The sequence below is a fragment of the Glandiceps talaboti genome, chromosome 3 (genome assembly GCF_964340395.1).
Source record: "Glandiceps talaboti chromosome 3, keGlaTala1.1, whole genome shotgun sequence".
NCBI classification, from domain to species: Eukaryota; Metazoa; Hemichordata; class Enteropneusta; family Spengelidae; genus Glandiceps; species Glandiceps talaboti.
In genome coordinates, this window is record NC_135551.1 from 22,958,230 (window position 1) to 23,102,408 (window position 144,179).

General features: G+C 35.9%; 5 protein-coding genes across 10 annotated transcripts; 2 read left to right on the forward strand and 3 right to left on the reverse strand.

The window, feature by feature from the left end:
• Positions 1 to 9,772: 9,772 nt before the first annotated feature.
• Positions 9,773 to 35,290, reverse strand: LOC144433224 (trophoblast glycoprotein-like). Its single transcript, XM_078121533.1, has 2 exons — positions 34,052 to 35,290; positions 9,773 to 11,991 (listed from the first exon to the last, which is right to left on the reverse strand). The coding sequence occupies exon 1, from the start codon at positions 35,288 to 35,290 to the stop codon at positions 34,070 to 34,072; it is 1,221 nt and encodes a 406-aa protein (XP_077977659.1). The 3' UTR covers positions 9,773 to 11,991; positions 34,052 to 34,069.
• A 2,103-nt stretch (positions 35,291 to 37,393) lies between these two features.
• Positions 37,394 to 74,993, reverse strand: LOC144453892 (uncharacterized). Of its 4 annotated transcripts, none has more exons than XM_078145243.1 (12): positions 74,937 to 74,993; positions 65,617 to 65,913; positions 63,910 to 64,073; positions 63,305 to 63,533; positions 59,219 to 59,364; positions 55,310 to 55,393; positions 49,183 to 50,042; positions 48,449 to 48,629; positions 48,077 to 48,181; positions 47,027 to 47,895; positions 45,776 to 45,909; positions 37,394 to 40,292 (listed from the first exon to the last, which is right to left on the reverse strand). In XM_078145243.1, the coding sequence occupies exons 1-12, from the start codon at positions 74,983 to 74,985 to the stop codon at positions 40,282 to 40,284; spliced, it is 3,129 nt and encodes a 1,042-aa protein (XP_078001369.1). In that variant the 5' UTR covers positions 74,986 to 74,993; the 3' UTR covers positions 37,394 to 40,281. The 4 variants fall into 4 exon arrangements, with proteins under 4 accessions (XP_078001369.1, XP_078001368.1, XP_078001366.1 ...); XM_078145242.1 differs by having other exon boundaries at positions 63,299 to 63,533; XM_078145240.1 differs by having other exon boundaries at positions 63,131 to 63,533.
• A 2,298-nt stretch (positions 74,994 to 77,291) lies between these two features.
• On the forward strand, positions 77,292 to 88,355 carry LOC144453947 (pyruvate dehydrogenase E1 component subunit alpha, mitochondrial-like). Its single transcript, XM_078145317.1, has 9 exons — positions 77,292 to 77,524; positions 78,619 to 78,693; positions 79,966 to 80,139; positions 80,711 to 80,837; positions 81,214 to 81,305; positions 82,100 to 82,348; positions 82,522 to 82,593; positions 84,396 to 84,572; positions 86,708 to 88,355. Exons 1-9 carry the CDS (start codon positions 77,435 to 77,437, stop codon positions 86,867 to 86,869), a joined length of 1,218 nt encoding a protein of 405 aa, XP_078001443.1. The 5' UTR covers positions 77,292 to 77,434; the 3' UTR covers positions 86,870 to 88,355.
• A 2,077-nt stretch (positions 88,356 to 90,432) lies between these two features.
• Positions 90,433 to 106,482, reverse strand: LOC144432727 (putative methyltransferase-like protein 24). Of its 3 annotated transcripts, none has more exons than XM_078120994.1 (6): positions 106,369 to 106,482; positions 104,210 to 104,901; positions 95,016 to 95,126; positions 93,651 to 93,811; positions 92,653 to 92,887; positions 90,433 to 91,377 (listed from the first exon to the last, which is right to left on the reverse strand). In XM_078120994.1, the coding sequence occupies exons 2-6, from the start codon at positions 104,546 to 104,548 to the stop codon at positions 91,045 to 91,047; spliced, it is 1,179 nt and encodes a 392-aa protein (XP_077977120.1). In that variant the 5' UTR covers positions 104,549 to 104,901; positions 106,369 to 106,482; the 3' UTR covers positions 90,433 to 91,044. The 3 variants fall into 3 exon arrangements, with proteins under 3 accessions (XP_077977120.1, XP_077977121.1, XP_077977122.1); XM_078120995.1 differs by having other exon boundaries at positions 106,341 to 106,426; XM_078120996.1 differs by lacking the exon at positions 106,369 to 106,482 and adding an exon at positions 106,202 to 106,215.
• A 12,826-nt stretch (positions 106,483 to 119,308) lies between these two features.
• On the forward strand, positions 119,309 to 131,915 carry LOC144433226 (uncharacterized). Its single transcript, XM_078121534.1, has 13 exons — positions 119,309 to 119,413; positions 121,867 to 122,031; positions 123,442 to 123,549; positions 124,665 to 124,763; positions 125,918 to 126,016; positions 126,549 to 126,650; positions 126,855 to 126,998; positions 127,572 to 127,817; positions 128,199 to 128,300; positions 128,808 to 128,951; positions 129,625 to 129,699; positions 130,775 to 131,042; positions 131,780 to 131,915. Exons 2-13 carry the CDS (start codon positions 122,029 to 122,031, stop codon positions 131,860 to 131,862), a joined length of 1,473 nt encoding a protein of 490 aa, XP_077977660.1. The 5' UTR covers positions 119,309 to 119,413; positions 121,867 to 122,028; the 3' UTR covers positions 131,863 to 131,915.
• Positions 131,916 to 144,179: the final 12,264 nt, after the last annotated feature.

Here is a 144,179-nt window from a genome sequence, read left to right on the forward strand (position 1 = left end):
ATGACTGAAAATGTAAACTGCAAGTAAGGAAATGTATGTATGTCATGCTATGTATCATTAATATGTACATAACACAGATGTTGTACTTTCTCTTATGCTAATGAGGCAGTTAGGCCAACACAGCGTTATATTATGCATATTAATCAGTTCATCGACATGTGAGTAGCGAGACCAATATTACTTTCCTTCACATAAGAGTTTGATATTTTATATAAAGCTATAAACGCACAACTTTGAGTAGCTGGACGACTATAGAGATACATTTAAGCATAACTTCTTTTTTCTTCTATAAACTGTGTAATGATCCTGAATTGTAGAGGGGTTTGTTTTCTTTCAACCTTTACTGTCTCTCTGTATCAACATCCACAACATTGGAGCTGATTACCAACTCATCCGTACAAGCTTCGAGAGGCTAGAGCAGTATTTTGTATTAAAGTTATCTACTTCAGTTTTTCTTCGTGAAAACTTGCGGAATCTGGGGTGGGGGATATTCGCACATATATCACCCCCGCCCCCATGTGACCCAACATGTCATTTTGCTGCAACTTATTGATCAATCAGAATGGTGTTTTTATACCAACTATTAGGAGAAGCTTCGCTTAAAGGATAAATGGAAGCAACCATCTTAGCTCATGTAAGGAATAACGACGATGGGTCGATTGCTACCAAACAAATTATCAGTGTGGAAGAGGGGATGGGACAGAATTAGAAAGTGTTTATTCTGCACGTATCTAAACTTCTATTTCAATTTAATATGCAGAAAGGATGCAACAAAGTACCAATGTCTAAATGTTTCGGACTCGTCAACAATTTCCGCTGGTGACGAAACTCTTCGTTTACTCTAGTGAGTTTTCAAAAGTAAAACATACTCACTTATCTAGTTTCCATAGTAACATATTCATTTGTTATTATTTGCTCAAAGGATTGAATGGTGTTAGCCTCCATACATCATAGCAGTCTGGATTTTCAACCTGACAAGTGTTCTCTTCACAGTCCGAGAACTTAGTATTTTGGGCCATGCTTCATTGTCTGCAAGGTGAGGAAAGAAAATCACCCAAAAATTAGCATACGCCTGTTGGTTGAGATTATTTTATTTTACAAAGGACATTTCCGTATACGACCGACAAGGTAGCATCCGGATATGTAATTTGACACAAGCAACACAATATCAACAAAATAACCCATCACGTGACGTTCGACCAATCAGACTCTACGCATGGTATTCATGATGAATACTTAATTAAAAATGCTGAGTTTGCAGGTTGTGTGGAGGGAACTCTTGGCAGGTTAACTATCTTGCCTTTACGGAGGTTAGATTGTTTTGTTTGTCATTAAGATTTGTATGGGATCTATACTCACAATGATAACTTCCCAGGAGTCCAACAACGAATATGAGTTATTATTCTTACCTGTAACTCCCAGTCGATTGGACATTGTCAGCTGGTTTTGACAATTTTCAAGACAGATTTAGCTCAACTATATTCTACGAATATTTTATGAATTATATGTGTACTCCTACATTCAGAATAATTTGTTTGGTGTTTCTTTTCTATTCAATTCTCACATTTATTTCAAATCATAATAATTTTGGTGGAGTTATACCTTAATCATTGATATACATTGTAACTGTTAAGTGTTTCATCAGAATTTGGAAATTTTCAAAGAGCATTTTAAAAAAAGTATTATTTAGATTATACTATTTATAGTGTAAATGCCTAGTTGTTGTTATTTTTATTATTATTATTATTGTGATAACTTCATCTTGAAGCCTCATATTCTTCTTAGGTAGTAATATATCTCTTATACTGTTTGTTTAGTATAAAGTCACTTTTAGTTTAAACCAGGAAGCTCATTTTTAAGCGAGATGTTACTCAATATATTTTATAGTTAATCTTTAACCTGTCGTTGCATGCGTTGTTCCAGCTCTAATGAACTCAGAAGGCATAGAGTTATATGCATGTAGATCAACCACGTTAACAAGTCACTATTCTTAGTTCAGCAAAATACTAGGAGTGTGGCCTTCAATTTCAAAATGGCGGAAACGTTGTCACCAAGCTCTAGAACACTACCGTTGTCTTTCTTTGATCCTATATAGAGCTTAAATAATTCCTGTCTAATTAACTTTTTTACCGAAGAAAGTATCAAGAGTAAACTGTCTGAATCAAATTAAAATGGATTGTTCTTACAGTTAGATAGGAAACAACACATAGAAACATTTATTTCTGTAACTTCTCCGTTTTCCCATTACACTTCATTTTCCTTATTAATACGTCTGACAGTGTTGTAAGCAAGCTAATGAAAGTTTACACAGCGTTTATGGAATGTGTCTGCCATTTAGAAATAAAAGTATCAAGTAATAATAAAATTTGTCATGGTCTATTCATTCATTGGTTATTTAGGGGGAGTACTCTCCTAGAAAAGTTATGAAAGACGGCGGGAAGAGACGGCGGGAGGGGTGGCCATCATGCAAGAAGAAATTGCCACCGCTTTTTCAGATAGCAACAAAAACAACAGCTTTTTCAGATAGTAACCTACTATCTCTTTTCAGACAGCATATGTATAATAGACACCAAAGGGATTTGACAAGCAAAAATCTCATCTCGATGACGTTGTTTGAATTGGTGAAATTACCAAGACCGAAATCATTTACTTATGAGTAGCAAATCAGAATCCGTCTTACAAGTTATGCAAGAGTCAATGCAATGCCCGAGGGACTCCACCTCGGGCGATACGGGACAAATGTGGGGGATTAGACCGTGTTTGCCATGAAACAATGCCCAAGGGGGTGGGGGCAATTGCCTCATATTGACCTCCCTAGTCATTTCCACGGACGTAAAAGAGTCACAGTGGTTGTGTGTCAGTCAGAATTTGTGAATGCCCCACCCATTGGGGTGGGGGAAATGTTGGGAGTTTTACTTGTTTTAGGTGGGGATTTTCCAGAATGTCTTGCCCCAGGGGTGGGGCATTTGACAAATTTTATAAAACTAATTTCCAAATCCCCTACTATGCCCCGAGGTTGGGGTGGGGGTTGACATTGACTCGTGCATTAACATTCGAGGATTGAAATTACAGAGAGATCGAACGTTTACCCCCAAACAATATTTAATACCGAAAAAATCGTTGTAATTCATTGCTGTCTCATATTCTCCGTTCAACGTACTAAAAGTTGCTTTGTCTAAATCTCAACCTACCTAGGTACCTGTGTTGACCAACACCGGTAATTAGTTCTCGTTGACATGATAACAATTTCAAAGAAAAATTGTTACTTTGTAACTCATGTCTCTGTCTGACCCTGTTTTGGAAGGTTCTTAACCTACATACAATTTGTTAATAGTATTACACATATACTCGTATTATTTTTCGTGTTTTCTGAAATTCTCCCCGCCGCTTGAAATTTCTTCTCCTGTGACCACAGCAAATCGACGTTTCTCTATTTTCTTCATGTTATAGGTTACTCGGCCAGTACGCTGGGCCACGTGTGTCGAACGTTGACCTAGTTCATACAAGTCAACACATAGTTATATATTTGTTACAGTGTAGCGAAAGATGAATAAACTTGGTGTGTTGCTTCCTGTCTATTCTTTCCCATACCAGTACAGTATCGCGGCATTTTCCCATACCAGTACAGTATCGCGGCATTCTCTTTCTTTTCTTACCGCTGACTATCATGGCTTATATTTCGCTGAAAGTTTAGTGTATGAGATTTATTTACTCACTCGTGATTGGCTGAAGTGCTCATTTTCACACGTCAGTCACACTGGTTACGCCTACCTTGGGTACAAACGACAATAACATACAGTAGGAGGAGGTAAATAAAGACATTGTACCAAGTTCACCACATCAAATTTTAATCAGGTTGGTCTCTGATTTTCTTCTGGTGATTTCATTGGATAATGATACCTTTCTGACCAACCATTTCTTTACATTTATTGGTATTAGATCTTTGCGAATCTGTATTTGGACCAGCTGGTAAATCTCACCTTCATTGGGAGATCCATGGAGGTCTCCTCTCTTATACCTCCATGTGTAACTGGGTCATGTTCAGAGTTGAACACCGCAATATCGAAAAACTTTGTGGCTGCCAAAATCTTAGTATAAATATTTCAAGTATTTCTAAAAGTGAGGTGACCATATTTCTTTCTCAGAATTTTTTTTTTTTTTGCTGTATGCCTGCCTAATCCAGGAAGCTGCAAAAGCTCTTGGAAACTGCAATTGTTGACATCAATCTTTGACATTTTTTCCAACTGAATGAACTCAAATGGTCAAACAAAAGACAATTACTTGAATAAAACCCTATTTAAACAATGAAAGTGAAACTTGAAAAAAATGACTTAGTACCCTTTAATGAATAAACCTAACAGTAAAATACTCTCTACCTTAAATTTCACTAGAAAAATACTTATTAGTGGAGAATAACAATAACATTTATTGCTGAAACTGTTATCAACAATTGTCAGAGACAAGAACGTCGGAACTATCAAATAAACAAATGATTGGGAGGGGGTTAAAATTCGACAAATATATTTTCCTATCAAAAAGAAAAAAAAATGTGAACTGTAAATTTTAACAAAATATTATTAGCTAACTTTAACATTTTAGTTCAATATTGATGAACAGGAAGTCGAAGTAAAAAAGGAAATCCAATGATCAAATCTAACCATACGTACAAATGGTTGTCTCAGAAGCAGACGACAACGGACCGTTTAGCGAGTGAATGGAAAGTACGCGCTCGAGACCTATTATCCATACTTTCAGTAAAATATCTCAAAATTGGAGTTGAAAATTTAGTAACATTTTGATAAATATGTTTAACTTATATAAATAGAATAATTTGAATGTTAAAATTTTGCTAAAATATGAACATTAAATCTTAAAACTTTTAGATTAAAATGTGTATTGTGATGACCGCTGAAAAAAAAGATCGATCGACAATTTTACACGAAACAGCCGTAAAAATCACACAAATGTGTTATTCGACCGAAAAATTGCATGAAATTGTGAGGAATTTAATAAGTAAATTAATTAATCCAAAATTATCGCCTAAATAGCTGATATTTAAAAGTTACGGCCTTTTTTTGGTCGAAAATTTCACAAAGGAGAACACTTCAGCACGCGACCAAAATATTTATTTTTTACGTTTTTAACACTAAAAACACGATATTCACTATTGAACGTAAATATCTTACAAATTAACAAAGAAATGAATCTTACAATTGTTATTTGATAAACAATTTCAGTCCGAAACATTTCAAAAAAGATGGCAAAATTATATTGATTCCACACCAAAGGATCTGTCGCGTGCAACGGCACTAAGTAGTGACAATCCTGGTTTAAAATAAATAAAAAAACTGTCGGAGAATCCCGGCAACAGACTTGAAAATTCGTCGACAGCGCCAGTAAATTCTTATACACTCTATAATACTTAGAATACCAATACTCAAAGGATATTCTTACCCATCCAAGTGCAGTTTATATCACTGGCTGTAAACGGAGCCGTGTGTACCAACGTGTTTTCCTGCAGTAATAAGTGAGTGCCAGGGTCTGCATCTGCCGGGCAAGTTCCCGTATGTAGCGTTATCATATTTACGTACTTCGGAACCATTCGGGAGACTTCAGTCGTCAACGATGACACGCAACCTCCTCGTTCGTCTACAAGTCCATAGAGGCTAACATAGTGGTATAGGGGAAGCAGGGGGAATCGAAGACAGCAAGCTCCTACGCATCGCACCGGAAGCTGTGGAGGTACGGTAGCGCTGCGTAGCTCGAGCTTGGGGGAAACAGCACGTGCATTGTCGATAATGAATGCAGCAGGTACAGGTGCAGTTGAAACTTCCAGCTGAGAGCACAGGGAGCCCAGGAATCGCAACTAAACATACATACATACATACATACATACATACATACATACATACATACATACATACATACACACACACACACACACACACACACACACACACACACACACATACATACATACATACATACATACATACATACATACATACATACATACATACATACATACATACACACACATACATTTGATTTTCGAAAAAATAATTGTTGCCTGCCAAGAGTAGGAAAAATCAATTTACTGACCAAATCAAGACAAAAAAAATGTTTCCAGGGTATGAGAGAGAAACAAATTGTACTGCAAGTGCATAGTCATATTCCCAGGTACACGTGTTTCTGGCGCGGCGCCGCCGCCTATGGTGGCTGGACGTAAACTTGTCAAAGGTTTATACTAACTGTTGCCAAATGCTGAAACAAACCAAAACACTACCAACAAATCAAATTAGAAAAGAACACTGGCCTGACTGAGTACGTCTTGAGTGAATCCTGTAATTTGTGATAATGATAAAATGATTTTAATTAAATCGTATGGCATGCAACAATATATACTTTGCGGATTATTTTGGTGTTAGTTTTCTGAATTCAAATTTCAATTGTGATCAGGAAAGGGTATTGATATCACCTAGATATATTAAAATAACACCTGATAGCACTCTTTTAGTCCTTAAATTTCAAAAATTTCTAATTTCATACCCACTCCCACACTGCTCTCTTGTATTTTTATTCAAAGTTATAAATATAACTAGTATTGTTTCCACCTCGACATGTTAAATAGCATAACAATGCATTCTTTTAGTTCTTCAATTTCAAAATTTCTAGGGGTACCCATCCCACACTGCTCCCTTGTGTATTTTGATTCAAATTATACCTCATATAATTACTACCTCGACATGTTAAAATAACACCAGTATTAAGCATTCTTTTAGTCCTCAGTTGAATTTCAAAAATCTTTAGGGGGAACCCCCTCCCGCACTCTCCCCCCGCTTGGCTCCCTCAAACTTACTATAGTATGTCCAACTTTTACTGCCTACCTTCCAATTTAACTAGCTAGCCCTGCATTCATTGTTACCTTTTACTTTTTAAATAAGGTACATTCATCATTTATGCCTCCTGTTATGAGAAATTTCAATTTCAAATATATATAAAAAAAATCTTTTTTTTTTTAAAAATGCTGTACCCCTACTTGCCAAAAAATATTGCTGTCTGGTAGCTCTTGGAAAAGCTGCATGGTGGTTGAAAAAATTGTTGCTTGCTCCAAATGATCCTCCAGCCCCAACCCCCCGAAATCAAATGGTTTACCCCTTATACGTACCTAGCTTTCATTATCTATATATGTATATACTATATATACGGACATGTATAACACAATGTCAAATGCGATTAATGTTTCCATATATACAGAAGCGCTGTTACGTGCATGTAGGATCACAGGGGCGTGTAATATTTCATAGATTGTTGTTTTCCAGGTCTACAGACTAAATATAACAACCTTTTGACTATATATTCCTACCTGTAAGGGGAAGAGAATAATAATATTTCTTCGTAGTATAGAGATTGATACATATGTAGCAGCAGGATTCGTACGATATTTTCCAAAGAAAACGGCATTCTAAGCAATAACACGTGCCCCTGTGTGCACAGGGAACCCAGGAACCGAAACAAAACTGTGTTTTTTGTAGTGATGGTATAGGAAAAAACCATATCTAGTATACCTCCATGAGTATCTGTTTATTTGCTGGTTTATTTAATTATTTTATTTGTTCCTATACTTGTTCATTCATTTATTTGTTTATTTGTTTATTTATTTATTTGTTTGTTTGTTTGTTTCGGTTCCTGGGTTCCCTGTGCTGTGTGTAGGATACATTGGGAGATGGTGTACGTGTGTGATTGTAATTTGAATCCGAGTCCGCCGCTGATATGATGGTCCTGTACCAACCAGCCCTTCCATGAAAAATTAGATGCATCAAATTGACAAAGCAATAACTACACAAACAAATAGAGTTGTTACTGATTAGTATACTTGACAACACATTGTAACCCAATCTGATTAAAATCCGATGTGGTGAAAGCGGCTAGATGTCCTTATTTACCTCTATTCATCGTGTTGTGACGTTTGTTTTATTCCGAGTGATCGCTGTGGGAAGGCGGCGATCACTCGGTACGAAAACAAACGTCACAAAACGATGGAAATAGAGGTAAATAAAGCATTTAGACGCTTTCACCACATCGGATTTTAATCCTGCTAATCTCGACTATATTCCACAAACTTGTCTCATGAGGGCGCACATCCAGTGACTAAACGCCGTTAGGGAAGAACCATTTGATTTCTGCACGAAGTGGGTATGGCAGCAAATTTTTTTTTCTGTTGTCAGTCCTGCATCAAATTATTTTTTCCATATGCAGAAGCAATGCAAATTTGTATTTCTCCATTACCAATTCTGTAATATGTGGTTTATAAATATACCTACATGTCACCCCTATCACCACATTATTTTTTTCAGATCCCCTTCCCATGCATTTTTTCTCAAGTACCCCCTCAAATCTCCCGACCCCCCCCCCCCGCAAGTTTTTGTGAAAGCAGCCTTATATCATAAATGCTGGGAAAATACATCGGGCTTGCTCACACTAAAATATTGAAAATATTAGCGCCGCCTTTAATAGCCAGCATGCCTCCAGTGAAATGAGAGAATTGGATTCCCAAATTTCAGCACATCGCAACACATTTTTTTCTTACTTCTGTCTGTTGGAGCAATTCTTTTTCTCAAGCCATTACAGGATCAAATTATTTTTTTCTCCTTCAACTGCCAACAAATGTTTCCCCCCAAAATCCTCCAACACCCCCATGAAATCAAATGGTTCTCCCCTTAAATAATGAATCTTGCAAAGTCATTATCCTTCATGAGGGAGCTGGACCATACAACAATTTCTTTTTTTTTACTTTTTTTTTAAAATTCCTTGTGTTTGGAGACTTCAAAAGTCTTAGTGACTTACTCACTCACTTAATGTTGCATTACATGTAGCTGCAACTGGAACAATTTTTAAAACTGTTTTGTCAGATATAATGACTTATTACTCGTAATACACCTCTGGTGCAGCCGTACACCAGCATACACCAGCAATTTTAGAGTGGAAAAAGAAAATAGCCAGTATTTGTGGCCAAAACTTACACTTTAGGCAGACTCTGAGGGCTAGGGGAGAAAGTAAATTAAAGGTACCGACATTGCAGCAATTCAATACTGAATGATGGGAGGAGGGTAGTGGGAGTATTCCGATATGGGGAGAGAGAAAAAGAGGGATGGACACAGATATTTTTTGGTAATGGGAAATGTTGCAGGGGAAGGTCATATACGAACAGCTTCCACATTAATCGGCAATAAAAATCCAAAACTGTATTGGCAGTGAGGCAAGGATGCATGCCAACATCTTGTTTATTACGAGTTATCATAATAAACCAATCAGAGAAAAAAATGATTGCAACCACTGATATGATGACAGTGATACATTGTATATCGATGTGTAGGAGCTTGCCATTACATTGTAACTTGCAAACATTTGTTCAATGTTTGAATAATGTCAACTAAGTGGTACACAGCAGTAAGACCTATGTGTCCGGACAGGACTGTTTTAACCATCTCCTGGTATTACAATCAGTCCTTTGTAAAGTACCATGGACATGGGCAACTATCTCAGTGTAATACATCTAATTTTATTGCTTGAGTATCAATGTATGTAACAATTTAATATGCATATGGTCCACTATAAGACAAAGGAATTATGTATTTGTGTTACAGGAATAGATACATGTAAGTATAAAACAATGCTTTACACAAATCATTACAAATAATTATCCATATGTGCAATTCTAAAAAAAAATTGAAAATAATACATTACAATAAATGTTGAAATTTCACACAATTAAACACACCATTTTATATTTGCATCATATTTAGGAATACTAACTTTTGTTTTTTTGTAGTCGGTGTTATTACCATTCAAAATCAAAGACTTGTAGTTGTTAATATTACTTGTACACATCACTTTCAGACAACATTTTTAGCATGTGTTTGATTTTCTGTGTTTTCTACAACTATATAATTTTGGGTTGGTTGTATAATGTGCTGAGACATCAAATACGGTGCATTTATGAAAAAAATAAGCAATATTCATACAATGTATTGGAATACATTCAAGGGGCACTAAGCAAAGTCTGTACATTTTTTGAGGGGGGGGGGTAATTTCTGCTTCATATTTAAACAATGCCTGCAGTATTATACTTACTGAAGTATACGTAAACATCACTTATAATAATCTGAACTCAAATCTGGTTGGTGTAAAGATACAACTTATGAACAATTTGATGGATATAGTTTATCATACATATAAAAACACTGAGGGCATCCCTACAGTACAATTACCTGGTCTAACCATGTCAGAAGATAATTGTAATATTATAGAAGGCATACACGGCATTAATATTATACTAAATATTTTGATTGATGTTTCATACAAGCATATTCACACACTTAACTACATGTAGTAGGAGGGGAATGTACAGAACAGTGTCCAAACATGATTGATGATACAAATCAGGACGATGTTAGGGGGTCTAACCCTATTCGTATGGATAAACTAACCACATCTTTAACTCCCTAGCTTGCATACAAATAAATACATCAACTTTTTTTTGTAGATGCAATCAGGGATTCTACACTCTGTAATGATGTACAATTCTTACAGCAGATACATGCACCTAACTATGGTATACATGTAAAATGTCCATGACAAAGATAAGATCATATGGTAGGTATCTCATTATTGCTTTCCTGCAATACAAATCTCACTTGTGGAAAAAAAACACAAACACACACAAAGTTCTCTTTATCATTATGTTTTTAAATACAAATGTATGATTACGATACTTATCAATTGTCAATTATCAATTACATTGACAATTACTAGAAAGATGTACATGTACATGTACACATACGTACAAAATTAGACTGTTGGGTAAGTGGATGTTTTGATATAATTTTGACATTCACTGACATTGCTTGTGAATAATAATTTCTTGACAAAGGCACTATGCAATTACAAAGGAGGTTCAGCATTCCTGGATATTATAACATCCTGGTCTCTTGTCTTAAGAGTTCCTGTTTCTCTTACTAAACAAAGTTACAGGGTCTATTCTTGAATATGTACTTGTAGACATTTCTCTATATGAATATGTACTTGTATATATTACATTAAAAGTATAAGTGGTACCTCAACCATAATAAATTATCAAATGAATACATTTCCATGATTTTCCATGGAGTTATAAATAGTATTGTGTCCCATCAAGGAATTCCATCTGTTCATTTGTGCAATACTAAGCATATAAGCATGGCTATTTGTAGCCTGGAAATTATCCAGACTGTTCACTTCTGCAATGCAGCATTTATGGGTTAAAAGTACATTGGCAGTTGAAAAAATAACCATATTAGGCAATGATATATGATTTTAATATAGATTCTGAATTCCATACATATATATTGTCACAGTTTACTTGAACTTAAATATCATTACTAAGTCAACACTCGTGTGTCATCTTACTTTTTGTTGGCATTCAAACAGTGCTCATTAACACAAAAGTGATGAAATCCATGTACAAACTTCAAACGATAAATTTCCTAATCAAATTTTCAATAATAAAAAAAGCTGACTTTTAGCTGGATTTATTATCAATGTACATGAATAACATTATATTAAAAATCCTTTTGTGCTCTGACTACCCTCTCGGTAGAACGAGGATTTCAACAATTAAGAATAAAAATTGTTAACACTCAACGCATAAAATTTGTTTAAGCCACCTGTGAGACTACACATCATGTATTCTTCTAAAAGTTTCAGTATTCTTCTTCTTGAAGTGCAGTATTTTTAAATGCACACATGTACACATCTTCAGTTCAGAATAGAATTTTGAAATTAGCTTTTCCTTCAAATGATACTATCTATTTATCACTACAGTGTACGATGCATAATAAAGTTCTGTCAACCGATCTGTTTGCATATTCTTCTCTTCCTTCTTGTACATAAAGTACATTTACGGTATTTTTCCTTGTGGTTATATTTTACTCATCTTCCATGTTCCACCATCTGTCATTAAAAAACAAAAATGAAAGAGATGGCATGTTATTAGTTTGAAAGCACCAACGTATAAATGCACATGCAAATATTTTCAAAAATATGACAGAACCACATGATGCGCGAGTGCACTGTAGAATTCTTAGGGTACAATGCATATTTTGTGCTTACACATGAGTGTTTGCATTGTTCACTGCATCCATACTTTTACTTGCATAGAGTGTGAAAGTGCAACAGAAAAATCTGCAAGAATGAGTACAAATACAAAATGGACATTTTGTACCTACAATGTAAGAGCCCACACTTGTGCTCGCGGGGTTCTGAGTACCCACACTGGCACTCCCATGCCATGGGGGTCCATTATAATATGCTTACTCAAAACAGTAAAAAAATAATTTTTTTAATTATTTAGATGTTGTCCATTACATATACATGTACTTGCTGAAACAACAATACATATTTTTGGTGATCTGCACAAACCTTATCAACATTCAATATATACCATCATTGACTATTTCACATGTGTTGTATTTGTATTGTTTACACACATATCAAGCCAGTCCAGTACCATCAAAGCCTAGTATAGACAGATACATGTACATTTTTTTGTAATTACAATGTAGCTAATAAAAAGATGACCCATGTCCAATACAGGCTTGTCAATAATTTGCAAGTTATCTGACAGAACGCTATGGAAAATATGTAAAAGTTGCAGCTACTGTACTGAGCTTATGATAAATGAAATTTGTATGTAAACTGTAAGTACAACATACATGTATTACTAACTACATTTGTTTAGTGCTAGCGTATACATACAAATGTACATGCATTTATTATAGAACATAGATGTTTCATATCATATTACATGATGTACATACCATTACAATTCATCAATCAATGTCCTTTTATAAATTAAGACATTGTTCAAATAAATCAAGTGATCAATAACTGGCTGTTGAAATTACAAAAGAATTGACGATATCTTAATCACATGTACAACGTACATGCTGTATCAGGAAGCAGCATATACATAACTATGACATGACAAAAGTTGAAATTTTTGACTGAATTCATATTCAAGTTACACTTGTCAAGTAAAGAGACAATGTCTCTGCCGTATATCACCTTTGTGCAAGATTTGAATGGAATAGGGTTGCTAGAATTGACTTGTGTCTGAGCACAGACACGTACAGACAGATAAAGTGTAGACACAACCAATATAAATGTACCTCTAAACTCTCTTACAGCCCTCGGAGCTTGGCTTTACTAAAATTAAAGCTAAACGAATTATTTTGTATGTACCGATGCCAGCTAATTAACCATACTCGAATATCCTTGTACTGTGCGCCCTCATCGACCATGATAGAGATAACCATTCGTTGACATGTGACTGCGACGCTCCGTGTTATCGCGAAGCCTCGGACTTCGCGAAAATACGGAGCGTCGCAGTCACACGTCAACGAACATATATCTCTATGTGGTCGATGAGGGCGCACAGTACAAGGTTGTTCGAGTACGATGGAGTACGTTATGTAGATGGTATCGGTACATACAAAATAATTCATTTAGCATCGATTTTAGTAAAGCGAAGTTCCGAGGACTGTGAGAGAGTCTAATAATAATGTAGCTCTTCCATCAGGCTGTGCCCAACTGGGGTCTACATCAGGCTGTGCCCAACTGGGGTCTAAAAGTCAACTAATTTAATTTTCCTGACTTGTCAAAATCAATAATTATTTTAACATCATTAACACTTCACAACAACTCTTGTATTCCCTAATATCAATGTTCATTACTCGCACTAATGATGAGAAATGTAATTTTGTATGAAATATACTTGAAAACTATATAGTTCTGTATGTATGCCTGTCTGTTTGTGAATTAAGCATAACTAAATAAAGAAACCAATAAGTCTGTTAATAGCCAAATTGGCATTAATAATTATTGTGTCAAAGTGCTAATAAATTTGTCCTGTGGGTAGTGATTTTTGTGTCCATATAACAATAAAGTTATCTTGCATTCTAATTGACAGCTAGTACATGTATGTCAATTACTGTACATTAATTACAACTGTAATTGAAACTGAATTCATTCCACTTCATCTTTATATTCTACATGTATAATGATGACATCTGAAGACATATACTGTACATTTTTACGGGCCATGCCATATCAAGCAATCCATAAATGAACATAAATTGATGAGAATAATCCCCCCCCCCCCCATCTCCTTCTAACAAAATGAAATTACATGTACATGTACCATTCCCTGATCTCCCTAGCCCCTCCAAACAAATAAAGGCTAACATCCCCTCCATACAAAATGAAATCAACATCCCCACATCTCCTGGGCCCCCAATAAAATGAGATTAACATCATCTCATCTCCCAAAGTCCTCCCAACGACAAATGGTTAATTCTCCCCTTCCCATTCCAAGATAAAAGGGAGAATTTAAGTTTTTGAGCCAATACATTGTACAAGTATGTGAACGTTCATGAGACAATAAAGTCAAAAAGATCGTCATCTGTGTTCCTTTCAAAGCATGTAACATCTAACAGTCATGTGGGAGATAATGAGAGGTTCTATCCCTCCCCTGTCTACAGAGACACAATTTCGCTTTTCAGAGACAATCTGAGTTATTTTTAAATTGTTTGTCAAGTATGTTGTCACAGTCTTTCGATCTGCCAGTCTACTGTATCAGTCAATCTGTCTAATTGTCTGTTTTTTATTCCAAGGTCCAAATGCCAGGCGAGTGTTTAAAAAAGATTACAGTTATTGCATGCAGGCACAAATTTATATAAATTTATGTAAATTCTCTATTCATTCTATTTCTTTGAAAGTACATGTAACCATCAAGTAGTGTGCCAACATTTACTTATCTTACTTCCACTCCTTAGAGACTTTTATTTGAAATATCGTTGATTTTATACAAATGTTTAGGGACATCTTTTGCACCTTAATGTATATACATGTATATAGTCACACAGGTTAACTTGAGGTCACCAGGAGAGGAGGAAGTCGCAGATTCACAAATACATGTACAAGCACCACTTTGCTTTAATCTGATTCTGTGAAAAATGGGATGTATAAGTAAATGTCATTGTCCAGCTGTGCAATGTTAAATATCACCTTGGATACAACCATTATCATTCCAAAATGGAGCATAAATAAATGGCTGTTGTCATGGTTACACATCTCCTCTGTGATAAACTAGGCTGATTTGATGATCATTAAATGTGGAGATGACATATAATGACGTCTTTACGTCCGTAGTTAACACTATCAACTCAAATATTAGATCCTGTAATCATTCATTCCTACAATCGTTGCTGAAATGATTTTTATACATCACAAATAACATTAGCCGCATCTCCACACAAGTCAACTCGAAAACCATTTCTGCTGAATCTAATCAGTTCAACAAGGTTTACTATTGTAACAGCTTTATCTACATACATGTAGTTCATGTAGATGTGGTGACCAAGACATATTGACAATCAAGCTTCGCTTTTTTATTTTACTTTCTATTTTTTTAAAAATGTTTGTGCTTTATTTCACGCAGACTTAACCTTACAGATTTGGGGCTTACTTTTGTTGAAAAATTGTAATGCTTATTAAACCTTCAACTCAAGCCAATGTTCAAGTTACAAAGGGAACCAAACTCTCACATCATATTCTAGTTACCGCGAAGTTCTGGCCATTTTGCAGGTCAGCATCGCAAGAGGGCACCCCCCAGTTTTGGCAAAATGAGGGCTACACTATTTGTCACAGCTGCCTATCATGTGGGTACATGTATATGCGTGAAGCGGTGAATAAAGTGCGCATTCTTAAAAGAGAATTAATTACAGTGAACACTCTCAGAGCAAATATCTTACTCAAATCAACTATATCACAAAAAATTCCAAAATTGACTTAAAAATGTCATGTTATAAACAACAATGAGTCAACATGGCAACCAGTGGTAGATGGGAAACTGTCTCAAGTCACAATAAGAAAGCTGACGAAGCTTTGCGAGCAGCCTTTTTGTCGGCTATTATGTAGTACTGGGCCCAGTCTAGGGATCGAAAACCACAATTTACAATGTACTTTACAAATACACACTAGACTAAGTGTACTTCTGCATCAATAATGTCTAACATGTCGATGCATGTTAGATGTGTATGTATAAGTAATTGTTCTGTCAAGTAGGGTACAACTGATACATCGTGTCCTGTGATTGGTTCACACAACAACTGCAATGTTCAAACTTTTCTAAACCTGCAGATTCATGTACTACTACAAGTACAAGCGTTGTCAAGTGTTTCACAATTTTCTCAAAAGTTCGAAGGTTATAATTGTGTGATGTGATTTTGTATGCAAACAAAATTACCATTCAGCAAAACCATCTTTATAGGGGAATGCCAATGCAGGAAATAAAGGAAATTTCGTAAAAGTTTGGGTTCTAAGGAGTCATCATATACCACTTACATGTACATGTTACATGTGATTGCCACAAAACACTGAGTTGAAACTTGTTCCTAATCCATTGTTCAGTGGAAGTCCTAGCAGTGGACAGAACTTGCACCAAAAATCAGCATACATGTATGTTTATGTGTATCATATAGAATGGTAGAACATAAATATTCATGACTTATTTCAAGGTAAAAGCACTTGGGCAAGGACTTCCATTGAACAATTAAGTTTCAACTCCATATTTTGGGACCATAATGATAAAACATAACATAACATAAAATCACGCCAGGAATCCAAAACTCAAAATTTATGAAAATGTCTTTTTCTTTTATTACCTGCAGTGGTGTTCCACTTTATGTTACTGTTTTGACTAAATGTATGATCGATAGAATGCAGAGTCAATTTGATCTAGTTTCATTTTTTATCACCTCTAAGTTATCAATTTGGTGCAGAGCTGATCAGAGTAAATAATCCACTTAAACCATTGCCATCATGGTTCAGTGAATGCACTCTAAACCTATATACTTCACAAATGAAGTCAAAATATATTACTCCATCAATATAAGGGAAGCCAGTGTACTTGAAACAAAACTGTCTGGCTAAACAAAAATCTTACTAACATTATTTCTTTTCATTATCTAACATAACAGAAATTTTACCAACATTGTTTCAGTTTCTTTGCATATTAAGTTACAATGTAACAGATCGTCTCCAAACCATATACATTGTAACAATGTAAACCTTTTCAGGCATGTCAATGGATTAAAAATGTATCAACTACCCTTCAATTGTTGTTGTGCCAGACAATAAAATGTAGTAAAGTTAGGAAGATTGTTATCTAATAAGATATGTTTACTGGTAGAATTTTAATTATGGAATGACCTTTTATGCCAATCAATCATTTAACTTGACAAAATGAATTTAAAAAAATAAACAGGACTGGTATAAATTAACAGAAGGGGAGAATTCATAATAATAATATGAGGAAGAATCATAATAATTGAATAGCCATATCTAGCGTTTTGTACAGTAACAGACAAGACAAGCTTAAACCTTACAAAGTGCAATTTGGAAATCATATGTTCTAAATACACAGTAACATACTTTAGTTGTATGCTTTGTGGCATTGGCTTTATATTAGCTGAATACATGTACATGTACGTGCAAAGCATTTTTATATATCCATGTCAAAAAGTTCTGTTAACATACTTATACAAATTCCACATTTCTGTTTTCAGCTATTGTGAAAGGTATCAACAACAGTTGTACAGATGAGTTGCATGTATTTACAAGTACACTTTATGTCTACTTTCACCTATCATTGTCGACCAAATCAAAGTAGTGCACCTTGCATGTCCCAAATTGCTATTCTGCCAAATTTTTCATACGGCAAAATAAATCCGTTTTAACAATACACTCCATGTACATGTAGTCTGATATATAATATACATAGCTACTGATGAGACATCTCAATTTACATGTAAAATGTTATCAGAAAGGAATTTTGAAAGGGGATATAAGTTAATAAGCTCATAAGTAAATAATTCAATATGTTTCCAATACATTATTCTGCAAATAATCAATATAAATAGCAAATAACATTTGCATGTAAATACAATGTAACAGAATTAACAGATGTTGTAATTAACAGCTGGTGAGAATTAATAAATTTACAATACATCATTTTGCAGATAATCAATATACAAGGAATAAAATTTGCATATAAATGCAATATAACATGTTCTAATGTAAAGGACTCTGAGTGAGTGTATGTATGTGCATGATACAATTTCAATTTTCATTTAGATAACAGTTTGTAGAATTTTAGACTGCTCATAATATTAACCTCACTAAACATACCAACAGAAACTGATATTGGTGAAAGTTAATTAGAATTTTAGCACCATGCTGTTGTTTCTATGGCAACACATTCGCCTTTTATATTTCTTCATAATGGTCTTAAAAGCTTCAGGAGGTAATACAAATGTACATTGTACATGTACTTCAATGTTTGCCATCGATAGGCTATAGTTAAATGTTATTCCACGATATTTTTCTTCATTCACCCAAAGAAAATACTCACAGAGGGGGCTTTGTCACTACTCGCCTATTGACTCGTAGTGACAACCGTTAGGTCAAGAGTATTTTCCAGCTGAATTAAGAAAAATATTGGAGAATAACATAATTATATCAGAGCCAATAATAACAAAGATAAATCGGGGAAAGTAATGGCAATTTTGAACGTTTTGCCTCATACATGTACATGTTTGTTTCAAACACAGCAGAACCAGTGACATAGACATGTGACGCATTGTCATGACGTACATGTAGAACAAGAGTATATATTCCATAGTTTTTGTTCAACTTAGCTCATGCATGGTATAATGAGCATTGTCTCTCTACCTCCAGATTAAGTGTATTTTGAACTTTTAACCTTCATAATAATACCAGGACTGGACAATGAAAATTACATGTACCATATTGTTTAAAAGATTTACACGTCTGCTGGATCAACAGTCAGTATTTTCACAATGCCACACGAGACCGCCCTACAATGTACTGACGGATGTATATAATCAGTAACAAGATAAGACCGCAAGATAAAAATTTGATAAATGAACAATTTTGAGTACTTATAGGGGCAATACTGTCGTTCCTATTTTCTCAAGTACATGTACAAGTACTAGCAATTTTTAAAAACAAAGAGCAAATTAACACAACTTAAGAATATGCATACTTGAAGAACAAGAGCATACATGTATATGAACAAAAACATTCTAATGAATACATGTACATTATACCATGCATACGGCCAAGAGGTATGTTAGAACAGAAAATATGGTATATACAATGTATACATGTATATACAGAATACCATGGTTGGATGTACGTTGTAGGTCATCACAAAAATTTTTGGTTGGCAAGAGATAATTTTTTCAATATTTTCATTTTATTTTAGACTTGAATCATAGAAATAACCTAAATCTATACATTTATGTCAAAATTTTAAAAACAAATAACACTAACAATCAGTTCTCAAACAAAATGTAGCTTTGACATATTTTAAACGATAAGTGTTAGTGGCAAGATTAAAGCAATTTTGTCAAATAGTCAAGTGACTGTCATTACTAGCAGTCTTGGACTTTAATCTGTAAGAACTTATCAACTCATTTCCCTCATCATCTACTTATAATACATTCAAATTATTGCATTGGAAAGTTACTTTTGTAATAAAATTACCTTCCAGCTCACTTCACTGATTGAAATATCATAGCTTTGTCTCAAGGGGAAAAAAAAGCCTACAGTATTAAACTCTTATTTGAAGAAAACAAGAATCTCAACTAAGTAGCTTCTGACTAGTACATGTACATATAGGCTGGGTGGCCAACCAAATGGCCTCACAAGCATTCTATTCCACCCAGCCTGTGAACTCAGTATTATCAAGTTTATAGTATATTTGTCCATGCCAATTATCAGCAACTGTAAAAATCAGCATAAAATTAGCATATCACCTGCTGCTGTTCAAAGTTTTTTACATAAAATTCAAGTCATATTTCTGTGGCTATGTACGACACATCTGGGTAACTATAGAATCAATGACAATATGTATGTTCTATATATGTCATGTGACATTCAACCAATCAGCTTCTATGCACTAAATTTGAAACACTGAGTTCACAGGCTGTGTGGAAATAAAAAAAAGGATGTTTGCCAGGTTGATTATCCAGCTAGGGAGGCAATTACTAAAAAGCCTGGGTACAAGTTACCCCCACTGCAATAGTGCAACTTGCATTTATAAATATCATACAGTACATGTAACAGTGTAAATTAATTCAGCGCACATACTCACCAATGCAAGAAAAGTCAGAGAGAATTATTTTGATGTGTGCAGGGTATACACATACATTATACAGGTATTTCTTGAAATAATAAAATAATTCCTTAGCTCTTCGAGTCTACTCAAAATAAACTTCACGATTTCTGCTGCCTCTTTTATTCAACCATAATTACCCCAGTCCTATTTATCTCTCAAAATCTGAAGTCACTCAAAGGTCATGGAAATGGCCTATTGACTTATTACTAGAGAATACATTATTGGTAAATTTGCTTTTCAATTTTACATTTTCTCACTTTAATTGCTTTCTGTTTGTAATTAAATTGGCAAGTTAACAGTGTTGTCAGTACAGGTTACTAGGTGCATTTTTCAATGAATACTAATGAAAAAAAAGCAAATTTAAAACATTATACACTTGAAAATATTTTGTCCATTTTCATTCTTTCCTGGTTACCTGAAATGGATGAGTGATTCAATGATCAATGTACATGTTAGACTTGCTCAGAGTCTCTGCCAGCTTTATCACTCTTTAGTTGAATAATATATATATACATGTAAGCTTAGTGTCTCACTGGAGAGAACAGTGCTCGCTGCAATATTAGCAGCAGAGCATTATAGACTATATATATACATGTATGTAAGAAACACACCTGTATTGTGATAAACTGACTGAATGATAGCCGTTGGGAGACTTACAATGTACTAAGTACAGTTACTGTGGTGCACAATGTAGATGTCCCGCAACATTTTTTTTTAAGGACATTTAAATTTCCATTAATACAAAACTGAAAATGACTAAGAAACTCAAAACATTTGAAGATTATGAGACAAAAAATATCTACCCAGGGACTGGTACCAGTCTATTAAAAATATAGTAAAAACTAAAATATCTGAAAAAAACATGGGGTGTGTTAAAATACCAATTATTATAATGTACCGGTGATTACTTGCATTGGTATGCACATTTTACCAGGTAGTGGTATATATTTGCACTGCAGTATAATACAAACATTATTGCAGACATGTCCCTGTATGCAAATGAGTGCGCAATTGTTCATGTACATAAAATGATAATCACATCCAAACTGTAGTATTTTTGTATGAAATTTCCTGTTTTTGATAAACAAATAACAGAAGTCCGATAATGCAGGAGTGACACATACATTTGTAAACCGTAATCATGCACGGTGGGTGATCTGGATAATACTCCCATGCTTACCTACTACACTTTCAAGCTGTAGAGAGAAAACAGCTAGTACATCTGAACGTAATCAAACAAATACACAGAGTACACACGCTATACATTTTTTTGTACATTTGTACACTTACGCTCACGCATGATGTGGTCCAGTCATAGCATTTTCATCAAATTTACAAACACATTTAGTACATTTATGTGCAAAAATACTGAGTGTGCTTGTCAACTTTGATTTCTCAATGATCGACAGATATAATAGGTACAGAGTATACAGTTCAGATGTGAAGGCTAAGTTATTATACAATTACTTCAACCTTTTTATCTAATTGTGCAATGTTTAATCTCTCATGGGGGCTTCTAGCGACTGTATAAAATTGCTATTTTCATGGCTTAGATCCGATTGAAATACAATATGTTATTAGTGATGCTGATTTAAGACTCGTTTCAAGAACTAAGCCTCTGCAGTTAAACATATACGTGTCTACGTGTACATGTAGTTGTTATAATTTCTTGCTTTTCTCCGTACCTTAGATCTGGTATAGTAACAATATGTTACTAGTTATGAATGCTGACTTTGGACTTACTTGTAAATTCAACTTGAAGCCGAGAGTAGCCGAAACTGAATTATTGATTCACACTGAAATAAGTAACTCAAGAAATGTTCATAAATTAAAATTTCGACTCTCTGAGTCAACCACAGTCAAAACAAAAATTTTGCAAGTGAATCCCACTTTTCACTGATATCTTGTCAGCATTGTCAGGGTGTATCACAATGGGGTGATATTGTACGTCTTGTCTGAGTAAGATGCCAATGCTATTACTCAGGTGACATGTATAAGGACTAGCCATTGTTGATGAGTGGCGGAATGTGGAATTCACTTTCAACAAAAATGTTATGACTCTATGAGTTGCAATTTTCATTTGTATCTTTGAACCACAAACGAATCTTTATTCTCGCAAAAGACATACTAGTTCAACTGTCAATTAAGCACAAGGAACAAAGAAATTATATTAGATATATTCATGCAAATGAAGCACAAACTGACACCAGAACTCCACTGATATACATGTGTACTGTCTGCCAAACAAAAAAATGGCCAAATTCACTTTTCTTTTGTAGCAAAGATACACATCTAACAACCCAAAACAAATATTTTCCTGGATTTCAAAAGACCTTTAATGCATTTATGACAGTTCAAACTGCATTCTATTTCCATTTTAATATTGATATCTACAATGTAAACAGTAATGAATAAATAATATGTAATTTGATAACTTAACACTGACCCTCAAAGTTCAAAGCTTACACAATGTATAACAATTAACATGCCATTTTGAAGTACCAGTTATTAGCCAAGAAGAAAAAACATCACAATTTATCTGATATTACCTATTGTGCCCCTTTAATTAACTAATTAATGTCAGTAGTAGCGGCCATTAAACATTTTCCTGTATCTAAGTAGATGGTCATAATGAAATTGCAATATTATAATAACACATGTTTACAGTCTCCCTTGCCTTACATTAACACAGAAGAGTATACCATACATAATTCGTCTCATTAATTTTTTATCTGAATGGAGAAACATATCATAGTGACACAGAAAGATGGGACAAAAGATTGGAATGCATGGATGTTTATAACCAAATATTTACACTAATACACCATGCCGTGAAATACGTGCATTTTTTGTATTAAAGGGACATAGTTCTGATCTCAATGTTTTCCAGTAATATTTGTATTTCAGATGAAGAAGTGGTATAATTCTACAAAATGTTTTAAGCCTGCTGAAATGTGAATCAGGTCTTTTTAAATTGTGATATTACTCCAGCAGGATCACATAACAATTGTCAGTCAGTAATACGTTCAATTTCATGGTCATGTTTTTAGCTTGTCAAAATTAAGGGTGCAGTCATATCTCAATATTGTATGAATAACACACACAATACACATGTATACAATGTATATTGCATCAAATACTGCATAATACATACACTGTAGTTTCAGGTACATGTTGTATATATATAATGACAGACTGTATGGAATTGAGAGAACCTTAGAAACAATACATTACAAATGTATAATCGTGTAACATTTTGTAATGTTAATTGTTATTGATTTCATTATTTTACCATTGTCATAAACCACACCCTCTTTTATAGCACTGCCCAAGACGCACTGAGATGCGGAAGAAATAACAACTCTGGTTTGCGAGAACAAAACAAATGACACAAAGCAATCGGAATAAAGATAAATAAAGACATCTATCCGCTTTCACCACATCAGATATTAATCAGAGTGTTATAACATTAGCCTATTTTATTGTACATAGTGTTCTGTAATATCTTTATTAATCTTATGTACCCAAGTAGAATTGTCGATTGTCTATACAGTTGTAATAAAGCTACAACCTGTAACACCAAAGTAATACATTTTCTGTATGTACCACAATCGTTTTAATATAGCATCCATATCAAGTACAACCCATAACACCAAAGTAAAGCATTTTCCGTATGTACCACAATCGTTTATAGCATCCATATCAAGTGTGAAAGTATACTGTTTCATTTGCTAATTGACCACATTAGAAAGGCCACATGCTAGGCATGTAAATAAACCAATTGAAACTTTTCCACTTGATATGAATGCTACAAATGAGTGTAGCACATCGAGAAAGTGCTTTACTTCTGATCAGTGTTACTGTATATCTTATCTTATGTTATCTATCATATCAAAAGGTCTCCATCAGCTGATGTTTTCTTTTCTATCCTTTCCCAATGGAAGTATCACTCATGGATATATATATATATATACACAGTGTACTTCCAAGCTTTCACATGCTGAATACATGCATTGCCACTGGACTGATATTTAAATATCAATAGTTTTGTATATAGCTTGCATCACAATGATGTGTATGGTACAAAAGAATACCTTTGCTTCAAACATTGACATGTAAATTATACCACACACACACACACACACACACACACCTTGGAATACTAAAGATAAAGTCAGGGTATATTTGAGATCCAGGACAGTACTGAACCTAAGAGTTAAAAATACATTGTATCACAATGTTTGTCCTGTGAGTGTCATGAGTAGCTGTGTCATATGTACATATAAAAATTACAATCATAGATTCTACTTTATGGTACTCTTAAAACTGGAAATTTGATAATACAGTTTTATTCAGTCAATAAAGGACGGTTTATTATAAACATAAATATCTGAAATCTCTTATTTTTCATGTTAGTTCCCATCAAAGAATATATTAACATACATTGTACACTTGTATGACAATGACTATTTATTCATTTATTTCATCCCTTTTGTATCAGGGGTTCACTAAGCAATTGTTAGAGCAGCACTAACAGAAAATTACAAAACTAAATAATTAGAGAAGATATGACTAGTAAATCACACACAGAAACAAAACAAACAAACCACAGGGAAGAAGAAGAGAGAGAAAAAGAATTACACTGTAAATGTTAGTCAAAAGATTGACTATGATGTTCATCACACCTGCCAAGAGACTTTCATGTTTATAATGCTTGACAATGTCCCGAGTTGATCAAATTTAATACACTGCGACGTGTCAGACTGTGTCTTTTGGGCAAGTGTACAACCAGACCATAATTCATCGTGACATGTTAGACTGTATCTTTGGGCAGTTGTACAACCAGGTCATAATACATCATGGCGTACTTGTCAGACGGTGTCTTTGGTAAATGATTTTTTCCACTCACATATTGGGAAAGTCATTATTCTAACACAAAAATCTGTGCTAGCCCTGACTGCGTTCATATAGATGTGGTAACGTTATCGTGTCCTTATATGCAATTTTCTTTTCAGACTGGAGAGGTGGAGTTCGGTTAATGAGCTATTCTCTAAAGGAACTAACCAATTGCAACTGCCTGTCAATTTGTGATGGATTACTACTGACATGCATCGCTTACCCTTCACCCAATGGGGTAGCACAGATTTCTGTGCTAGAATAACAACTTTCCCTATATGTGAGTGGAGATGATCATAGTAATCATAATGTGTCGTATAGGAACTAGACTAAGTCACGTGGGGTGCTTGCTTTTCTCCAACCATGCCTGGCATTTTGCTACATGTAAAATGCTCATACTCAAAGCTAAAATTAGATTATGATTTCCTGCAGCAACGTTGAATATGATAATGGAGTCCAGTTTACATCATACCACTCAATCCTCGGCATTGGTTCTAATCACATGTTAACACAATTGATGTCATCTCACAGTGATAAGAATTCAAAATCCAATATGAATCATTCCTGTTTTCCTGCCTTAACTTCAATAAAGCAATAAGTTGTTAGCAAAATGCCAAGTATGGAACAGAAAGAGTGAGAGCAAATTCCCCACATGACTGGCTTATACATGTAGGCTAATTTGGTAGATGATTGACTTTTTGTAATGGTTGGTGAAGTCACAGATGCATGACTACCCTATGTACATATACATATAGCTATACTACAGATCATACATTAAATCTCTACAAATGCTACAAAATGTACATATCAAAACTTTGATGGTGAATATCAGTTCATAATCAGTCTGTAAATTCACGGACGACATACCTGTATATTACAGATTAAATCCCTCCCTCCCTCCATATTATGATAATAATAATAATAACTTTATTATACAACTGTATCTATCATCAGTGAATACAGTATGGTAAGTACATGTATAATATCAATTGCTACATATCAAAACTTTCTACAGTTAATACAAACATAAAATGCAAATACAGCATGGGTCTAGCAAAGTATGTTGTTCATAGTTTGAAAGATGGGGTCACACAAGTCACTGTGTGTTTCTTGTCTTCATTGTTGCTTTTTTCACCTTTGACCTTGTAAGTTGTACTTAAGTTTTTAAAAGTCTTATGTACCAGTCCCCTAGTTACATCGTACATAGTACATACATGTAAACTATGTCCAATATACTGAAGGGATTTAATATACAGTGAATGCAGTGATTCATCCATTCACTGTTTTTGGTATGTGACAACTGTAGTTTATTTACATGAAATGTACAACTGATGCATGTGCCGATCACTATAGCCATGAACAATGGAGTGTCTATCAAGTGACATTCCTAATGCCTACAGTATACATTTTTGTACATGTGCAAATGGTAATTCTTGTAATAAATGTCTTCCGCAGTACAACATGTGTGGTCCCCAATATTGCCGTCCACACCAATAGTACACTATGAGGCATGCATACACATGTACATTTTGTTTGCCAATGTGGATACAGATTTATCAGATACTTTTTTTCGATTTCAAATTACATGTATCTTCACTTTGTAATGAATGAAATGATGCTAAAACTCTGCAGTTTACAGGGGCAATTCAGAACCTGTTGGATGGACTTTATTTTAAGGAGACATCAAGATTATTTTAATTTATTGTTTCAAGGGTGCTACTACACTGGTATTCAAGGTCTCGGTGAAGATACTACTCTGGCAATTGAGGTCTCGGTTTACCAAGATAGAAACAAACTAAAACTATTGTCATGACATGTTGAATGGACGTTGGTTTAATTGTGCTCACAGCACTGGGTGGCAGGTTGGATGACTTCCATGATCTTGTAGAGTTAGGATTGCCAAAGTTCACTGTAGTGGGATCACATTTTCAGCAAGTGCACACAGCTTTACCCTGTCTAGCAATTAACCTTAAACTTAATAGGCCATTCCAGATGGCAAATAGGAAATTGGGAATAGTGCACCTTCACTCAAATTGGGGGTATCATCACCTCATAGTAAATGTACCATTTCGTAAGAGCATTGTCCCTTGGTATTGTGAAGAAGTGTAAATCAGGGATGTTTTATGTATTGTTCAGACATCGAGGAAAGCAGCAGTATTCTATGATTAACTGTGTACAAAATGTATACCCCAAGGTACATGTACACACAGACAGGAAGTAGAGTGCCACCATGGCAAATTTGGAAAGGCCAATTCACATACATTTATTTTGAACTTCCATGACATATAATTTCCTTCACAATGTAAATGGATAATCCCAATATTCAACGTGAAATATTTCACAAAATGACAAACATGAAAACGATTGATGGGTAGCTAGTGTAAACTTATTCATAGAAGTACAAATGTACATTTTTTTTTAGGTCTGTGTTGTTTGCAAGCAGTCAGTGCTCAGAGGTATGTTACTGTCTGAATGAAAACAATTGAGTTCAAAAACTTGCAATCTTCACATACTTGCAATAAATGTCATCTTGTGTAATCTAGTGTACAAACTGTCTGACTAAAATGTCAACAAATGATGTATGATCCACTCAGCAAACAAAATGAAATTTTATTTGACTTAAAGGTTGGACATTGCTTGTCTACTTACGGGATCTGTAACTTCACTTCACTAGTTTGAAGTATCCATGGATACAGAAAAAGTAATAGGGAGTTACAGATCCAGTGAGATAAACATACTACAATGGAGATTGCAGAGTTCTCCCCAGGCTAGATTGCAAGGAGGGTGCTTTCTTTGCTTAATAATTTACATATAAATAGCATCATAATTTGCATAGTGATTTGCATAATGTATGCATTTCTTCAAAATTGCAACATATTCTGACATGTTTATTATAACATTTACAGCTAAGCCAGACTATCAGCAAAACGATGGCATGATAATTTGCATAATAATAGTCAACATAAAATATGCAAAATTCAAACATACTCCGACATGTTAGCTTTTTAAACAAGGTACGTATGTAGGCTCTCGACAACTCTCAGCAAAAACACTGTTACACACATATACACTTACATGTATGATAGGACAGTACAATATAGCTACTTTGGAATGATAAATTGGAAATGAATGTGACATTTCGATCCGTCTACTATGGACCTTGATCACGCAATGATTTAATTATTCAGCGTTAATGTTTATCTCTGAACTGGCGGAATGTATGATGTATGATGGTTCACTAAACTCTTGACCATCATAAAGTTTGAGAGCTCTACAGACAGGCCTGACAGGAATGATGAAGTGAACCACACAACTGTAATACCTTACATCAAAGGATGCCGAAATCACTGACGTCAATACACACAACTGCTTTGAAAAGTTGATTAACCGAATGGAAATCTGCATATATTTGTCGTCAAAACAGTTCAACTTCTGTGTGAGCAGATTGTCGCATCTTTTGATGTGGTGTTTTGTAATAAGTGTGACGTCAGTTTCAGATGAAAAGTCAGTCTGTGCGGAAGTCTAAATTGATATTTTTATGATGATAGAGGACTATTAAATATACATGTACCAATATAGTATTACTCCTCGGATGTTGACGATTGCATTTCCAGTCACTTCTCTTTAACCTACATAGATGGCATGCTCACCTTTGAACTTTCACTGTACATGTATGTGTACATGTATGCATACAACTCAAGCCAAGTAACTAGTGCATGTACTGTACCCATGGTAACCAAAAACACCTCAACTTGAAATAAAGTTTATTCACGATATTCAAAGAAATACATATACATTTGCATGTACATGATTGATATTAGATAGATATTTTTCAGACTATTAGCATTCCCATCACATTCCCAAAAAAATAATATGGTGTGAATAAATTGAATATATTTGAAATGCAATCTTCTTTGGATGCAAGGTTTGGATTCAACAAGAATGGCACTTTTCACCCTGTGTACATGTAAGGAAAATACCATTATGTATGTCTTGTGGTAATAAGGGACATTACATTATGTGCATGTCATTTCTTCCCAGCAAAAAATCTGATTACTTTTTTACCAATTACTGTACACAATAACAAAAGCAATACAACTCTGTATTGCCCTTTATGCTACTCTACTACATGTAAATGTACTGACAGTACTACCAGTCTCCTCCTCCTAGAGTCTAGAGGCTTTCCATAGGGTTTGAATCTGAAGGGGTTACAGCTGCCATACCACGTAGCCATCCAGACTCCCCCAAGGACAGAAAGAACTGGGGCGCCAAGTCCCCAGTATTGTTTTGTTGATACATGTTATTCAGTACAGAATCATACAGCCGTTATTCATAGACTTTTTTAACTGTACACTGAGTATGGCATAGACATGGAACTTTGTTGGATACGTGTTGACAGACATGTACAATACTGTATACCTAGATATTTTCACTACTACAAAATCTTGCGATTTTACAGTCTTCAACTTGTTCTCAAAGACTAATTTTCACTAATTATAAGACCGATGCATTGTGTTCATGTACATTGGAAGGGATTTTAGTCACTACATATTTTTGCGATATTGTTTTCCAGTGAAATTAGCAAAAATAAGTCTTCAGAGAAAATTTCCAGACTTATAGTATATATCACACATGCTCTAGTGTTATGTCATGGTGAATTCAAAACGCCACTTGAAATCACCTTACAATGTAATTGAAGGTTGTCACTTGTCAGTCACTACAATACATACTAATATAATACTCATTTACAAATGAATCTCTATAGTGTAATATTGTGAATATCTGTGACAGCGGGGGATAAAGTGTGGTATGCAGTGACACTCCTAATCTAACTAGTGTATCAGAGTTCCATACAATTAACAGACAAATGTGAGTACATAATCTGACAGCTACTCATTGAGAAAGGAACTTTAGATAAACCATCTAATGAATCACGCACAAAAAAGAAGCTCAAACACAAGAAGTACAAAACACTGCATGTACAATGTAGGTATATACAAATGTAGTTATACCCAGTATGCCTGCTATGACAAAATTGTTTGTTGTAGATCAGATCAATTATAGAAATTGGGTTTTCTTGTGGGACTCCCCATGGTACCAGTAATTAAGATACATGTACATGCATAGCACTTAGCATACCAAATTGTAGTGGGTCACAAAATTGTGTGTCAGTGGCAAGTCAAATTTACATGGTTTACATGGCATATGTACTGGGTTATCAGTCTGATTCAAATCTGATGTAGTAAACTTGGCATGATTTCTATGTTTCCTATGTTTATTTGTTTGTTCTCTTTTTGTTCCATGAGTGCAATGTTCCTACAATGTACATCTGACACAATAAGAGTTCACGTTCAAATCCCATCCTTACATGCAACCAATCACAATCTGTCTTACAATATACAGTAAGGATTGAAATTGAACCAAAGAGACCCACGAAAACAAGAACCAAGTTGCTAATTGTGTACTGCATTTGAGCTCTTTTCAAACACGGCGTTCTGAGGTACATGTACTGTACCATCAGTTTTGGTGTAAGACACATTCTCATTGGTTGTGTGGGGACTTACTCAATGACAATGGATGTGAACATCAATTCCTATGGTATGTCTGATGTAGGACAAGGCACTCACTCACTCACTCACTCACTCACTCACTGAACAAAAGGAACAAACAACAATAAACTTAGAAAACACAGGCAAGAAGAAAATGGCATCAAGTTTACTACATCAGATTTGAATTAATCAGATTGACTGTTAAATACCTACATGTACATATAGGTAAAAGGGGTACATGTAACTAAAGAAATCTGGCCAAGATTACTACATCAAATTTTAATCAGATTGACTGGTTATATACCTACAAGTTGGCTAAATTTAAACTCAAGTCACTAAATGGACGTGGTTATTATAGTCATTAAACTCATGATGGACCAATTCCATGGTCATAATGAATTTGGTAGGATTTAATGGAGATTTGTCAAACCTAACCATTTCATCAAATTACACATCTACAAGTCTTGACTGTTCAATAATCATATAATGAGCCTAAAGGCTACAATATATTAAAGTTCAATACCTGGGAGCTATTCACTAAGAAGCTACTCTAATTTAATCAATCAACTTTGGAATTTTTAGAACTGTGAACACTGAATTGTACAAAATACCAAATGTACTAGTAAGCGATATACTGTATATTACATTAGAATGTAATGAATTAATTAGTTGTAAGACTCTGGGCTTACATTAGTCAAGCTGGCCTTACTTTTATCATTGTATTGTGAAGCTGTTTGTTATTGTTTTGATGGAAGTTACTATAGAAAAATAAAGTACATGTATTATTATACCAAGGTTTGGAAACCCCAGGTTACAGATCAGAGAAATATGGTGAAAATTCCATGAAGTGTTTTCTTAATGTCTGGAAATACATGTACCAGAGCAGAGCAATGTGATCAAAATTCCATACAGTGTTTTTGCTAATGTCTGGGAATACTGGTGGTAACAGAGCAGAGAAATAAGGTGAAAATTCACAGTGTTTTTTCTAATGATTGGGTACACTGGTAACAGAGATATGGGACATACATTCGTTGTGAGCATTCTATAGTGGGTTTTTTTTCCAACTTCTGGAAATACTGTTAACAGAGCAGAGAAATACATGTATGGTGACGTTTCCATGGTGTTTTTTCTAATGTCTTGAAATATGTACTGGGAACAGAATTGGAAAATGTGATGCAATTCCATTGTGTTTTTTTCCCTAATTTCTGGAAATATATGTAACAGAGTTGGAAAATACGGTAAAATTCCATACAGTGTTTTTTCTAATTTCTGGAAATTTATACAGGTAACAGCATTGGAAAACATGGTGCAATTCCATACTGTTTTTTTTTTGATTTTGGGAAATACATGTAACAGAGTTGGAAAATGTGGTAAAATTCTATCAACATATATATACCGGTATATCCATAACCTAACATACAACCTTTAAAATAATATGAATAATAAGTATAATGATGTCTAACCTGCATTAAAAAAAAACCAATTCAAAATCCTAAATTCTTGTAATCTACCTAAATTATCTCAATCACATCTGGCAAATAATGACTTTTGGTAAATCCAATTTCTGCCATAAACACAGATTTGGTTAACTTACAAATACATTTTGTATATTGAACCAATCCTGTCTCCCTAGGACTACATTGTATTTGTTTGTACATGTACACAACTTATTTATTTATTTATTTATTCATTCATTCATTTATTTATTCATGTATTGGATAACCAAGGGCAGCTACATGTAGTCCCATTTATAGGCTCCTTTGGTTCAGTGTTAGTGCAGAAGTAAACCGGAGTACCCGGGGGAAAACCTGCGTTGTATGGTAGAGTCAAACTGAACGACACTCTTCGTACTTACAGCGTGGTAAAATTAATCAAACCCTGAATGGGTTGGAACCCAGACCGCAGTGGTACATGTAAGAGGCAAGTGGTTTGACCACTCGGCCACCGACAACCCTGATATATAAGCACAAGTTGGGAGAAAGGATCAGACCTTCTATATTATGCTGCATCTTAATTGTTTGTCAACATTCCAAAAATTGTAACTATAAAAATGTCCTTAATTCTTAGCATATGTATAAGAGGATGCTCTCAGTGACTAAATGTAAAAGCATGCAAGATAAACTCTATAGGTAGCATTGTTCCTAAACCATAAAACAATTTATGACCCGCATAATAGGGTCTGTACAGGAAACCATGTGTAAAATTGTTGAGTGATTTTCTATGTGATAGCATATAATACATGTATTTCAAAAAACCTAAAAATAATTACAACCCAAACACCCAAAATGAAATGAAGTGATATATCCCTGTGTGTGCCACGCCCTCTAATTGCCATATTCATATCAGGTGAGTGTAAAATACTCTTGTTAAATACATTCAATTGTTTTAGTTACATTGTCTAACTATAAGTCACCATTTATAGTAAACAACACCTTCTTTTAGGATGCCATCCAAGATGCACCATCACTGTTGCAGAAGAAATATGAGCCCTGGTTTGCGAGAATGAGAATGACTATATGTATATAAGCCCAACTAATAATTTGTGAACAATGTTGCCAGCTGATGTAAAGCCAACTGAGTACAGTTGATATTATCAAGAGATAATGTCACAGCCGCAGACTGTGAGATCATAATTTTGAGCGCTGTATGATGGTCTATGACTTTTCTATCATGGACAATATTTGTACTACAAATACGTATTATACCCATTGAAAATAGTACTTGCCCATTTTGCTTGAACATACATTAAGCTTTCATAACATGTTTGCATTGCCTTATTTGAAGTCTGAGAGATATGTTATACTTGCAATTGCAGTATGTATTTCATTTTGTTTTTGGTTTGTCTTTTTTTTTTTTAATTACCTCCTCCACCACCCCACCCCCCAAGCTTTTTTCTCCAAACAAACACAAGTACATACACATATTTCAAAAGTGCAATTTATGCCCAAGCAAAGTGAAAAAGGCTTGTAATTTTCAGCTCTTTGTACACACAACACATACAGAAATCTGTTAGAAAAAAAATGCACCGTAGTCTTAGAGTTAGACTTCAATGGAGAGATACTTCACTGATGTTGACTGTTTATCTCGCCTCTGGTCCATTTGTAGCTTTGTTTTGACAGTTTTAAAATTTGTATACATGTTTTCTATTTTCCCTATTTTTACATGTAATATGTGATATGGGCCTGGAGCCTGATTCACAATACATGCAAAATTTACTAGAGCTAGATGCAGTGGGATTAGTGCAATGCCCATCATCTGTGATTAAACTTTGCATATCTTGCACTTCAAATTTACAGTGGTTTACCTTAGTATTTGAAGGCTTTTAAAGATGCACTTCAGGCGGCTCTGGCGAATCTCTGCCATCATGCTTGTTAATATCTGTGTAACCATGGTGATTTCCATAAGGACCATTTTCCAGAGAGTCCCTTGCTGCTCTTACAACCGTAGTGCATGCTGCTTTGATCTGCCGTCTTCTCAAAAACACTACACCCAGAAAACAAGCAATCAGAAATGATAATATCAGGCTCAAAATAACGTATGACGGTTCTACATAGTGCCCAACTGACGGTACATGTTTGCATTTTAAGTCTTCCGCAGCTAATTCCAAAATCATCTTGTGGGCATTTTGTTCGGGGTAAAAACCTTCTGCGCAAGTCAGCTGGTTTTTGTCAGTAACAGTGACATTGGTTTTGACGAGCCATTTGGAGAAATATTTCAGGTCACAATTGCAGACGAAGAAGTTGCCCCGTAATTTGATAGTCAGGTTTGGAAAATTATCGAAGTCATTCAGTTCAGTTTCTTCTAGTTTCGTTAATCCGTTGTCACTCAGATCCAACGTTTCCAGATTTTGTAAGTTCGAATAATCAAATGTACCAGGGTATATAACACCTATGCTATTGTTCCGCAATGATATCATTTGCAAGTGTTGGGCCCCTTCTGAGCCATTGTCAAAAATAAAAGTGTTGCGAGGTAAAACAACCAATTCATTCGAATCCAACCAAAGGTTGGTCAGCTTCATCAGATTCGACCGTGAAAATGCGTGGCTGACATAACCAATTGAAGATGCGTTGAAAATAGCTGATTTTAGACTTAAATTTCGCAAGTTGTCTAAGCCATTCAGCATTTTACTGTGCTCAAATGTCAAGTCATTTTTGTCCAAAATGAGCTCTTTGAGAACAGGTAAATAACTGCCATGGAAAGTTTTTACCTCTACCGACGTTATACTGTTATTGGTCAAATCCAGCTTCTCCAAGTCTGGGAGTGTCCCAAATGGGTTTTCGGGTAAAGTCCAGTTAACTGGGTTATTTCGAATTGTTAGTGAGGTGGTGAATGTTGGTATGTTATGAGGAAAGCCAACCCCGTCACATGTCACCTCAAAACGCACAGCGTGAGAACTAGAACTATAACACAAACACCCCTGTGGACATTCGTTTTGTGTCATCACTTGACTAATAAGGCATACAAAAGTTACGAGAATCAGCAGCAATGGCGAACGGCACAACGTTGTAAAAAATGCTTTGTGTGAAATGCCCGAAGTCTCCATTTTGACGTGACGAGCTCGTAGAAGTTGAACTTGAAAGTAGAATGGGTACTGAGTGTCCTGAGTGTTGAAGCAGATGACATTCAACTGCTGAAGCCAGCACAGCCGAAAGTTGTGTCCGTGTGATGTTGCTGCTTGAGAGCTGAAACTGTATTTCCAAAAAATAGAAGCGTATGTCACTTCTCTGAAACTCGAGAGTTCCACTGTCTTTACATTTACGTGGGCTTTCACCAAGCCAAATGATTCATGTGACACTGTACTGGAGTGAATGAATTTATCCGCACACGTACACAGGCCCACAATCTTCCGTCACGCCGCCTGAGGGCGCGCTCCCAATTGAAATCCAATCCATGGCGAAATCCATCATCCTTTAGTTACCATACGGTGTGTGTGTGGGGGGGGGGGGGGGGGGGTGGCCGCTACCAAAAAGTATTGGTGTCCTATGGCAGATTCAATTTAGAAGCATAAAACCTACAAAAAATTGGGGTCAAAAGCCTTCATTTCAGCCAAAAAACTAAGAAATGTCAAATGTCTGCATCGAGTCAAATATAGGATTCAAAAGTCTTGGGGAAATGTGAAATCGATTTAATAGTTGGAAACTGCGTTCTCGAAAAGTCTCGAAAAAAATTGAAAATCAGCAACTTGAAAACTACGTTGTCCAAATATGGGGTCAAAGGTAGTACGTGCATTCAAAGATGGAGTTAAACCTGCCCAAAAACACATGTCGAAAGTCTACATGAATATATATCATGTAAGCATACCCTTAATTTTGAGTAATCCTCCACGCACGAGAAGTGGGTCTCACGGAAGTAAATTAAGGGAAAGAGTGTGGTAAGGTATGGCTTAGACCATTATGTGATGGAGTGGAGATGTTGCTGACCTCGGTCCTGACAATGTAAGGGAGTACGCCCATCCAGTCTTTTTGAAGTTCTGGTCTTCAACTTTGCGCCAATCAGATCCAAACAGAGGTATTTATTAACGCAGTGCCTTCACACACATTCACTGTGGTTGAAGTCGGAAACATATCTATATCATTATGGTGGCAGCAAGTGGGATCAAGCCTTTTATATCATTGATTATGGAACTTGTGTCAATTTTCATCTCTGATATTTTACCCCATGCTTTTAAAATATTTGAACATGGGTATAGGGTCTTGTGGTGGGGGGGGGGGGGGGTTCACATTCATTTTATGCAACAGACCGGATTTGATTTCCACTGGCCCTCTCCATTGTACGAATGCATACTGAAGGTCGCACAGATGTTATCCAAACTTGTTTACTCTAAAAGTAATCTACTAGCTCCTGGGCCTAGCAACTGTACATTCAGCTGATTTTCGTATAAGCAAGGTTTAACCAAAGGCAAAGCTTTCACATTATCAGCAATTTACAGCTTAAAGAGTTGCTATAAGGCGCCATGCATACTTTATTTTACGAGTCACTTGTACATACGAACTTGAACATTAACATTAACACAACGAATCACCATTTATAGTAGTCTGTTTGCAGCCAATGTCTTAGCAATGTTGCCCTGTGTGTATACTCTATACCCATTATAGATAGATAGATAGATGGATAGATTGAGATAGATAGGTAAATAGAGATAGATAGATAGATAGATAGGTAGTAGATAGAGAGATAGCTAGCTAGATAGGTAGGTAGAGATAGATGGTTGTTTGTAACATTTAACTGTACTTGTGTTTCTTTGTTTTGGCAATGTTCTTTTTTTAAGAAAGAATTTGTCCATAAAATATGAATACACACCATTCATATACCCACATATACCCACCCGCACAATCTACACATGTGCACATGTATACACACACCCAGTCACAGACAGGCAGGCATGCACACACACACACACGCACACACACACATCTACATAAACACATCCAGACACAGACAGGCAGGCAAACACACACACACACACACACACACACACACACACACACACAATCAGACCAATCCACCCACAAATAACATTCTCACAAACCAGAGCTGTTACTTCTTCTGCGAAACAGCAAAATAACAAGACATTGCCGTAAAAGAGGCTGTTGTTTACGACGATTAAAAATAAATGAACTTGTAGTCTGGTTACTTCTTTTGAAGTGAGCTTTATTAATTTAACTTTACCAGGTAACACAGCCAGCAATAGTAGCAAAGTGAAAAACATGATTTGATTCTTTTATAGTAATGCATGACTGCCTATCTCACTACATATGTGATCGTAGAACCCATCAAAGAATGCTTTACTACTCTGTGGTGCATTTGAATGAATTCACACTATACAACATCATGGCAAGTATACTGTTGAAATCACGTCAAATTGTCTCTACATTCTACTCAACATCCAATGTGCTTATTTCGTTATGTAAATAATAAAACACATGTACATGTATGCTTCGTTACTATTCAAGCTGAGTGGATAACTACTACTTTGCTGTGCATGTAATTCTGTTCATCAACTGTAAAACACACAAAGTCAGCATCATTTTAAGTCTAGTTGCTATGTAATCGACACCATCATGGAACTGAATGAAAACTGTTTTTGAAGTCTCTAACATTACAATGTTGTAGTTGCTAGGCATATTGTACTTGTTGCTATGTAATCTATGCCAAAATGCAACTGAAAGTAAACAGGTTTTGAAGTCTGTCGTTACAAAGTTGTAGTTGCTAGGTATACTGTACTGGTTGCTATGTAATCTATGCCATCATAGAACTGAATAAAAACTGGTTTTGAAGTCTCTGTTGTTACAAAGATGGGTTGCTGAGTCTGTTACATTTGTTGCTAGGTATATTTTACTGATTGCTACGTAATCTATTCCATCATGGAACTTTCAATTACATGTTGCAGTTGCTAGATATACTACATCGGTTGCTATGTGGCATATGCCATCATGAAACACTCAATGAAAAAGTCTCTGTCAGCACAATGTTGTGATTGCGAGGTCTTTTTAACTAGTTGCCAAATACATGATATTACTACATCATATATGCCACCATGGAACTCTCAACAAAACTATTTGAAGTCTGTCATTACACTGGAGTGGTTGCTACAGCTATTTTAATGGTTGCTATGTCTGTTGTGCTAGGTTTAAACTGGTTACAAGGTCTGTTTTCCTGGTTGCCAGTTAGGTCTGTTTTACTAGTTTCTAGGTCTGTTTTACATGAAACAACAACATATTCTACCTAAAAATGAATACTGCGCAACTACGTACATGTACATTGCTCTGCTCAAAAATGCAGATCACATAGTAAACATTGTGAGTTGTAATCCTATCTGCATACCCAGACTGTTATGAATCATACCAAGACCACAACAAAATGAACTTGTAGCTAAGTGTTCATGCTGATAAATGTACTCATGGCAATTTGCGACGCTTTGTTGCATTTTTTTTATTGAAATTTGTCAAGTGATGACTTTGCTATACCACAATAGCAGCACTATACTTATTAATCTTTTTGTCTTATAAGTTGGATCCTTGCATCTGTATCTATACTTGGCAATCAAATCTCTGCACAGCGTGCGTTTTTTAGTTTGGCGTAAATGCGTGCCCAGACTGACACAAGCCATCAATTACTACCTATACAATCAGCAGGCAATGCAAGCAGACAATTTTATATCAACGTCAACATCTTTTCATAATCTAGAAAAGATCAAAATATCACATATTAAATATTGAAAAAAAAATGACAAAAGCTTTTTTTTTAGTAAAATAATTAAGCTGTACATGAAAAACCGAACATATGGAAAATAGATTGAAAGAATACAAGTAATAATATGAACAATGACAGTCCTTTTAAGGTAGACCGGCCAGGTAGTAAACAAAAACAAAGTCTCTACTGATAGCTATTTTTACAAAGAACACACCATACATGTTTAAACTGCTTCTGGGAAAAAAAAATACTATGGAAAAACAATATGAATTTTCGTCTCAACATGAATCCGTGTATTTTGAAAGATCCGTTCTGCAAAACATGGTAATTTACACAGTGATTTCAGAGTTACAGACGTCTATGCTAGCACCACTGCTGAAAACCACTGGTCTGCATGCTAAAAACAATCTGACAAAAGTTGTGAAAGAGAGAGAAAAAAAGAAAGTGTGCCCAATCACTCTGTTGTCTAACATCAAAGTTTCTCTTCTCTATGGCAAAAAAATAGTAAATTTTAGTCCATACAAAGTAACGGCATATGCCAAGTTATTGGAATTTTTCAATTTCTTAAAGTTAATCTATCCTAAGAAGTCTACAAAGCTAACTATTATATTTGTTGCTAAATCATCACATTTACTGATTTCAATCTACACATTCCCATTTTTAATTTTTGGTCTATTTATTAATTTTTCATATATCCTAATTCTTTGTAATCTTTGGCTTATATGTACTTTCATAACCATCAGCACTGACATTGGGCACTTTATTCAGAATTAAATATTACCTATGAACTTCAGAAAGATTTTCCAACTTACTTTTGAAAGTTTTTTTTTTTCTCATATTACCTAATTTTGACATAATTAAAGTTATATCAATCACAATGTTTACACTTTTTAATTATTTGTTTACTATGCGTAATCCAGTTCATTGGATCATCAGAACAAATTTATATGCGACTGCGAATCACTTTAAAAAAAAAAAATTTAGTAGGATGAAGCTAAATCCCGTTACACCAAATCTGAATCATAGTCACTTTCTCTCTGTACAACCGTCCACAGCTTTCCCTCCTCCCCCTCAGAATCATCATCCCCCTCGATTATTCCAAGCTTATCTTCTGCGTTATCTTGTTGTATTTTCATAACCATTTCCACTTCTTTCCACATGGCTTCTTCTTCTTCCTCCTCCTCAGTTTCGCAAAAATTGCTGTTACGTTCGACACGACTGCTTAATTTATACATAACATTGATATTAGATGCGTCACAACTAGTATGGTGAAACGGTAATTGTGTAGTGGTTGTTTGTTTGTTGAGCTGTCTTCGGTTGACATCGTCACTCTCAAACCTCTCACAATACTTCTGTTGGTATAAAATGAAAGAAACGATGTTAACCAAATGTCAAAGTTCATGTACACTGCTGCTATATAGTACTGAGACTGTGTTTTCACCCTCAACGAGACACTGATGAACAGTAACACCTTATGACACACAAAAACCTGGTGTTACCTCACTCCGAGTTATGCCATTACTCACAAGAGAACCCACTTATTATCATTTGACCATCAACGAAAACTTAAGTGTACACTAGTGTTCACAGACATTTTCATTGAAAGTTGGAGCTCCAGCAGCTGTAACTAAAACCATATTTATCATAGCTAGAGTTTTATTCTCAATTTTATTTATAATTTATTATGTTGTTTGTATTTGCTCCACTGTTCATATCTAATCACTGATCATGTGCCCTCAGGTGCCAAACCAATTTCATGCACCATTGACATTTCTTGTGTTGTACTAAAATTTGTTCATATCCTGTACTGTGTGGTGACTCACAAGAAGACTTCTTTATTTTACCATTTTCACCAGTCTGTATGGTGTGCTATGAATGGACACCCTTACACATCGGTCAGCCCCTTTGATAGAGCTGGCTGGTGAGGGCAAAGCAACATGACATATCTTAAATTTTCATCAGACTGTAGGATTTATTGTGTAAGTTATCCTCAATGGCCTGCTTCTGTAAGGGGTTTACCAATGTGTGAGGGCGCCCTAACACATCATAACTTTCTGACTACCATTTTGACCAACAACAACAACAACGACAACAACAACAAATAATTTTGTTTCTGGCTAGAAGGTACACGGATGACAGAGAAATTGAACCCTATCAGCATCCCACACAATACCTAGAACAACTAGTAAACAGATAATTCAGCTACTTTACAATGATTCAACTTTTTCCAGTAAAACTTTGATGTATTTTCCCTTAGTAATTAAAAAACAGAAAAGTTACATACAGCTACTGAGGCTTCAAACCTTCTATGACAAAAAAAGATCACATCAAAGATTTTATAAAAATCAAGACCGTTGATGAGTTAGAATTTCAGTTTCCATAACAACAGCATTTGACTCAATGATGCAATACAATTTTATGTATGTGTGTGTGTGTACACACGTACAGACGAAATTACATATGTACATATGTATGTCTCTATGTCTGTACATGTATGTGTACGTGTACGTGTACGTGTGTGCATGTGTATGTCTGTGTGTATGTATGTATGTATGTATGTATGTATGTATAACGTATGTATGCATGCACACACATATGTACGTACATACGTAATGTGTGTATGTGTATGTATGTATGTCTGTATTTATTTATGGTCACTTTAAAATTCCAATTTATTCTTTGTTTTTGCAAAATAATTTCTTTCATTCTAAAATTGTGTCATTGTGAACTCTTCAACTGTACTCTCTTAATGTGATCAAAAGCAATGAGTTTATATATGTGTGAACACAACTAAAATCTTTCTCCCTATATAACTTAAAGAACCCTTTTAATTAGAATAACTGTATGAACATTGCAGATGAAAACAGTATCTTGGCAGTGAACTCTTTCAAAAGACATCCAAAAGGTTTACTTAGATAATCCCTGTATAGTATCTAAAAGCCCAAGTAACCGTACACTGAAAGAGATCAGCCACTGGGGGCGCTCTTCTCATCCCTTTCAACAAAGGGCAAGGGATGACAATGACACCCCTGGCAATGCATTTTACAGTCTAGAGTAACTGCAATTATAAGTTTTCTTCCACTCATGAAAGTTTAGAGTCCCAATAGCTGTAACAGAACCTACTATTTTCAACATTTTCAGTTCCTACTTATTTACTTGTTAACACCCCCCCCCCCCCCCCCCCAGCTTTCAATCCCAGGTTCTCACATTATTGGCTACTCCGCCCCACAAACACTGCCTTATCTACTATCAGTAAATCTTATTTTATTTACTGAAGCATCGAGATTACATAGTCTGGATCATTTACATAGGATTTATACTGTTTAAAGGCCCATGATTCAATGCCCCGTCCTCATGTTAGTGCTATCTTGAAAGTATAGAAAGATTAAATAGGATTATACCATATTCCAGCCAAGTTATCATCTTTGAACAGAAAATATGGATTATAGACCCTGGTTGTTCTACGTCATAACCCATGTCACTGGTTTGTGCAGTGCTTGAAAAATAAAGCATAATGTTCAAAATCACCATTACCGGGTAGTTTTTCCAATTTTTCATAAATTGCACTTCAGGAGTTACAATGATTATATTATTCCCCAATATTTCACTTCATTCAGCTGGAAAGTACTCATGACCAAAAGGTTTGTCACTATTCATCTAGCAACTCGTAGTGACAAGGCCCCTTAGGTCACTCATAAAAAAATATTGGGGAATAATATCTCATTATTCTTGTCTTGAAGCAACATATTCAAAACTTCTGCCTGACAACTGTTTTTCGCACCCAAAGTTTAATCCTTATCCGACATGGGCCTTTAATTAATCACAGCTGTCAAATTCAGTATACACAGTAGACACAAATCTTATAATTGGGTAATGCAACTAATTACAACAATTGAACAGTTTCCAGTAAAGATTTGCTGTATTTTCCAGCGGGCAAAACTTGATGAAAAAATAGTGAAAAAGTTACAGCTATTGAGACTTGGTATACAACTCATTGTCAGGTATAATATGCATCAACAGAAAACATGCACATATGAAGGCATTCACAGGATAGAGTTGAAAGAACACCCCATACTACTCAGATAACTTTTCCCCATATAAGATATATCAGAGTCCTGCTGAGTAATACTTAACAGACGCATACCAAGGTATCGTTTATACATCACCATCTTCTCCATGCAAATTAACCAGTATGCAAGTTTTAGAAGTGGCATGCCATTTATTCTGCAATGTTCCACTTCACTCTAATATGACTGCTAGTTTAGTTACAAATAACTTTATCAAAATATTTGCAATGTTTAATGGTACATGTATTTCAATTTCGCATCTTTGAATTTAGTGCCAATGGCATCAAAGCATAACTATCAGTAATACTCTCTGAGTACTTGTTGCTTGTTTTGCACTTTAACGACCGAACCACCTTGTCCTACACAGTATTCATACACTACATGGATTTTATGTTATTTCTTATATATTCTGACAAGGGCAGGTAGGATAATCAACGCAATGGATACTTTTGATATGGGAATTTATTTTTCACATTGAAAGAAAGTGATGCTTAGATCTGAAGTTCTCTTGTGTGGGAAGGAGTAGATGGATTGATAACTAGGTTGGTATATTCTGTAGATTGCACCCAAAGATAGCTGGGTAGGAATGTACGTATGCAGGTAGGTAGGTAGGTAGGTAGGTAGGTAGGCATGTATGTTTATATAAACCATGTATCTATCTGAAGGTAGTAATTAATACAGACACATAGAGGTTGGTAGGCAAGTGATAGTAGATATGAAGTTTATTGAGATACGGTAGGTTGGTAGCTAGGTAGACATGAACATTTGCCTGTCTAGGTGAACGTTTATGCATGTAGGAAGGTTGTAGGTAGTTAGGTAGTTAGGTAGGGAGGGAGGTAGGTAGGTAGGTAGGTAGATAGATAGATTTAGGAATGCATGAACAAATTAATACATGTATATAACTGGTGCTTAGAAAACTACACATTGCAAAATAAAGGACTGCCACATCATCAGAGATTATAGATAACTATTGGACAGATACTGCAGGGATATTGTTCATTGAGTCATTATAAGTACCTCATACAGATTACCGGGCCACAAGTTAACACTGACTGGATAAAGTACATTTAGTATTACCTCATACAGATTACAGGGCTGTTGGCTTCTGTCTAATTCATTGGCACCTCCTATGTTTGCATGTTAATGGGGCCAAGCAGTAATAATATTGTGCGTTATTATCACATTCATAATTTGAGCATCATGTCTTGAGAGGTCTTTAAATTACATTTTTATGAAACGTATGGGTAATATTTTTCTTGTTACTTACTAGTTTGTACACAGACCTCCAAGAATGATAAATTTCAGGAGACTACTTATTGAAAAAGATAAGTGTATAGTTTGAGCATAATTTTGAGTACGAGTTCAATCGACACAACATTGAGAAGTGAATGTCCCGTCACCACACCAGGATAGACAACATAACAGTACATATACCTGCATGACAATATTTATGCTGTAAAGCAAGACATGCAACATTGCTGTAAAAGATGGGTCAGTGTGAGTGAGTCAAAGACAAAATACCACCACCCACCAACACTACATACACTAAAATGACACATTGAGAAACAGTAACACACATGTCATCAAACAGAACATAAGAACATGATGGAAAATAAATAAATATTTTAAGATATGTAATTGTGAACTATACTAAAAGTAAACTAAATTGTAACCTATACTAACTATTATTATTATTATTATTATTAAGTATATATTTATATCTAAATAATGGAAAATAAATTATATACGACATAAGTATAAATACATGTCCGACTGTAAATATTGGTATGATGTATTTAGATATTATTCTCCAATATTTTTCTTCATTCAGCCAAGGAAAATATGAGTGACCTAAGGGGCTTTGTCACTACAAGTCATTAGACGAGTAATAACTATACCCTTAGGTCATATTTTCCTGCTGCAGGAAGAAAATTTTCTGATAGAAAACTATCAGATAGTAACATAATTAAACCAGTGCTAGTAATATCAAAGAAAAATTGGGGGAAATAGTGGAAATTTTGAATGTTTTGGATCATATTTCGAACACAGCAGAACCAATGACGTAGACACACATTGTCATGACGTAAAATGATCAGGGCATAAATTCCATATTTTTGGCTTGTGCATGGTATAATACATATTAACATCCTCATTTTGACTCAAAGATTTGTCATGAGATGGCGCTCTTTATTTTGAGAGAGAAACAAAGATCACCAAATCAAATAACAGACCTTTCTGTCTATGAGTAATTCTGACAAAGGAATGACTTGTGTGTAAAAGTTGCACCCAGGCACTCAGATCCCCCCCCCCCCCCCACCAAGCTCCAGTAGCTGTAACTAGAACATTTTATTTTCAACTTCCTGAAGTTTTTAGCATGTATTTGCTGATACATAGATGATTGACTGTGTACTGATCATGTCTACCAGCATCCCATAAATTCAAACTGTGTTGACAAATAACTAAATGGCCTGAACCATTACTTCATACTGTTTACACACAGACATCAAGCCAGTGTACACAGCACCATCAATGACTTGAATACGTGTCATTCAGTTAATTACAAAGTTTGAACCATTTTAGCAAAGGTTTATTGTATTTTTTCAGCCTGTCAAAAGGTGAAAGATAAGAATAAATGACCACTACTGGAGCCCAGAGGTTGGTATATTCAAGATAGATAAACACATACCAATGACAACACCATGTCCTGGGCAATGGTGCATGTTGACCAAAGAACATAAAATCACGAAAACTAGTATACATTTTCTCACCTGAACTCTCTTCTGTTGTTATTGACATCTGATGTCCAACGAGTTGTTCTGCTTGATCTACATGATTTGAACTAAATGTTTCACTAGTAAATGATCCGTCTAAATGGCCCTTCTCTGAGCTTACATCTTGAAAACTGAGAAAAAAAGACAGAATAAGGTAACTTTTAAATTACATACTGCTTTTCATATACTTTTAGGTATTACATCATTTCAAATGAAAGCTTGAATGGCGCCTAATGAAACATGGCTACAAGTAGACAGATAGGCAAAGAAATCTCATTCTGTTGGTTGCATTGACCAAATTCAACGACTGAATTCGGTTTGATATCTGTGAACATATGGCTGTCCATAGATTGATAGACATAGAAAAGTCATTCTACTCACTCAAGTTTATGTGAGAACATGACTAAAGTAAAGACAAATAATTTATGCATTGTATGTGATGTCTACTCTTTGTGCTATGTTTGGATGAAATCTGTCAACACACGGCTATCCATACATAAAAGGAAAACATGACACTATAAACTCAAACTACATGTGCGATGGTTCTGTACAAACACAGGGAAGAACAAAGTTAGTATGTGATGTTTACTCTTTGTGCTAAGTTTGAATGAAATCTGTTGTTGACACATGGCTGTATAGAGGGTCACAAGACACTAATTACTGTTCTGTACAAACACTATAATGAACAAAGTTAGTATGTGATGTTTACTCTTTGTGCTATGTTTGAATGAAATATACGGACACATGGCTGTATAGAGAGACACAAGACACTAACTATACTGTTCTGTACAAACACTGAAAAGAACAAAGTTAGTAATTGATGTCTACTCTTTGTGCTGTTTCAATGAAATCTACAAGTACTACACATGGCTGTATGTGTACACAGACACTTGTTCTACCAGTTTACTTGGACAGTGGGCAAAATACAGTTGGCATACAATGTCTACTGTTTGCACATGTTTCCATGAAATCTGGTCACACATACAAGTATAGAGTGATATGGACATGATACATTACTTCCACTGTTCGACATAGACACTGGAGAACTATAAATTAGTACATTATGTGACTAATTTGTACTAAGTTTGAATGAAATTTGTCAGGTCAAGGCTGTACGTAGATAGCAGGACATATGACACTACTTCCACTGTTCGACATAGACACTGGGGAACTATATTAAGTTAGTACATTATGTGACTACTTTGTACCAAGTTTGAATGACATTTGTCAGGTCAAGGCTGTACATACCTTGTATTGATGTCTAGCATCTCTGTGTTGCCATTGGCTGCCTGCCGTACCCCAGGACTGCTATCTTCATTATCACTACCTTGTAGTCCTTCATCTGGTGAAACACTTTCCACAATTTTAGAAGAAATGCTTTGCTTTTCTGTAACAGTTCTAGTGACAGTTAAAGTTTCATTAGAAGACGTTTCTACTACAGTATTTGAATTAATTTCATGGCTTTCACTAGTATCAATGTCTTTATCTTCATCTAAACTTGTTTCCTCTGCCTTTTTCACTGTTTCTAGACTACCTTTGCCATTATCTAGCTCTATGGTATCATCATTCTGTGAACTAGTGTCCTCCTGAGGGGGTTCTGCTGCCTCAGTGACTTGGTTTTCATCGGATGATGCCACAGCTTGGTTTTCATCGAATGATGTCATAGGTTGTGGTTCATCTGACGATGTCACATCTTGGTCTCCATTCGATGATGATGTCACAGCTTGGATTTCATCTGATGATGTCACGGCTTGGTTGTCATCAGATGTTGCCTCAACTTGGTTTTCATCTGTTGGTGTCGTAGGCTGGTTGTCATTGGACAATGTCACAGCACCTTGGTTTTCATCAGGTGAACTCATTGGTTGACTCTCATCTGGTGATGTTGTTGGTTGGTTCTCATTGGATGATGTCACAGCTTCAGGTTTACTCTCATCAGACGGTGTTGCTGGTTGGTTTTCATCTGGTGAAGGCATTGCCTGGCTATCCTCTGATGGCTGTTCAGACTGACTATCCTCTTGTTGGCTGTCATCCGACTGCTTTTCATCTTCACTCTTTTTGTCATCTGTCCTTGCACCACCAGCACCCCGACGAGTTCTTTTCATAATTTCTTCAATGCGCTAAGAAAGTGAAAATGACAATGAGTTACAAACATGGACTTGGCATATGTTGTTTCACATTGATTTTTCAAGTAGGAAGCCATTCTAAAAAATTTTATAAATTAAAAATCCAAAATAAATACCCAAAACTCATCCATATGGTCACTTTAAAACTACCAAAATGTATTATAATTTGTTTTACCTTTCGTCTGGCATCTCTTTCTTCCTCTTCTCTCTTTAACTTTTCCTCTAACTCTATTTTTCTCTTTTCTGCTTCTTCCTTGGCCTTTTGTTCTGCCTCAGCTTTCTGTAAGTAATAACAAGTGATGGAAATACATACACTGAGACAGAATTCTACTGATATATTTTGAACAAAAAAAAAAGCTGAGCTAGCTCAGCTGCCAATGATACAACATAGCACATTCTTTTTAACAATGAGATGAGTACATGCAACGATTATGATGTAGATATTGAATGTCCAGGAGTGTAAAACTTTGTTCTCATCTTTATCTACAGGAGTAAACTCTCGCCTTTCAAATGTTGTTTTTTTACCGATATCTTATCATCCACCTACTTGTCTTGCTTCTTCCTCTGCTTGCTCTCGTTCTTCTCTCTCTCGCCTTTCTTTTTCCTCAATTGCTTTTCTTAGTCTTTCTTCTTCAGCTCTTCTATGTTCTTCAGCAATACGTATAGCTTCTTCCTCAAGACGTCTTTGTTCTTCTTCTTCTCTCCTCCTTCTCTCTTCTTCCTGTCTCCTGTAGAAAGAAAAATCACCATGACTTTCAAATTTGTATCAAACTGCCATATTTCAGTTAATCGAAAAACAAAAGATTATATAGTTTGGCCACTAGGGGTGCTATTCAAAGGCTGGTTTTGACCCGAATATGAGGGCCATCATAATTGACATACCCGCCAGCAGAAATATATGCTCTGGCTTGCAAATATGCAAATCATTATTCCTTAGTGTTCTATGGCAAAGGCTGGTTGTATTCTCAACTAGTTAAAACATTCTATTGACTACTAGAAAACATCATTTTTTTTCAGAACTAAAGAATTTGTTTTAGCATCATTTGGTTGACTGCCATGCCAGTTCAGCCCTCATTTCCTCATGTGGGGGCGCCCTCTCGTGATACTTCTTTGGAAATTGACTGCATAATGGTAAATGGAATATGGCATATTCCTTGTCAGGTAGTAGGTACAGAATAATTGAAAATAACTAGTACAATATATTACAATATCTCTTTCATTCATAATTCATTTCTAGGGTTAGAGATGTAGTGCAAAGGAAGAGTAGCAAGACCTCAATACCTCAATTCCTCTTGTCTCTGCCGTTCTAATTCAGCTTCTCTTTCAGCTTGTTCTTTAGCTAGTCTCCGCCGTTCAGCCAGGGCAGCTTTGGCAGCTTCCTCATCTGAATACCCAGCTTTAGGTTGAGATGTTTCTTTGTTTTTATCCTTATCACTAGGAGCTTCATTTGCTTTCTCTTTACCTTCATCACTCTTATCCTCGGCTGGTACTGGCTTAGTTTTGGCAGCTGTCGTTTTAGTTGTTGATGCTGTTTTGGGCGTTGTTGATACTTTGAGACCTGTTGGTGTTTTGGGTGCAGTTGGAGTTTTGGATGCTGTTGATACTTTCAGACCTGTTGGTGTTTTGGGTGTAGTTGGAGTTTTGGGTGCTGCTGATACTTTGAGTCCTGTTGGTGTTTTGGGTGCAGTTGGAGTTTTAGGAGTTGTAGCTGTTCTGGATGCCGACGATGATCTTGGTGTTGTTGGTTTAGAAGAAACTACTGTCTGAGTCTTTGTCACTGTTGTGGATTTTGAAACGCCATCGGAACTTACGACTCGCTTTGTGGTAGTTTTTGTAGTAGCTGCCTTAATGCCTACAGACGCCGCCGTTCTACTCGGAGACATTGTGCCTGGTTTACGCTCTGTGGCTGTTGGTGTGATAGATTTTTTTATCGGTGGTGGGGCCGAAGTCTTGCTAGTTGTCACTTGAGGTTTAGGTCTGCTCGTAGGTTTGCTCACATTATCAGTTGACTTAGAGAGGACTCTATCGGCAGAGTGTGCTCTTGGACTGCGACTAGTTCTTGGCCCTTGACTACTTGCTGATGAAGGTCTTGGATGTACTTTGGTACGTGTTGATGGACTTAATCCTGGGGACAATGGTCTCTGAAATCATGAAGCAATGAAAAAAAGAACATGAGAATTCTAGTATTTCTCTATTAACTTCTAATTGAAAACACACCTATAGGATTTCTGTAAGGAAAATAAAGATTCCACATGGGCTGATACAGAAATAATAAATACAAGGTTATCTGTACACATAAGTTTCTCTGATATCAAAATATATACCAAATATTACATAATCATAAATATACAGCAACTTAACAGGTAACATGCACAATGTTTGTTTTCAAATATCTACTTATCAGCTTTATTACTACTGTAGCTCTTAAGATTCGTACCATACTCAAGTTTTTTTTTTTTTCTAAGCATTGCCATAACAACTCTTTGCATCATGAGCTTTTAGCCTTGGCATGCATTGCTTGCTTACTTTCGTCAATTACAAATAATTACAACTTTGTACTGAGCCAGTTCTTGCATTCTTTGTTTACTATCCTTGCAACATTTACCCATTCCCACGCCACCATCAGCTGATGAAATTATGAGTGACAAATGGGGTCTTGTCACAACCAATGTATGACATAAGGGGCCTTGCCACTACAAATATGTGCCCTAGGGGGTCTTGTCACTATCATCATGTGACCTAGGGGGTTGTATCACTAACATTATATACATGATATAACCTAAGTGGACATGTAACTACCAATATATGACCCAGGACTGTAGGAGGTCTTGTCTTGAAGATACAACATGTATATATTCTAATAAAGGATTTCATGAAATCTTACATATACAATGTATAATCTAATGAGAGTAAAATGAAAGTAGATTAAATGTTATTGTTACATAGTTTCAATATAATATGAGGTGTTGTGATACGAGGTAAAGACTGTTTTCCTGTCGCAAGGTTATATCTTGACTTGAGTGTACATTAGGACTACATGTACTTCAATTTAACGAATTTCTTGCATACACATTGTATGTTCCAGTGTCTCAAAGTATGTCTTGAAGCACTTTTAATATGATGCTTGCTTCTGTGAAATCTTGTGACTTTCAATAATATCAACTGTCTGTATCAAACACCATACTGAGGGAGAGTAGCTTTTAATATTATTCATCAGATACTTTGAGCGTGATCTGCCCTTTCAAAGAATACATGAAATTTCCTACCTCCTCCGTTCTACACACACTGTCTTAATTTGTCTTTTCTAAGTCCTAATAATGTGATCATCTGCTCTCTTTACCTTTTTCATTAGACCATTGTAGGAAATTAAGGCATTTTTATAAACTTTGGTTTCTTGCGTCATTCCACAATTTTACATCACATACATTATGAGTGACTGTTGAAAACTAAGTTGAAATATATTCCTCATTCAGTGTTCAGAGGAGTTCCTTGCCATGGACATGCAGACAGGAATTTCATGTGAATATATATATACATGTGGGCTTGTTTTCTATGATCTCTCTCTCTCTCTCCAGCGAGATCACAGAAAAGAAGCCCACACAATATAGTTTCTAGACTATAGGAACTTGATGAGAAAGCCTTTATTTCCTGCAATTCCATTCCCCTAACCTAATACTTGAGAGACAGCAGTTCAGTATGTAATTGTCCTTTTATAATAATAATCACTATTTTGCTCTAGGACTTTATTTTTTCCATTTCTTTTTGTCGATTACAACCTTAAAAAGGCTTTCAGATCCAAAAATATATGTGTACATGTTGTACCCATAAATAAGTACATCCATGAAATGATGGGATTAATCTTCATTACATCTTGTTAAAAACAACAAGAACGACAACGACGACAACAAGAACAACAATTATTCATCACAAAAATCGACAAAACATGAAATGAATGATGCACATGTTTTTCCAAAACCATTATATGTACAACAATGGTAATGGGATGATGTTAGATTTAAGGTAGCTAGCTTCATAATAGACTAGACTACCAATATGGCTGGCATTCCCTCCACACAGCCTGTGAACTCAGTAATTCAAATTGAGTATTTTATCATGGATACCATGCACAGAAGCTGATTGGTTGATAAGTCCCATGATTCATATATTATGTTGATTGTGCCAAATAACACAGATGTGACAGTTGACCCAATTTAAAAATATGATCTTTGTTCAAATGATCTTTAATGAATGTCAACAGATGGTATGTTGTTATAAAATGCCTCATTTTTCCTCATGTTTACATGAAGATAATGAGGTATGGTCATAAACACTAAATTTGGGTTTGCATGCTGTGTGGAAAGAACACTTGCCAGGCCTACCACCCAGCGTATATGGTGGCTATATAATATTCAAGGCTACATATTGACACAAAAAATTGGAAAAGAAATCATTTACTGAAACAAGGCAATAATATCAACACGGACCAAGTACTTTAAATATTTAACTTATACAAACTCAATAAATAATTGATGGTGTATCTTTAAGTGCAATTAATTAGTGGTATGGAACTATTATTCCGACAAATTAAAAAAAAAATCTGTTTATAAATATGCAAATGACATAATTGATATTTAAATAACAAAACCGCACTTTACAAATGTTCAAAATAAAAGACACAATGTGAATATACAACTGTTATACAATATACTTATTTTCATTGTTTTTGTTAAGGGTGGTAAGAAAGTAAAATCTACCTCAGGTGTTCTACTGAGGTACTCGGTGTTTTAGCTAAGGTTGGGGAACCCAAAAACAGAGAGGGATAAGAATGGCATAGTTTTTCATACGATCTACCAGTGCTACCACAATTTTGTTTGGAAACCATGGTAAAATGACTGGTGAACCCTGATAGATTTTACCTACTTACTACACATAGTAAAAACAGATACTTCACCAAAATTATGGTATAAAGTATAGCAATTTATACAACTTTTATCTGATTTCTCCCTCTGTTAACAGGGTTCCCAATCCTTAGTAAAAACATATATACATCTACTGTTTGGATGGAACACTTAACTTACCACATCAATCTGATCGGGCTTCACAAAAAAAGTTTAAATGGAAGATGGTAGAAAAATGTAAATGTCTAGAACTATTGACGATGAAACTCTCATCTCAAAACTGTACCTGTCCTGTTCTTTCCATTAGTAACAAAGCTGACTAATATGAAAATTGGCTAATATATTATATGTAAATATAGTTTCATATCTCTTTAATAGAACCATCAGTCTCTAAAACTAGACTCTAAACATTCATCTCAAAACTGTACCTGTCCTGTTCTTTCCATTAGTAACAAAGCTGACTAATATGCAAATTGGCTAATATATTATGTAAATATAGTTTCATATCTCTTTAATAGAACCATCAGTCTCTAAAACTAGACTCTAAACATTCATCTCAAAACTGTACCTGTCCTGTTCTTTGCATTAGTAACAAAGCCAACTGATATGCAAATTGGCTAATATATTATATATAAATATAGTTCCATATCTCTTTAACAGAACCATCGGTCTCTAGAACTAGACTCTAAAACATTCATGTTAAAAGTGTATCTGTGTGGTGAATATTTTTAATATTAACACAGGGTGATCTATTAATATGCAAATTGGTTAATTAAAATGAGAAGTTGATTTTATATAATGAAACATTTACACATTCATTTCACAGCTTAGATAGAAGTGTACCGATGCGATTGTCATTATCAATATCAGCACAGGTGATTACAATACTGTAAACCTCGATATTTTTGCTACTGCTTGTATTAGAAATTTTTTGAGATTTTACAGTCTTCAGCTAGTTCTTAAATACTAATTTTTACTAATTACCAGACTGGTACATTGTGTTCATGTACAAAAAAGCATTTTAGTCACTACTTATTTTTGCCTTTTTGTTTTCTAGCGAAATTAGAGAAAATAAGTCTTTAGCGAAAACGTCAATATTATACAAATTGGCTAATAATAATAATAATAATAATAATAATAATCTTTATTCGTCCAAATAAATTCGGAAATTTGTTTTGAATGGTCGCCGCAAGAGCAGCGCCCTAGTGCCCTAGTGTTGAAGAAGCAGGAGGAAACCGGAGTACCCGGGGAAAACCTGCGTTGTTCGGCAGGGTCAAACTGAGCATCACCCTTCTTACATACAGACCTGGTTAAATTTTAAATCAAACCCAGCCGACACCAGGCGGGTTCGAACCCAGACTGCAGAGGTAAGAGGCGTACGAGCTAACCGCTCGGCCACCGACAACCCCCAATTGAATATACAGTGTCATTATCAATTACTATCATCTTGTTTATTTCACAGCTCAGTTCTTTATTCTCTAGAACTAAATCACAAAGCTTTCAGTTTAAAAATATTTTAAATGAATATGTAAATAAGAAAATTTTTATATGTTATGGTTGGAGTTTGGGATTGGAAAGAGCTTGCATTGTGATCACAAAGGCAACACATTGTGTTTGTCAACAGACAAAACACACTCCAACTGAATATACAAATCTGACGACCAGTGAATTTTTCACCCAATGATTGTAACTGGTACAATAATAGCATTTCATGAGAATTTTTTTGTTATTTTGCAACTATTTAGAAGCTTTGTTCAGCTTTGTACATTTGGTGTTAAGAATAGATTAGTTGGAGTTGGCTGTTTACATAAGGGTGCAGTCTTATTATGTTACATTAGATGGTGTGAAATATAATATGCTTAACATTTGCATATTCAAATTTTTGATGCAGGGTAGTTGGTAGCTAGGCAACCAAGAAGAATACTTATACAAGGTGATCTATGTACTGCCCATTTCATGTTAGTGTTCACTGGCTCTCTGTGATACAACCATGTAGAAACCAATAGGAACCTGCACATTCCATACTTTATGATATCAAGATTACAATTTTTTGCTAAATTTTGTTTAAATGAAACAAACTATTTAAATATACTGCAACTAAATGCAGAGATTGCAGACATGCAGGTACCAATGTTTCAAAGTCTGCATTTGATGTCTCCATGGTGACATATTAGTTCATTGACAAAATGTTGCAAGAAACTGTATTCATTCAGTCTTGCTATCTTAAATCGTAGCATGTGCAGTTTCTGCATGGTTGTATCAAAAAGAGCCAGTGAACACTAACATGAAATGAGCAGTATTACTCTTGAATGTAATCTTACCAACACCTGCTATGCAATGGAAATGAAAGATGATTTCTATGACTTTCTGTCTGGCCGTCCACTACAAGTGCAGCGAGATAGTCTACTTTGTGGCTAGCATGACCTTACAATCAAGTGCTTCTTATTTTGTTAGTACTTTATACTAATGATAAATGCACTAACTACCAATGTACACTTTTACTTACTTACCAGTCCAGTGCTTTCATAGATTTTGGTTAGTAAGTGACTTGGTATATCGGAGTTGAAAGGTGAATTCCTAAATAGCAAGGGATTCTAGCCATGCAGTTCAATATAGCAAAATAAAAGGGAATGTTAAATTAAAGGTGCAACAATACAACATTGGTGTCTGTGTGAAGGAATTCTTCAAGAATTTCAATGACTTTCATAACACATGCTTGTGCAAGGTATAATCTTTCTAATTGGAAATACAATATACATTTCAAAATGGTACGTTTCGTGTTATCACAGACTACAATGTACAGCAGATTTGACACTACCATTCAGCAGCTGTTTGATACAACCATGTAGAAATCAATAAGAAACTGCACACACTACATTACGCTACGCTACACTACACTACACTTCACTTCACTACACTACACTACACTACACTACATTACACCACACCACTACACTACACGACACTACACTACATTATGCTACACTACACTACACTACACTACACTACACTACACTACACTACATTTGTACACTACACTACACTACACTACAAGATCCATGGCTTCATTTAGTCTGACTGAAATAAACCCCTTAAACCAATGTATGTACGGCACCAGACGCAGATATGCAGGTGCCAATGTTTTGACATCTGAATTTGAATTTTGATGTCATCAATTCATTCAAGAAACTGTATTCATTCAATCTTGCTATCTTAAAGTGTAGCATGTGCAGTTTATTATTGATTTCTGCATGATTGCATCAAACCGAGCTGCTGAACGGTACTTTGTGAAATCCGCTGTAAATTATGTATTATCGCAACTATGATGTCAATTACATTTCAATCTATTTGGAAATAGTACACAGTGAGAAAATGCACATTATGTTAATATGTAAAGGGGAACAACTGAAAGGCAAGTAAGAGGGTAGTATGATGGATATACATGTACTATGTATGTATGTCAGTGTTCTCCCTATACTGATAAGCAATGGTCGTTACCAACCAGCACCCACAGAAAGTTACCCTCACAATCAGACCAGTATTTTTGCTAAGGGTGGTTAGTAGGTAAAATCAACTTGAGTTCCAAATATATTGTACTGAGGTTCCATACTAAAAATGTACGTTAAATTTTATATGGAAACTTAATATAAAGCAGGTAAAGTCAACCCGAGCTCCAAAGGTATTTCACTGAGATTCCATAATAAAATCATTGTACAAAGAATGGAAACCTATATAAACTTTACCATATTTACCTACAACCAAATTTCGGAAACCTTAGCAAAAACACTGCAGACAGTGCAGTTCCTTATGTCATGAAAACTGTGTACTGGATCATCAGCAAAATGAACATACTTTAATTTAGAATGCACCTTGGGAATAAACTTTTGCTGTTACTTTGTTCAAGAAAATTCCAAACTATTTCCAGTTAAAATCAATTAAAGAAATCGAGGTTCACCGTACAAATTTTTGAAACAGAAGTAAAAATTATACCAAAATTTATTCGTTTTAGAATCCAACATGACCGCCATTCGTTTTAGAATCCAATATGGCCACCAAATATTGTGTTAATCGCAGTGACTGTGTGCCCTCTAACGATAGCCAAATTTTGTTGTGAGTCAAAATGAGAAAAACTGGGATTTCTCGTGAGTCACCCACATAGTAAGAGATACATGTAGGGGAACACCAAATTTTGGTGCGTCACTAGAAATTGTGTATGTCAGTGGCATGTCAAATTGCCTTAGTAAGAGGGCACACTGGTGTTAACGCTATAGGAAAAGATTGATGTTTTCCTTGAAAACAAGTTGTAACCCCAAATTTTATTCATTATTTCAAAAGGACCAGACAAAGTTTGGAGACATTACAGGACTTTGATTTTCAGTAAAATTTGTCTCCAAGGCATATTCTACCTTAGTGAATACTGAATCAGATGTACATGTACCTCATGAAAATAATGCTCATGAATATTAATCGCAAACCAGCACAGGGAGAACCATGCATGCAAAATAAATGTATGTCCAAGCTAGGGAGACGGGTTTTTGATTAGGGTAGTGAACATGACATGATTAAACTATCTATTAAAAAAACACATTTCTATCAGTCACCAAACACATGGTACCCTACACAACTTGTTTCTCTAAACAACACTTGTCTATGCAAAATGTGTATGTTATAAACCATGAACATATATTAGTATTCCAAGTCCTATTCTACCAAACACATCTGGTATACCACGAGCTGAATAAGATAGTGTCTCATGTACTGAATAGGTTAAATATAATTTGGAACTTTCAAATCTTCTCAAAAGTTAATTTACTAAAATGTCTTTGATACTTTGCAAGGAGAGTATTTGCATGTGAGAAGATTTAAAATTTGAATTCTAGTATACAGAGACAGAAGAGACATCTTACTGATGGATGCATCAGAAGCTTTTTATTTTATCGAGGGATAAAGGAAGGTAGCCTATCTAAATCGTGATCTGTGATCTTACTGTGCTCCTCACTAACTGCTTGTGATATTCATGCACACACTATCAGCGTCAACCTGTTAATTTAGCCAAGCCCCTAATGGATGTTTTCAGCATGCCTGTTTGTAGAAATTTACATGTTAGTCTATATGCAAATTATGCTGTTGTTAATGCCAGGTGTTCATCTGAGTAAGGAGTGCACATGTACATAATAACTTCATTTGAATATGGTCAAATAGTATTACATAGTGTAATCACTCCCCATTGTGACCAATCAGTTTCAGTGTTCATTTACATAATGACTTCAAGTTCATTTGAATAGTGAGTCTGATGTAGCGTTATCACTCCCCATTGTGACCAATCAGTTTGAGTGCATGTTTACATAATGACTTCATCTGAGTATAGTCAAATAGTCTGACATAGTGTAATCACTCCCCATTGTGACCAATCAGTTTCAGTGTTCATTTACATAATGACTTCATTTGAGTATAGTCAAATAGTCTGACATAGTGTTATCACTCCTCATTGTGACAAATCAGTTTGATTGCTTATTTTCCAACTACAAGAATGGCTTCATGTTGATAGTATCACAAGCGGTTAGTGAGAAATGACGCAAAATCGCAGAGTGATGTAAACAGGCTAAAAGGAAGGTAAAGTCTACCCATTTCCCCCTCCACTGTCTATGATTTTACCAACATCTAGTTACTAGAAAACAAATAAGTTTTAATAGCTTCCCCTCTCAAAAGCAAGCCCTTTTAAGTCCTGTAAAGCCCAACATTGCTATGCAAAACCAATCATATGCCATGAACTATGCGTAGGGTCTTGATAATAGTAGTATATGTTCTTGCATATGGTATGTTTGGGTATATTCATTTTACAAAATTTGCCAAAACAGGTTTGGCAATTAACTGTACTATCAGTCTGTCTTGAAGGTAAAACTAAAGCTCTGTGAACATCGTTAAAAAATATAATTGCAAAATGTATTCGCACTGGCCCTGTACAAAAGTACGAGGAGCTATCTGGACGTGACAATACTCTAGTCAAGAATTGCCTATCACTTGTACTCATATGAATCAATAACATATCACTATCACTCTAGTTGGAAGTTGGAACATATGTAGAACAGTGTCCACTGACTGAAGGTGACACAAATCAGTATTATGCTAGGGACTCTGACCCTATTGCAAGCCATAACCATAACTCCCTGGCTTGAATACAAATGTGCAAATAATTGTACATTCAGTGCAGTGTTCTACAGTGTTGTTCTGAGTAGACATATGCTATGAAATAAGCCAAAGTCTTTTGTACCTACTACTACATGTACAATACAATACAACATATTAGCAAGAACCATCTGTTACATATAGACTAAGTATTCTAAACTCATTTGACATCTTTCACATGAGTCATTGACCTACAGTTTGGAAAAAAAAAATTAATAATATGGTCGACTTACCCTTGATATATTCTCATGACTTTTACTGACAGGCAGCTTTCTGTCCAGACTGCGACTTCTGAGTTGGCGTGACGACGGTGATCCAGCTGGGGGTGTTCTACTTGCTACACCCAAGTCAGACTGACTGGAGTGAGGTCGTAGTGAATCTGTGACAACATCATATCATATCAGTAACATTACATGACAGTGTACATAACATGTATCCCAAACAATAACAACAACATCAATAACAACAACAACAACAACAACAACAACAACAACTACAACAACAACACAAAGGTCATTGATCCTGCAGCCACAAATAGGAACTGTGCGTGGTTAGAGTTGACATTTTAGTTAGGGGAGAAATTTTGCTGATTCCATGTCAATTCTTGTTGTTTCCATGTGAAAATCTATCATTATTATCATTTGCAATGTGTTTGCATACTATTTTATGAAAATTATACTAAATATCCTACAAAATCAAGGTTTAATGTTATTTAGATAACGATGTTGATATCTTACTCAAATTATCTTACTATGGAACTATTCAAAAACAAGTCCTCATCCGAGACATAAACCCTCCCAGGTAATTTAGTAGCGGCATAGATACTTTTATTTCAGTTCATTGTCCCCTTTCAGCTCATAATAAATGGAAGGAAAGGTTTCCTTGAAAGTGGTTCTTACTAAATCCTGACATCTAGCGATAAGAACTTCTTATTCACAAATTTGACGAGATCTGCTTACCATGCAGACACAGTTTACTTAAAACAGTTAGGCACCTGTTCTGAATTCTGAGTGACATTCAGGTATTCAGAATGGTTGGGAATTAATTAGCTTGTTTCAGTAGTAAAATTTAACAGACAATCTCAGAATCATATCACATTAAGACAGAGATGAACAATACACAGACACTATATACTTAGGGAGTTCAAGGTTATAATATCAGTGACGCAAGATCAGTGACCTACCACATAAAACATAACATAAAACGTAACACATTTTTAACACACATGCTGACGTAACAAATAGCTCCTGTGACATACATAACATATGGCATAGGAGCTGAAACAAAAGTATAAGCAAGAATGAGGTGATAGAGAAGAAATAACAAACTATTAAATGACAGCTTACAAGCAATAAGCAGATATCGATGACATCACACTCAATAATAACTACAACCAACAATGACAGTGTTTCTCAAATTTGTTGTCAGTTTACGAATAGTACAATACTAAATTATACTTCATAGTGTAAGTTTGGGGGTTTGTCGGTGACCAAGTTGTTAGCTCATATGCCTCTTTAATATCACGACAATCTGAGTTTGAACCTGAAAAATGCTGGCTGGGTTTCAGTAAATATTAACCATGTCAGCATGTATCAAAGGTGATGCTTGTTTGACCCTACTGAAAAAATAACGTAAGTGCCAAATATAAATATTTCTAAAGTGTGGTTTGACAATTTTATGGTTAACATCACAATGAAGTAGCTGCCCGTGAGAATTTGCTTGACTGCTCGAAAACTATAAAGCTCTGGATTTTTTTTTTACAATAACCATGGCAACACGTTAGTGGCTGTGTAGTTCTAATCCTCGCTGTTATAATGACTAGCATATGAAAAACAAATTTGGAGATAAATGCCCCTAAGGCTTAAAAAAGAAGACGTTGTGAGTTCTTAAAATTGTCAGTCAAATCAGATATCCAACACAAGAAACTTTCAATATTTAATCCTTACAATGCCATGTCTACATACACACAGACAGTTCCTTCATTTTTGACAAATTGATACTCAACTTTGACATCAAACAAACTTCTTTACTAATCAATGTACTAAGATGTTATGCTACTTTTCTGAATTTATCTGGATTATAGATTTATGGTTATTATTATTATGATTAACATTTCCCTACTGACAACACACTGACATAGTTGGAAATATACACCTCTGTTGTGTTACGTACTAAACAACAAAAACACAACAACAAAAACAACATTCTTCATACATATCAACAAATACAACACTTAATAGATGACATCAACGACATCACTCTTAACAAAAAAAACACATAACACTTATTGCATACAATGTCACAATAAAAACAACAACAACAACAACAACAACAACAACAACAACAGCAAAACCAAACTATTCACCACAAAATGTCATAAATTGACATTAACAATAACAACACGAAGCATGGAATAATGATCCAGTACTTCGAATCTGTCCGCTGCAGTGCTCTTTCACAATTTGCTTTTGTTTTTGTTTTTCCCCCACGATATTTCCAACGAACTTTTAATGTAGTTATGGAAGGATTTACATTAAGTTGATCTAAAAAATTGAATACGATAAATTTCTAATACCAATATTGTCAGACTTTATATTAGTGTCATGACAACATGTACTGATTTGGTTGCTATGACTACAAAATTGATGTGGTTGTCATGAATATGAACAAAGATTGGGTTGTCATAACTACAAACACTGACTGGATTGTCATGACTACAAACTGACAAATTTGGGTGTCATGACTGCAAGCCTTCATTTGGTTGTCATGACTACAAGCTGATGAATGGCAATGAGCACACAGCCATGGACAGAGCCTTGTACTGGATATGAATGTGTTTTGCTTTGCTAGTAAGTTCAGAGGTCAAAGGTCAACATACAGGATATGACATGCTGTGACATTTCTGGAATATCAAAAAGACTCCAACTAGGAGAGAAACTGTTTTAATTTAAAACCAGGAAAGAAAGAATTCGAGACTCTGTATTGCCACAGAAAGAATTTTATGTTAACTTGATAAGTAAAATTTCATCTAGAAATTCTTCAATTTATATGAATTTTTATCTAATTTAGTATCGATGACATATGCATTTTCATAAGATACAGTATTACTATTAGATAGAAAGGGAGAGTTTGATCTGAATAATTTGTCACATATAATGTGAGATGTCCTCTAGGCCAAATTCATCCTACCTTCCTATCCTAGGCTTATAGATATGGGGAGACTGAAGAACACTGAGTCAAATATAATGTTTTACCACACTGTTTTGGACATCTAGCAAAATGAAGGGAGCTACTAGTGATATGAGGGATATAATGGAATATTAGATTATTGGGAGGAGGGTTGTAAAATGGTTTTTAATGGCTAAATTTATTGTATTATTGTTAATGTTGGCCACAGAGTTCTTCAGATGTACCTTTCAATAATATGTAAATACGTAGAGACGATCTATTTCTGATTAGATATATCTTGCTGGGGAGTGTCAAAGCATAATATCCTGTTTCACGACTTGTTGACATTTATGTTGAACAAACCAGCACACAAAACAATAAACAATGGGTGCAATGTGGTTTTGTTGTGTTAGAGAGCACCATACTGCCAGCCATACGTTACAGACACCAAGCCACCCGGTTACAAAGCGTCAGTAAGGATAGAAGCTGGAGATTTACAAGATTGAAATGACATACAAAGAGAAGGAGGGAGGGAGGGGAGAGTGACAGCTGGCATGCAATGAGGACAGTCCTCTATAAAGGTTTAATGAATACAGATCTGTGTCACATGCACTAACTGAGAGACAACAACATGACATGCATCATGTACAAGAAAGTCGAGGCAGTTGTCAAGGTTAAAAGGTCATGGACAACTTGTGAGGGACGAATACACACATACATGTATGTCCACACACAGTGTGTATAAGTGTAGTATAAGAAGTATAGAAAGACATGATTAAATAACTATTAAAAAAGTTGTGTTATTATTTAATAAAGCATGCATGGACACAGTTGGGGTTATTCATTAAAACCTGTCGGCATTGTGGACTTATTAAGCTTTAATGGAGATGAGGCACGCCATCGTTTGTATCGAGGGGCAACAGATCTCGAAGTAGTAGAAGTAGAAGAAGCAAAGCCCATAGGCTTATCTACACCACCAGTGCTAGTAGTAGAGATGGCTAAGTGAGGTCCTCTCATTGGCCTGGATGTGGTATCGTAAACCGTGTAGAGCTCATCGGGATCGGCTCCGCGTAACCTAACCAGGTGAATAGGACTTGGTGTGCGAGCTGTGTTGAGCGCTGAAGAAGACATAGACAGGCGCTTACTCATACCACTGCCAGAGGTTGCAACATTGGACACTGATGTGGATAATCTTTTCGTTGGTGATGAGAATGTTGGTGGACCATGTGACTTGTCGGGTGATAGCTGGTCGCTGTGTCGCCTGTCACCTCCGCCTCCAATATACGTGGGAGTTCCTGTCCATGAGCGTCTCTTGTCACGGGCCTCTTTTGCAGTTTCTGAACGTTCTCTGGAGCGCCTTAGAATAGCTTCTTTTCGTTCCTGCAACAGTTCAAGGTAAACATAGATTTGTTGTTTCAATCCACATCCTGTACTATTATACTATCAATAGTTTCAATAACAATATTATGGGATATAATAGGTGACTGTGTTTTGTCAATTACATGAAAAAGGTCAATGACCTATAATTATTCAGGTTTTTCAGTTCTAGGTTTATAATTCCACACTTTTCCTACCATTGTTCAAGTGACAACAGTACTGTCTTCTACATTCAAAATAAATGAAAAAATGCAGAAAAGTCCACCCTCCGAGGCTCGGAATCAGTGAGACAAAAATAGTATACACTCGGGTCTTCAACACTGTCTGCAACATCACATTTACTCCCTAGTTTGAAAATAGTTTGAAAACAAATTCTCACCTTGTCTTGTTGTTCAAGTCTTTGCCGTCTTTCCTCAACAGCAGCTCTTCGACTATGATCTTTGTATTTCGATTCTTCTATTTTTTTCTTTTTATCATCTTGTTGTTTCTCTCTAACAGTATTTTCTTGTTCTAGTTTAGCTTTCAAAGCTGCTTCACTCAAAACTGTTGAAAAGGAGGGGGGACCAATATTGACTTTATTGTGTGTGTCATGTATACAGTACCAACAATACACCGTACTATGGTTCAATGCTCACTTTAGTCATGCACCTGGTTCTCTGTGATTGTCTCACATGATTTATGGGCAAACCTTTAGAAGAGTGGTTCAAGTAAGATGTCGTAAACCCAAATCTGTGTACTTGCACATACTACTAAACCTATTTTATATTTGAAAAATACGACACGGTGAAAAGTACAGTAACATTTTGGAGTTTGAGTTGTTTAATTTTATGATTCAGAAACCAATATTTTACTGCCACTGATACTACCAGATCCTCTGTCAATGCACACAGGCCTGAGGCATGACCTAACTTTGGTTGAGTTAGTAAAATACCTCAAGGTATTTAGGACACATAAATAGCAGCCCTTGTCATCAGCAGGGTTTGTAGTGGCCCAGGGCATATCAACTACTAAACATCATATCTTGGAGACAACTCCACAAAAGTGGTTATCTGTTAGACCAATGGAGATTAAAACAAAACTGTAGCTGAAAGTTAAACAGTTCACTTCAGAATATTAGACAAATCTGACTACCAAGCCTGTACACAATGATAATATTTCAGCTTGAAATACTAATTGCCACAGTTGTAGTGGCAGATTTAATGTTTTGTACACAGTGGGAATGTAATTGGTAACAACGTCTTTGTTTTATGTTTAGACTACCAGTTATTTAGGACAAGCTGTACTGAGAACAGGTGTCAGGTGAATCTACCCAACAATAAACATCTACACATTACCATGCTTGAAGTTTCAACCAGATTACTTGCCCTTCAGATAGAGAAATAAATATCTCAACAAATAATGTTCAGGGAAACATGCATTTAAGTTGAACGCACAAAAACAAAAGTTTTAGGCCAAAAAAAGAACTGTTTCTGGTCAGGACATTTTGACTGAAGTGGTGCGAAGACGTTTTTTTTTTTTTAATTCTCAACAAACCTCTCACTCAGTCTACTATTTATGGCAGTTACACTTCTTTTTATTTAGTACTTTTGACCAAGTGTGTATGTACTGTGTATTGTCAAGGTGCACCAGAGGTATATGTACTGTCGAGGTACACAAGAACACAAGAGATGTCATTTGCTTGTTCATGATTGGCTTTGCAGTTGTCTTCACTGAAGTAGGGAGGGTTATTTTTGTGTTTTCCCCCCAGATCTGCAGATTACATGTGCTGGACAAACATGAAAAAAAAAACTTTACATCTTTACATCTATCAAACTTTGTCATATAAAAGCTTGTTCCTGGTCATTATGAAGTAAAGAATGAAATTTGGAGTTCACCGTCTTCTTTTCTAGGAAATGAACAATCTTTTAAATTTCCCCCGTATAAGTATTTCAACTTCTGTTAAAGAAATGCATATGGCGATCCCCGATTTTTTCTTGATTTTACTTGACAATGGGTTCGGGATCCTTGAACAAAGTGACACCAAAAGTTGAAGATTTTTTTTCAGGGGAGTAAATATATAAGAATAAAAAAGTTCCTCAGTACTCACAAGGTCTGGGTTGGTGTCTAGGACTATCAGCAGATACACTAGATTTAGACGGGCTACTTGTACCAATGCTGCTAGAATCTTTACCACTACTATCATTTGTGGACGACTGCATCTCTTCATCTGTTACCGGGACAGCGCCATCTGGTGAATCCACACCACTATCTTGCATTATCATGGCTGTCTCTGATCGACCCGGCAAATCAGGAGAGGAGTCGCTGTCTTGAAGTATTGTGGTTGTCTCGGGTCTACCCGGCAGTTCTGTTAGTGTGTCTTCTGATGCCATTTCTTGAGATGTATCTAGATTGAAAATAAACATATTTAGAAAAGTATGAATTTCATCTGGACTGGCACGAATCCACCAATCATTGGCTGAGAACCTTTTTTGGGCTTATCTTGATAATGTTCTCTCAGTATGCACAGGAAAACGAATTCAATATTTTACCTTATTCAAGTGTCAGCCAGAAAATGTGTGCAGATTCTTACAGGGTATTAAATCTACCTGCTGTGAGAGATTATGTAAGTGCCTTCCCCATATGTGATGTGGATTTCAAGAAATCAGTGTCTGTGGACAGTAGCAGATAATCATGTGTTCTGATCGATGCAATCTTTATCGCCTAGAATTATCTATGTGTGTTGAGCCATTGCCACATAACATGTAGTCTACCTGTAGTTGCTAGTTCCTTGGGCAATTCTGCTTTCTTTAAAAGTGACAACAGGTCACATAGTGCCAAAGGTGCTGTCTGGGGCATGCCTGCATGAGATACATTGGTACACCAGAGGTACTGTCGAGGTGCACCTAAGTTACATACTGTCAAGGTGCACCAGAGGTACTGTCGAGGTATACCAGAGGTACTGTCAAGGTGCACCAGAGGTACTGTCAAGGTGCACCAGAGGTACTGTCATCCTCGGCTTTTGTTCAGCCACCTTCCAAGCACAGATTTTGGTCTTAATACAACTTACAAGACTACATGAAATCATCATAATATAATCTCATTTTAGGTTTCAATACTGAACAGTTGGGTGCTTTCGTAAGAATATGTTGAGAATGAGAGAACACTGTCAAGAAACCCAGCAAAGTTTGAGCTAAGGAATCACAAATGGCGCTGAAATTTGGCCTTACAAAACAATGACATGACATGACAACAAAAAAAGTGAAACCAACACAGACCCATAACATACCTGAAACTAACAGCTTCTGTATATATCATCCAACATCATGAACAAAAGGAATGACGCAAAAAGAAACATATACAATACCATTTGTGTGATAATTATTTCTAGCAATAAATCTGAATGCCCTCTACCGCGAGTTCTATTGTTGACACAATATGGGTTATAGGGATGTACCCTATTGTTCAATTCACAATATATTGCTGGTATACATGTACAAATGTAGTTTATTCTCGCTATTTTACTCCTCTACCACACTACATGTATAAGTACATTCCCGTAAGTATTTGGCCTAGAAAATACTAGCATGATGTTAGTAAATTATTGTTACCATAGATTTCATTCTGACATCATATCAACTGTCATGGTTTCCACAATATTGCAGAGTAACAATAACAAAAAATCGCTGAGAGCAATTCCAGCACAAAAATTAAAAAAAAAAAAAATAATAATAATTGTATTGTTATGTAAATTAAGAATCTATTGTCATCTACAAAACATACATGTTACTGCACATCACTATTTACATGTACTAATACTGCTCTTAAGTAATCTGTTAGTGTGTCACATACTAACAATCACCATGCTACATTGTACATAAAAATAACCCTCTCTTTAACCTTGGTGAATTTGTGTGATGTAAATTTGTATCAGTTACTATACATCATGTAACATCATGATGATGTACATCATCCACCATCCATCATAAATTCCCATCGTTCAACATGAAATGTCACTTTCTTCAAGAAAACTCCAACCCGTTCTCAGTAAAATTCAAGGACAAAAATCTTGGATCACAGTACAGGTTATTTAAATAAAGGTAAATGTGTTATCAAATTTCAGCCATTTTAGAATCCAATATGGCCGCCAAATATGGAAAAATAAGATTGAAGGTGGTGAAACCCAAATTTCTTTTTTTATTATTTCTAAAGAACTAAGCAAGCTTTAAGTTTGATGGCAAAGTTTGGAGAGATTTTATGAACTTTGATATTCACTAAAATATCTCTCCGGGGCACATTATTCCTCAAAGGGCCAAACTAACTATAGTCTTTGATTTCATTTCGAAATACATGTATTATTGTTAGTTACCCACACTACTGAAAATATGGAATCAAGTCCACCTACTAATAATGAAAATTTACCTGTGTTAACCAATATATCGATTTTAAATTTTTGTTTCAAACACAAACTTTAAAATTGTTACCTAACATTTTTGACTGTACTACACTTCAGTCTTTGTCAACAGATTGACCCATTATTCAGAACATGTGACCTTACCAAACCATGAATCACCAGGACATTCTGTTGGCACTGACAAAGTGAAAATCATATTCACTAAAACCAGACACTTTGAACTTGAGGGAGTAAAGGAAGGAAGCTGTTCATGTCCAATCCATCAGATTACCCAAAATGCAATATGATTTGTATGCACAGAGATCGACCAACACACAGCATGGCAGATTACCCAAAATGCGATATGATTTGTATGCACAGAGATCAACCAACACACAGCATGGCAGATTACCCTTGAAAATGCAATACGATTTGTATGCGCAGAGATCGACCAACACACAGCATGGCAGATTACCCAAAATGCAATATGATTTGTATGCACAGAAATCAACCAAGGTGTCTAAACACGTTGTTGTTGTTGTTCTATACATGCTAGAGAGTGATGCAAGCTTCCACTGTTCCAGGCACCTATGAATCCATATTAGGCTGTGTTTGAAATAATAGTTTAATTTGACAATGTCTATCTACATATATACCATAGTACATGTCTATAGCTCTAACCACAAACTTATATTTTTGAGTCATTCTATCTATAAAATAATTTTTGAGAACTGATAAATTTGAAAAACACTCTCACTTTCCCTACCTCTTTGTGGATGACATTACCACTCTATCATACTGTGCTGACACACACACCTGGTCCTCCTTCTAAATAGATTCAGTGTTCATCACATACCAGTATTTTTATTTTGTTCAAATATTTTACTTCAAATGTGGACATGATCACAGACTATGCAATTTTAAATTTTGTCAATTTTCTGCTCTTGAGCCTAGCAATGCAATCAATGTCAGGGGATACTCCATCACAACTTTACAAAATATTTAGCTGCCTGACTAAACATTATATTGAATTTTTCATCCTTCGACTTCTCCCTCATAAACTGATGAAATTCATATATCAAATACATTGTATGTTTGCATGTACTATTTTTTCAGTAAAATCTTCAACAACTGTGCAATCTTCAAATTTGTAAATATTGACTCGAATCGAGTGGCTAATTTTCAAATGTCTTCAGCTCAAATCAAAGATTTTTTACTTGTTTTCACAATCAGAACATAAAAGATCTTGAGAGAGAAGACAGTCAATGGATAACTTGTAATTGTATGACATATTAGCTTTCCTAGGTTGACACATTAATTCACATCTTTTTTCAATTTCTTGTTTAGTTTTTTTGCATGCTCTATGGGCCTGTAGCCTTTCACACAATAAACTAACCTACATTATTATTAGCTTTCGGAATGATGTCACCACTATATTCATAAAATATTTCTGTGTTATTAGTTACATGCCTGTGTTCATGTATTGTAACATTGCACTGACCTTCAACCCATGGGCTTTGTCCCAACCTGACTTAATCATAAATAATGTACTATGTTAAGAACACTGCAATACATCAGATTTAGAAAGTGACATCTGTGATTTTTGTTTTGTTTTCCTCTTCCTATTACAAACTCTATTTGTTGATCAAACGCACATAAATTTGTGCAGCTATCCGGGATACAACGGCCATGTATAAAATGTCCATCGGGTCAGTGCAGGAGTGTACCCATTGAGCCAATTTGATGCACCACTGACACACACAATTTCTACTACTGATGCACCAAAATTCGGTGTTCTCATATCTCTTATACTATGTGGGTGACTCAGAAGAAATGCTAGTTTATGTCATTTTGACTCACAACAACAAAATTTGGCTATCATTATATTATAGAGCCTGAGGGCACACTGATTCTGACCCAACAATTTGCAACTGAGAGTGTCACTGTGAGCAAGTTTACAGCTTTATGCCACACTGACCTTTTGATTGGTTTACTGCTACAGGTCGTGTTGTGTCAGGTACAGAGATTTAGTTTGATCTGATTTATTTCATTTACTAAATCTAAATTCATGTTGCATAAACTTAAGAAATAACTCAAACTCAACAGAATCTTTAAGACATACATGTACATACACCCATAGACTAACTTTTTCTCCATTGTCTTTTTTCTATATTGTTTTGCGAAACATTTCCTTACAACTATGCTTTGTACAATTTCACACACAGCAATTTCATGTGACATACAACAATTTGCTTTTTCCCTGTACTATGTGGTAACTCAGAAAAAAAAGAAAAAGTTTTTATCATTTGGACCTACAGCAAAAATGTTTGTTTTTTGTCAGAAGGCACAGTACAGGGTCATGTGACGAACAAGGCTGACACCCGAGAGAAAAATTCCTAGGGTTGAATTTTAATAGTCAAGAGTACTTGTAAGTACTACACATACCTATTCTGTAACATAGTAATCTGACAATAATTTAAAGGATGTAGGGTTAGGGTTAATGAGGTTAACAACCCTAACAAGAGTAAACTTTATCATCTTGAATTATAACAGTCTATTGGTACCATACAACAAGTACTTCACATACATGTAGCTAATCCGTACTAAAGTAATCAGACGAAAGAGTTGAGGTGAAGTTAGGGACAAGGTTGAACAGCCTAGCCAGAGTAACATTACTGAATACTGTACCAAATTTTGACAGCCAGCTCTAACTACAGTACTATATGCATACCTGTACTGTACTATAGTTATCAGCCTGAGGAGTTAGGATGAGGTTCCAGACAAAATTGAACACCCTAGCATGAGTAAAATTACTGAATTTTAACAGTCTACCATACGCCTAGTACTGTACATACCTCTTCTGTACCATAGTCAAAGAGTTGGGAGGAAGTTAGGGACAAGGCTGACACCCTAGCAAGAGTAACATTTTTCAAGCTAAATTTCAACAGTCTACCATACATGTACATGTACTATGCATACCTGCTCTGCATTGTATTGTATTGTAGTAATCACTCTACGGAGACAATGTTCGGTTAGATCTTAGACCCTACAAGGTTGAACACCCTTGCACTGAAGTTAAATTTCTTCTGGTGAATTTTAGTAGTCTACCATACAAACTAAACAATATAACTTACAATTCATATACTCTAGACATGTCACAGAGTCTTCCCTTGAAGAATTCACATAAGGGTGCTACACAGAATGAAGTGGTTTGGAGTAAGATTTTCACTTCATCAAAAGGACACTCAGAAATGACACAAAAGGCTTGGAATCCATTTTCATGAAGACAATTTATACCCATTCTGAATTTTATTTCCAAACCTTTCTTGACCTTTACCTAGATACTAGAAATCAGTCTTTCTGATTGATAATCATTGTATCACCCATAGACGTCTGTGTAGCTGTAGCACCTTATGGACTGTCTATTACAATAATCAAGTTGATTACACATGATCCGGTTGAAATAAATCTTGTTGTACAATGTAATGTATGCCTCACATTCTAATTTCCCACAACAACATGTAATTGTTCCAGAGAGCTTACCTATGATTTGTTTTTGTACAGTGCCAGAGAGCATTTTTGAAAAGGATACGAGACACTCTATAAATCTTTACATCATGTCACCAAATCATGTTTCCATAGTAACCTAAATTAGATAAATGACTCCTACATTTGTAGATACAGTACAGGTTTGAAATGTGGCATGGCCATTGAAACAAATGGGTATGTCAGAAACCATTGCAAGATTTTGATGTTTATATGAGTCTTGAGATTATTGTTTTAAGTGTGTTATTTGAATATATCTATGCTGATGAGGATGAGGATGACAACGACTAGGAGGAGGTTAAGGGTGGAGGTCAATGACACATGTTGGTGGTTTAATAAATTAATGTTAATGGTGATGGTGATGAAGGTGCGGGGCTTGAAACTGTTGACTTTTCTTTGGTAGTCCTAGTGGGCAGAAAGTGTTCGCCTAAGGATGGTGATCAGCAGTCTTGTACTCCTATGTTATTGAAATACCTTATGTATGTAAATCTTCCATCCTTAAAATAATCCTAGAATGTATTTCATGCAACCATAGAATGTAAACAATGCATTAATGTCTAAATAGTGTCAAATACAGTACATTTGTAAATACAACAGAGTCATCTTTGTTGCTGTCCCAGATCGATTCTTTAAAGACTGATTTTTTTTGCCATCTACTCTCAGATCATGATTTTTTCTGAACTGCGACTAGTCTCAGCTGGATGGTTTTTTTTTTTGCCGTCTGAGACTGGCAAACTGAGACTGGTCTCAGATGGCAATTTTTTGCAAACTAAAACTATCAGTTGATGGTCTCAGTTTAACTTTGTATGTACTTTATATACCACCGTAATTAGTGATAGCCTGAGTAGGCTACCAGCTGCAAATTAAATGTATGGTAGCCCCATGACAAGAATTGGTGGTCTGTGGACACAGGACTACTCTTCATTTTGAGCCCTGATGGTGATACTGTATATATTGATGATGGTGATGTCTCTTTTTATTAGGCTGTGTATAGTACCAGTGTGACATAATAGACATGCCCTCTAAGACTACTGAACAACAACATTTTCATTGTGGATAAAAACAAACAAAAAAAACTGAGTTTGCTTATGGTCAAGTAAGAGATACGCCAACACCAATTTTTTGTGTTTCACAAGAAACTGTGCAGTACTTCAGTGAAGCAAACAAAATGGCTGACATACACACAGCAATGTTGTCATGATGTTGAATCTGTGCAAAATACTGCATCATGTGAGCAAAACTACAATATTTAATGCAAATTAAGATGCTAGAGTTTGACAACTATACACTTTTAACCCCTGTACACTATTACATGTATTGGCATATATGGAAGTTTAAAGTGTTGTTTTAATACATGAATATCCAGAATAATTATTATTAATATCTATTTTTTTTAACAGGTTCTGTGACAATAAAAAACTCATCCCCCCAATTGAATTTAAAAATTGTTTATGCAAATATTGTCAATAAATGCAAATTATGTGATTACATATGTAAAATAAAATTCACATTTATGCAAATAAGATACTACTAACTATTCTCATACTTCCATACAGAAATTCAATCCATACATGTTAGCTACTTCCTTCCTGTTACATGTAGGAATACTAAGTTTCTAGGAATGTGTTATGACCTACTAGGTCACGACACATGGTAATGCACATATGCTGGTTTATTCACTCTCTTGCCAAAATCTAAAGAATCATTCTGTCTAATCCATCTGTTGCAGTGGTAACTAAGATAAGTTCTAGGCTGTCACTGTAAGCTATTGTTAGAAATGTTTGAAAAAAAGTGAGAATTACAAATTCAAAGCAACATTCGATAATGACATGAATACAGAAGTAGCAGGTGTGAGTGATAGTTTGTGTGTACAACACTTGGTCATAGTTTATACAATGTCAACAGTGTCTGCAGAGAAACCTATGTTACCTTATATGCATACAAATCTACACAGAGACAAAAGACAAAATACAAAGATATTTAACAGCCATACAAACACTAATCAGTGACTCTAAAACTTCTTTCACTTTTTGTTCAATATTTTTTTTTCTAATTCACATCAAATCAAAATTCATAATATCATATGTCTTTTTCATTTGCAAATTTAAATCTTTAGGGTTATGTTAACTCATGGATGGTTACGACAAATTTTCATAAAATTTGAACAAATCTAAATTCTAAAACTGTTTTCTATCATATTTGGACATAAAAAACAACAACTACACTATACTTATACAGAAGTATTTCTGGTAGTACATAGCTACTTGCACATCCATAAGCATAACTTCAAAAATGAATATGCCATTTTTTTAAATATCATCTACAATTTTTTTTTTAATTTTTGGCTAGAAATATTGTTTGGGTGTGAAACTGAATGCAAAAGTGTGATAAACTGAATGAGAGAAGGAAACATCTTCCATGGCAACAATCAAAATTGATCATATGACCAAATGTAACTGCTAAACTGGTAGTCATTTTGAATATTAATGAGCCACTAAATGTGCAATAATTTCAAAAACTATATTTTGCTGCATCATTTCATGATATGAACATAAAGTATGGTATGACAGGATACGTTTTGTAAATCTGAAATATCGCGTACAAGTCGCCATCAATATTATCATCCTTATCATGAAGACAGACTCCCAACATCCTTTGTAGGGTTCACCGGGAGCTGTGCTGCATGTACGTCTGTACGTGTTTAGGAAGTGCAAATTATCGTGTCGTAATTATTGTTTCGGGTACAATTTACAGAAAAACAATGATATCATCAGCGGATTATGATTTGACGTACACTAATTCGTTATCAACTTGGAATGCGTGGAGCGAGTGACCGATCATGAAATTACAATATTCAAACAAGAGCGACCCACCCATCCCACACATTTTTATCATCGTCCATTACTCAATACGTCGACCATCGCTACCAATTAACATAACAAAATAGAAAAATGGAGGCGAAAAGAGGACACACAATCGGAACCATAAGCTAAACAGTAGTTTGGAAAAACAAAGGCCAAAAATCCAGACACGTTGTAGCACATGATTTGAACGAAAAGGACCAATACATTTGTCTGAAGTGAAGTGGCGTTAAAAGACAATACGATCTGTCAACCCAAACCACGTCGAGCATAACAATTAAGTGGATTCAATTATCACGTCTGGAAACAAATATTAATTTTGCGATGGTATAATTAAACTTGTTAGAAAATATTATCAATGGGTATCGTTAACTGTCATGATCGACGATATATTATGAAGCCGAGGTCACCAAATGGACATACAGACATGTACCACAGACGATTTGATTGACTGCCCATGGTTAACTCTCCGTGATCAGGAGTAAAAGCCGGTGATGGAACTTACCTCTACTCACGTTCTGAAATGATCCACGGGTTTTCTTAAAATCTCGTTATCAACGTAAGTGTATAAAGATTGAAAAAAGCGATGGATCAAACATAGAAACATAGACATACAACTCTAATTTTTACCTGCATGAATGGGGACCCCCTCCTCAGGCTCGGCCGATATGTCCGCCATGATGGATGACGTCATGACATGCGCATTTAGGTTTTGCCGTCTCGGTTTGAGGGAGATCTCGCGTGATAAAATGATTATTCCGATTCGCATGCTAACCAGATTCAGATTCGATGACAGGGCACCACACTGCATGTTACATTCTTCAGCATATCGTAAGAAGTATTTACACATACACACACCACACACCTACAACGTTTACATGTAGCATCACCAACAACATTGTAACATGAAACATAGCCATTAATTTGGGAGTAAAATATGCAAACATAAGTTACCTAAATTAAAATTAGAACTATTGATTTGGTTCTAAACAAATTTGGGAATTTCTGTTTCTATTCTCATCTCATCTCAGTCGCTGATATTTTGAGATGGAATGAGACTATATAAAAAAGAGCCGGGTCCTGTCATTACATCATTATAATTTTATAATTAGATATCCATTCAAAACAAATTTTGCAAAAAGTAAAAACACAGTTATCAAGATTTTGAAGCACGGTTCAAAAAATATCCGTGGATCTCCCCCTTTGCAATGTGTTTGGATGTGAAATTTTGGCTGATTTTTAAAAATAAACTTGGAGACTATTTCCCATTGTGAGTGCTTGTGTCTTGTACCTCAGACCACTAAAGAGCTTGCACATACAACATTAAAAACCAAGTTGAAACTTGTTCTTCATGACATTGTCCAGTAGAGGTCCTTGCCATGGTCACACATTGTGTCTTCAGCCATGCATAAGTAATAGCAGAACGTAAATAATTATGGTTATTCGTCACATGAAGGCTATATTAAAGTGATATGTTTGGGTTAAGATTCAATTCAAGGTTGGTCCACCGTTCTAATGACAAAACGAACATATGAGTCGTTACGGTATTCAATGTTTATGTTTTTTTGTTGTTGTTTTCAATTTTCACATTCGTATGGTTCATTTTACACCCGGCCATCAAGCCCGCACTATGTGACCACCTACAATTCAATATTTAGACTATTTTTATTGATGTGTACTTTGTATCTTTTGTTGTATAGAGGTATAAGCTGACGTTTATTTACAGTACATGTACCTTTATTTTGCATTTGGTATACAACGTCTTATTTTCACCTCCTCGCTTTCTGATTTTCATCGGCACTTTTGTTCATCTATTCCCCCATGTGCTCAGTTGCAACCAATCCATTCTGACATGACAGTGTATTTTAGCCGTGTTTCTTTTAACTGCAGTACTGTTGCTTTTGACATTTTATTGTCACTTTTGGTCTGAGATGCTGTTAGTATGTTTTGAATGTTTAATTGTAATTTGACCATTCAAGTTCTTGTGAATGAATCTTATCCTCCACATAACTGTGGGTATAGTCTAGTTCCAAACTGGTGCAGTATTTATACGTATTAAAAAACTTCATTACTTTAATTACTGGTAGAGTAATGAACTTTTTAATACGTATTAAATACTGTACCAGTTTGGAACTAGACTACTGTGGGCAATACTGTGATGCACTTTGCAATACTGTGATGCACTGATCAATCAATGAATGATAAACAAGTTTCGGCCCGGTCTTATATATGTGATGACATGTAAAAATTATGAAACAGCTCTCCAAGATTTAAAGTGTACGCCTTTGGCGACGCTAAGTTGTATAGTCTGGGGCTATGGTGGTCGAGTGGTTAAACCACTTACCTCTTACTGTGCATTGCGGACGGTTCCAACCCATTCTGGGTACCATGTTGTAAGTAATAAGAAGAGTGTCGTTCAGTTTTACTCGAGGTGATATCAATAGTTCAATGTAGGATAAAAAAAACTAAATTATTTTGCTTTGGGGGGGGGGGGCATTTTACTTCTCATCACACTGAACTATTGTACTTTTAATGGGTTTGTTTTGTACCCCTAAATATAATACAAATATTCCTATTTTAAAAAATCGTCAAATTGTAAATGCGTGACACTAAAATACATTAAAGTGCCAACAAAACAACTACTTTCTTCCCCACTACATACCGGCTATGCATAAACATAGGGTTACTACTATCGTGGATGCAATCGGGGATCTGGAGACCTAGATACGTGTACATCCATGCAACTACGTTCTGATTTGAAATTGATTGTGCTGCCGTCTGAGACATTATTTTCAATTTTGTCCAATTTAGTTAGAAGGGGTGGGGTGGTGGATCTACGGCCTAACTTACAGAATTTATGTGTTTTTTATCATATACATTGAACTATTGATCTCGCCCCTAATGCGGATACAGATCGCATCGTAGGAAACAATTCCAATGCGAATCAGAAACGATTCTGAAACACAATCTGAATCAGAGAGTGACCATAAAACGGGTGAAGTCGATTGTTGCCTTCTGCCAGGCAGTCGATCCCCAACTTTATCAGATTTCTCAAATAGTTTTGCATAGTTGCAAGCCCTGCTTCATCACGTACTGTATATTTTTTAAAAGCAACCTAAATTGACACCATGTCACTCTCGAGGGCAGTCCTGAGGCTTGGGAAAAACTTACGGGTTTGCTATCGAAGTCACCAAGGTATCATCACTTACGCAACACCGGTAAGGGATTATGTATATTAATATTATGGAATGGTGCATAATTTGCCATCATGTTTTGATATTTCTTCTTGGCATAGCATGATTTATTTAGGTCAGATCAAGTTTAACCGACAGAAATCCCTATCTCAATCGTGCAAGCTGGTAGGTCTGCCTGCTGGGTGCATGGCTCCCCAGGCACTGAATCTCCACCATCTGAGAAGAATGAAAATGTAAATGTACAGTACTGTAATATTAATATACTACACTAGTATACTAATTCAACATTTGATGTACGATATATACAGACTACAGTACGTATATATTATAATGTGTACATGTATTATGTAATTGCAATACACTTGTCAATGTAGTATTACAATAAAGAGAGAACATGTCTGTGTCTGTCTGTGTGTCTGTGTCTGTGTTAAGACTGTAAATTGCAATAATACAGTGTAATCAAGACAGCCTTTCATTAATAGTATTTGTACACTACACAATTAAGAGTCAAACAAGTTACAGAGAGTGGATCCCAAATTTTCTTTGATGTCATGTCATGTGTGCATCATTATGGTTGTAATTATTATGTACAGGCTGACATCACGTGTCACTGTAGGCATAAGAAACAAGCTGGAGAGACGCAGCTGTGGTCTGAATAATGGGAACATGCAAAAGCCATGTACATGTAGCACCCCAGCCCCTGCAGCCCCAGCCCCAGCCCATGCAAATGAAATATCAATGTGTAAATAGCCTTGTGCACCCAGGATGCTCATGTATATATTCATGACTTGCACATGTCCATGGTATATGAATATTCTGTATGTACATGTATTACCATATAATCTATACATTGATATAAGTTATAACAGCTTGTTTTGCATTGCAAGATATGTGTATCCTTTTTCATTGATACTAAATTTTGTGTGAAATGTCTGTTTATTTCTAAAAGGTATACACATGAATAAATGTGGATGTAGATATGGGAATGACTGCACATTTGACATGAACTTGATGAAGGAAGAAGTTTATGATTAGAATTTAGAATATCCTGTTTGTAATTATTTAATGTTCGTAATTGTAAAAATCATGGTATTCTGATTCATATTTCTTCTTCACAGAGAATACAGTTACCTACATGTACAGCCATAAGGAAATACTCTGATAAAGTGACAGAAGCCAACTTTACAGCCAAGGTAATTTCCAAATCATGTACATTGTACATTATGTCAAAAGTACATATCAGGTATTTTATCTGAAGAGTGTAGAATGTGCATAGTCATGTTATGTATCCAGTGATTATAGATACATGAAAGTGAGGCTGTGATCATCTTGACTATAACATCTCGGTACCTGAAATAGAATGTTATCACCCAGGCACATCATACAAATAATGATCATTCAGTTTCTTGGTCGACACCATTGCTTCCATTTCATGCTCTACACATGCATTACTATAGACAGGGGTGAACAAATCATTTTGTGAATCGGTGGTTTCTGGACCAGTGCCTTAAAAAATCCAGTGGTCCTGCTGAAAGAATTAGTGGTCCAAGGTCCCGCTAATGTGAAATATTAAATCTTGCCTATGAATCTGTATATTCAGATGACTTTTTAACATAGTTATTAACAGTAAGGTACTGGTCTGACGGACCAGACAAAGTAAAATTTGTGTGGTCCACCCAGACCCACGACCAGTGGATTTGTTCGCCCCTGATAGATGTGCATGTGAATATGTCTACCTTCTATTTTGACCTTTTAAGTTTTAACATGAAGTAAAATACTAGTGTGGGTACCAAGAATTGTGGGTGTTCTGATAGTCTCCATGACACCAACACAACTGGTGGTGTAGTGGAGACTATCAAAACACCATTCACAACTGTATGCTAAAGTCAATCAAGTGCACTTGCAAAATGTTTCATCGTTAGTGATCTATTCATTTCATGGAAGTCAAGCAAGGTATCTGATGTCAGTCATGGTCACAACAACACGCACAAGCAACATGCAGTCTGGTTAAAGTACCTTCTGAAAGCTGACTGATTATCATTTCAATATTCACCCTAATTTGTTTCATTTTAGTTAAAGACATCAAAAACAGGTCAGATGATCAACTCAGTCTTTGGAAAGTATATATGTCATGACTGACCACAAAACAAAAGCAGTGTTAAAAGATCAGTATTTAAGTCCTGCAATAGCATTTTACCTCATCATGCTAGAGGGTCAAAGTAGAACAAAAGATTTGACTTATTTGCACTTATGTCTCATATACCTCACACGTTCTGACATATATTCATATCGAACATATAATAGTGTTCGGAGGGGAAGTCATTGTCTCGATCAAAAAGTCAAATGATTGTTTTTTAATAACATGCCTATTAGGAAATGAAATTCTCTTTCAGATAGCAAAATGATAAAAAACAACTTTATACAACATTTACATCAACCAAATTTTTGTTTACTGTTTCTCACAGGAATATAATCTGCATAAATTAGACCAGGGTCCATCAACTGAAGTGAAAGTAACTCGTGATGAAGCCTTGGAGTACTACAGACAAATGCAGGTTATTCGGCGCATGGAAACTGCAGCTGGCAACCTTTACAAAGCTAAAGTAATCCGGGGATTTTGTCATTTATATTCTGGACAGGTATGTGTTCAAAGAAATCACGTTTATATGACAGTAGATTCTGATAAGATCACCTGATATAAATATCCCTAGTGCATGTCATTCATTGTTAATGTCAGTCTTGAATTATGGAAAATTTGTAATGTTTGTGAACAGAGATGAGACTGCTTAACTGTTTTTATTTATGTTTGGTGTAGTCTGTAAGGTATGCCGTGATGGGGCGCGCTCACACATCGGTCAATCCCAGAAACAACCCAGAAAAGTAATTTTCACCTGACCAATCATGTCTGCTACTGTCTGTGCCATTTGTGGTGCTGTGGTACAAATATGAGTCAAATTTAAAAAAATCACAATTATTTTCTCCAGTTCTGATAAAATTCAATTTATGCAGGTATAATTTTATTTTCACCCAATATTTTTTTCTTCATTCAGCTGAAAAATTCTCCTGTAAGGGATTTACTATTCATCACTCGTACTCTGACTTAGAGTGACCTTATGGGCTGAGCTGAATGAAGGATAATATGAAGAGTAAAGTTATCTATAATAAGTTTATCTGTATTACCAATGTGTTGAAATGTGTATTTATTTGTAGGAAGCATGTTGTGTTGGCATTGAAGCAGCCATTAAACGTGATGATGCTATCATAACTGCATATAGAGCACATGGATGGGCATATACCAGAGGTATATCTGTACATGGAGTATTAGCAGAACTAACAGGTTAGTCAGTCACACATGTACATACATACGTACATGCACACGCACACACACACACACACACACACACACACACACACACGCACACACCTACAGACAGACACACAGACAGACACACAGACTCACACACATACTCACACATACACAGATAGATTTGACAGATTTGACACAGACACAGATTTGACATATATATATATATATACTTAGAAAATACTTGTGACAGGTTTTATCATTAACTGTCTCATGACACATTATGACAAGGCCTTTTAGGTCACTCATACTTTCCTTGGCTGAAGAGAAAAAAATTTGTGGAATTCTAAATAGTAGTATAAATTGACTTTATTTTAATTACATATTTGATATTTTGTTCACCTTGAAGGTCGAAATACAGGCAATGCTAAGGGTAAAGGAGGCTCAATGCACATGTATGCACCTAATTTTTACGGAGGAAATGGTATTGTAGGAGCACAGGTATGACAACTTTTACTTGTCTCAAATCTTCATTTCTTGACACACAATTATCAATCAACAATCAAATGCGGGGTATGTTTGTGTAAAAATGGTAAACATTTTGATGAAGAAAAAAAAACATGAAAAAACTTCTAACTATCATTCCTTGGTCAGTCATTATTTTTACCGGGATCATTTTTATGACTTATTATAATAATATTTTATACATACAGAAATGATTTTATAAAAGAATCTTTTTTTTTGAAAAAAATTGAAAAACAATCTCCATGTGTCTTTGAGGAGGAGTTTGCGTTTACATGAACATCCTGTCGTACTGACTTCTCCCTGAGGTGGGAGTTATGAAGGTGTTTTTGTGGCTGTGATATATATGTAGCTGGTGTGAAAAACTATCATGAGTGAGGCCCAAAGCCTGTATGACGCACCACTGACACACAACAGTTTCTTGTGACCCACAAAAATGTGGTGTTTACAGAATCATTTTGTGTATGGTGACTTGCAAGGAAACCTAGCCTGAAAGATACAGTCATGAATTGTTTCCACTTATATGGGTAGTGAGTGGTTACGTAAGCGGACCAACAAACTGGAGCTTTCAGAATAAAGGAAATCCAATTTTTTACCATTTTGACTTGCATTTTGATTTGCAAGAAAAAACGTTGACTTTTATGAGAAGGGACGCTATATCAAGTGGTCCTAACTCATCCTTGAGTTAGGAGTTATACATGGGAGGGTTTTTTTTTTGTGCCTATGGTGTGAACGTGGCTAGCATTAAAACTAACCACTCTACTTGTTTTTAGGTACCACTTGGTGCAGGTATTGCATTTGCAATGAAGTACATGGACACTGACAATATCTGTGTAGCACTGTATGGAGATGGTGCTGCAAACCAGGGACAACTATTTGAGGTTTACAACATGGCTAAACTATGGGATTTACCAGTCATATTTGTATGTGAAAACAACGGATATGGTATGGGCACAAGTGTGGAAAGAGCCTCAGCAAGTACAGACTACTTTGAGAGAGGAGATTATGTTCCCGGCATTCGGGTAAGATTTATGCTTCACTGTTCTCCCTGATATACAGGTCCACAAATTTGATTAAAATGTGGTGTACTGGATGGCTAGTTGTTCAGTTCAAGCTATTATCAAATTTTCTAATTTTGTTCCATTGTCTATCTTATGTCCAAGTTAATGATTTTATTATATGTATTTACTTACAGACTGATGGCATGGATGTACTTGCTGTAAGAGAAGCTACAAGGTTCTGTGCTGATTATGCCAGGTCAGGCAAGGTATGGCAAAGTTCTCAAAATATACATATATTTGTTATTAATCCCCCCCCCCCACACACACACACAAGCGTGCACACAAACGTGCACAGACACATGAACACAAACTCTCACACCAAAACATGCACACTCAAACACACAGTCAAACACACATACATACATACATACATACATACATACATACATACATACATACATACATACATACATACATACATACATACATACATACATACATACATACACACACACACACACACACACACACACACATACATACATACATACACATACATACATACATACATACATACATACATACATACATACATACATGCACACGCACACACAAAAAACAAAAACATGCAGTCAAATACACACAGACACACACACAGACACATGCACACACACAGACACACACACACACACAGACAGACAGACACACACACAGAGACACATACAGGCACACAGACACATACATAGCCAGTTAATTAGAACGATATATTCACATCCTGTTCTCACTCATTTACTCAAAATATTATACATGTTATACTATAATACATTATCTTTCATGCGATACAACCCCAATTAGGATTTCATAAATTAATAAAGTTAACAATGCTCATAAAAACTGTGGATATTGATCACTGTCATAGTTTAGCTTGGCTTATTGATTAGGTAGTAATATTAATGTTATTATGTAAGTGGTGTTGTTAGATAAACTCTCCCATTATAATGAAGCATATCACAGTCATTTATAAATCAAAACCAATTAACCTATCAGGTCTGGTGGATTTCTATTTGTATGGATTACAGGGTTTAATGTCTATGCTAAGAATTCAGGCAAAATAAAACAAATATTGTTTGTTGCCGATATGATTTCAGAAAATACAAATGTCTGGTATTTTTATTTAAATTTTTGAAAAATTACTTCAACCCAAAGTCATACTCGTTCATCACAATAATTGTGTGATAGTTTGATGAGGTGTAAAAGAAGTAAATGAAGACAGTTATGTGTGATGTAGATGAACACAATATACAGACTAGACTGTAAAGTATAAATTCAACTCACAATCTGAAGAGACCTGAATTCTCTGGAAGTGGATGACCAAACAAAATCATGTAGAAATAAAGTAACTTTTCATTTTGAATATAAAAAATATACATAAATTTACATGAAAATAGAAAAAAAAATTCACCATTTTACCTACAGTTTTTAAAATGTTAAAAAAAAATTGTTTAGGGTCAGTGGCTTAAACTAGGGTTTGTCAGGTTATCAGGGGGAAAAAAGCGTTCTATTTGGCTTACTTAAGTTTTTGATCGGTGTGTTGTGTGATGGTGTGACATGTAGGGATAGGGAAAAATCTGGTAAAATTTACATCTTCAAGCTACACTATCTGTAATTGTTCATGTGGTATTATTTCTTTCAATCAGACAACAAACAATATATTCACTGTAAATTTAAAAAAAACAATAGTTAGACATTGTACATATTGATCAGAGGGAGTTAGCAGAAATAATATATTCATGATGGCACAATGAATATTCATGACTCATGAGTGCTTATTCCATTCAGTGTAAAAAAATCTCTCATGAATATTCATTGTGCAACCATGAAGAGAGAGAGAGAGAGAGAGGGAGAGAGAGAGAGAGAGAGATAGAGAGAGAGAGAGAAAGAGAGAGAGAGAGAGAGATCGTACTGAATGTTATTCTGTTATTCATAATTTTTTGATTTCAATAATTCCATATAATTTATAAATAGATCAGAGTACCAATTCTTAATTATTTCCCTGTATTTATCCCAGGGGCCAATTTTAATGGAGGTTGCAACATATCGCTACAGTGGCCATAGTATGAGTGATCCTGGTACAAGTTATCGTACTCGTGAAGAGATCCAGGAAGTCAGAAAATCTAGAGATCCAATCACTGGTTTCAAAGAGCGTATGACATCAAGTGGTCTTGCTACCGCTGAGGAACTTAAGGTAAGTGACTTTGTTTTGGCAATAAGTATAGATTCCTGAGAGAGGATCCCTGAGAGAGGATCGATGATTTTCATTTGTTGACTTATCTTCGACATGTTTTGACATGTAAATAATAATATATAAATAATGCTATTAAAGTAAGAATGAGCATCATGGACAAATTTCACTGAAAATCCAAGTTATCATAATGTCTCCAAACTGGGCCATATGAAAGCATGCTTCTGGTCCTTTTCTTAATTCTAAATGAAAGGGTCTGGAGTCTTCTAGGAACAGAGTAATAGCAAACGTATAAAGAGTTTATTTCAGAGGTGCATTTCATGGACCCCCCCACAAACCTTGATATTGAAATCTTCCCATTTAACTCAACTTGTGGGGTGGGGGGTGCAGTCACATCATTCATGTTAACTCAACTTACCCTCCCAATGTTAGTCATGTGGGGTGCAGTCACATCATTCATGTTAACTCAGCTTACCCTCCCAATGTTAGTCATGTGGGGATGTAACTCAACTTACCCTCCCAATGTTAGTCATGTGGGGTGCAGTCACATCATTCATGTTAACTCAGCTTACCCTCCCAATGTTAGTCATGTGGGGATGTAACTCAACTTACATGTACCCTCCCAATGTTAGTCATGTGGGGATTACCTTCCCAATGTTAGTCATGTGGGGATGTAACTCAACTTACCCTCCCATTGTTAGTCATGTGGGGTGCAGTCACATCATTCATGTTAACTCAACTTACCCTCCCAATGTTAGTCATGTGGGGATGTAACTCAACTTACCCTCCCAATGTTAGTCATGTGGGGTGCAGTCACATCATTCATGTTAACTCAGCTTACCCTCCCAATGTTAGTCATGTGGGGATGTAACTCAACTTACATGTACCCTCCCAATGTTAGTCATGTGGGGATTACCTTCCCAATGTTAGTCATGTGGGGATGTAACTCAACTTACCCTCCCATTGTTAGTCATGTGGGGTGCAGTCACATCATTCATGTTAACTCAACTTACCCTCCCAATGTTAGTCATGTGGGGTGCAGTCACATCATTCATGTTAACTCAACTTACCCTCCCAATGTTAGTCATGTGGGGATGTAACTCAACTTACCCTCCCAATGTTAGTCATGTGGGGTGCAGTCACATCATTCATGTTAACTCAACTTACCCTCCCAATGTTAGTCATGTGGGGATGTAACTCAACTTACCCTCCCAATGTTAGTCATGTGGGGTGCAGTCACATCATTCATGTTAACTCAACTTACCCTCCCAATGTTAGTCATGTGGGGTGCAGTCACATCATTCATGTTAACTCAACTTACCCTCCCAATGTTAGTCATGTTGGGATGCTGTCACATTCATGTTAACTCAACTTACCCTCCCAATGTTAGTCATGTGGTGGTGCAGTCACATCATTCATGTTAACTCAGCTTACCCTCCCAATGTTAGTCATGTGGTGGTGCAGTCACATCATTCATGTTAACTCAGCTTACCCTCCCAATGTTAGTCATGTGGTGGTGCAGTCACATTATTCATGTTAACTCAACTTACCCTCCCAATGTTAGTCATGTGGTGGTGCAGTCACATCATTCATGTTAACTCAACTTACCCTCCCAATGTTAGTCATGTGGTGGTGCAGTCACATCATTCATGTTAACTCAACTTACCCTCCCAATGTTAGTCATGTGGTGGTGCAGTCACATCATTCATGTTTGTTTACATGTGAGTTTTAAAGACATGCAGCACAGCTGTATGTGGTAATTTCAAATTCTGAAGATATTTCTGTGCTAACAAGGTCAGAAGTCTTGGCATTGGTTTGGATAGCTTGCGATATTTAGACCACAACAGTGTGCCCTCTAGGCTAATGATAGTCAAATTTTGATGTTCTCGGTCAAAATGATAAAACTAGCATTTCTTGTGAGTCACCACATAGTAAGAGATAGGGGAATACCAAATTTTGGTGTGTCACTAGAAATTGTGTGTGTCAGTGGCACGTCAGATTGAAGAGGGCACACTGACACCACAATATACAACTCTCTCGACTAGGTAATGACAAGTTTTGAACTGTATTGGGAGAACCACTATGATGTACAACTTCAAATCTTGTATTTTCAATGCTTTAATTGTTTTATTTGGCAGAAAATTGACTTGGATGTAAGAGCACTGGTGGATGAAGCTGTACAGTTAGCAAAGACTGATCCTGAACTTCCACTTGAAGCACTATATAGTGATATTTATGCTGATACACCAGGCTATATGGTCAGAGGATGTCAGCCTTCTCAGAGTTTTCTCTCATCATAAATCAACTCTAGCTGTACAGAGACCATAATCTCAGAGATTGTCAGCAGAGAGTACAGAAAAGAATCACCAAGGAAACACTTGAACAGTGTTAAATCCTAGTGTGAGCTCCGTGTGAAATTTTTTTAAGACTCTGAGATAGGATTTTATTTATAAAAATCTAAATTGATGGACAAGTTTTATTAAAATATTGAAAACAAATGAAAATGATTGGAATATTGCTAACATCTCATGTCTGATTTCTTGGGAATGGAGACATACTTTTCTTTTATATCAATAAAATGTTTTGAAGTGGGTGTATTGAAACTTAAAACAAAGGTAATGAAGTGTTTGTAGAAAATTTGATGCATAAAACTATGCAAAGTGAGTCGTGAGTTATGTAAAACAGATTGAAATTTTTTCTAAATTTTAAGTCACAAATGAGATGAACTCTGTAATGAATGCAAACAATTGTATACACACTAATTGAAATCATTGTATTGAATTCTGCAGGAACACCAAAATGTTGGCGACACAACATAAGTGTGGGTGTAATTACCAATTTTGGTGGGGTTTTTTCCAAGGTGTTAACATGTTAGAAGAGGTAGGGGGAAAAATTGAGAAAAGTGTACATTAAATTTTAAGCTAGGTGAAATAAAAAGCCTTTGGAACTTGAGGTTGACTTTGAGACAAACATGTCAGGCATTTACTTTTTCTGCCAAAATCGACATAAATATATCAACATTATGACAGATGGAAGTAAAGTTAACAGAAAAAAAGTCTGCCTAGATGAATAGATACAAAACAATTGCAATTGAGTAATCAACGAAACAAGAGGTACAGCAAAATACGCCAGTCATTGGGATAAATTTAGCGCCCCCAGTGTTCACCTTGTGTGTTTCATTCCCTTTCGTTTTTCCCATTACCCTTTTCTTGCCTGGACAGTCTTGGTGTCTTTCTGTTGTTTCCACAATTGTCATCCAGTGTATTGAATACAGTGTAGTTAAACTTGTATAGCATGGCATGCCAAAAATAAAGATTTAAAGTTATAGTACATTATGCCGTTTGCCTCGTGCTTAATTTATGCTCAATGGATTCTGTTCATCGGTGACTGAGAAAGTTTCTGCATGTCATGTAGATTCCTTGGGAAATCTAGTGGAACAAAATTAGTTATACCACTGATAATAAAACCCTTGAACTAACAGATGGTAAAAATGGGTCATATATTTCTGTAAAATCCATTTTGCAGAACCAACAACTGTATGTATTTATTTATTTCTAGTTTTACTCTGTGGAGGAATTGTTATACAGTACATGTATATATACTCAAGCTGTACTAAATCATCAAAACCATTGTTAGTATCTTACTGTCAACCATAAACGGCATTTCTTGAAATGTGACGTTTTGATGCAATGTACAGTAGATATCTGTATACAGAAGTGTAATATTATAGTGTTAATTTAGACTACGTACAGAATAGACATGTTAATACATCAACTAGATACGAACATATTACTGATGATCTCAATTCAAAGCCACAATCAGAAATGTCTTGATAATGGTATAATAAATGACTTGAAATTATGAACATTCTCTCTCTCTCTCTCTCTCTCTCTCTCTCTCTCTCTCTCTCTCTCTCTCTCTCTCTCGCTCTCTCTCTCTCTCTCTCTCTCTCTCTCTCTCTCTCTCTCTCTCTCTCTCTCTCTCTCTCTCTCTCTCTCTCTCTCTCTCTCTCTCTCTCTCTCTCTCTCTCTCTCCAAAAGTAATAGTCATATTGTCTGAAAATTGCTGCGAATGTTTCTGAAAATATCAGGTAACGACCCCGGTTGGTAATACAAAGGGAAGTTCAAACGGAAATGTGTATACTCAGTTCATACTTTCTGAGGCAGTAGCTTGAGTCTCAAAGCAATATCGCGTGTATATCAGCTTATTCCTCAACAATGCGTGCATTTGTTGTTTGGGGTGGGGGCTCAGGCAACAATAGTTTCATTGGGTATATTCACCCTTCCAAACTTTTCATGATGATAATCTAGAACGTTTTTTTTTTTACAACTAGCTGTACACATTTCGAATCTGATTGTATGGGTCTATAGAAATATTACCTACATTACAATAAAATGCCAATGGAATTCCTTTGTTAATATATATATACATATATATTGTAATAATTTGTTCTTGCCATGGTCTCAGAGCAGTGAAAACGAAATGAGAGCATACCAGTCGTACATGTATTGTTTAAATAGAATTTCAGGTTGACAGAAGTATGATACATAATTACATGTGTCATGTGTTAATACTAGTATTGTGTATGCCTATTCCTCTATCGATATCATCTTCACCAACGATGCCATAAACATCTGCAGGAAAACAGCTCCACTGTGTAGACTTATTTATTATATATTGGAGATGCCGCGCAAGGGCCCGTGAGGGCGCACTCTTCGGCCCACCCCGAGTTGATCGAAGTGGTGACTGAAGGAGTGTGGTCGCCACGACTTGTCTTATACTCTATATATTGTGTGTATGTATGTGTTAGAAAATTCAAATTTTTTTCTGATCATTACAATGTTGTCTTTTTCAGGAATTCTGACAATAGCCGTAGTATTTGGTTTCGCTGATATCGGGTATATATTCTGTTACTCTATAGTCTATACTATTGGCATTATTTAAATAGATATGTATAATGGCATAATAAATATATGGCTATATGGAGAGAGATACATACATACATACATACATACATACATTCATACATACATACATACATACACGCACACGCACACGCACACACACGCGCACACACACACACACACACAGACAGACAGACAGACAGACAGACAGACATAAACGCACTATGTAACTAATCTATCAACAAAACCTTTTTAAAAATGGGGGAAATGGAAAAGTGCAAAACAAAGGATATTTCCGAAAGTGGGAGTAATAACGTACAGAACGAATATATCATAACGAACGACTCAAAAATGAAAAGCGTCGAAAAAACGACAACATTTCATTAATTACAAAATGTAATTTTTGCTGGTTTTTAATATTGCATTTTCTATCTTGATTGTACAAATGACATATGATGGCAGATGATATGAAAAATGATAAGAAAACTCTATGTCATATTATCAAAATAGTTTATACTTGCTTCAGTTGCGAAATGTACATTCAATGTGTTTCCTGATTAAATAATTAATACCGAAATATTTGAACTCTCTCTGTTTATTCCATGGATGAAAGTCGGAAGTAACTTGATCAACCAGTTAATGTTGTCGATCAAATTTAAAAAACGGAAGTATTCACCGGCACGATGACGCGAAAGGGGGATAAATTGTCGTGGGTGGCGCTATATAATCTCAGCTCTGACTCAGCTCCACTGACAAGGAGTGGTGGTGCCACCAACGACCACCATGCAGTCTAAACATAACCACCGACAAGGTATTTCTTGCTTGTCTGTGACATAACTGATTTTGGGCAGTGGTCTCATGTCCCTGGTTCCTAAATGCGGAAATTAATTTTACATTACTCAACATCTAGTTTCGCCATAAACGTTCCCAGGATCAATTTGTTGTTGTTGTTGTTGTTGTTGTTGTTGTTGTTGTTGTTGTTGTACAAGAAGCAAGGAAGTCGACACCAAAGAAATAAATATCAGCAGTCGAGAAATAAATGCATACTTGAACAGTATAGGCATAGCTCTAGGAAAATATGGATCACTGTTTCTATGAAACAATTTTTAAAATGAATTCTTTGAATTCGTCATTGTCGAAGTTGAAATGTTGCAAATTGCCCCCCTCCCCCTCCAACTCGTCTAATTAATGTATCATGTTAAACATAACGCTGAGAACTATAGCTATGTGCACATGAGGGGTTGTATCGGTGGTTATTTATACACTGGGAATAATCATCTCAAGAGTCATTACATAGAAATTGGACTCTTCACGTGTGTGGGTGGGTGGGTGCGTGTTTATGTGTTTGTTTGTTTTTTATCGAATTGTTTGTTTCTTATGAACAACACCACAAATTCTTAAGCCTGGCTATCCCAGGGTTTTTTGCTTCAAAGAATAACTTTTCTTGTAAATATACGTAATTGCGGTATGGCGATTTTTTTTTCTCCTAGTACACTCTGTGCGTTTTGAAATATGTATATTTTCACAGCTTTTAAAAAAATAGCACCAATAGCACGTTTTACGATTGCACTTTAATTAGTCCGGAATCCTGAATTCCAGTGCATATTCACCCAGCATAATGTGTAGCAGCAACTTGCATTAAATCTCCGTTGCCCTAGAAACCGTTGTGGCGATTTATCGTCTTTAGTAACAGCATAAAGCAGGAAGCCATTGTTTTCCAATTGTTTCAAATTGCTGTACCAATATCTAACGATGTCCGAGTCATTGCCGGTTACTTCAAATCCACTCCAGTGAACGTAAATTTTGATCAATAATTGATGTACTCTTTGCACTGTTCCATCCGTTACGATATTTTCTAGAACTTTCCATTCAGAACTGGCCAAGTCTGCCCGTAGTATATCGACCTACAACAAAACGTACGAAAAAATCATAAAGTCGTTTTTCTGGGGGAAACGGGTTGCTAACTGAGAAGTTTCGCTGACCTGGGTAGGACACGCCTTTAGAAAAATATATGTACAGACGACCCACAAGACACAATGATAAGGTATGTTATGCTATATTATGTTGTACTTTGCTGTGTTATATTGTATTGTGTTGCAGTGTGTTGTGTTGTGTTGTGTTGTGTTGTGTTGTGTTGTGTTGTGCTCCACCCACATTAGGATGTACATGGTGTACTACTACTAGAAGTAGACAAGCAATATGTTAATAATCAGTATGAAAGTAAACAAATGACGTCACTAAAGTATGAAAGTAAACAACTGACGTCACTAAAACCATCAGCTCCATGTGTAATCATTTCAGCAGAAGCCTGCTTTCCATTGCACTGTAAAAGAATAACAATGCTTATCATTTTGTCGATGTGATTAGGTACATGTACAGGACCCTGCTGTGTGTGTGGTGCCTATGTTATCGTTAAGTCCTGGGCTCACAATGCAATGTGTCTATCTTTACATAAAAAAACAACGTGTCCATCAGTGAAACCACACACCAACCCTGTTTTTCCGCTACGATAAGTGGAGGTACAACTACCGCTGCGATACTCTAACCATATATATGTGTGTAGATGCAGGGTCACTTTGTCGTATTTATAGCAATGTTCCTAGTCTTATAGAATTGGTAGTACCTAGGTTTCATTTCAAAACATATCAACAATGATAAATATTCCCATATATAAGATTATAATAATATGTATGTAACTTGACCCATGGTTTACACGGGTCTAGGCTACGTTTGACCTTGACCGGGCTGAGAAACAACGTGACACTGAATTCAAAAGTGTGTGTCAAGTTTTGACCATTTCTGGTCGAGTTTGTTCAAGAAGACTCGTATAGTCTGAAATCAGCGTTTAAGTTTAACTGTATATATATATATTTGTTTACTTATTTATTTTTGTACACTTTTTAAAGCTTGCCAAGTGAAACAGAAACCAAAAACCTCTAAACCAATTCCAATGGACGAAACTTTATCAAAAAAATTAACTTATGTTATCGAGTCCCCATTCAGTGCACAGAACTAGACGTGCATAGATTCCGAGTTACGCATTTTACGTACAAATGCCATTCATTCTTTCACCATTTACCGATAAACGCTCGGGTGTATAAGTTGTTGTTTGAGATAAAAGCCGCAATAAATAGTAATTGCTGTTTAAAGAGAATACAATTTACTGTGACCTCACTAACCTGACGATGACCCAGGTCATTGAGGATTCCAATAAGTCGTCGTGTTCTCCAAGAACCGTCACGTAAGCCCTTCATAGTAGCGTCTTTCCAATCTAGACTCATTCTGTGTGTCTGTATGTTTGTGTTACCGGTTTCTAAAGCCACGTCAGTCACTTTTAAAGATGGGTTAAATGAATGGACATCGCATCCTAGTTTGCTCAGTTCAAACTCGAACGCCCGTCCAATATTTTTAGTCCTGTTGGTGATGGAAAGGCTTTTCTGTTAGTTATTGGTTGCATTTTAGAGGAAACAGTTACTACTAAACCAGAGAGACGATAGAGTTTCAATTATGTGGAATGGTGTTTTTTTTTTACATCTCTTCACACAACTTTTTTGTTGTTGCGAATTATACAAGGAAAGTACAAGCAATGATAGCGCGCATGTGCGCACATGAAACGTCACATTTTATCTCACTGTGATCACAAACAAACAAACAGTTTTGTATTTGAATCTTCCTTGCAATTGACGACAGTGATGTGGATATGGTTTTAGCGTGAGATACAATGTATCATTTTATATGCTTGCGCACTATCAGTTTCTGTAGTTTGTTTTTGTTATGTAATTTGTAACAAAAAAAGTTGAGCGAGATGTAAAAAATAAATCATGTCACCTATTTGAAACTCTAAAGTTACTCTGGTTTGGTAGTAAACTTGCCCTCAACGGGCGTCATACATAGGGATTGTAAGAAAAGAAACTAAAATACATCCATCAACGTGCGAATACTATACATGGAACTCATTACTCATTACTCATTTCAAGGTACACATCGACAAAGATGTACTGTAACGCCAAATGAGTTTTATGAATGGAAATTGTGTTTAAGTATTCAACATTTAGATAAAATAGTATCTCAGGTTAGACTATGTTTTGCTAGCTGTTTAATGTCAAATGAAATAACGAGAATGTGTCTGGCTGTGGTGGCGCTATCCACTCGGCAAACTTCTCACAGCTTCACTCACCCAAATGAGTAGACTAAACATTGCAAATCTTCCCATCGGCCTTGTTGTTGCTGTTGTTGAGTCATAGTGACGTCATAGCAAAGCTTCCAGGGCCAAGAACTGTTTCTTGTGGCAGTTTGGAAGGCTTCCTTACCAATGTCAAGAATATCGGAACATTTCACCTACGAATGGGAATACACAAAATTATATGAGGTAACTGACATTGTGTACATATTCGTTCAGGTATACACATAATAAAAAGGAACGTATTCATCGACTTTCTATATTTGTTTTGTTTACATTTTGTTGTTTTTATTGTGTCAGTAAAGATCAAGGTTGAACGAACTTTCGGACATCCTACGCCCAAAAGCAACTTACAGGGTTACCGTTTATGTTAAAGCCGACCTACACTTATTTGCATAATTATTGACTTTTAGCATTTGAGTAATACCAACACAGACACATGGACAGTGAGTACATAATAATGGTGCCTATCTCAGTGGTCTGAGTGCCTATGTATGGTTGAAATGTAGGCATATCAAAATGCAAAATCTCCTCTACTGGAGATTCATGCCTCCGTCGAATTCAACCGTGGAGATGGTTTCAATCTTTCCTAACGCCAGTAAGCTTTATGTGTCTACCAAACAAAGGAGAAACCCCCCACTTGCACATCCTCTTAGAAAAGAAATTTACACGTAATAACATCTGCGGCCCCTTTGTACACACTTTACTTTCTGGAATGTTGCGACCAAATTGCATTAACATGCACCACGTCTGAACAGCTCGTCCAATAAATCCAATTTGATCGAATGGGTACGTGATGCCGTGTAGTGTAACAGTTGTTCTTTCTATGAGTTGGTGCAGTAATTTGCATATATTCATTGCAAGGCATGTAAAACCATATAAGATGTTGTCTCGTCGGTACTACTCGCATGCCTTGTCTGTCTGCTGCGTGTCTGTCTGTTCAATCGTTCATTTCTTACGACACACATATGTGTATGCTAAACTTGATAAACTCTAAGCATGTCATGCTTTCTAGTAGCATGACGTAATTGTCATTAATTATAAAACAACCAAATTATTTTGACATATTCTCGAAAAACATATTTAATCAAACTGTTATTTTCAACCTCGTTTTCCATGAGATTTGTGTTCCTTGCGATTTCCGTTTCGAATACCTAACATGTCAGCTTTTACCCCCGGCCCTCCAATGATTTACATTCACAGCTGTGTAGTAAGAAATCATGGGTGATGTGACATATCAATACGTTATAACCATAGGCATCAGAGTAGTTTATGTGCTACAATTTATGAGAGTTTGTATTGATAATCCGTGAGTAGTACATTTTATGTGGTTGTTTAATGATATATATATATAAAACCCACCTGTATATTGTTGATGTAATTAAGGAATCTATAAGCTTCATCTTTCAACGACCGTGTAGAGCTTGCCCATGGCTGAAGTACCAACGTATCAATGCTTTTCAGTTCCCGGCCCTGATGAGAAATGAAATGAAACCTTCAAATGAAAACATTGTCATTTTCAAAACACTAGTATCTTCCATTATCAACAAATACTAAACCAAATACTTTGAACTGAAGATTTTGCCATCCAAAGAGTGTTGTTTTAAACTCCAGTGAGAAAAACTACAGTACACGTACAGGGGAATTCGGAGGTGAATATTAAATTATAAATAAAAGCGTGGGGGGTAAGAAGTAAGTTAGTTTCATTCACTTTCTCTTATCACCACAGAGCTGGCAGTGATCAGAACTTAGGCGGAAGTGACGTATGGGCCTTGCCGGAGAACTTTATACCCCGGATGTTCTACGTACTGACAATGTGACGTCATTTGTTCTTTGGTGCACGAACTATGCGCCAAAATGTTCAAAGTCGCCATTGCTTTTAATAAATGGTACTTGTGCGGGGGATACTCAGGTAAAATAAAAGAAAATGTTTGCTTCCGATAACATGACTTTAGAAAATGGTGTAGGTCGGAATTTTATTTTATTTTACTAAATTAAATTACTTCGAAACCAAGATAAGATACTCGTCGGTCACAATACTTCTGTGAGAGTTTGATGAGTTGTAAAAGAAGATAATGAAGAAATTAAGTAGACGAACACGTTATACAGACTGTACTGTTATAGTCTTAAAAGACATGGTTTCTCTCTGGAATACGACTTTTACAAGCTGTGACCACAGATGAAGCAATGGCACGAAGGTATACACGGAATTAAATAGACGTAAATTGTTTACCTTTTTTGCATGCAAACAATATTTAGGATCGGGGGGCTTTAAAGTAGGATCGATCGGGTTATCGGAAATACACTTTTTTATTTGGCCTTATTATTCTTAAAAATTGTCTTCATTTATACTTGCCATCTAGCTTTTTTCCCTTCTCGTCCTCGACTCGTAGTGACAAGGTCCCGTAGGTCACTTGTATTTTCCTTGACTGAGTGAAGACAAATATTGAAGGGATATCTATATCAATTAGACCACATGTTACGTATTATCTGATACTATTTATATACTCAGAAGATTTATATCATACATCCCAGACTTAAATCTATTTTAAAACAGTATTTCATAAATAATGGAATGCCTTCATGTTATGATCACAAAGTTGATAGACGGTTACCATGGTCTGAGGTTTTAAATTCCATACCAGATAATTGTATAGATCTCATATGTGTTTTTTATGCTTCTCCGTCAATGTGGCTAATGAATTCCCCATAATACCCGTAGGAGATATTGGCGATAACGTTACTGAAATTTGACATATGGTGCATATCAATGTTTCGGATTCGAATCTGTAAACTATTACTTATGAACTAGTATATCTTATAAATCATCGTCGTAAACCAGTGACAGCCTCTTTTACGGCACCGTCCAAAACGCACCACCAGTGCCGCGGAAGAAATAACGGCCCTGGTTTGCGAGAATGCTGATACATATAATAAATAGAAGGCAGCTTAGGGAAATTGCACATTGCAAAAAAAAGTCTTAGGATGACCCTCAATTAGTTCTGTTTCTGATCGGAAAAAAACTTTAAAATCATAAGTCGATGAAAGAGTTAACATTTTGGTGTTTGTGATGATACAAACAATGGACATGCTTTTAGAAATGACGGAAACTACCCACCATTTGAGTACTGAATTTCAGCCACTAAGAATAATTCATTCGTCCAGGTACGTGGATTTGGTGATCTTACCAAAAATGATTTTGTCATTTTTTTAAAAATTTCGGTCAGGCTACATAAAAAAAACGTGGTCAGCTTATGAGAAACATTGATATTAAAAAGGACATCCTTACAGATTGTACAAAAATAAACGTCTGCTACCAGTGTGACCTTTGACCACCACAGTGCTAGTGATGTTTTTTTTTCTGTCAGGTTTCATTAATAGAGTTGGTCATGTCATGAGAAACAATGAAATTAAAAAAAAAATTAATTGCAAATTAATTGTCTGCTGCCATATATATATAATTATGACCTTTGACCTATTCATGACAAGAAAACAGATACTTCATTTTATGAAATTATTCATCACTTTTATAACATAGCATGATAACATCGGTGCATTTCTGACGCTTTTAGTTAAAATGCTGTAAACCAAACGGCGCTGATTTGAACTATATCGTTTGGATTATTTTTGTAAATAATTGCCAAAATCTCAAATGTAATTGATTAAATAACTTCAAATTCAAATGTACATAAACAAGATTACCAACCAACCAACCTACCTACCTACCAACCTACCTACCCACCTACCTACCTACCTACCTACCTACCTACCCACCTCCTTACGAAGACGCTTCCAACAATACTAGTATCTAAATAAGTGTCACTCTCATCTGAATCATCAAGACATTTTCTCGTTTCTAAGAAAAGTTTCGGCTTTAAGAAAACGGTTTACTGACATACCCCCGCTCCGGTTGTTACAAATGAGCCGTCCCTGACTTGACACTGACACAGCTAGTACAGACAGCCTGAAGTAGATGTGTAGTCGGGTTACGGCATAATTAGTGGCACATTTTGTTACAGGCATAAATCACCAAATGCTTCTACCAGCATGGGTTTGGTGTGGTATTTCCCGTGTCCTTAAAATACGCCTTAATGATTTACTATCGTTTGTTTTCCATGATGAGTTGAGCTGTTTTTACGGGCGATATTTTTTTGACAACTGTGTTTTAAATACTTGTACTGCACTCAGACATGAAATTGTAGCAGGCAACCATGTAGATCCGTGTGAAGTACAACTGTGAAATTTCAAATTGCTATACTGAACTCTCTTTAAGCAAATCCTAGACTGTTCTCCCAGCATCCGGAAAACGCTTAAGTTGGTTCTCAATAACAAGCGAGTTACCGAAGGTCGCAGTCACGCCTTGAACAAACGACACTCAAAAGCAAGTTCCGCGGGACGTGATAGAAGCACACGTTGCAACCTTAAAAGTAAATATTGCTGCTGACTCGCTCCTTCTGTGATAGAAAGGTTACTGGCCACAGTAACTTAACAAATAGACTCCGACGACAGACATTGGTCCCACACAAGACTAAAAGTAGCCTGGCCGCTATGCTTGTCACACTTCAAGCGTCAACATACATGTACTTGTAAACCATGGCACGCATTGTAAGTCGTAAAACTTACTTCAAGAAACACTATATTTCTATAGTGGGACGGCGGCGGTGATTTTAAGTTAATCTTGTGTTGTCACGGCATGTAAACTTAGAAACAATAAGGACAACGTTACGTTGACATTGGTAATGTACACATTGATCTTTACTTTGTGTTGGGTGTATAACTTCATACACAACAGCTGATTTCATTAGTCTACGCGTATATCTATTTTAACAACGATATATCATTGCACCCACCCAAAGTTGTCAAGAGATAACCTTTAGTCGACACTTGTAAATAGTTAGTGAAGAGAACTGGTTAGCCAACAAACTTATCTGATTCTGAACACGTTTAAGCTTTTAGTTTCTAGCAAACTGGTCATTACGTGATATCTCCAAGGGAGTCGTGATATGTACAATCACATCATCAATAGATATCCATATTCATCTTCTCGAACAAGGAGATAACAACATATTCTGTCTCTCCTTGTGTGTGTGTGTTTGCAATTGTTTGTTTGTCTGTCTGTCTGTCTGTCTGTCTGTCTGTCTGTCTGTATGTATGTATGTACGTCTGTCTGTCTGCCTATTTGCCTGTGCTTGTCTGTCTGTCTGTCTGTCTGTCTTTCTGTCTGTCTGTCTGTCTGTCTGTCTGTCTGTCTGTCTGTCTGTCTGTCTGTCTGTCTGTCTGTCTGTCTGTCTGTCTGTCTGTCTGCCTGCCTGCCTGCCTGCCCGCCCGCCCGCCCGCCCGCCCGCCCGCCCGTCTCTCTCTCTCTCTCTCTCTCTCTCTCTCTCTCTCTCTCTCTCTCTCTCTCTCTCTCTCTCTCTCTCTCTCTCTCTCTCTCTCTCTCTCTCTCTCTCTCTCTCTCTCTCTCTCTCTCTCTCTCTCTCTCTCTCTCTCTCTCTCTCTCTCTCTCTCTCTCTCTCTCTCTCTCTCTCTCTTTCTCTCTCTACCGTTCATCACATAGGACAGTGTATGAAGAAAGCAAAGACATTAATGTACTAAGGTTTCTTGCCAGCGTAAAGTATCACTTACAACTGTAATGGCAGGACGTAGGAGATGATAGATTGAAATAGATCCAGGCCGATAGTATTGCTGATAGTACCAACAAGAGAGCTTTAAGTTATCAACAGCTGAGGGACACATACATTTACACTTTTTCATCGACAACTGATGATCAAACGGTGCAAAATAACTCCTCAAATTACCCATAAGATCACAGAACGAGCAAGGAACTTCAAACTTCCATGTAATTTGCTTGAACCACCACATTTATTCAAATTGCACCACAATGTCTGGAATTTAGACTAAGAAGTGGTAGTTTTTGGTAATTCTCCGGGGTCAGACTGTCTGGAAATCGCGTGTACCACAGACAACTAATACCTATAGGCTGTCTACTATCAATACTTGATCTGTGACTCTTCTACCAGCGGTGTCGACAGGCTAATTATATGACACAACCAACACAAGATTTTTCGCAAATTCATTCCTTCCATAATTCAAGAAAGGGTCATTTATCGACGATATTTTTTTTCAAAAAAGACAAAGTAAGGTTGAGCACACTACTAACCTAGCACGCTCTTGTAATTTTTCACGAAAACTTTCGACAGGGTATTTATGAAACTATCATCTCCTCGACAAATGGTGAAGCACTACATAGAATGTGTGACACGATTATAAACACATGATTCTTCCAAAGAATGAATTGATAACAGATTAACTTCACCCAAATTACCGTATCTGTGCATTTGGGAAAAGGAAACATCCCAGGCGTGTAATTGAACTACACACATGGAAATTATATCTTCCCAGAAAGTAAATAAGTTGGTTGATTCCATTGATTATTTTCATGTATGTCACAGCACGTCTCTCTCTCTCTCTCTCTCTCTCTCTCTCTCTCTCTCTCTCTCTCTCTCTCTCTCTCTCTCTCTCTCTCTCTCTCTCTCTCTCTCTCTCTCTCTCTCTCTCTCTCTCTCTAATTAATTTTCGTGTCGAGATACTACGTGGTGGACTATGCCGTTAAAGAGGGCAGTGTTCTTGCTGCCTGGGATTGCTTGTATTGACAATATTTGAATGTAACGAGACTGGCTACAATATTTATCCATCTGTCCTGTCAGTCTGTCTCCCTGCGTGCCTAACTATATACATAATTATTTATCCTGTATTTTGTATTTGTCTTATAATTGTATTTCTATCTGCCTGTGTTTTACTTATCCTCAGTGTTTTTGCTGTCTTTCAGAAGGCCCTGGGGAAGACTTGGGTTTAGCTAACCAGGTTATCAGTATGACTTTTAACCCAGGCCTCGTAAAATAAAGTGTGTGTGTGTGTGTATATATATATATATATATATATATATATATATATATATATATATATATATATATATATATATATATATAGAGAGAGAGAGAGAGAGAGAGAGAGAGAGTGTGTGTGTGTGTGTGTGTGTGTGTATGTGAGTGTCTTCTGCTAATAATATTTCATCGAGCACTCCAGTAGACACTTATATATATATATATATATATATATATATATATATATATATATATATATATATATATATATATATATATACACATTTGTATGTATATAATTGTATGTATCTATGTATTATCACCTATCATTCTATCGATGTTTCCATATATCGGAAGATAGAGCTTCTAGGACCATTATTTTCGACCCAGACAATAATAATGATAATAATAATAATGTTGGGTTCTTATATAGCGCTTTCCCACATCGTGCTCAAAGCGCTTTACAATACTGAGGAATGCTTTCAAAAAAGTATCAGCCCTCTAAAATCAATTGGCAGGTACTACTAGCCAAGTTAATACCAAATTGTAATATTATATCTATGTCGTTCCATTCTTCAAAACTAACAGAGGTTTTTTTTCTCAGCCCAAATTAGATGAGTTACTAGGCAACGTTGATACCCTGTAGGACCTACCGTCGACATTGTATATCCATACCTAAATTGAACTTCTTTTGTGATTGTTATCTAGAACGCCGTGTACTCCAACCATGTACCTGGTCAAGCAGACGTAATTGTTTATTGTCATAGATCAAGTAAGGGATGAACCTGACTACACACAAATGCTTACAGTAGACTGTGTATAGGTTGTATATAACATGTACATTGTTAAGGCTACAGACAGTTTGCTAAGCTGTGTTCGGGCTAGGATAACTATTAAGGAAATTACAAACACGTTCTCAAGTTACTGGGTTACATAGTCAATATTTGTGTTTCATAATAACTTGGGCTTGAAATGCTAAGTGCAAATTTGGAAACCTATTACGGATATGTTTTCCAAATCAACGAAACCAGGGAGGTAGAAGTAAAAAGACAAAAATGTTACTATACTAATAGAATGGCTGTGAACAAAAGTTCAAAAGACCTACTCGACGTTAGATTTCATCATTCCAAGAGTGTACCAACTTTAGTGGTATATATAGACAAAACATCACGTTTTATAGTGTGTTCGGTGAAATTGGACCCCATACTCGAGGATTTCAGTTCTTTTTTTCATTCACGATAAGCCACCTGGTTGTGCGGTATTTTGTAATGCCCCAGACTCGATTTATATTTTTGTTTTGTAGTCCGAATATTAAAAGCCCAACTCGTTTTGTTGGAAACCCGCATGCTTCATCATGCCGACAGGGTAGCATTCACTTTTAAATTAAACATTACTGTATGGTTGAAGGCTATCGGTGAATATAACTTTACGATCAACTACTCCAGAGTTCCATACAAACAATTTCTTTAAGAAAAAAATAACCGGAAATCAAGTGTAAGTGAGTAGGCAAGATAGCCTGGGGGTTGACTTATTACTACATACATATGCATTCATGGCATGTGATGGTATGACGTCACTAAGGGTGAGAATACGTGATAACATTATTCTTTTCATTTCTAACTGCCTAGGTTGCCGACCTACCACCGACCAGTTATTTTCATAATTAAGTTTAACTTTTAGTCCCACGAACCGTCACTGCTTCTACAATGGAAGCCAGTAAAGCTGTAACAAATATGTTGGCTGGCCCGAGAAAAAACCTCACTAGCGTTACTACATGATATTGTCTGGGTTGACAAATACCTTTAACTAACATTGCTAAATTGTATCGTCCTAGGAGACAAAAATATTAACAATATTGTTACACTTTATCGTTTTCTACACCCAAAAAAAATGAAGTAAAATTGTTACATTTTAATTTATTGACATGCCTAAATTTGGTACAGTGTATATAATTTGGGCAACAGTCTGCTAAGATACAGTGGTGGCTCATACACAGAAAAACAGTATAATATTGGTAACACTTTGGTTATGTCTGACGTTGAAAACAAGAAGTTTGAATAAGATTTTTGTGGAGCCAGATAACGTCGTTTTGAGTGAAGTTTCCCTTTGTATTTCAATATTTCTTATCATTCACTGACAGTTCGAATTGTTGTGTGAGTTTCGAATATTTATATACTACACTCTGGTTTAGTTCCTTCAATCAATCATGGGTGTTTATTTAGATGCTAACATATTGTTATATTATCTGTTATGCCATAGAGATATCTCATTGATAAGTTGTTATATCATAAGACGTCTGAAAGATAATCAAAATAAAGGGCAATGTCTGACTATCAAGCATGGTTAGATAATTATGTCTCTGTCTGCTAGATTTAAACATTGACGTGGATTATGAAAACAATTATGATAAACGTCGATTCGTCAGACGTCACAAAAAAACTTACTTAAACATTGTAAAATTTTCATTGCACGAGCTACCTATAGGTAATACGATTCCTAAAAGATTACAATCATATCAATTGTATTTAAATTTTTGTCTAGCCAGATGATACGATGTAGCAATTTTATCTTTTTTTTTGTAGAGCAAGGCGATGACATGTAGCAGTAATGGTAAACATTTTGTCTGGCCAAAAGACCGTCTGTTTCAATTTATCTGTCTTCTATTGTAACATAGAATTTTGCTGAAATAAGGAGACAAAAATCAGGAGTTCATCTATCAAACCAGACATCCCATTGTGTCAACTTAATACTTCAGAAAGCCAACTTGAATACCCTTTACAACAATACACCGGGTTTGCTGGTACTTGTGAGGTTATTGCTCTGAGTGGATTTTACGTGTATAATAAAGTACGTCAACGTGCCATAACATACCCATAATTCAACATTCAGTCACCACCTTATTTACAGAGTTTCAAACTAATTGTAAGTACGACATTGTAAATAATCAACTTCTGATTCTACAAATGGTCAGATCTAAGTTTGAGAATATTTTTGGGCGGCAGTTGTCAGAATCTTATATTATGTTGCCATGCCAACCTCTTAATGTATCGAGGTTTAGGCAACGTTATGTCAGAGATGATGTTATGACACAAGTGTGAACGCAGGAATTATGAATGGTAGATTCTTTCGTTCGTTGGCCTTTCCTCGTTTATTACCCTATCCATACACCTATAAATCTCTACATTCGAAGACTCTATCTGTCCCAAATCCCTCACGCTATCCAACCATCCACTGGTACACGGCACCAATCAACCAAGTCAAAAACTTCGATTCATTCATTCATTCATTCATTCATTCGTTCATTCATTCATTCATTCATTCATTCATCCATCCATTCATCCATCCACCCCCCTCCCCCACCCCCCCACCCTCCATCCATCCATCCATCCATTCATTCACCCACTCGAAAATTTCAAAGTTGCACGCCGAGGCACGTACACTGACGTCACCGTCTTTTCCATTGTGATTTACACACGACATGTGTCAATCGTCAATAGTTTTGAATACAGCCCAGACTACGGTAGGTTCGTATATGATTATGGTTGACTGAGATCACATACGTGTTGAGTTTCGCCTGTCTGGATATTACTGAGATACAATGGTATGTCACTTATGGAAATATGGACTAAAAACAGACACAAAAGACAGAGTCATCATCTAAATTTAACTTACTGCCAGTTGATGAACAATTAATTGGGGTTTCCTCTGTTCCTCATTATCAATATACATGAAATCCGCCACTCCGTTTCCAGCATTCTTCAAGTTCACGTCCTCTCCCAAGTCCACAACAATGATGTCCCTAGAAGGGTCAACGTCAAAATGTCCATCCTCCACAACAATTCGGTTCGATAGTAATAACAGCACCACAAACGAAACCAAAATCACCTTGAGTAGTAAGAGGGTTCGCTTGACCGTCGATCGAGGAAGACGAACCAACATTTCATAGTCTGTGTCACTAAACCAGTACGTCGTAATGATCTGCGTGAACCGTATCTTACCAGAGTTGATCATTATCTGTAAGTAGTTCCGTCACGTTCTTGTAGAGTGCTAATCCGAATACAGAGCGTATTGTACCTCCAAGTACCCCTGCCGTCACCATGCGCGTGTCTTGGAGCAAAGTATGTGAATCTCGAATTTCTGCAGGATAATCCCTTACGAGTTAATCACTCCATGGGTCCGTGTTATATGTCAACATTTTCACGTACAGTCTGCATATTTCGTCGCTGTAGCCCCATTATTAGTAGACCCACTACACACTATGGTCTTTATCCGACGAGTGTTGGCTAATCTACTTCAGCGATAACAGTTGTGATTTCCAGTTCAAAATCTCTCGAATGGTGATCAATTTGCTCCGTGGTAAAAATCTGAAGAAAAAAAAGAAAAGACCTCGATCATTCGATAGAAAGATTTAAATTTCAATACATTTCAATCAACTAGACAGCAGACTAGCTATAGACTTATGTAAGGGGTGGTCAATTAGTAAAGACAGGTGAGGTGAATACATTTATATGGTTGACTTCCTCGGCGATGTCTGTGTCTAATGTTTATTGTTATGTCATCTGTAATGAATTAAAATAACAAGCAGAGTTTGTGTCTTGATACATCTTCAAGGACAAAACAAACAATAAGACTGATAGAAAGCGTTTCGACAAAATAAGTTGAAGGTATTCATGGTGTCCAGTTTTAGTTTGGTAAGCTTGTAGAACTAGTTTTTCAGTGAAGCAAAGTTGTCCCTTTTCACTACCGAGTCATTTTCTTTTGTCGGAAAGGTTAACAACATACACCTGCATTCACAACGACTGTTTGTACCGTGTAACCCATCCATATAAACAATGAAGTGGCCCGTCATTATCAACTTGTATATCCAATGTTATTTGATACTCAACTACATAGCTACTGTACTCAGCAAACCAGTGGGAAATTGAATTGCTATATATCTTGGGGCCGTCATTAGATATCTCGAGGACAACAACACCCACCCTTCTTACAATTCTTAAAATACAGTAGCTATACGATTAAGGCGAATTTCTTTTCAACAAAATGAGTATCGCTATAATTACCATCAAAGTTGCAACCTCGCTTTTTTTTTCTTTTCTTTTTTATAAAAGAACGACTTCCCTTGCTTTTGTCAAGAGAACCCTAGTAATCTAAATGATATATCAACACGGGACAACCAATGAGGATATAATTGTATACAGGGAGACATGTACAGCCCTTTTTGACAAGGACATGGAAATAAAGGAAAACCGCAATTTTAAGACATAATGAAAAGATTGATCGATTTAGCATGTGAGACACAGCAGACATATATACAAATTACATAGCAGACGAGGTCGAATTATAACAGCACTTTGTAAAAAGGTTCGAACATGTGCCAGTATTCAAGGGTATGAGAGGATGACTAAGTCTGAATAAAACGTATATTTGTGTTCTAGGCTAGTACTGGGTCGACAGCTACCAAGCCTATAGAAATATTGTAATGACCTAACCTACACATATCATCGTCCTCGGTATTTACTAAGTGACTTTTAAACTTGGAATTGAGTTTATCCAAGGAATTGCAACAAGCTAAGGTCGTGACGTAGGTTAATCCTGTATACATGTTTGACCTAAACAGTCGCCCTGGCGGTGTGCACAGAAAGCTATGTATGAATGGTGACTCACGTTCACCGTTTGAGCATAGACCCTACACCCTTTGGTGTGGGTAGGGTTCTATAGTTTGAGAATGACACACAATACATTTTAAACGTTGTAAATCTACTCGACAATTGTCGTATGACAACTATGACAGTCGTCTACTTACCCTATACAAACTTAGCTTTGACGCCTACCTTATAATAAGCAACCAATTATGACCATCTGTGCCCTTATTAACGTGGTCATGTAGTACCCGTACGCTGCAGACGTTCTGTATGACTGCGGCTTGCTTTTTCGGTTGAGTCGTCGGCAACAGAGGGCATCATACCATACGCACCATTTGTCATGTCATTTCAACCTTTGCACTCGTTTTGTCAAAAGCTAATTCCATTGCATACGTAAACAGAATGTCATGCTATACTCCAAGACTAAAAGAAATATTACGAATACTAAAACTAAATTCTTTCTAAGACGTTAAATATACAAGTGGCCGCTAAAAGTCAAAGTACTGTTATATTTGAAGCTTAATAAGTTAAGATGTTTTAAAAGAGTTCAACCAAAAGGAAGAGAGTACGTGAGTTGATGGTCTTTCATTGCAATTGTATGTGTCTATACCTCCTTAACAATTCTATACATGAACACTGCGTTTTATTCAAAGATAAAACTGTTCACAGTTTTTATTATTGAGATACGTCCATATTATCAGCACATAATGTGCTATGCATTGATGACAGAACCATGGAATATAAAGCTATAAAAAGGCGAAGACGCTCAGACAGTCCTTGAGAGAGAGCCACAGACAGGACGAAGTTATTGATACCCACTGTCTCTTTGTTTGCAAGTCGGTGACCCTATATTATCAATTGTAAAGATGACATGGACTAAACTATTGCCATGTATCTACGCACTCTGCCATGTACAACACTTACTGTATTTACAGCATGTGTGTACACAAACGTACTGCCGGTGGCTAGGCTGGGATGACACCCTTTCCCCTTTAGTATGATACATGTAGTATATATTGCCTGCACAATGTATATGAAGCATGTCGCCAAGGGAACTGATGGTTAAAAACACTGAATGAAATGATTCGATACGTATTTACAATGTGATGTGATGTGATGTGATGTGATGTGATGTGATGTGATGTGGTGTGATGCGATGTGTGTCAGTCTGTGTCCGTCATTCCGTCTGTCTGTCTGTGTGTATGTATTTGCGTGATGTGGTGTGATGCGATGTGTGTCAGTCTGTGTCCGTCATTCCGTCTGTCTGTCTGTGTGTATGTATTTGCGTGTACCTATCTGTGTTTGTGTCTAGTATGTCTGTCCGTGTTTGTCTAATTTTTCTGTCTGTCTGTCTGTCTGTCTGTCTGTCTGGCTGGTTGTCTGTCTGTCTGTATGTCTGTATGTATGTATGTATGTATGTATGTATGTATGTATGTATGTATGTATGTATGTATGTATGTATGTATGTATGTATGTATGTATGTATGTATGTATGTCTGTCTGTCTGTCTGTCTGTCTCCGGGGGACTGTCTGTCTGTGTTTCTGTAGCTTTTCCTTGTAAACTGCATTGGGGTTATTTTAATGGTAAACGCTATTTAAAGTGGCCATATGGATGAGAATTTGGTATTTATTTTGGATTTTTATTTGATAAAACAGCTTCACCATATTTTTCTACTTGGAAAAATAATGTGAAAGAACATATACCAAGTCCATGTTCATAACTCAATATATTGCAAAAAGATGCACAAAGTGTAAAAAGTTTGTTATTGTACGTACAATAACAAACATTTTACACATTGTTTAATGTTTTGTCGTTTATTGAGTTACGAACATGGACTTGGTATATGTTATTGCACATTATTTTTTCAAGTAGAAAAACATAGTGAAGCTGTTTTATCAAATAAAAATCCAAAATAAATACCAAATTCTCATCCATATGGCCACTTTAAGAAAAACAGATTACATTAGACCATGTTAAGTATGTATTATTTAAGCTGACTTCAATGGCAATTGTAGAGTCTAGTAATTTTCTGAAAAGTGTTTTTGGTGACCTCAGGAAGCTTACACCTGGAATGTTCCAATTTGATCCTATATGTATAATATGTTCGAGTTTAGTCCCATAACTGTAATCTGAGAGCTGAAACTCACCAAACATCGCAACCAGATACGACTATGAATATACATTCTGATGTCATCACCAAAGGAACATCACTTTACACGTCGGAAAAGTTTCATGTGTTACACGCGAACACCGCTTCCCGTTGTTACGTATACTGAAGCTAAATGGCAACTTGCGTTTATTGAACGACAGACACATGACCTTGTCAGGCCCAATTATGACCCAATTATGTTTTTTTTTTGTCATCGTTAATTGGTTAAATGTAACTGAATCCATATAAGAAGGTCGTAAGATTTACACTTGGTATATCAAATGACAGACAACGTACACTATGGTTTATGACGAATTCACACCGTATAGACTCATTCATGTCGCACGGTCACCCCAAGGTGTGGTGGTGACGAGTATATGCCATAAAGAAGGACAAAACACAGTGCAAATTACGTGACTGTTCATTTGCTGCCTGGGTCACAACCAAATGTCTGGCTGGCTGCCTTTAAAATTTAAACCATATTCTAAGTTAATATAGTATTTCTTCCGCAATTAATCAATCAATCAATCAATCAATCAATCAATCAATCAGTCAGTCAGTCAGTCAGTCAGTCAATCAATCAATGAACCAAACCACCAATCAACCAACCAATCAATCAACCTGTCAGTCAGTCAGTCAGTCAGTCAGTCAGTCAGTCAGCCAGTCAGTCAGCCAGCCAGCCAGTCAACCAACCAACCGGTCAACCAACCCACCAACCCACCCACCCACCCACCCACCAACCAACCAACCAACCAACCAATCAATAAAGTGAAGCCTATTAACTAATGAGACTATACATAGAATAATGCCATACCTTCATGAAATTACTAATCATGAAATCAGTGTCCTGAACTTGGCGCCAAATAAGGTATAAATAGCAGCTAAACGTTTGTGATGCCGGTATTAGAGAGTGAGTTAACCTCGAAGCATTCATACTATTTAGATACCTGTTCTACATTGTACGCACGTCACGGTGAAGTAGGTCTTCATCGCATGAACGCAAACAGTGTTTTGTTCATTGAATTCAGTCGTATAAGTAGCCTGGTATACAAGAGAATGGCGACACGGAGGCCCCTACATGCTTTGTTCATGGCGAGAGTGGTATTAAATGTTCTATTTTGCCTTTAAGCTCTGAACAATGAGTACTAGTACATGTAGTTTGTAAGCTACACTGGCACCAGTCCCTTGAGAGACTTTTTTAAAATGTCACATTCTTCAAAGTTTGTTTTTCATGAAAATATCCTCCACTTATATACCAGTAGCCCCACCCCCCGGGGGGGGGGGCTGTACGGTATACGGGTTCACTCAACTATTTCGCGTAAAAGAACACACTTTAGTTTATTCAAATACTGGTGAGGGAGGAATGGAAAAACCCCTAAAGACTTTAATTATCAAGCAAGTCTACTTGTATGATTGTACTTCCATATCATGATCAACAGACATATATGCATTTCTGATATTTGTAATACAAATAAATCCACAAATCCAATATAACTACATCACGAGTTTTGAGGTGAGTCCTGTGGTTTCTAGGCAACAACACTGTTAACCATGATGCTCATCTATCACCCTTATATTTCCACAATAGTTTGTTTCAAGTTGCGGAATCGGAAAAGTTACTCCAGTATCGCGACAGGAGAATGATGAGCAACGCAAGAGTTAGTAAGAATATCTTGCAGGTATTGGAAAACATAGGTTTTTATTTTTATTGTCATTGTAGTTCCGCAGATGAATCCGAATCTTCTTATTACTACCAATCAACTCGTCATTATTAGACAGCGTGATTCTTGCAACAGTGATATACATACATACATACATACATACATACATACATACATACATACATACATACATACATACATATATATATATATATATATATACGTAATTCAAAATTAGTCGCCTGATGAAGCATATATCTGTGTTCAACCAAATGAAATAAGTAATTCAGAGTTCTTTATCTATATATACCTACCTATCAAACCACCCACCCACCCATCTACCTACCTACACATATATACATACATACATACTTACACACACATACATACATACACACACACACATGCATGCATACATACATACATACATACATACATACATACATACATACATACATACATACATACATACATGCATACATGCATACATGCATGCATACATGCATACATGCATACATACATACATACATACATACATACATACATACATACATACATACATACATGCATGCATACATACCGATTTTTTTAAAAACGATTTTGAACATGGTAAATATGTAATAACATGATGAATTCTGAGAACTGCAAGGGAGATCTGAGCAGCTGTACATGTCTTTGAGCCATTCCGATGTGTCGATCGAACGGTCTTTGTTGTCTCGAACGGACCGAAGTTTATACTGTTGTCGGCAGAACAAAAACTTAAGTACACATGTATGGTCGTCAATGCTGACAGAAAAGAAGACCACTGCGAGGAATTTAATCTGTCTAAATTGTTAGATTCTTGTGAGCTCTTAATGAAAAATATATCGAGGCATGTATACCATTTGATCTATGCGCCACATTGAGTACAATCATAGAATTTCAGGATTTCAAGACTGGTTATTAATGCAAGTGGTGACATACAGAAGTCTACACTTCACAGATATGATTCCAACCATATTGACCGACAGAATGCCGATGATATTGAAACTAGAACGTGTCGAGATAAGAATGTCATGGTCAAGTACATCTAATGTAGCGGAACGATCAGAAGTATACATTAATTGATTGCTTATTTTTCTCTAGACGATAAAGTGATGATGCATGCGTACAACTTGTGACTTCCATCTCGAACGAGGTGCTTACGCAGTTTGTATGGGCTTCGTGTGATATACGTAGTTCCTAGTGCCTCCCTCCTCCTTACTTACTGCTCGGGGGAATTAATAACTAGGATCAAGTGTCGCCCCAGGGAATCAGTCATAGGATTAAGGGTCTCCCCGGGCTCTAGAAACTAGCAATGCGTTATCTGTAAAATATGTAATAATAAACTGAGGAGAATAGCTTTCTCTGGAAAATATTGAAATTGAGTTCATCCTTCACTGTCCGTTTGTCTGTCTGCCTGCCATACCTCCTTTCTACCCCTCCCTCCATGTCCCTCCCTCCCTCCCTCCCTCCCTCACTCACTCACTCACTCACTCACTCACTCACTCACTCACTCACTCACTCACTCACTCACTCACTCACTCACTCACTCACTCACTCACTCACAACTCCCAATCCACTCATTGCTGTAGTTTCTCGGGAGTTAAGTCAAGTCAACCCAAGTCAAGTGGGAAAGAATAAAAGGAAAATACTGTTAAATGGCATAGGCGGGTTATATTCTATATTCAGTATACAACCTGATGACAGAAAAGTAACATTCTACACTGTAGCTAGTCTTATGGATCCAGGATATAAACAGGATTTCACCCTGAGACAAGTTAACGTGTTTGATGGATGCCGACTTGAAGTGATGGAATGCATAGTTGAGGTTATGGCAAGAGGCTAATGACCAGTAAGAGTGGTTTCAACGTTTCCGATATTTGAGATAATTTGATGAACTTTGGTGTCATCGGTATGTAGCTGCGGGTCTGGAGTACTTCACAACAGGGTGAGAAAGAAGCGAGACACTCTTGCACCTGTTCGCACAGATCGCACAAATACGAATTTCTTAATAAATCTTCACATATCATATTTAAGAAAATCTTACATTTGGGGAAATATGGTTCAAATGCTACCAATCGATAAATATTATAAGCGATTCGATGCGTCATAGGCTGGTGGAGGGCACTTTTACATGTCATAGACATGAATAATTTTCACCGATGAGGGCGCTAGTGAATACCATTTCTCCGTGTTTTCCCCTGGTACGGTATACCCAATATGTGTCTGGAGGCGTGCGTGCTTTGGATGGAAGTACATGTTGTGGTTAAAACGTTCTAACAACACGCGAGAGTGAAAAATAAACAACTGAAAACAGCAAATGAAAATATACAATATGCTAGAACTGTTCGGGTAGATTTCTTACTTCTCACGAGTGTGCAATTCGAACTCTTTACCAGTCTAAGATATCAGATGCAAGGAAGAAAACAAACTCATGAATGGAGACATTATGTCACGATTAAACATGTATACAATCGATGCTTTATTGCACAGTGTTGTTGCCTGTGGCTAGACACCATAGTAAAGAATACAGGTCAGAGTACTGTATACCGATCAAATCAGATCCCTGGACATTTACCAACTATTGCAGACTTCATCTACTTCAACGAGAGAGTCAATTTATTCTGTCCCTACTGTTTGCATCATTGTAAGGAACGAACACAACTTGAATACTAAAGTGAGGTTTATTCACCTTCGCTTGTTTTTTTTTCACCTGACTCCAGAATATAAAATGTATTAAGTGGCGTGGCCGTACTTTGAAGTAGTTACGGTTGTATGATCGACTTCAAGACGCCAGATTCGCCTAAGGGACTCGGAGCCTTCGTAATTACAAAGGGGAGGGCCGGGAAATCAAGCCCGGTCTGTGGCATAAAATGTGACGCTCTCCCTAGTCCGTTGTGCTAAAAAGTGACCCTCCCTCAATTTCCTTTCTCTAAAATATAAACAACCCCCCGCTCCCGGTAAAATAAATGCCAGAACTCCAAAAGACTAGATAAGCGCACAACGTACTGACAACATCTCAGGACTGTAGTCAACATCGCCACTCCACCACATACATTATCCTCAATATCTCGCCACACTGTTCCCCTTTTTTGTGAGACCCACTCCTCTCCTCACACCACAACTAACATTTGATTCACTGCATTTCACTGATATCTTATGGTATTACTTTACAACGGTGGCAGTGGTGGGACGTGGTGGCAGTAGGATTTGGAACCACTGGCAGTGATGGGACCACGCCAAAATCACAAAATAATACAAAGATAGATTTTTTTTTTAATGAGTCAAATCTCCCCTAATTTTCATGTTCTAAAATATGGCCCTACCCCGAGGACCGATTTGTAAAAAGTGACCCCCCCCCCCTAATTCCCCCGCCCCTTGCAATTACTGAAGGCCCCCTTATTCCTCCTATTACCGAAATGGTCTGATGCAACAACAAAAATGATGTTTGATAGTGTGCCTGATGGTATTTCACGAAAACAGAGTCTCGTCCAGAATTGGGATATCACTCATTGCATGGCACCACACAAAATGTTGACTACTCCTCATATTACGTGCAGTAGGCTGTCATATGAGACACCAGACTAAAAGTGGATATCATAAAAGCAGCCAGCTAGCCCTTTCCCGAAACTTACTCAACATAAAATCCACCGAATCAACCCCAGGTTTTCGCATACTATATAGTGTTACCTTATTAGTGTATGTAGCCACAAGGATTACATAAGATCAATCTGTTGTTCTTGACGAACTTTTTTACAGCTCTGTTTATGGACCATCCAACCAACCCCACACGTGGAGGGTATATGCTCTGTCTGACAACTGTTCTTCACAAAATGAAGGACATGGCAGTGGTGTCCAAGTTGTATTCAAAATAATATTATTACAATAAGCTTATATATTATTCATTTATATATTATGTTCTTTTCAACTTAGTCTATTTTATCAAACATGTAGGCCTATGTATTAATTATCTGATCAGATTGTACAAATATTACTTAGTATATAATTAATAATCTTCACATTTGTCAATTTTTCGATGCGTTCTTGCTGAGTATGATGTTCAATGACGTCGACTTGGGTACTAAGTTTATTCCATGCAAATGTCGTCTCGTTAGCTCAGTTTGTTTTGTCCTTCACTCTCACTATCATACCGGCTTTGGTACACAGATAGTGTCTATCCTGTACGTTTAATATTCATAGTAAAGTACCGTTGTGAAATTTAAAATAATTTTTTTTAAAAATTAATGAGCAAATCAGGCCTGGACTGGGCCTTTACAAGAAGTCTAAAGACTATCTTCCAAGAACTATTATCCAGAGATAACAATCAGCAGATATTGAAATGTAAAACATAAGGGTGGGGGAGGAATGATAAATGATAGGTGTTACCTTTTCATTTCACTGTGTAAAATCCATTATAGCAAACCAGAGCAGATATTTCATCCACGACACTGCGAAATCCGGGTGCGAAATATCCTCTTGACGGTGCACTTTGGACGATGCAGTACGTAAAAGACGCTGTGGTTTACGACGATGTCTAAAATTATGCATCATTTAAACTAAGTCTTGTAATAGCTGGGCCATTTTTGTTGCTCATTTGTTAATGACATATGATGTTGTAGACCTACATATGGGATCCCAATTAGAGCGCCTCCAACGGCCACAAACAACTCTCTCATAAAACTTATATATTCGTTTACATCACATCCGTCTAACCAGATTTAAACTGAATGCCTTCCGGCCGTAAGGGTAATATTGCAATTGAGTTTTATCATACACATAATTATTGCTGGAATGCAACAATCTTGGTTATAGTAGGCTATTTTAGTACATGATATACCCCTGAATTGACAAAAAGGTGTGCCAAACTATAAAAAATCGGAAAGGACTTTGTGATATCAATCTCTGTATGTAGTGGGACAGGTGTAATGGCTTTTGAAATGAAATTAGTCAAACTTACAGGGATACACGTACATTGACCCATGCATACAGAACAAATGTATGGATTGCTTATTGGTATCATGTAACATACTGAATTTTAGCTCTATATCTGTGATTTTTGAAGTCCCAGTGAAAGTTATTAGTTGTCGAAAAAGTTGTTCAAATGTCCGCTACCCAGTACCTATTCTCAGTACAGGAAAGTTTGATTCGACTTCACTCCTCCTTCGCGATCCCCTACATACCGGGATATGTACACTCGTTTCCACGGCAAATAACAAAAAACAAAATTCAAACCGTCGCAACATCGCTAGTACGCATCAGAAAGTTGACATACTTTATGGTAAGCACCTGGGGGGATAACTCCATCCATGGGTAACATTACGGGGAGGCTCCTCACAAACATTGAAACCCATGAAGTGTTGTGATACCAACATTTATGCAAAAAGTATACCCTTTCTGATACCTAGTTGCACTTTAATTAGTAAAAGCATGATACCGTCTATACTTTTACACTATACAACTAGCTTACGTTAATACCCTTTATGTAACACTCTCAGTTCAAGGATTTCGCGATGCACGCCACAATGAGGTGAATTTCCATGGCTCTCAAGTTCGTTTGGTTTCTCGAAATATGAAAATCAGATCTGGACAGAAACTTATTGATATATATTTCGATATACGTACCTTCTAGTACAAGCAACCCGAATACTTTGAACGGTCTAGAATAAAGCCAACCAATGTCGCAATTTTCCGACATTGGGAAAACAAATCACTGAGTACACTGCCCACCGTACCATTGCAACACATTAAGAACATTTACTTATCTCATTTGCATTGTTGTGATAACATGTTAATACGACTAAACGAAATAAATGCATGCGTTCTGGCAGCAAACTCACCCTTCGTATCGAACGATTTACTTTAAAAAAAGAGAGAAGATTTTCAATTTTGACCGAAGAAAAGATCGTATGGATTTATCTTGGCAAATTCTCCAACAAGAATTTTCGGTAGAAAGCTGGTGATTTCATCCGGAAGTTGAAGCTGACCTGGTTTGCCGGTGACCGATGATCTTTTCATGCATGCTTTCAGAAATAGAAACGCGCGAGTATCGAACGAAGTAAAACTAAAAGCAAGATTTTAAATTTTGAACAAGTGTGCTTCGCAATGCGGACAACGATTGTGATAGATTTTGTTTATTGTCAATGATTTCCCCCAACATAACGACGACGACGACGACGACGACGACGACGACGACGACAACAACAACAACAACAACAACAACAACAATATATTTCGTTCTCAATATCGAGCTCGAGGTATCGTGCAATTTCTGAAAATCAACTGTCCTTTGCAGACCTTATTCATCAAATTTCATTTGAATTCATAATTTTTAAAAACCATCCTGATACCATACTTCATTCCATGTCATTTTCAACTATTTATTAAAGTAGTGTATGTACTGAAAATTTGCTCGAAGATTTAAACAACACCCCCCCCCCCACACACACACACACACACAAAGTAATGTGAAATAAAATAAAACGTGCGTTTTGAATATCGAGATCACATAGATATAATTTCTGTAAGTTATTTATCCACGTGCAACCTAGTCTATCAGCTAGCCCTCGGATGTTCTTCCGATAAAATACGACATACAGCCGAACAACGCTATCGAGGATGCAGGCCCTCACATGCGAACTTCGTTCGCTTATAGTTACAGCATCGAAAGAATGCCCGAACGTCTAGCAGCAAGACTACGTGCAACCCTGATACAGAACTATCAATGTGAACATATTGCGCTACAGAATATAAACAACTTTAGATCGTCAATGTGATACGCTTGTAAAATACCTTCGGAACTCTGGGTAGATTTGGGTAGAATACAGAATACAAGGTGATGTCAGATGCTCTGGTCAGATGGGGGAATTGTAACAAATGAATCATCCTATCACTGAGCGAATCATAATCACGTCTCGCCCATTTCATCTATGTGGCATGCATCAATAATTTGTACCAATCCAAACTGTCAAATTGAAACGCGTCAGCGAGTCATCATATATGGTGTGTGTTTAAATTTGTAAAAAATGTTTCGAGCAACGGGAGGGATTATGTCATTGTTTGTACAAATTAAACGTTTTCAATGATATTTTACCAGATCTATGTGATACTGCATATTTGTGGCATTCACGTGTCTCTCATAAAATTGCAATTTGGCTAACACTTTCCCTCGTCGACGAATTGAAAAGATAGCGTGTACAATGTCGTGTGACTTTTTAACGGTTTTCAAATTGCAACATTGTATATTGAGGCGGACACTCAAAAGAGGGGGCTGCGCATTTATAAATATTCATGCGTGACTTATTCGTCGACTTTTTTGCTATAAAACGTAATAAATTTTTACTTTTAGGCACAATATAAAATCTGATGATTGTTTGTCATGAAATTTAAGTGAAAACAGAATATAGTTCACTGTAATTCATATTCAACAGTCTTTTCGGAGTTGAGACGTATGAATATAGGGTAAGCGACGGAGGTCACGTCGTGGTCACTACAAAACTTGCTACATGGCATGGACGAGATCTCGCTCTACACGAGGCCACGAGACTTATAACTAAACGTGCTTTTTGGTGTCAAAAATGTGCGGGGTCAAAAGTGTTTATATATACAGAGTAGTAACTACTCTGAAAGTGAAATAAAGTCATCACATGTTGCATTACAATTATAAAAGTACTACGTTAAAAAACCCCAACTTTTTGTTCTATTTGTATCATATCTAATTTGGTTGTCGTATATGCAAAGACGAGGTTCTGAAAGCAATATATACTGTCTTAGTCTATTAAAACTAACATTTTGAGGTAAAAAAACAAACACACCAAGTGACCAACCAATGAACTTACCTTTACTTACCCAGAAAGTCTTCAACCAGCGAAAACGGAAGATACTACTCTACACTACTACTACTATTACTACCACTAGTTACACAATTTAACACAAATACTACTTATAACTACTCCTAAAACAAAACTGGGTTGATTGTAAGTTATATTAGCGTATATCAATTTAACAGGTGTCGTACGATGAGATGTTCGGCGCGAAGTGAAGTATTTATAAAGGGCACTCGATCGAGTCGAGTTCATTCACTACTGGAATCTTAGCTTTGATTGATTGACAGACATCGTCTTCCTGAGACAATGTAACAACATATTATCCATTCACAGACATTGGTTTGTAGGTGAGGACATTATACGATTTAGTATCCAATCACAGCAGAATGTATGGCATTACCTTGTCCCGCCTATACGCGTTCGTCCAAATTTGTACCAATCAAATTCAATTCTAAAGGTCAAATTAAAATGCATCGTCGATTTATGGCGGGGAGTCAGGGGAAATTATGCTGCCGTGTGTATAAATTAAAAGTTTTAAATGATATTTGCCAAAGCATTCGCGATACTCCATATGCATAGCAGAAATGTGTCTCACACAAAATCGTAAATTTGACAACCACCCTCCCTTGTCAACAAATTAGACAAGTGTATTGGTGTGTAAAGCATCGTGAGATATTTTTAGACGGATTGATATCGCAACATTGTATGTTGTGGCGGACAATCGATGGAAATGAATGTCTCAGGGGGTTGCGCATTTGCAAAGTTTGAGTTGAGACTTTATCGTCGATGTTTTTTCATATAATTTATAAAACAGAACAAATGTTTAATTTCTGGCACTTTATACACAGTTGGAGTCGTTTTTCATGAAATTAATGTAAAAAATGGCAGTAAACATTGACTTTGTTTGTGACACCCGTGTGTGTGTGTGTGTGTGTGTGTGTGTGTGTGTGTGTGTGTGTATGTAGCTGTCTATCTATCTATCTATCTATCTATCTATCTATCTATCTATCTATCTATCTATCTATCTATTTCTGTCTGTCTGTCTGTCTGTCTCTCTGTCTATCTGTCTGTCTGTCTATCTATCTATCTATCTATCTATCTATCTATCTATCTATCTATCTATCTATCTATCTATCTGCCTGCCTGCCTGTCTGTCTGTCTGTCTGTCTGTCTGTCTGTCTGTCTGTCTGTCTGTCTGTTTGTTGTCTGTCTGCACATAGTAAACTGTAACACAGAGCGCTACAGATATTAAAGAAGACTATTAAAGCTATAAACTTCAGAAAATTATTTTTACCAGGCTTATATCAAAACTTTAACTCGAAAAGCAACCAATACATTATATTGCTAATGCTAGTGTAGATGCGTCCTCATGCGCATGGTATGGCGACTCCCTGCTGCTTTGATTGTAGCGCGCATGGCAGATAGATAATACATGTAATAATTGACCTGACCTTATCGCATAAGTCCTGTGGTACTGGTAACCATAGAACTGTTGACGGCGTACGTACGGACGCTACTTCCATTGACATGAAGGACGTCGGCGAAGTAGGGCTGTTCAAGTGGCGAGGTTGTGTTATCGGTGAGTACTGACTGTCCATAGTGACGAAATAGTGGAAATATAATGTAGCGGTAACCCGATCACAGTCCGATGTTGTGTGCAATACAATGTTTTGTTTCGAACACGGAACGACCACCATACCCGTACCCGTTCTGTCACTCAACAAGTACCTCGATTGTACCAGATAATCACTGATTTCTGTCAGCCTTCTGCTTGTTCCAAGGCGTATCTCAAACTCACTTACACGCTGGTAAGGTTGGGTGGTATGTTGCCTTCATGATTGCAGTAACTGTATGTATTTTATAGTTTGGGAAAATCGATTTTACGATTAACGTGAAGGAGGTTGTATTGTCAGTATGCCACATTCCCCTTAGGATCCAAGTTATCGCACCATTGTTGATCGGTTCATTCTAATTTCTAAACAGTCACTTACTTCAGTTAGGAGGTGGTATTTCGTACGTAATTATAAGTTTGTTGATTGCAAACCACTAACCATATGCAGATTCGTTGAATACTTGTTCACTTGAAATCACAAATATTATTAAAATACTGTATGCATAGCGGTAATGTCAGAATCGAGTCCCGACTTAAAATTAAAGGTCTCTAATTGCAAACAGGACTAGGACTGGTAATTAGTGGTAAAATATTTATTTAGGTCGTGTGGATTGGTTCGTAAACATTAGAATTGCACTTACTATGAGGAGCAACAGGTTGGAGGGCTTTAAAGCTCCAATGATGTACATGTGTGTATGGGGGGGGGGGGTGACTGAGGGTGGGGTTAGGGTGTGAGGGGGAGTGTCGATCAAGACATAACGCCACCATTCATCATGTACATGGACATGTATTGTGTGTGTGTGTGTGTGTGTGTGTGTGTGTGTGTGTGTGTGTGTGATCAGGGTGGGGGTGGGGTGTGGTGAGGAGTGGGATGGCACAATTGGGAATGAGGAGATGGGTTGTTGGGTAGAGTATGGTGAGACTTGGTACATTGTAATAGTGTTCTTCACCTCAGTACTGTCTATGGCAGTGTGTTGACAGGGGACATACATTTATTTAGTGCAATGTTCCATTGGGTATTCAATGTCTGTCAACGCGAGTTAACAGGTTATTAGAATAACCTTCACGAACACAACCAAAAAAAAACATGTAGGCAATGTAATATGACTCTAAAGTAAAGAAATACATGGATTGTTGTTATGTTAACTTTGATATCAACAGTTTTGTAACAAAATCACAGCAATTTTTAATCATTTTTAACTATGTAGCCCAGAGACTTGGTTATCTGGTTAGACAATAATGTGGTTCACCAGTCACTAAGCTTGTACATGTTTGTTGAACCAGCTAGGCAAATCTCTGGGGCTAATATCGCAAACACAAACACAAACACAAACACAAACACAAACACAAACACAAACACAAACACAAACACAAACACAGCAAAAGAAACATGTACAGGTATATGACATTTTGGTACACATTAGTTGAGTGGCAATCCGTGGCTTATAATCTTGGGTGAAGAGAGATCTTGAGATTTGAAGCCACAAATAACCTCTAAAATAGGTACATGTAAACAGTACTAGTATGTTTTTTGTTTATTTATTTATTATTATCACAAGTAGCAGTTTTACATTCTCTAAAGCAACACTTGAAATTATCCCATACATACAGTACATACATACAGTACATACATACATACATACATACATACATACATACATACATACATTCACATACATTCATACATACATACATACATACATACATACATACATACATACATACATACATACATACATACATACATACATTCTCAAAACACTCTTCCCTAATCTCAAATTAATAAAACACTATTGTATTCATCATTGTTTTGTGATGTCATGTGAGGTTTTTCAATCTACATATGAAAATTATTGAAAACATTACAGATGTTTTGGCAACAGACAGTACTATGGCTCAATGATCAATGTACATCTCCCAGCAACTTGATTATTAAGGCATAGTTACTGAATGTAATGATATCATGTAGACATGTAATATATTTATCTAGTTGCTATGAAGTGTATGTATGTCTGTAGTCAAGTATAATCTACTTCATGTTTCTGTTGTATTTTTTCTTGTAATATTTGTTCTTAGACTTGATGGATTGGCTGTATCACTCAGCCATGTTTTGCTTGCAGAAAGAATTGTGTGTGTGTGTGTGTGTGTGTGTGTGTGTGTGAAGTTTGTATGTATGTGTGTGGAGGGGAGCTGGAGGGAATATATGCATATATAATTTTCACGGACCATCAGGAATTCATAACATAGACTATATATATATATATATATTAGTACTTAGCTATTCAATCATAAACAATACAGGCAGCAGATGATAATTTTTTTCTATTGTTTGTATTCTCCTAACCAATCATGGTGAAAATTTGAAAAGGCAATAACTCATGTCTGATGTGATATAACTTTATGTGACTTTTTTCTTTCAGTGAAAATCATGTCTTTGGTGGTAGAGAGTATACTCAGAGTTCAACATTTGGTTTGAAATATCAGGTACAAGAAACCTGACAACTAGCAGTAGATATCAGAAGTGGAATAGAAACTATACAAGTCAGAATAAATAACAAAAAGCAGATGAGGTTTATCTCATCATGGTAAGAATTCACTTTTTTGACACTCTGTTTTATTTATGTTTTCACGGTACACAGATACAATTCCATTTTTACAGTACATGTACCTGTGATTTAATAGCACTGTGTGCTGGTTTGCAATTGTGAAAATCTTGTGATAGCCATTGCACTAGTGAAAATAATTGTTTGAGGTTGCTAATCAACTGTTCAGTGTTTGTGATTTGGTTGCTGGGGATTGCAAAGTAATTGTTCCAGCTTTCAAAAAGTAGTTAATGTTTGCGAATGTATTGTCTACTAATAACTGTAATCCTTGGATTACACTTTTTTATGTTGTCATGTATCTCAAAAAAAAGTACAGTTTAGTAAAACAAAACAATACTTGCAAATTGTATTATTATATAGCGGAACGGGATAAAAAACAATTAGACAAATATTACAAGACCTCTTTGTTTTCAATCGCAAAATTCCCACAAGATGTGTTATTTCATGTTTTGTTTCATAAGGTAAGTTATTGCAATCATAACATGAGAATTACCTTGCTAGCAAATTGCACACAAATTTGAGAATCTGCACAAAAATTGCAGCAAGTTGTACAGGTTTTATGAAATGGTAGACTAGTGTACTTCATTTGTGTATTTATTATTATGATGAGTAGGTCTGTAAATTCTCTGTGTCTGTCTGTGTTCCCCTGGCCCTTGCTCCTTCCAAAGGTACACCTATTACATTTATGTTCAAATGTATAGGGATAGTACTTCTCTCTGTGTGTTGCTGGGGATCGAAAAAATCTTATCAAAACACTGAAGTGATTTATCAGAATAATGATATCAAGTCTAGAATAACAAATCACCTTACTACACACCTTTGGTAGATTACAATGTTTGTTTTATTCATTTCAAATTACTGATAGTTCCAGTCCTAACAATGTGTCTATGAATTCCAATTTACTTTGAGGATCAAAGTTTGGGTTACAGTGATTGTTAGAAATGTGTTGCCAATTGGTGATAACTAGATTTTGTTGTAGTGTATTGCCAGTCTATCTTAAAATTGTCACGTTTTTTGAAGTTGAATCCCGAATATTTGGTGATGTCGCGTCAGTTTTGTTTACTATGGGCTAATGTCATGTTCTTGCTTTAACCATGGAGGTATAAATCTCCCCTTATACCTCCATGCTTACAGTATTTAAAAGAAATGGTAACCTGAACGTGTCCTTATTATTATCAAATGGCAACATGTTTCTTGCAGTTCCTGTAAAATTTTTATTTTGCTCAACTGAACTTTGTAATCACCAAAACAGGAACACAATTTTTGTAGTTACTGTAAATATCTTTCTAAACTTTGAATGGTTTACTCATACCAATAGTAGTGCATTAATTCTACACAGTTAAATTTAGAATTTATAAAATTATCTTTCTTAATGTTATAATTTCCTTACAGTCTGTCATCAATGAGAGATTACTGGCTTCTGCTTCTGAGGGAAAACTACATGTTGTTTCTCGACTATTGAAAAGTGGACGATGTGCAATCAACTATGTCAGTGAAAATGTAAGAAAAGCTGACATTGTGGTATAGTTTACTACAGTGCTCACTGTTTGCTTTGTCAAATTACTGCCATTGTTCAAAAAAAGCATTGTCTGAAATATTTAGCTAAACAACATTACATCTACTTAGTACCTGAGTCTGTATTTATAGAACAATACTCTGTATTGTTTGGTTTGTTTGTACTCTTTGATGCCAATATCTTGGGTATTCATTTGTGATTAGTCTAAGAATGGGGGTTTGTTCCTTTGTCCAAAATCAACAGGTTCCCTTCTAATATGCAATAAAGTTGTTTGTTTAGAGTTGATGTGATAGAATTGAAGTATTCCTGTGAGTCTGCATGCACCACAGAGAAAATGAGAAGGAACAAATTTGATTGCTTCAGAGGTATAAGCTAGGAATGGGACACACTGAAATGAAGAAAGTTTCCATTGTTTCCCCTTGAATTCTCTTGTGAATTGACCGAAAAATTGAAAATGAATACCCATTTGTCATCCACATGATCAGTGAATTCTGAAGAACAAATTTCAGTTTAAAAGGAATGTCATGCCATATCTATTGTGATGATTGTTCTGATATTAGGCCTTCAAGTTGTTTGCCATTATCATTCAAATGTGCTCCTAATCCTGTAAGATGCTTTAGGTATGTTATATATAGGACTTAAAAGTTTAAATGCACTGTCCCAGTAACCCATGGCTGAGCTGAACAGATGGTTTTAGAAAGACCTTTTCATCTGGGTTGATAGAATTTTCTGCATATATAATATTTTCAGCTCAGTACTTTTTCAAAATTATGTTTACAGTTGTAAATAGCAAGATTGTTGTGGGTTTTTTTTTTCAAAACAATTGAATTTGTTTTTGTACAACCCACTGTCTGATCATGTATTGGACATGAAGTGACTTTGTAATGTGTAGCACTAGTGGTATTCCACTTATCTCTCGTATCACATTTGTGACTAGAATTGCCAAGAGCTGATAATACTATTTGAAAATCTCGTCACATAATTTCACAATCAGGTTGTTGGTCAGTGAAATGTCACATATCATCATCCAAATGGAGTCAATATAACGTTATCTCCATAAGCGATTTAAGCCATATTATTTTGTGTATATATTTTACAGGATCTATGTACACCACTCTTGAAAGCTTCAGCCCATGGTCATGTCAAAGTGGTGTCTGTTCTACTAGAATGTGGTGCTAATCCCAATCTATCAGACAAGGTAATTTACCTACTTAATATCAGATCAAGGAGGTCCAGCTTGATTCCTTGTATACCAGTGTTACCACATCTACTGTGCTTGTCTGTAGTTATGTTCCTCTTTTATACTACCATTGACGGGCTAGCATGCAGAACTTGTAAGAAAAATGGAAAGTAACTAGATGAATTGTATTTGATAAAACTTGGCATAGCATACTGGCAGTGCGAGACATGTCTTACATTCTATCATTTAACAAGAACATTTGTAAGGCCTTTTTACACAATAGCTCACATTCAAAGATGAACTTCAAGTTCCCCTGGTATTTCATGTACATATAAAGAGGCCATAAAACTGTTGATCTTAAAAGGTAATACATTTCTTCAGAGTCTAGTTTCGAAATGCTGTGCCAAGTGTTATTTAAACCCAATGTTTTTTGTATTTTTTTTAATTTTCCCTGTTTGTGACAAGTTGCACTCATTCAATTCCTAGCATGTCATTGGTTGTATATATTTGTTTGCACTAACCTTTTTTGATCTGAACACCAAACCATGTTTCAACTCTTATCTACAGAGAGGATCCAGTCATCAGTTGTTTAAACAGCATCACTTAATAGCATGAAATGAATTGTTTAATATGAATTACATTGTGTTGTACATGTTTGAGTAAATTAATGACAACATGCAATTTATCTGTTACCAGCCAACATTATTTGTTTTGTTGACTTGGATTTATACATTCTTTGAAGGGTATGTCTGTCTGTCATACATGTGGTTCAGTCAACAGTAGACTAAGTGGTGAGATCAATAGTACAATGTAGGATAATGGGGGATTTTGAACCATTTTAGTTCTAAAAGAAGTAATTTCTCTTCTACATTCAACTATTGATTTTGCCCCTAAGGTACGTCATGTTATTTTACCCTCATTGGTATTCTCTGTATGATATGATGATGTGTGAGGGCGCCTGTCATGACACACATGTATACTGTATCTTACAGACTGAGTCAGTTAGTCTTTGGGGATATCTTGTAATGCTGAACGTAACTATACACTGTAGTTATTACAGCAACCAAACTCAGTATGATAGATAAAAGGGTCACAGAGGACATTCTCAACAGAAATCCTATATTTTTTAGACTAACTATACTGTCTACTTTTCTGTCGTTTATTGAATACAGACTGGATTGACACCATTACACTTAGCCTGTCAGAGTGGCCATGCTACAATTGCAGTTATGTTATTAGATCTACATGCTGATATCAATGCTAGAGATAAGGTAAGCCAATACTTTAAAGGCCCATGATTCAATCCCAGGTTCTTTGTGTTATGTTATTAGTGGAGCCATAAAGATTATATGTAGATAGGATAATTCTTTTATTCTTGACCAATTTTAATATAAGTCTGCCAGACAACTGTTTTCCACATATAGATTTTAATCGTAAGTGGAACTTGGCCTAATTAAAGGCTCAGGTTATCAGAGTTATCTTACGACAGGAGTCAAAATAGGATTATTCTTTTGTTTGGGGACGAAAACATTCTATGGCTCGATCTGCCTAGCAGATGTTGTTGTCAAAGTTTTATCATGCGTTCCTTGTTTTGTATGTACAATGACATGTACCAACAGTACCATATATAGAAAATATAAACTAACCAATTGTGAATTATTCTGTAACAATTCTTTAAAATGTATCATACATTGCAGTGAATGTATACTGTACATGCAGTCTAAAAGATGCTAAAAATGAACAATTTATTAGGAGAGCAAAGTCCTGGTATTCATTCTGTTCTCTGTATATTACTGTCTACAGTATGGTAGAACACCCTTGCATTTAGCTGCTATCAATGGTCGTAAAGCAGTTACTGAAGTGTTGGTGAAGCGAGAAGCTGATGTCAATGTTGTACCAATGGAGGTAAGATTTGAATAAACCCTTGTTCACATTTAGCCAGGAAACCCTTCTACAAACATACATGCACCTGATCCAGGAGATGTTTTGAAACAGCGCTCCTAATGCTGAAACGGTGTAATCTTTTGTTTTTTTCTCCAATGCATGGAATGTGAAATATATTACCTGTATTAAACAATAACTTTGATATACTGAATATCTTGGTTTCAGACTGTTAGTAAGAAGTATGGCAATGTATATCAGAATCCATGGCAGGGTTTGACACCCTTACATTGTGCAAGTGACTGGGGACATGCTGGAGTAGTCAGTGTCATGATTAATTCAAAAGCTGATGTGGATTTCAGAGACACTGTGGTAAGTAATTATAGCTCCTAATGATTTCAACCAAACATGTCACAAATGTCAGATACAGTTATTAGTCCATATATGCACATCGCTTTGTTTCATGACCTTTCCAATAATAACCAATTGGGGCTCTATTTGCCATAAAAAAGTCATACTGTGAATTACAAAGTTGATTGAAATGTTAGGAATTATTGTTCGATGAAGTACTTGTTCTTCTCAATAGGGGCACAGACTGGGTCTGGCAGAGTCGTCTAGTCATGTTTTACCAATTTCAAAACAATTAAAGTCTTTCCTTTTATACAAAAACTTATTTGAAAATCACTGAAATTTGTAATTCTAGATTCTGACTTTGCCAGTATATTTTATTTAGTAAAACACATCTGTAATCTTAGATAGTTTAACATATTTTACATGACTAATAGTATATATGTGTAATTCAAGGGTAAGCCATATTGTGTTTTTAATTAGTATTCAATAAATGCATTAAGATATTTCTTTCTTTATGTCCTACTTTCTTTATTGATTTATTGACGTATTAGTAATGAACATACTTTTGCCTGTATCATTAACCTTGACACACAGTTTGGTAGGACTCCTCTCCACATGGCAGCAGTCAAAGGTCACAGAGTGGTGACAAATTTGTTGATAAAAGCTGGCGCTGATTTAGATGCTGAGGCCATCATACTGGTAGGAATGATATGGGGTTCATTAGTACAGAACCCATGGCCTAACTGTACAGCTATACAATGTGCTGCATACTGGGGACATCAAGATGTTGTCTTGTCATTGGTCAAAGCAGGAGCTGATATCAGTACTAGGGACTCAGAGGTGAGATATGTATGTGGTAATGCAATGGGACTTTAAAATGGCCTTATGGATGAGGGATTGGGTATTTATTATGGATTTATTAATTCATAAGACCATTTTATGATAGCTGAAAAATCAATGTGAAACAACATTTATTAAGTCTATGTTTGTAACCTAATATATTACAAAAAGCTGACAAACAATGTGTAAATAGTTGCTGTTAATAACAAAAATGATTTTTTAATTTTTTAAAAACAATAACGCCTATTTCCAAGACAGAAGAGAACTTGGGTATTGATTGTAAATCTTCCAATGTGAACATGAAAAGTAAAATTCACAAAAGTTGTTTAATTAATCAAGTAATCCAATAATTTTTTGTAATTGTCTTTTTTTGTTGCTCAGTATGGAGGAACCCCTCTCCATCTTGCCTGTGTCAAAGGTCACATGGGAGTAGTGAAAGCTTTATTTGAACGCAAGGTTGACATCAATGCCAAGGCTGACATGGTAAGTATGATGGATTGCGTCCAACATTACTGGTACACACTTCCTAGTAGTTACTTGAGCTTAAATTTTGTGATTTCTTTCACTTTTTTAAAAGTTTGAAAATAGATGCAAATATGGGATCATAACTGTACCTTAATTCCTTCCTTTACAAAATCTTATATATAGTTATGATCTGTGTTTGCTATTGCAAAATAAATGTATCAACCTTCGAATGAATAATTAAATTTTATATTGTACAATTTTTGGAATACCTTGCAGTAATGATATGATGAAAGATATTTATGTACATAAACACTTTCTTTCCCAAGGCACCAAAGTGTATTATATACCCATCCAACTAACCAAAATGTATATTCCTGTCCAACATACCAAGTAGGTGCTTAAGGAAAGCCATTGAGTAATATCTGAATGTCCTTTTGCAACTGTTCACAGTTGTAGAAACATCTGTTCACAAATATTATCGTATATTTCTTTTATCATTTTCTTTACACTTTTTTTTTTTTACAGAAAGTGGATAAGTTGTGTGGTTCCGTTTTCAATACAGTATGGCAGAAATGTACTCCTCTACACTGTGCAACATTTTGTGGTCATAAGAATATCGTTCAGTTTTTACTGCAACGTGGTGCATACGTCTACTGCCATGATAGTGAGGTGAGTTCATTGTTGTCAATGCTAAGTATCCATGAAACCTGTAATTCTGAAATGATGCCAAACTTATCTCTCAAAGTGCTGAAAAATATAATTAATTGAACTACAAATAATACAATTAAGAATAAGACATGAAAATAACTATTTGAATTTCTTACATTCAAGTGACTTGCAATATATGCAATTGCCAAATATTGAAATGACAAACATTTAAAAATCTAATATTCAAGTGACTTTTGCAAATAACAAAATATTCAAATAACTATTATTCAAATTATGAGAAGCGTTCAGATGACTAATATTTGAATTTCTAATATTCAAATGACTTAATATGCAAATGCCAAATATTCAAATGACTAATATTCAAATTACAAATATGCTAATGATAATTGTGCAGTCTGGTCTTTCCAACATATCCATGGTAACAATAATATTCACCGCCAAATAAAGTAAGTTCTAACATCATCATCATCATCATCATCATCATCATCATCATCATCATCATCATCATCATAACCATCAGGGCGAGCTAACTAAGGCACTTTTCATTATTTCTCTCCATTGAACTTTTATATAGGCATGTTTGCTGGATGCATGATTGCTAGCATGATGAATTGACCTTTATATAACAGAATGACAGACATTTGAATTATTATTTGTTTGTTTGATGCCACAGGGTAAAACAGCGTATGATATTGCCATAGAAAAACAAAAACCAGACCTAGCTGCCATGATACTTATACAGTGTAAGGTATGTACATGGTGACTATAGACCTGTCAAAGAATGGAAACAAATTTCAAACATCAATATGTAAAATTTGAGGAAGGGGTTTGTATAAAAATAAATGGAATCTTTATAATTTACAACAGTATTAGGTGTAATTCAAGTGATATGATATTTAAGTTGTCAAGATTTTGAATATGGATGATAATTGGCTTTTATTTTAATTTTATAAAACAATTATATCGTGGCTTCCAACTTGAAAAATCAACCTGAAACAACACTGACAAGTCTTTGTTTTCAACTCAATACATTGCAAAAAGGTAAAAAATGTGTAAAAGATTTGTGGTTGTACATACAAGAACAAAGATTTCGCACATTTATTAATCTTTTGCAATTTATTGTTTTACCAACAGGGACTTGGCATATATGTATGTTGTTTCACATTGATTTGTCAAGTAGGAAGCCATGATAAAATTGTATATAAATCCAAAATCCGAAATAAATACCCAATCTTCATATCCATATGACCACTTTAAGTTTGTTTTCACTCAATATGTCCCCTACATTTATGTCTTTGTCTTTGTCTTGATCATTGCCTTAATGCCTGAAAATGTTTTTAGAATAGGTGGCGAATATAGATTTTTTTTTTTTTGATTTTTTTTATAATGTGTGAGTCTCTAGTTCAGATAGTTATGTTTTCCTTTTTTTTCCATATGGTCTCTGTGTTATTGGTTTCTTCTCATCAGATGTACAACCATTACAGATTGGAAGAACAGTTTTATTGTCTTTTTAAGTTGATGTCAGTTTCCACATCCATGATTTCTCCCAACACTTCACAATTATCAGGATTTTATGTTATATTTTCTAAAAAAAAAAAAAAAATGTTTAGGGTCAGCAGTGAAAAACTAGGTGAGATCGAGTAACCGGAACCCTAGGTTGCCCATATAAAAAGGGTATAGTTAGGTTTTTAAATGAACTATGCTTTTAAAAACATATTGACTCTTCTCTATGATAAAAAATTACCGGTAATCATTGAACTGGACTGTTCATTTACTCAGTATTCATTGATGTGTAACATTTTTGTTATTTTTAATTTTTGCAGGAATTTTTGCTGAATACTCAGTTTGTTAAATACAGTGAAAGAGTAGGACACGGTACTAGGTGGAAAAGACTCGCTGTAGCCCTGTTTTTCCCAGAAGAAGATATCGAGAAGATAGAGGAAACGTACAAAGAATTGGAGGCTGAGGAAAGAAGTAAAAAGAGCTGCATCCATGTGTTAAAGGCATGGTTATCTGAGCAAACTGCTTGGCCTGCTTTACAAGAAGTAGATGAAGCTATGCAAAAAGTTGAAAAAATTGGCAAAGGTGGAGGTAAGATATAAATAGATGACATTCATTTTGAGTCCTGTCAATAGCAATTGACAAATATATGCAGATTGATCATCAGTAAGTGAAATCCTACACATACATTTGTGCTATATAGTATGCAACAAAAATTACCACCACCAACAAACATATAAACTTGGTTTACGGCCCTTAATTCACACAAAAATTACCACCAAATGTATTAACCTGACTTATGACCCACTTTAACATTCCAGTTTCTTTGAATGTTATATACCAAGCCTTCACAAGAAACAGTTTAAATCTTATAATTAGCAAAATCACCTGTCTAATAGTCCATTATTTTACTGTGTACACTAACTTGATAGATCAGTGTGTAAACAGTACTATGGTAATAAAATTAACTGGACAATTATATTTGTTATTTCAATAAATTATTAACATGTGGGGTGCAGATAGTATTTAATTACTAGATGACCTGACCTAAACAAGAAAAATGACATACATAAAAGGAAAATAAAGAACAAAAAGTACGAAAAAGTAGTGAATGCGACCGTGAGCTTTACTTCATGTAATCATTTCAATATTGTATAAAAATGTGGATTGCCAATTTTCAGAGAATAAGGAGTCCATGCATGTGAAACTTTACAGCAACATTCCTACCTGAAGTGTTTTCTGATCAAAGGAAATCGAAAGTGTAAAATAGTATGAAAGCAAAGTTACTTGGGATTTTTCATAATGCAGTTCCTCCTTTTTCCTTTTAGATATCCATTTTGGCACAGATGTTTCATCTGACAGTGCTGGTCACAACCAAGGCAGAAGACAATCAAGGTTTCCCAGACACTAGTGATCTGAAGATACTAGTAATATGATTCTGATCTGTATAGGGTGATAATTAATGGATGCCATGTATGTATGTATGTATGTATGTATGTATGTATGTATGTATTTATGTATGTATGTATGTATGTATGTATGTATGTATGTATGTATGTATTTATTTATTTATGTATGTATGTATGCATGTATGTACATGTATGTATGTATGTATGTATGTATGTATGTATGTATGTATGTATGTATGTATGTATGCATGCATGTGTACTAAGTACAGATATCAATGTATGTGAATGTATGTATGTATGTATGTATGTATGTATGTATGTGTGTGTGTGTGTGTGTATGTATGTGTGCATGCATATGTGTATGTATGTATGTGTGCATTTGTGTGTGTTTGTAGTATGTGTACATAATTTTTTTAACTTAGTACTTTTGTTTTTTGGAATCCGAGAAATCATGAATCACAGATAGTAGATTTGATGCACTTTTTCTTCCTGTACATGTTTGCAATTGAGAACAAACCTTATAAATAAGCCAACATGGGGGGGTGGGGTGGGGGGGGGGGGGGGTGGGGGGTGGGATAAAATTTTGACTAAGACTTGTGTTTGTTTCATATCAAGGCTTACTACATTTATTACACTTTCAGAAAGATATTTTTAATGATCACCAGTAACTGGGAGATATTCCTTATGGAATGTCATTGAACACAATTTGAGGACATAAATAAGGTTTGGGTTCACCCAGAATTGTCATTGATAAGAACATTATATATACATTGTGTAATATGTAAATCGGTCAATATTTTATATAAATGGTCTTTTAAGAAAAATAGATGTCTCATTGGACTTCATGACTAAGGAGGCAAAAAATAATAGTATCCATCTTCTTCTTTAATGGGGGAAGGGGGGGGGGAATTTTTGCTGCATGTTAAAGATGCCTTTTGTATAATACTTGTGCATACTTATTAATAGCCATGACTTACACTGGCAGCTCTAAAACCTTGTATTAAGGCATAACACATACCATTTTGATAGTTGAGTTGGTACTAAAATGGTGATGAAACACATGATATTGTACACCAGTGATTACATGCACCATGCATATGCAGATTGACAAATTAAGCGACCATGGTTTCATTCACATACAAAAGTATTGTATGATTTTTGATGAATCACAGATAAGCTCTGCTTTTTGAGAATAGAGATTGCCAGTGTGCACACTCAAGAGTATTTGCACTCATCTTGTGGTGTTTTGTGCTTCACTTTCCTGTGAAAATATAGCCGCTGAGAACACAGCCGCAGAGTAGCCATGATCGCTACACTTGCAGTCTGATGTATCATGGGATTGTGTCACAGTATCAACTGTACTAACACCAGAGGATCATTTTTAATGACATTGCATGCACATGCCAGTCTAGAATCTAGAAACTATACATGTGGGCTCTTTTTCTACAATCTCTCTCTCCATGTATAGTCAAATGGACAAATTTCAATGCATGTCAGTAGTAATCCGTTACATGGTGACATGCAGTTATAAATGGTTTAATTTGTTCTGCTTTTTACAACAAAATCAACTTCCAGTCTTAAAGTAAGTCATGTGAGAAGGCAATAAAGTCATCATGTTTATATCAACACTCCAATAACATTAAACTACCGCTGCATGTGGTAAGAATGTAATGTTGTGCTAAACTAAAACCATTTGACTATACGGTGGAGAGAGAGAGATCATAGAAAACAAACCCACACATACAGTTCCTAGACTAGGCACATACTGGCACATACTGTATTATACTAGATTTGTTTAATCTAGATTTTATATCTGTTTAAGTATTTTCACCTGTGTAAAAATTCTTATAAACTCAGCTTGTACCTTTTTCTTAGAATTTACTTTAATTTCTTCTGTAATGCAACTCTTACAGCCCAAGGGAAAGTCAACTCAAAATTATGAAAATAAAAGTTATGTCATATTTACATAAAGGATGAAAATTTATTTAAAATTCTTGCGAGCAGCTAAATCTGATTAAAATCTGATGTAGAAGGAATGGCCCTATTTCTCTATTTCCTGTGTTTTGTCGGTGTTTGTTCTCAATTTTGTTGTTCTGGGAGAAGTTGATTGCTGTTGGAACAACAAAATCAAAAACAACTGATGGAAATATTAATCAAGCTGCATTCCTACATCAAATTTTGATTAGATTGATGAATGGCTATATATTTAAGTCAATTTTGCATGACAAATTGATCCAGAAATAATTCAACATTATTTACATAACTGCATATATACGTGACTTCTATCATCAATTAGTCTGCAAACATTTTTGCAGTGAAACATTAAATTTTCAAATTTGATGAAGATATGTGTATAGCCTGTGCAGCAGACTAGGTGGCCCTCTTCAGAGACTAGAAAGCATGAAAGAATAGATGAGTTGTAGCCGTTAAACAAACGCACAAAAAAATATTATCTTTCCTGATATTAATGTAGTCAATCTGTATACTGTCTGTGAGAGAGAGAGCGGAAGAGTGTGGAAGGAAAATTGATAAATCCCCAAATCCCAAAGTCTTTTTACCTCTGAGCATACACCGTAATGGACTGTAGGTTTCTATTAAGTAACACAAGAGAATGTAATATATTTCAATCTGATATTTATGACTATGTCATATCTTACAGTACTAGTACTAGTATGTGATGTGTACAGGTGTATGCATATACTGGCAAACAGGTACTAGTACCTGCGTACTTAGACACATACACAAGTGCATATACACGCATGCATATACACATGTATGCATGCATATATGCACAAAAGTCAAAAACACACACATGTATGCATGCACATATGTGCAATTACATACACATATGCAGAAGTAGACCTATACTTACGCATCCAAAAGTACATACATGCAGGCAAGCACGTATTCATGCATGCACAAGTGTATTAGCATGCATTCACATTCACTTGTGTATGTACAAGTACAAGAATGCCTAATGCACAAATCACACACGCATACATGCACAATTGAATGCAAATGTGCATACACAAGTACAAACACACCTCTCCCACAATCACAAAATTATACTCAAGTCAAAAGTTTTTGTTCATCAACCTTTAACCACCTGTACTTGATATTTTGAACCCATGATCCTTTCTGATGACATCAAATTTGATCCGATGGCCTAAAATAAATGCACTGATGTCATATTCAGATGAAACGTACATAGTTACATGAAACTAGATTTAAAAAAAATAACATTATCTGTGCTAAGTATATCATGTTACATAAATTTGTGCAGTGACTGGTATGTAAAAGTCAGAAGACAAACCCTAACACATAATTATTATTTTAAGGGAAACAGTAAATCTACTAAACAGAGGCAGATATTATTACATATATAACCATAGACAATAGAGAGGGATATAACAGAGCATATATTATTACATATATAACAGAGATTACTTGCACCAGTACACATGCATACTTGTGGTATTTGCACTGCAGGGCAATACCACAAACATTATTGCATATCTGCATGCAAATGAAAATGCGATTGTTCATTCTACCCAAAAGCATGTGATCGCATAGTTTAATTTTAACGGAAATTTGTTGTTTTGTATGAACATAATTTATGTAATAATATTAAACAGAACCCCATGTGGTATGAGTTCCAGTGTGGGTATATTACTCAGGGGTATTTGCACTTGTGCTTGCTGTGTTTCTGTTGCACTTTCTCTCACTACTCTCATGAAAGTACTTCCTCAGAGAACACTGCAAGCACTCATGCAAATACCCCGAGTTCTGTTCATGGTTCTGTCATATTATAAAAGTGCTTTTCATAAAGGTAGAACACTTTATTATGTAGAATATATTTATTTTGTCAATAATAATTGACATTAGACAACAGAAATAAGCTTTTTATTTATTTATTTTTAATGATTTTCAGGATAATTTACAAATCTATCAGAATTTTTTTTCAGTGATTAGCATAATGAACAGATATTTTATAAAAATATGATTTTCAAATGATGATAATAAAGATAATTGTATGCACATATTTGGTAATGTAATGTTATTTTTTTTTGTAAATATTGATGAATAAAAATATATAAGAATGTAACAATGAGCTTTTCGTTTATTGATATACAAATGTATGATTACTGTGAACATTTATACATGTATATATATTGGTAAACAGAAAATACTGCTTAACTCACAGAATTGGACAATTATTGAGAATTAATCCGGTGACCCAAACTTTTACCGACACCTCGCCAGCACTTGCAGAGATTTATAACAACCACGTTAATTCTCTGTTATATTACAACAACATTTCAAAAATATTATCAGGGTTGTACAAGAAAACTTTCCATACTTGCATATTATATAATGATATACTGTTACATTTATAAGCAAAAAGTGGAGTACATGTTTTGCCAGGTTTTCCTACCCAAAACATGGCACAAGATATGAAAATCTACAGTTTCCCTGGGTTTCCAAGTGCTATGTTCATTCTTGTGTAGTACCTGCGTAATGTTATTGTTACATTTATATATCATCGTGTGCTGTTTTGGTACAGGTAAAAATTTGTGTTTTGCCAGGTTTTCAAATTATGTTACAAAATATGAAATCTACACCAGTTTTATTGGGTTTCCATCTATAAAAATGTTCATTCAATATAATGCTACTGTTTATACGTATGCTGTTTTGGTACTGGTAAAAGAAATACTAGTGTGTTACCATGGTGTCCTACCCCAAATCATGATAAAGGATATAGAACTCTATCTTTAGTTTTTACTAGAGTTTAAGTCCCACCTCTGTTTAACGGATTCCCCACCAAAATTATGGTACAAGATATGGTGGAAATATGTACCAACAGTATTAATCTACACAATGTCATTCATATATGTTTTGGTAACACCAATATAGTTATACTATATATATATATATATATATATATATATATATATATATATATATATATATATATATATATATATATATATATATATATATATATATATATATATATATATCAGTCTGATGATCGCACTATGCGTGAAACTCCGAGTTACAACCAAGAAAGAGTTCCTGAACTATCAAAGCTATTGCGCTCTGCCACTGCGGTATAGAGGACTGTCTTAGCAGATTGATACTCACCGAGTTATATATAGACTGGCAAAATGAATCTCAGTGGCCCAATTTAGTTAAAAATGACCGGCCCCAGTCTAGTAACTCAGTAAGTGATTAAATAAATATTTTTTTGTGTGTTTGTCATTTGTATTTTCTGTTGAGTTCGGAGTGGAGATCGTCACGGTCGGAGCGGAATAAAATCCCTAAATTTGCTGGTTATCCGGTGCAGATGCTACACGTACACGTACACGCACTCACACTGACGAGACAATACTGCAGACTGTGGTGAGATACGCATCTTACTAGTACGCCCTCTAGTGATTATTTATATTGTTATGGATAGGGTCAAAGTTGAAAGAACACAGACATCGAGTTTTAAGATCAGAGTTTAGTCGATGGGACTGCGGACTGTGGTAAGAGATATTTATATGTACACACACCTTTGTTCGTTATTAGGACGCGTAGATTATCAAATAGACTAGCTCATTGATTGAAACGGTGAATGATAGGGTTGTCTTATTTCAATGGAATGGGTAATTAGCACGCTGCCAGACAAACGGATCGATTGCTAGACTGTGACCTTGTTTACAAAGACGGCCGTTGAAATACTCAGTGGAGGGGAGCATGGGGAGTGTACGTCTAAGCAATATGCAAGGGTTTGGACGAGTTGTGGGTGATGTTCAGCACATTGTAATTTAACAGACGGGGTGAGGAGGGCCAGGGAGAGGTCATAAGTAGAACATGTCAAACTTCAGATGAAACAAAAAATAACAAAATCATTTCAGATCTAGCCCACAGGTACTCGAATCAATCTGTATGATTTAATATATATATATATATATATATATATATATATATATATATATATATATATATATATAGGAAGTCAGTGGTAAGATTTGTCCGTAGTACAGTACATCAACATCTCCTGACGAGTGATTTACTCACGAAACAGGCTTGTAGAGACGAAAAACCCGACTTGATTTTCTTCTACCCTCAACATATATATATATATATATATATATATATATATATATATATATATATATATATATATATATATATATATATATATGGTAAATAAGCCTTTTTACCATACATTGAAGAAAAAATTCATACAGATTGATTCGGGTACCTGTGATCTAGCCCATGCCCCTTGAAATGTACATCGTGTATGTCTGCATTTCAATCAGCGTGTGTTGGTTCATATCTAGAAATATGTGGAGAATTGTGTGATTTATTTAATATGCAGAGTGCTGGGGGGGGGGGGAGGTGACACCAGTGGACAACTCTGGTAGGGGTGTTTGGCCAGTGGTGGAAACCCCATGCCCATTTTAGACCCATTTTGACCAAAAATCAATGCCCCATTTTTAGACCATTGGACCATTACAGGTTCAATTGGAAAAATGAAAGTTTACACCTAAATACATTTTCCTTAGGAAGCAACATTTTGGGACAAGTAATGGCAGTTATGATTTGGTGAAGGACAATGGACCACATTTTAGACCAAGCAAACTAAAAAAAATACCTAAGTGGACCCTGTTTTAGACTCTCCAGCTTAAAAAAAAACAGACCCCATTTTAGACCAATAAAGGGCGAGAAAACACAGCCCAAAGGGCAGCACATATATGATATAGATATACTCAAGTAAAGAGAGCTAAGGTGCCCCCCTCCCCTTTGACCCTTACAATTGGCATTTAGTGTAGATGTTGAAAAATGCTGACCTGTGTTTTGATTTGTATAAATGCCTTTGAGAAATACAAATGTAGGTACATGTACATGGTCAATACTGACTTATTTATATTTGTTATCATTTGGTGTTATTATGACCTCTCTATTTCCACTGTTATTTTTTTCAATGTTTTCCCATATCTCACAATGTTACATTTTATCTAATTTGTGTCAACAGATTAACCAAATCTGACATTCTTGGAAAGTACAGTGTGAAGTAGGAAAGATGGAGAAGGTGATCATCAAACAAGAAAATTTAAAAGATAGCGACCAAACTGAATGGCAGCAGGAAGACGACCCTGTTGATCTGTCTAGCGATACATGTACAAGACATACTGAAAGAGACATCATCAAAGGTGAATCACAGATTAATGAATATTCAGAAAATTACCATGATGTAGGTATCACACAGGATGGATACACAGTGAACTCTGACCCCGGAAATTATCAAGAGATGATAAACAACCTTAGCTGTTCTTCAGCTTCCAGGGATCTGCCTTCGCTGGTCGGCGATGGACTTGGCACAGCTTCACATTTAAGGTGTGATGATTCCTACAAACTTTCATGTATGATAGACACATCTACTGGGATACACGACACAGCAGTGCCAAGTCAGAGCCTTGCTGCTAATTCATGCAATTATTCTAAGGTATCAATAAACCAAGGCTTTCAAACTGATGAATCTAATCTCCCTAATATAGCCTTCTCAAAAAGTATACACATAGCTGAAGAACCTAGCACAACTGTGGTTAGGAATGTCAGATACGGAGACTCGCATCTGTACACAGACAATGTCATTAGCCATGGTACTGACCAAACATACTCTACTCAAAGTAAATTATATCCTACTGGAGAACATGAAGTTGTTGGAAGGCCCAACATAAAAACAGAAAGTGACTGGAACTTTAGACAAATGTCAGAAAATATTAACTGTACACATGAGGAAAGTGATTGTGGATATGGACAACTTGATGTCAAAGTGAAAGCAGAAGAACATGCCAAAATAGAACCTGTTCCAGACTATTTTGAATCTGAGTGTTCAGATAGTATGGTTGCTGGTCACCACAGTGGTTCAAGGACAGAAGACGTACATGATAGCGGAATTTCATCACATCTTTTGGCTATGCAACAACTTTGTACAGATACGATTAACACAAATGAGGGATCTATCTGTGTTGAAAATAGTAGTAGCATTAGTTTACATACACCTATTGTTGCAAGTGAAGAAGTTAATCCATCTGGCCCAAAGTTGAAAAGGATGAACCCAAAATTTGCAACACATGTGAGAATCCATTCAAAAGGAAAAGATGTGCATAAGAAAGGTTCAAAAAAGAGTAAAGATCTTAAAAAGCAAAGTCATGTGAAGAAAAGATCGCTTGTATGTAAAGATTGCGGTAAAGGTTTCAGGTACGAAAGTGCATTAACAAAACATATGAGTAGTCACTGTAGTGTAAAAATGTTTACATGTGAAGAGTGTGGGATGGAATTTGGCCGAAGCCTTCAACTGAAGATACATATCAGAATTCACATGGATGAAACCCCAAAATTGATTGAATGTAAAGAGTGCAACCAAAGTTTTCAAGAAAAGAGTACCCTGAAAGCACATATGAAAACACACAGAAAGAAAGCGCAGTATGTATGTGAAGATTGTGATCAAAGTTTCCAGAAGAAAAGTGAACTTAATGTACACAGAAAAAAAATTCACTGTAAGGAAAAATCAAAGGTGTGTCAAGGGTGTGGTAAAGATTTCCTTCAAAGGGGTAGACGGAAGAAATCTGTGGAAGCTAACACTAAAGAAAGACGGCTTCTGTGTAAAGATTGTAGAAACACAAAGAAAGGAAGCAAGGATAAAGTATTTGCTTGTCAGGAGTGTGATAAGGTTTATGAACAAAGGGATGCTTTGAAAGAACACAAGATTATCCACAAAAAGGAAAAACGTCATCCATGTATAGTGTGTGGTAAAACTTTCAGTAGCAAGTCTAATCTGACAATACACAACAGGATCCACACAAACGAAAGACCTTTCACATGCGAGGAATGTGGTAAAAGTTTTCGCGCGAATACCTGTCTTAGAAAGCACATGCGAATCCACACAAACGAAAGACCATACGTATGTCAAGAATGTGGGCGAGGTTTTCACCGAAACAATAATTTGAAAACACACATGAGGATACATACCGATGAAAGATTGTATGTATGCAAAGAGTGCGGCAAAGGGTTCCATCAAAGTGGGACACTGAATATGCACATGAGAACACACACCAAAGAAAGACCATTTGTATGTGAAATATGTACCAAAGCTTTCCAACGCAGGAGTGGTCTGAAAAACCACATGTTGATACACACAAATGAAAGGCTTTTCCTATGTCATGAGTGTGGGAAAAGTTTCAATCAAAGCAACAACCTTAAAAGCCACATGTTGACTCATTCATCAAATGTTAAGATAAAATCATGTGCCTGTGAAATATGTGGTAAAAGTTTCCATAAAAGTGGTGATTTGCATGTACACATGAGATTTCACACCAATGAGCGACCATATATGTGTGAAGTGTGTGGTAAATGTTGTCATACCAGTAGCGACTTAATAACGCACAGGAAGACACACTCCACTGATAGACCATTTGTGTGCCAAGAGTGTAACAAAGGCTTTAAGAGAAAGGATCATTTGAAGGCCCACATCTTGTTTCACAGGAATGACAGGTCATTTGTGTGTCCGGTGTGTGGGAGAGGTTTCAATGAAAAGGGTGGACTAACAAAACACTTGAAGGTACACACAAATGAAACACTCGCCATGTATTTACAGTACAGTAGTATTGCTGAACAGTCTGTACAACATCCAAACAAGTGAGATATTACTATGACAGATGGCTCATTTCATTGACTGACTTTGAACTTGTGACCTGTGTTAATGTATGCATCTCTATGCAAAATGCAGTCACATTGTAACATTAATCGTTAATGTAGAGATTCTGTCAAATTTTGTACAAAGGTGATACAGAACAAAGATCATATATAGATTACCATTTTTTGTGCTTTTATCAGTTTACATGTTTATCACATTTTGCTGAATGGTGGCCATATTTATTGTAAACAATCCACCATTTCTACAATACCAAACCATAAGACATAATAATTTAAGTGTCTTCTCACTGTTATCAGGTTTGACCTTTCTGTTAGTGTCACATTTGACCTTGACCTTGACCTTAGGGTCAAATTTGTTGTCGCCATGTTCTTACAGTTACTGTGAGTTCAAACCTCATGACAGAACCCCATGATGCACGAGTTCAAGTGTGGCATACTCGGGGTATGTGTACGAGTGCTTGCAATGTTCTCTGTGCCCGTACTTCCATGAGTGTAGTGAGTGAAAATGCAACAACAACTAAAACACTGCAAGCACAAGTGTACATACCCCTGAGTACCCACACACCAGCACTCACGTCGCATGGGGTCCTGTTATTATTACATATGCAACTTCCCCCATAAAAAATGACACTATGTGATCGCACGCTTTATTGTAGACTAAAGGATTGCATCCTCATTTTCATGCAGGTATGCAATAATGTTTTTGGTATTGTACTACAGTGCAGATGCCACTAATATGTGTGCACCAGTGCAAATAATATCTCTAGTACTTAATAATTAGTAGTGTTCCCCAGTGCAAGTTTTATTAGATTAAAATTTAGGTGAAAATTGTTTGGTAGGTATAAGTAAAAGCTATAGAAAAGTTAATCATGAATGCACAAAATATAATCTTGGGTAGATACTGATCCTTATGTAATGTGGAACCAGGAGTTGAATCATGGTCTTATACAACCCTCGAAAAAATGCTGGTGCGTTTGCTTTCAAAACTAAAGTGAGCAATGAAAGACTTCACAACAACAATATAACTCACAAAAACAACAGGGGGTGTCCTGATGTAGGTTCAGGTGAAACTTTTATCAGTTTGTTCATATCTTTTGAAGTTTTAATGTACCAGTAAGTCAAAAATAATAGCTCATGCAGTGTCCACGAAGTGGCCTAGTAGTGGCTCAGTGACTAGTAGTAGTACGCATGTGCATCCTATATACTCTGCTATGTTTTCTTGGTGGTTTCACCCAAGGATGCATTGCGGTGTAATGACTACGCATATGCGTTCTACATGTATATACTATGTGCATTCTACATGCAGAGGGCGCTATCTACAATATCATCTTGAGGCAGCCGGTCACAAATGAAACTACCCTGCGTGGGCTTATGGGCTTTGCCTAGTTGTGATATTATCATAACTAGGCAAAGCCTATAAGCTTGCACAGTGTAGATTCATTTGTGACTGGCTGCCTCACGATGATGTTATAGATTGTGCTCTCCACGTGGAGAATGCACGTGCATAGTATATAGAACGTGCATGTGATATGCATAGTCATTGTGCCGCAATGCATCCTTGGGTAAAACCACCTCAAAAAAGTCACATAGTATATAGGATGCACATGCGTGCTAGTCATTGAGCAGCTACGCGAGCTATAACATATAGCATTCTATCAGTAAAATAGTTGTGGGATCCTGGCTCCTGTGGTGTTTATTATTTTGACAAGATACCAACACGAATTACATTGTATGTCTTTGCATGAAACTTGTCTCTTCTTGTTTACTACAAGCAAGCAAATGCGTCGGTGTTTTTCACACTTTATAATGTGGTGGAAATTGTGGAAAGGGTTGAAATTGCAACTTTGTCGTTTAAAGAGAATGTATATTCCTAGTTTAGGCAATGTCACTTGGCCCATGATATCAATAAGTGAGGGATACAGTCATAGGGGAATCATGAGTCCGAGTTGATGTACCATGAATGAGGGTCTCTGTATATGATAAAGCTCCATATTTTCACCAAAACTTGCTACATGGTATTTATTATCGCTATAGACTAATATCGCTCAAATTTGATTTGGCAATTACTAATCTATATTTTTTTCTAAATCTTTTGAACTACAAAGGAAAATAGTGTTTCTTGTTTGTGATTTACCTCATTTTATTAGCTGTAGAAATGGAAATGAAAAATGAAGAATACATGATCAGAACTTGTCATTCTTCTCTGAAGGTTCATACATACACACATACACACATACACACATACATACATACATACATACATACATACATACATACATACATACATACACACATACATACACACATACATACATACATACATACACACACACACATACACACATACATACATACATACATACATACATACATACAGACACATACACACACATACATACATACATACATACATACATACATACATACATACATACATACATACATACATACATACATACACACATATATGAATACATACATGTGATACACGTATGTGTGTATGTATGTATGTATGTATGTATGTATGTATGTATTTATGTATGTATGTATGTATGTATGTATGTACGTACGTACGTACGCAAGTATGTGATTACTAAAATTTTGGCCA

What these genes read in the sequence shown, in the direction of transcription:
- LOC144433224 (XM_078121533.1), bottom strand. Translation starts at nt 35,290, where the DNA reads ATGGAGACTTCGGGCATTTCACACAAAGCATTTTTTACAACGTTGTGC.
- LOC144453892 (XM_078145240.1), bottom strand. Translation starts at nt 74,985, where the DNA reads ATGGCGGACATATCGGCCGAGCCTGAGGAGGGGGTCCCCATTCATGCA. An exon ending in GGGGGTCCCCATTCATGCAG is followed by an intron (nt 65,914 to 74,936) that starts GTAAAAATTAGA and finishes TTTTCAATCTAG; the next exon opens with ATACATCTCAAGAAATGGCA. An exon ending in AAAGAGATGCCAGACGAAAG is followed by an intron (nt 47,896 to 48,076) that starts GTAAAACAAATT and finishes TCACTTTCTTAG; the next exon opens with CGCATTGAAGAAATTATGAA.
- LOC144453947 (XM_078145317.1), top strand. Translation starts at nt 77,435, where the DNA reads ATGTCACTCTCGAGGGCAGTCCTGAGGCTTGGGAAAAACTTACGGGTT. An exon ending in ATTATGTTCCCGGCATTCGG is followed by an intron (nt 82,349 to 82,521) that starts GTAAGATTTATG and finishes ATTTACTTACAG; the next exon opens with ACTGATGGCATGGATGTACT. An exon ending in CTACCGCTGAGGAACTTAAG is followed by an intron (nt 84,573 to 86,707) that starts GTAAGTGACTTT and finishes TTTATTTGGCAG; the next exon opens with AAAATTGACTTGGATGTAAG.
- LOC144432727 (XM_078120994.1), bottom strand. Translation starts at nt 104,548, where the DNA reads ATGATCAACTCTGGTAAGATACGGTTCACGCAGATCATTACGACGTAC. An exon ending in TAATTGTTCATCAACTGGCA is followed by an intron (nt 95,127 to 104,209) that starts GTAAGTTAAATT and finishes ATTTCTCATCAG; the next exon opens with GGCCGGGAACTGAAAAGCAT. An exon ending in TGTTTAGTCTACTCATTTGG is followed by an intron (nt 92,888 to 93,650) that starts GTGAGTGAAGCT and finishes CATCACCAACAG; the next exon opens with GACTAAAAATATTGGACGGG.
- LOC144433226 (XM_078121534.1), top strand. An exon ending in TCAATGCCAAGGCTGACATG is followed by an intron (nt 128,301 to 128,807) that starts GTAAGTATGATG and finishes TTTTTTTTACAG; the next exon opens with AAAGTGGATAAGTTGTGTGG. An exon ending in TCTACTGCCATGATAGTGAG is followed by an intron (nt 128,952 to 129,624) that starts GTGAGTTCATTG and finishes TTGATGCCACAG; the next exon opens with GGTAAAACAGCGTATGATAT.